Source organism: Anomaloglossus baeobatrachus, chromosome 1 (genome assembly GCF_048569485.1).
Source record: "Anomaloglossus baeobatrachus isolate aAnoBae1 chromosome 1, aAnoBae1.hap1, whole genome shotgun sequence".
NCBI lineage: Eukaryota > Metazoa > Chordata > Amphibia > Anura > Aromobatidae > Anomaloglossus > Anomaloglossus baeobatrachus.
Window position 1 is genome coordinate 170967294 of NC_134353.1, and position 144179 is coordinate 171111472.

The 144179-nt window shown below is 45.9% G+C and overlaps 1 protein-coding gene across 2 annotated transcripts; it reads left to right on the forward strand.

The window, feature by feature from the left end:
* The first annotated feature begins 29666 nt into the window (after positions 1-29666).
* Positions 29667-90949, forward strand: SCRG1 (stimulator of chondrogenesis 1). 2 transcript variants are annotated; one of them, XM_075334912.1, is made up of 4 exons: positions 29667-29764; positions 31526-31783; positions 78195-78473; positions 90236-90949. In XM_075334912.1, the coding sequence occupies exons 3-4, from the start codon at positions 78238-78240 to the stop codon at positions 90288-90290; spliced, it is 291 nt and encodes a 96-aa protein (XP_075191027.1). In that variant the 5' UTR covers positions 29667-29764; positions 31526-31783; positions 78195-78237; the 3' UTR covers positions 90291-90949. The 2 variants fall into 2 exon arrangements, with proteins under 2 accessions (XP_075191027.1, XP_075191036.1); XM_075334921.1 differs by lacking the exon at positions 31526-31783 and having other exon boundaries at positions 29674-29764.
* The last annotated feature ends 53230 nt before the right edge of the window (positions 90950-144179 follow it).

Consider the following 144179-nt stretch of genomic DNA (forward strand, 5'->3'; position numbering starts at 1 on the left):
ATCCCCAAGGCGTACGTGTCGAGCTCAGGCAATTTATCCAGATTGGAAGCCTAAAATGAGCAGGGCTCAAGTTGCACAGTAATGGCATCGATGTTTCCTTGCATATACTCATATATCTGTGTCTCCTCCTCTTTTTCCTTGTCCAGCTCTTTTGTTTTTGCATGAGTATATGTCCTTGTCACTTTCCCATGTGTTTGTGTTGTGTTGTGAGTTGTTTATCACCTTTTGGACACCTTTGAGGGTGTTTTCTAGGTGTTTTTATGTGTTTGTGATTGCCGGCCATTGTTTCCTATGCAGTTCGAGTTCGGTTCGTCGAACGTTCGACGAACCGAACTCGAACGGTAGCTCCGTTCGGCGAACCGACCTCGAGCCGAACCACGACCGGTTCGCTCATCTCTACTATTTACACAATAGGAGAGACAAATAGCGATATTCATTCCTTACATCCTGTTGGGGTGTGGACACTTTTGCTACCATAGAAGGTCGTCACTAGGGCAGTTTCAATCAAAGTTCATTTATTTCACTATGTAACATGATTTTTGTTCCCAGGGAATAAATGTAATTTCTTAAATGGTTATATCATAAAAACATGGAAAAAATGTACTAGCCTGCAAAAACTTTGATTTTGCGGTCAGGACACTGAAAAGTTGAAATTGGAATACCGTCTTAAGGAAAATTAGAAATGTTTGGGTTTAAGTTCATAATGAAAACTAAATACAATATATTTGAAATCATTAGCATATTTTAATCAAAATGCTACAAATTGATGAAAAGGAACCTAGAAATGTTTACTTTTTTGAGGGTATGTCAGATGACCTTTACACATTAATCCCCAAATGTTTTCCCCCATCAGGTTTTCCTTGTAGTTTCCTTGGAATCTTACATCTACACGAAAGCGCTCTCCTTGCTCCTCTCAATAGGCTCAAATCTACTATTTGAGCCTATCAAGATGGGCATCAAGGATATGGACTTTGAGACCTCATGCAGTACATTTTGCTATAGCTTTTCCCCAGTGTCAACCAATGCAACATAGTTTTCGACTTTATGGTTTACAAAGGAAGCCTGTAACTAGGTTAACAAAACTGATCCATGCTTCTTTCTCTTTTCTTTTGAGGAGTTTGGGAAACTCTTGACGCTCCATAACTTTCTTGATTGGAGGGCCAACGAAAATGTCAGCTTTAACTTTTGCTTCTGAAAGCTTTGGGAAAAGATCTTGTAGATACTTCAATGGCACTGATTCCTTGTCCAAAACTGTGACAAAGTGTTTCATGAGGCCTAGGTTGATGCTCAAAGGGGATATTAGTGCCATTTGAGGGTCTACAATTGGCTCCCATTTAATGTTGTTGTTGCCCACAGAAACTCAGTACATTCAGGACAATATTGTCTATCGTAGAGTCCTTGCTATCCAAAAGGCAAACAAAGCATGGAAGCTTAGTATAGCCTCCTTGAAGAGCCACCAAGAATGCAACCATTACTTCCCAACCATACTCCTCATATTTCAATGCATTTAACAATCTCTTCACATTTTCATAGTCTTCTTTAGGCTTTGCCAAATGGGCAAGAGGAAGAGAAGGATGCTGGTTACCATTATGGAGTAATACTTATGTGTATCAATAGCTTTGAATGATGTAAAGTCTGGAATCCTGAAGTCCTGAACACCTGTCATACTTTGGTTACACAAATGTTATCAGACTAATGAAAAGACAGTAATGTGTAGTTCACATGAACAATGACATTCGAATACAGTGAGTTTACTATTGATCTACATAGGTATCCTAATATCATTGTGGCAGCCACAACAGTGAGGTTTTGGGGTTACATCAACTTTTTCTAAAGCAAGTAATGCACAATTAAACAGGAAATAACACTTTTAACCCAGGAACAGAACAGAATTTTTTTTTTGTTACATAGCGTTTTGAGCTAAAAAAAATTACAAAACCAAAATTCATGAAATTTGGGGTTACGTTTCAGCTGCCTTTGGCTCAAGCAGTTCCTTAGTATTCAGCTCACACACTGAAGAATTCCCACATATATTCTCCCACATGCCGTTACATACACCATATGCCATAACCCAGAAACACATAGTCTTAAAGGTATATATACTTGATTCAAATGATAAAAAAAACCAACATTTTAAACATAAATAATAAATCTGAGCTATCTCCTTATGAAGTACAAAAGTAGTTTAGAATCTTTACACAGGTCAAGAACCAAGGCTACTTTCACACTTGCGTTGAACGGTATCCGTTGCATTGCAATGTGTGACGGATGCAACGGATGTGTTGCATATAGTGGCACAACGGATGCAACGGATGCTGCAAAACAACGCAATCCGTTTTGGGTTTTTTACAGTTTTACCGTCGGCAGACTATTGTGAACGATCAGCTGATCGCTAACAGTAGTCGGCCGCCGAGAGATCAACCGATCACTCACAGTAGCCAGCCACCGGGTGATCAGCTGATCACTCACAGTAGCCGGCCGCCGGGTGATCAGCTGATCACTCACAGTAGCCGGCCGCCGGGTGATCAGCTGATCACTCACAGTAGCCGGCCGCCGGGTGATCAGCTGATCGTTCGGTCGCCGACAATGTGTGCGGGGAGCGGGAGCAGGGGGCGGAGTGCGAAGTGGGTGGAGCAGAGCGGGGCCATGGCTGAGGACGTTAGTGTCGCCGGGACTGCATCGCTGGGTGACAGGTGAGTGAGTGTGAGAGTGAGTGTGTGTGTGTGTGTGTGCGATTGTGTGTGTGTGTGTATACATACGGAGTGCGGGAGGGGGCGGAGCCGAGCAGGGAAGTGTCGGGCTCCCGGCACACGTAACCAGGGTTCCTTGGTTACCCGATGTGTACCCTGGTTACGGGTGCAGGGAGCCATAGAGAGCATGCGCAGTGAAATCCAAAGGATTCCGCTGCTCAAAAAAAGTTACCCGCTGCATTCCTTCCGCCCGACGCAGCGTCAAAATAACGACGCTGCGTCGTCCGGCGGATGCAACGCTGACACTTGCGTTACAGTGCATCATCCATACAAGTCTGTGGAGAATAGCGCAGTGCGTTAACGGACTGCGCTATTCTCCATAGTGACGGACTCCGCTGAACGCAAGTGTGAAAGTACCCTTATACAAAAGAAGCAAAATGTATCCTTGTCTACAGCTCTGCCTGAACTGGCCTTAATCAGGTGCAGACTATATAAACCTTTCCCACCCTGCACTTTGGTTTAGCCACACACAGGTAACATGGTAATGCTGGTTATCAGTGGGGAATGCTGGATCAGTTTGTTGGTAGAAACAACCGTGGACAGCCAGGGAAGTTTGGTGGCGACCAGGAGAAAACAGAAAGAGAGAAAGACATACAGACATACATTATTCATCCCTCTACCCAACACATCCTATATTTTAAATGTCAGACACAAGGATAGTGATGGAAACTAATGCACTGTAGCTTAACTATAATGTGGGCCGTTTGAATTAAGGTGTCTAGAAATGGGTGGATACCCTAATGGAAACTAAACAGACCCTATTAAAAATGGATATATATGATAGTTTTTATGTCCATCAGGCATCAATCAAAGTTTGCAACAAAACTGATGGTGGCTCTTTTGCTATATTCCTCTACTCATGGTGATTCTGGTACTGTATTTTCATACTGATAGTGGTTCTGGTGCTGTATTTAAGTACTGATCTTGGCTCTGGTGATCTACTCATGGAGTGATGATGGTTTTATTAATGGAATTGTCACCAGAACAATCATCAGTTTATAAATACGAAACTGAAATCATCATCAGTTCATAAAAATAACACCAGAGCTATCAATAGTACATGAATATGACACTAGCACCCCCAGCAGTACATGAATATGGCACCAGAACAACCATCAGTACAAGAATGTGTCAACAGAATCACAATCAGTACATGAATACATCACCAGAACTAAAATTAGTACATGAATACATCACCAAAATTACCATTACTACATGAATACATCATCAGTTCCATCATCGGTACATGAATACATAATCAAAAGCACCATAAGTACTTGAATACAAGAACCAAACTTAATATAGCAATCAATTGCAATGTCAAGTCAGTATTATTCACATTTGGATCACATAAACCTACAACTGTCAGTACAGCGTTAAAAATGGAGATGTTGTTTTGAACGGTCATCATCAGATTGCAGACCATTTAGAAAACACAGTGCAACATCTGTGCCAGTGTCTGCTTCAGCCGCTAGGCAGTGCCACACTGTTGTTACGGGTAATGCTTGATAGAAAAATCCTATTTAATTCCGGCACTTGTGGCTCTCTCCAGTCTGGAAGCTACAGGAATAATCTTGTTTTATTTCTGTCTGCTGTCAGCATTCAGTGGGACTCTTCTATATAAACCCCAGTGAGCCAGCTCCCTCTGCCAGTCAATACAGAATTTACCCTGGTTTGTGCCTCTGTCCTGTATTTTGACCTGATTATACTATTCATTGACCTCGGCTTTACATTTGACTTCCTGCTTGTTGCTTGATTCTCTTCCTGACAAGACTAACTGGATCTGACCTGGCTTCCTTACTATCCTACTTGCCAGCTTCCTCCACTGAACCATAGCTAACTCTATGGCCCTCACTCAGAGACCTCTGTTTAAGTGCACAGCCCTCAATAAGGGTTAAAGGGTGAAGGCCAGGACAAAAACTGGGTTCTGGGAAATGGTGTAGCTTGCATCAACCCTGTTCATTGTTGCCAGTTTGGAGCTGCCATCGCTATCTGGTCCAGATTCCATGATCACAATCACAGCTGTTCTCTGCAGACTTCTGACTCGCCCACCCCAGGGCTATGGGACACCCGGTGCCGGGCCGGACATGTCCGGTGGTCGTCAGTGGTGGCTGGGCCCGGCTCCGTGGCCCTGGTGGGTGTCAGTAAAATATGTGGTTTGATGAATAAAGTTTGTGTTCGTGACGCCACCTGTGGTCTGCGGCTATTAGGCCGCCGCTGCTGTGTGAGGCCTCCGGGGTGATGTTATGGCAGCAATGGTGGTACTGCTCCCCACAGGTGGAGCGGAGCCCCGGGGACACTGTTAGTGCTCGTGAAAGTCTATGGGGTTGTGTGGCTAACACGGTGCAGGGCCGACAGGCAATGAAAGAACCAGGCACAAACAACAGTCTCTTTACCTTTTCCTCTTTTACTTTGGGAACAGTCCAGTCCTGGGAGACCGTTACAGGTGGTGATGGGGATCCGGTCGGCCTGGAAGTACTTGGGGTGATCTTTCTGGCCAGCTGAGTATGAGGCCTACTCCTGTGCTTTTCTTTGTTATAATAGGACCCTGCTTCTCTGAATCCAGCAGTGGCCCTCTTTGCTGCTGGGACTGATGGTACGTCCCTTTCCCTCTGTAGCAGGCTGCGCAGGCCCTCTCTGGTGCTTCTCTGCTGGAGTCCACACCAGGCCCTGATGCTGCAGCTGTACCTTCGGGATGTTTATGGGCCAGGTGCTTGCAGCTCTCCTGCCCTTCGGATTCGGCTACCAGGGAGTATGTTAAGCCCTGGTGGCCACAGACTCCGATGTCCGAGTCTCTCCGCTGCCTCTCTGCTACTCCTGCTTCCCTGGGCCAAGCTACTCTAGCTCTAGGCCCCAGATCCACAGGACAGCACTACTCTGCGTCTGCTTCCTTCCACTTCTCCCTACAGACTGAACACTACTTCCTCCCTCAGGTCAGATTTGAGGAAAACTCCCTGGAATTCCAGGTTCAGAGCTCCCCCTGCTGGCCGGAGGGAGAACTGCGTTGGGTGTTAAACTTGCTGGCCAATGGACCTCCCCATTACCTTCAGGCTCAGCATTAACCCTTTGGGAGGGCAATGCTGTTGTGGCGACCAGGTCCTGGGGCGCCACACTCCCCCTTAGTTAAATTCAGTACTCCCGGACTGTAGAAAACAAAACAAAACAGGTTACAACATTTCATCCCATTATGGGAGGCACATTACTTAAACATAGAAAAAGAAGTTTCCAGCACCAGGAATAGATTAAAAATCCTTTTTTATTGAAAATAAGGTAATAAAAATCCAGCAGATACCATAATAGATGTCAGAAAGATGGCAGAACAACGCGTTTCAACGCTTCAGGTCTTAGTCATGTTCTGACTTAGAGTGTAACCATCTCCCTTAAATCGGATCCCTGGTCCACTAATTAATTTCACATGTGTGGTTTCACTAGAGGCAACTCCTCAACTAGTAATTACGAGGGATCCGAAACAATGGAGATACACAGTAGCAAATTCACATATATGAGTATACATGATATAATATGGTATAATGCAAGTGTGCACTGATACAAAAAATATATACACAAAAGACATATATACACATAAAATAACAACATATTAAAAAACATTTGTATAGACCGATTTCCCTTGTTGTTTAATGTAACTATGAATATAGTATATAGTGATCCAACAAGACACTCTGCGTATAGCAATATAGATATAGTTAAATACCTCAAGAGATATATGATCTCTGATAAGATGACAATCTGACAAATAACTTTCCACATATATATAACATATGCCTTCCCTTCAACAATATACCAAATGCAATAGTGGATGGATATTATATACTAATCTAACATTCCATTCATATTAAGATAAGCAATATTCCAATAGCAATTTTTTGGTTGCAAGCATGTGGTAAAAAAAAACAAAAAAAAACAAAACTGCATAGTATGAATTGGGATATAAGTCACATTGATGCCATTAGGTGTAATAATCTAACATTCCATTCATATTAAGATAAGCAATATTCCAATAGCAATTTTTTGGTTGCAAGCATATGGTAAGAAAACAAAAAAAAAAACAAAAAAAAAAACTGCATAGTATGAATTGGGATATAAGTCACATTGATGCCATTAGGTGTAATAATCTAACATTCAATTCATATTAAGATAAGCAATATTCCAATAGCAATTTTTTAGTTGCAAGCATATGGTAAAGAGAAACAAAAAAAAACAAAAAAAAACAAAAAAAAACGCATAGTATAAATTGGGATATAAGTCACATTGATGCCATTAAGTGTAATATCAATAAGGTGTAATACCAGTTATATTTAATAGTGTAGTATCAGATCCTGGCGATTATTTAAGCCTTCCGGATGTCTAGTGTTGAGAGTAAAAATCCAGAAGGATTCCCTATTTAATAATTTCCTTCTATGGTCTCCACCTCTGATCGGTCTGGATACCTGTTCTACACCCTTGAATTGAAAGCCGCTAGTATCACCCTGGTGCACCGAGGCAAAGTGTTTTGAAACTTTGAAACTCATGCCATCACTCACGGACCAAATATAATATTCCTGTAGGAGAACTAATTAGAATGAAACGAAATTGTTCCCAACCTAGTGACTATTTTAAGGAAGAGACTTTGACTTGTGACAGACTCGCAGACAGAGGGTACCCTGACTGGGTTCTTAATAGAGCCAAATCTATAGTGGCACAAATAAATAGATCAGATTTATTGGGAAAAAATTCAAGGAAAGGAAAATACAAGAATAAATTGGAACAAAGCAATAATATTGTTTTTTCGACTAATTATAGTAAACAATTTGATTCAATTACAAAAATAGTGAATAAATATTTACCTATACTTGGTGAGGACCCAATTTTAAAACAAGTAACTAAAAATAATATTAGATGTGTTGCTAAACGAGCTCCTACCCTTGGTACCATTCTTTCTCCAAGTCTTTTTTTGAGTGAAGCTGACCATAGAGAGAAACCCTCTTGGATTACTCTGAAAGGTTTTTATAAATGTGGTGCGAATAAATGCAAAGCGTGCGATTTTGCACAGAAAGGAAAAACCTTTCAGTCTACCTCAAATGAAAAAACTTTCCACATAAACTCCCTAATCAATTGTAACACGACCTTTGTCATATATGTAATAACATGTAAAACCTGTAACATTCAATATACAGGCTGCACGACGGGCCCTTTGAAAGTAAGAATTAGAAGACATCTTTCAGATGTTTTTAAACAGAATGCAATTGCTATATCAGCAGTTTCAAAACACTTTGCCTCGGTGCACCAGGGTGATACTAGCGGCTTTCAATTCAAGGGTGTAGAACAGGTATCCAGACCGATCAGAGGTGGAGACCATAGAAGGAAATTATTAAATAGGGAATCCTTCTGGATTTTTACTCTCAACACTAGACATCCGGAAGGCTTAAATAATCGCCAGGATCTGATACTACACTATTAAATATAACTGGTATTACACCTTATTGATATTACACTTAATGGCATCAATGTGACTTATATCCCAATTTATACTATGCGTTTTTTTTTGTTTTTTTTTGTTTTTTTTTTGTTTTTCTTTACCATATGCTTGCAACTAAAAAATTGCTATTGGAATATTGCTTATCTTAATATGAATGGAATGTTAGATTATTACACCTAATGGCATCAATGTGACTTATATCCCAATTCATACTATGCAGTTTTTTGTTTTTTTTGTTTTTTTTTTGTTTTTTTTTTGTTTTCTTACCATATGCTTGCAACCAAAAAATTGCTATTGGAATATTGCTTATCTTAATATGAATGGAATGTTAGATTATTACACCTAATGGCATCAATGTGACTTATATCCCAATTCATACTATGCAGTTTTTTTTTTTTTGTTTTTTTTTACCACATGCTTGCAACCAAAAAATTGCTATTGGAATATTGCTTATCTTAATATGAATGGAATGTTAGATTAGTATATAATATCCATCCACTATTGCATTTGGTATATTGTTGAAGGGAAGGCATATGTTATATATATGTGGAAAGTTATTTGTCAGATTGTCATCTTATCAGAGATCATATATCTCTTGAGGTATTTAACTATATCTATATTGCTATACGCAGAGTGTCTTGTTGGATCACTATATACTATATTCATAGTTACATTAAACAACAAGGGAAATCGGTCTATACAAATGTTTTTTAATATGTTGTTATTTTATGTGTATATATGTCTTTTGTGTATATATTTTTTGTATCAGTGTACACTTGCATTATACCATATTATATCATGTATACTCATATATGTGAATTTGCTACTGTGTATCTCCATTGTTTCGGATCCCTCGTAATTACTAGTTGAGGAGTTGCCTCTAGTGAAACCACACATGTGAAATTAATTAGTGGACCAGGGATCCGATTTAAGGGAGATGGTTACACTCTAAGTCAGAACATGACTAAGACCTGAAGCGTCGAAACGCGTTGTTCTGCCATCTTTCTGACATCTATTATGGTATCTGCTGGATTTTTATTACCTCATTTTCAATAAAAAAGGATTTTTAATCTATTCCTGGTGCTGGAAACTTCTTTTTCTATTTTCAATTGGATGGCTGCCGAGTCTCATTCCTTGCACAGGATCCCTGATTGCAACCAGCAGGTCAGTCCTTGGTGAGCTGGACTCTCCCTTATCTTCTTGGACACATTACTTAAACGTTACAACTTAAACACTACTATAAGAGTCCAGTGTGGCTCCCTGCCGGGTGTCCATTACACTGCTCCATGGGGGACCCGCCGCGATCAAACCCCCAACGTAGGCTCTGGGCATGCGTCAGAGCATTGATGACCCCACTCTATGCACGCCGGACGGGTTTTTCTTCAGGGGTGTTGAGCACATTGGTGCTGACTATGAACAATTTAGGTGTTGGCCACCCATAGTCCAGTGGCCCAATTGTCCATTTACTTAATCACCTAAGACAAAAAGCATTTTATACACAACATTACAGACATTTCACATAACTATTTACATTCTGTTAGGTATTTTACTTTCTATGTTCTATACCTTGGGGGGGGCTGTCCCCGAGTGCTACGTTGGGACCGGCGTAGCTCCCGGGTTTGTCCCTGACTACTTGGAGTGTCTGCCCCCCCATGTTATTGGTAGGCCTAACCCTGACAGGAATGCATGTTGGTTGCCTACGGGATCTCAGATTCGCCAAGGGTACGGCAGGTTCACCACTGGCAGGGGGTTGAACCTCCTGTTCCACTGCTGGCGTGTCATCTTGTGTTGGAGATGACGGTTCTTTAGGTGGATCTGGAACCTCTTCTGTTTCTGGCTCGACCAACTGTGGGAACGTCAAGACTGGTACCACTATGGCATTGTTTATTCGGGTCCAAGTTTTGGGGAATTTTCCAAGGATTGTTTGGATCATCTCTTCCTCTTTTTCTTGACTTTGGGGACTTCCTTGCACTTCGTCTAATTCTTTTTGGATTCTGCACCATTCGGGGCAGGCTTTCAGGCGGTCTCGAGAAACTGCTTGATAGGTCTTGCCTTCATCTTTGATTATGAGGCATACCTTACTATTGTCGAAGTTGGAGGGGATAATGGTGTAGGGTTCATTCTCCCACTGATCATCTAATTTATGCGCCCTCCGCTTTTTCTTGAGGACCTGTTCTCCAGGTGCTAAGGGAGTTGCTGGAGCTGTTTGATTGTAATGCTGCTCTTGTCTCGTTCTTGCTTGGGACAGGCATTCTACGCATTCCTGGACCTTGCGGTACTGCTGTTGTCGCTCTGTATCCCAATCTTCTACCTCCTGAACCGCTTCAGGTGACACAGTCCCCATCTCAAAGTCTACAGGTAACTTGCCAGGTCTTGCTCGCATCAGGTAAGCAGGGCTGCAGTTGGTCGAATTTACCGGGATATGGTTGTACAGGTCTACCAGATCTGGTAACTTCTCTGGCCATTGGTTTCTTTCTTCCAGAGGTAGAGTCTTGAGCATATCAATAACCACATGGTTCATCTTCTCGCACAATCCATTGGTTTGGGGGTGGTACGGTGGGGTTCTGATTTTCTTACAACCGTACATGTTACAGAACTCTTGGAACACTTCTTCCTCGAATGCAGGACCTTGATCAGTCAGTACCCTTTCAGGGTAACCGTGAGGTCGACAAAAGTATGCCTGAAATGCTCTAGCTGCTGTTCTGGCTGTCTGGTCCTTCACGGGCACTACTACCAGGAAACGAGAGTAATGGTCCACAATGGTGAGAGCGTACACATAGCCTGACCGGCTTGGTGTTAACTTCACGTGATCCAGGGCCACCAACTCCAGGGGCTGCTTCGTGACAATTGGCTGTAGGGGAGACCTCTGGCTGGCATCATCTTTCCGCCTCAGGTTACACGGACCACAGTCTCGGCACCACTTCTCAACTGTCTTTCTCATGTGCACCCAGTAGAACCGATCACGGAGTAGGGTCTCCAACTTCTTCCACCCGAAGTGTCCTGCGTTATCATGATAAGCTGCTAGGACCATTGGAGCATCCCTCTGTGGGACCACTATCTGCCAGACGAGTTCATTCGTTCGCCAGTTGACATATCTTTTGCAGAGCTTGCCTTGGTATGTGAACAGTCGTCCCCTCTCCTTCCACAGCTGCTGGGCTTCTTCTGGAGCATCTGGGCCAAGATGGGTCTCAGCTTGTGCTAGCTTTTCTTTGACCAATCGCACGGCCGGGTCACCGTTCTGTGTCTCTTCCCAATTATGGTGGAGTAATGGGTTGACCGAGACTTCGTGCTGGCTCGAGCGCTTCACTCCTACAGCATGCTCACACTGGGAAACACCTTGGTGATGGAAAGCCGGTAACTCTATCTCTTCGAGTTCGTCCAGGTCTTCTCCAGACTCGGGTAAGTGAGGCATTCTGGACAGCGCATCAGCATTGTTATTCTTCTTGCCAGCCCGATACTTGATGGTAAAGTCAAAGTTAGACAGCCGGGCCATCCATCGCTGTTCCAACGCACCCAACTTGGCTGTTGCCAGATGTGTCAACGGATTGTTGTCCGTGAAGATGGTGAACTTGGCCGATAACAGATAGTGCTTGAAGCGTTCAGTCACTGCCCAAACAATAGCGAGGAACTCCAGCTTGAAAGAACTGTAGTTTTCTGGATTCCTTTCTGTGGGCCGAAGCTTCCTACTGGCGTAAGCTATCACCCTCTCTCTGCCTCCCTGCACCTGGGACAGAACAGCTCCCAGTCCCACGTTGCTGGCGTCTGTATACAGTACAAACGGCTGGCTGTAGTCAGGGTAGGCCAGAATTTCTTCTCCCGTGAGAGCCCCTTTCAGCCGGACAAAGGATGTTTCTAGTTGGCTGCTCCATTCAAATGGAGGGCTCTGCTTCTTAGCCTGCTTTGGCTTGCAGACCAGGAGATCTTGAAGGGGCACTGCTATCTTGGTGAAACCGTCAATGAACCTTCGGTAGTAGCCCACCAGCCCAAGGAACTGCCGCACCTCCTTTACCGTGGTGGGTCTTAGCCAGTCCTTGATTACGGTGACTTTCTCCGGATCAGGTGCCACACCTTCTGCGCTGACCACATTTCCCAGGTACTGTACCTTTGGCTTCAAGAGGTGACATTTGGACGACTTTATTTTCAGGCCATATTTCGACAAGGACTCAAACACTTCTGCTAAGTGCCTCAGGTGGTCTTCATAAGTCTTGGAGTAGACTATGACGTCATCCAGGTACAACAGCACGGTTTCAAAGTTGTGGTGGCCCAAGCAGCACTCCATCAACCTTTGGAATGTCCCTGGGGCGTTGCAGAGCCCGAATGGCATACAGTTGAACTCGCAGAGGCCCATTGGTGTCGTGAATGCAGTCTTCTCCTTGTCCGCCTCTGCCACGGGAAACTGCCAATACCCACTGGTGAGATCCAAGGTGGAGAAATAGTTAGCTGACTTTAAGGCTGTTAGTGACTCCTCTATTCTGGGTAGTGGATAAGCATCTTTATGTGTAATGCGGTTAATTTGCCTGTAATCTACACACATTCTCATTGTACCATCTTTTTTCTTTACGAGCACTAGTGGAGCTGCCCAGGGGCTACAACTATCTCTGATAACCCCAGCCTCCTTCATTTCCCGTAACATTTCTTTGGCACGCTGATACTGTGCGGGGGGTACAGGGCGGTATCTCTCTTTAATGGGATGATGATCACCCGTGGGGATTTGATGTTTAACCCCTTTCACCTGCCCAAAATCTAGGGGGTGTTTGCTGAAGACCCGCTCGTACTCCTGTACCACCCGGTAAACCCCATGCTTTTGGTGGGAGGGGGTGGACTCGGTGCCCACATGTAATTTTTGGCACCACTCTTCCAGCTGCCCCTTGGAGCCATTGTCTTCCGCCTGGTCGGACGGGATCAAGGGTTCCACTGCTTTGATGGTATTGTTGCTGACAGTGTACAGTTTTGCTACAGTGGCGTACCGGGGCAATTTGGCTTCCTCCTCCCCACAATTCAGGACACGGACGGGCACTCTCCCCTTGCAAACATCTGCTACCCCTCTGGCTATCAGGACTCCAGGCTTACTGTCTGAATACACCGGTTCTACCAAGGCATGGTAATCCTGACCCCTGAGGCCTATTGCTGCCCGACACCATATCAACATTTCACTTCTTGGGGGTATTGCAATGGGGAGGGGGTCACTTACCCTCACACTGCCAATTTCTCCTCCGGCCAGCTCTACCTGCTGCCTCCTCATCAGGGCTCTGATCTCCCTCTGTAGGGCACACTGCTGCCCGGAGCTGGCAGTTTCGGACGCCTGTTGCAACAAAATTATCACTTCGGCAATAAAATTTTCTATCACATTTGTACCAATGGTTAGCAGTGGGTCAGATTCTTTGCGATCAATATCTACAATTATCATCCCCTGACATGGCAATTCTACCCGCCCCACTTTAATGGTTACTTCTTTATACCCAATTTGCGGTAAGGGCTGACCATTACTGGCCACAATTGTTAAATCATCATCTGGGCCATGGTCAATGTCTGAATCAGCCCAATATTTTTTGTACAGTTTATAAGGGATGGTTGTTACCTGGGACCCCGTATCCAGGAGGGCATTCAAAGGGATCCCATCCAGCACAATAAGAAGGACCGGTCGTCCTCCCACATATTTGCTGCGGCTGTGGGTTGTGCCGGGCTTCCTTACACCTGGGGGTTGGCTCCTGGCCCCAGGCTCGGCCCATTTAAAGGACAGTGTCGTGCAATGTGGCCCGCCTGGCTACAGCGGCGACAGATCGGTTGTCCCGTTGAATCATACCGGTCTGTGTCTTTGCCTCGGGTCGGCGGAATCCTCCTCTGTCGCATCCATGGGACGTCATCTGGGCTGGAGGCCAACTCGATTCTTGCAGGCGATGGGGTCACTTGTAGAGACTGCACGGTCTTGGCCAGGGCAGCTACAGTCTTGGTCAGCTCCTGGACCTGCTGTCTGAGCTCTGCAGTGGGATCCTTGTCCAGGGACTGCGCCTCAGCCCCTGCAGCGGCTCGTGTTGCAGGCACCACCCCGGGGTACGTGATAGCAAGAGCCCGGAGGGGTACTGGGTCATTTGGTGTAGATTCTCTCAGTACCCAGATGGCCTGGTCCTTACCTTCGCAAAGTCCAGATCAGGGTTCTGCAGGACCAGGATACGCAGCTGGGTCCTGTGGGCATCTGACAGGAGCCCCTCTATGAACTGCTCAGTTAGGAGTTTGTGTTCTTCACGTACAGTCTCTGGGTCCACCTGTTTAACTGCTTTCAGGGCCTCCTGCAAGTTTAAGGCATAGTCCCGTATGCTGTCTCTGGCCCGTTGTTTGCACCCGAAGAATCTCATCTTTATTTCTGCTGCGGTGCCGGTGTCAAAAGTACTCTTTAGCTTGGCCAGTATCTGGGTTGCTGTCCCTTTATCTGTATCAGGCCAGGACTTCACTTAACGCTGGGCCGCGCCGGCTAGCTGCCCCATTAATATGCCCACCTTCTGGCTCTCAGTCAGAGGATACACCCGGAACAAGCTGTGCAGACTTTCCCTGAAGTCGCTCAAGGTATGGGACTCCCCGGAGTACTGCGGCAGCCATTCCGCTCCCGGGATGTACGGCATTGTGATCGGCATTACCGGCGCTACAGCGGGGGCTGGGGCGACTGGGATTGCTGCGGCTGGCGCCGCGGCGTCTCGGGCTATGGCAGCCACCTGCCCTCCCTCCGAGTCGGACATCTTCCTCCCCCTTAGTGAACCTTACCAGGCTCCGTTCACTTTTCAAATTCCCTTCTGGGTCGCGCGGGGTTAACAGCGCTCTGCTCTGATGGCGCGCTCCCTTCGCGCGCTTTGTCAGGCACGCCCCCTTCTTCCTGCGCTCAGCGAGGCTAATGGCGGTGGCAGTTTGCAAACAGTAACACAGTCTTTTAAGCACAGTTTCTGCAGGCGCACAGTACCCGGTGGGACCGGGCACGAAATCCTGTTCGTGACGCCAAAGTTGACTCGCCCACCCCAGGGCTATGGGACACCCGGTGCCGGGCCGGACTTGTCCGGTGGTCGTCAGTGGTGGCTGGGCCCGGCTCCGTGGCCCTGGTGGGTGTCAGTAAAATATGTGGTTTGATGAATAAAGTTTGTGTTCGTGACGCCACCTGTGGTCTGCGGCTATTAGGCCGCCGCTGCTGTGTGAGGCCTCCGGGGTGATGTTATGGCAGCAATGGTGGTACTGCTCCCCACAGGTGGAGCGGAGCCCCGGGGACACTGTTAGTGCTCGTGAAAGTCTATGGGGTTGTGTGGCTAACACGGTGCAGGGCCGACAGGCAATGAAAGAACCAGGCACAAACAACAGTCTCTTTACCTTTTCCTCTTTTACTTTGGGAACAGTCCAGTCCTGGGAGACCGTTACAGGTGGTGATGGGGATCCGGTCGGCCTGGAAGAACTTGGGGTGATCTTTCTGGCCAGCTGAGTATGAGGCCTACTCCTGTGCTTTTCTTTGTTATAATAGGACCCTGCTTCTCTGAATCCAGCAGTGGCCCTCTTTGCTGCTGGGACTGATGGTACGTCCCTTTCCTTCTGTAGCAGGCTGCGCAGGCCCTCTCTGGTGCTTCTCTGCTGGAGTCCACACCGGGCCCTGATGCTGCAGCTGTACCTTCGGGATGTTTATGGGCCAGGTGCTTGCAGCTCTCCTGCCCTTCGGATTCGGCTACCAGGGAGTATGTTAAGCCCTGGTGGCCACAGACTCCGATGTCCGAGTCTCTCCGCTGCCTCTCTGCTACTCCTGCTTCCCTGGGCCAAGCTACTCTAGCACTAGGCCCCAGATCCACAGGACAGCACTACTCTGCGTCTGCTTTCTTCCACTTCTCCCTACAGACTGAACACTACTTCCTCCCTCAGGTCAGATTTGAGGAAAACTCCCTGGAATTCCAGGTTCAGAGCTCCCCCTGCTGGCCGGAGGGAGAACTGCGTTGGGTGTTAAACTTACTGGCCAATGGACCTCCCCATTACCTCCAGGCTCAGCATTAACCCTTTGGGAGGGCAATGCTGTTGTGGCGACCAGGTCATGGGGCGCCACACTTCCCTCTCCTCCAGTCTTCTGCAGTTCATCCCAACATGTTGCCCTAAAATTAAGAGTGTTATTAAAATGCCTACCTGTAACGTCTGCCTGGAACCACAGTCTCAGAATAGGTGTCACGGACAGGCAAGAGGAACGCCGCCCACTAAAGAAAATCCTGAGAAGCCCGAAACCCTTTAACCCCTATACTGGGATTTGGAATTACTACAGGGCCCCGAAGATCGCTACCTGTGGAAGGCTGAGTCTAGAGGAGAGTAGTTGTCAGGCAGGGTCAAACCAGGAAATACTGAAAAGGGACAAAATTGTCAGACAAGAGCGTGGTCAGGAAATCAGGCTGAGGTCAAAACCGGAGATGGCAGTGAGGTACAAAAACAGCAGGCAAGAGAGTAGTCAGAGAGCAGGCAGGGGTCAAAACACATGGATCAAGACAAGAGACAAGAGTACTACAAAACTATATCTGGCAGGGACCAGCAGACAGGAGGGGGAATTAGAAGGGTGGGGTGTCTTCCCATTGGCTGTAGCTGAAAGCTGGTATCTTCAGCTGGAAGACACACGACCCCTCAGTCAGCCAGTAGTACTGCAGGTCACAGTGAAACCCAGCTAAGTGGATAGGCAGAGCCTGTGCGCACCAGAACTACTGGCACCAACTCCTCCCCTATCACCAGCACTGTCCACAGCGGGAATACGGCGGCACCTGGTGACCGAAGCAGAAGTCGCAGGAGTGGACTCCGGTGGCGACGCGACACTAATGCATAATAATATCTTCCCCTACTATGCCCTACAGCGGGGGCTGGGGCGACTGGGATTGCTTCGGCTGGCGCCGCGGCGTCTCGGGCTATGGCAGCCACCTGCCCTCCCTCCGAGTCGGACATCTTCCTCCCCCTTAGTGAACCTTACCAGGCTCCGTTCACTTTTCAAATTCCCTTCTGGGTCGCGCGGGGTTAACAGCGCTCTGCTCTGATGGCGCGCTCCCTTCGCGCTCTTTGTCAGGCACGCCCCCTTCTTCCTGCGCTCAGCGAGGCTAATGGCGGTGGCAGTTTGCAAACAGTAACACAGTCTTTTAAGCACAGTTTCTGCAGGCGCACAGTACCCGGTGGGACCGGGCACGAAATCCTGTTCGTGACGCCAAAGTTGACTCGCCCACCCCAGGGCTATGGGACACCCGGTGCCGGGCCGGACTTGTCCGGTGGTCGTCAGTGGTGGCTGGGCCCGGCTCCGTGGCCCTGGTGGGTGTCAGTAAAATATGTGGTTTGATGAATAAAGTTTGTGTTCGTGACGCCACCTGTGGTCTGCGGCTATTAGGCCGCCGCTGCTGTGTGAGGCCTCCGGGGTGATGTTATGGCAGCAATGGTGGTACTGCTCCCCACAGGTGGAGCGGAGCCCCGGGGACACTGTTAGTGCTCGTGAAAGTCTATGGGGTTGTGTGGCTAACACGGTGCAGGGCCGACAGGCAATGAAAGAACCAGGCACAAACAACAGTCTCTTTACCTTTTCCTCTTTTACTTTGGGAACAGTCCAGTCCTGGGAGACCGTTACAGGTGGTGATGGGGATCCGGTCGGCCTGGAAGTACTTGGGGTGATCTTTCTGGCCAGCTGAGTATGAGGCCTACTCCTGTGCTTTTCTTTGTTATAATAGGACCCTGCTTCTCTGAATCCAGCAGTGGCCCTCTTTGCTGCTGGGACTGATGGTACGTCCCTTTCCTTCTGTAGCAGGCTGCGCAGGCCCTCTCTGGTGCTTCTCTGCTGGAGTCCACACCGGGCCCTGATGCTGCAGCTGTACCTTCGGGATGTTTATGGGCCAGGTGCTTGCAGCTCTCCTGCCCTTCGGATTCGGCTACCAGGGAGTATGTTAAGCCCTGGTGGCCACAGACTCCGATGTCCGAGTCTCTCCGCTGCCTCTCTGCTACTCCTGCTTCCCTGGGCCAAGCTACTCTAGCACTAGGCCCCAGATCCAAAGGACAGCACTACTCTGCGTCTGCTTCCTTCCACTTCTCCCTACAGACTGAACACTACTTCCTCCCTCAGGTCAGATTTGAGGAAAACTCCCTGGAATTCCAGGTTCAGAGCTCCCCCTGCTGGCCGGAGGGAGAACTGCGTTGGGTGTTAAACTTACTGGCCAATGGACCTCCCCATTACCTCCAGGCTCAGCATTAACCCTTTGGGAGGGCAATGCTGTTGTGGCGACCAGGTCATGGGGCGCCACACTTCCCTCTCCTCCAGTCTTCTGCAGTACATCCCAACATGTTGCCCTAAAATTAAGAGTGTTATTAAAATGCCTACCTGTAACGTCTGCCTGGAACCACAGTCTCAGAATAGGTGTCACGGACAGGCAAGAGGAACGCCGCCCACTAAAGAAAATCCTGAGAAGCCCGAAACCCTTTAACCCCTATACTGGGATTTGGAATTACTACAGGGCCCCGAAGATCGCTACCTGTGGAAGGCTGAGTCTAGAGGAGAGTAGTTGTCAGGCAGGGTCAAACCAGGAAATACTGAAAAGGGACAAAATTGTCAGACAAGAGCGTGGTCAGGAAATCAGGCTGAGGTCAAAACCGGAGATGGCAGTGAGGTACAAAAACAGCAGGCAAGAGAGTAGTCAGAGAGCAGGCAGGGGTCAAAACACATGGATCAAGACAAGAGACAAGAGTACTACAAAACTATATCTGGCAGGGACCAGCAGACAGGAGGGGGAATTAGAAGGGTGGGGTGTCTTCCCATTGGCTGTAGCTGAAAGCTGGTATCTTCAGCTGGAAGACACACGCCCCCTCAGTCAGCCAGTAGTACTGCAGGTCACAGTGAAACCCAGCTAAGTGGATAGGCAGAGCCTGTGCGCACCAGAACTACTGGCACCAACTCCTCCCCTATCACCAGCACTGTCCACAGCGGGAATACGGCGGCACCTGGTGACCGAAGCAGAAGTCGCAGGAGTGGACTCCGGTGGCGACGCGACACTAATGCATAATAATATCTTCCCCTACTATGCCCTAAATAAGTTTCTTATGGCATATTGTCTGCCTTAATGAGTTATAACAATCCCACTGTCTGCCATTATTAGCTATTACTACCACACCTTCTGCCTCTGTGAAGCACAGACTATACCACGGCTATCCAATATCCATTGTTTTCCCTTACCCTCTATATAATGCCACACTGTCCTCAACCATATGCTAACCTCTCTCCATACTGTTCCCCCATTTCATTCTGCCCCTTCTCTATATCAATGATGTGCCTTTTATTCACACAATGCCCTCATACTGCCTATCACACTGCCCAGGTATAATGCCCAGCACAGCCCCTCATATAATTTTCCTCACAGCCTCTCATATAATGTCCCTCACAGCCCTTCATAGCATGTCCAACACAGCCCCTCACAGTCCCACATATCATGTCCCTTACATCCCCATGTCAGCAGCCGGGCTGCTCGGATCCGGGGTGGCTCGAGAGGCGTCCGGACCCGGGGGTCGCGTGGCCACTCGAATGAAGGGGGTATTTACAGGGGATGGTGTATTGAGCGGTTGTGATGCCACCCGTGGTAAGGTGGAGTACCACCGCTGCAGCTGGGAGTACCCGGTGGCGATGGAGTGGGCAGCCAGGTGTTAAACCCCTCCATGGGTAGGGGGGATTGCCCGGGACTTGGTGATGGTGGAGGGACGTGCCGTTGGGGAGGTAAGGGTCACTTGCATACTCACTCAGTCCAACTTAGTAAACCAAAGTTCTGGACACCGCTGCCACTGAGGGGGAGCACGATTGGGTCCCGTTTCTGCTGGTGTTGCCTGTTGATCTGTGACCTTTCCCTTGGCACCTTGTTCTCTTCTAGTTGGTCCCTATAGCTTGAAACTAATTGGGTCCCGCTCCCCAGTGTGGCTAACTGAGGGAGCTTGCTCTCAGGGTTCAAGCTTGGGATTTCTTGGACTGTATGTGTGGAAAGTCCTATCCCCCTCGTTGCGCTAGTACCCCGATTTTGGAGTGGGTGGAGAGCGGATATTGAATGCTCCGTTCTCGACGGGTGAATTGTCAGGTTGCCTGAAGCTACTCCCTGACCTAGGGTCCACGTACCCCGTCGTGCCCTGGTCCCTGCCCGGTGATGGTACAAGGCTGCTGGCTGTCCTCCACGACAATGCTGTGCCCCTTGTCACAATCCCCAGAGACCGGGGGTCCAGCTCCTACCAGGCCCAGACCAACGTCTGCTACCTAGTACTTCCAAGGAGCCCAGATCCTGACCTCCTCTCTCTTTCACCTCCAACACTACACTCGCCTGCTCCTGACACTCCTGACCCCCCCTTAACCAACCCCCCAAGTGGGTGACCCTATTCCACTCAGGCCGTCCTCTGGTGTGTCTGGTGGGTGTGGTGCAGAGTGTTCCTGGGATTTTGATTAGCTGGTTTTGGCAACACCATTGGTTACTGACCCATAACCAAGGAGGAGGTGGATATTGCACAGAAGGGCAGATTGCATAATACCCTGTGACGACCTGATAGGCCAGGGTGTCACACCCACACAACATGTCCCTCAAAGCCTTTCATATCATGTCCCCCACAGCCCTAAATATCATGTTTCTCCTCCTCACAGCCCCTCATATCATGTTCCCCACAGCCTTTTATATCATGACCCCAATAGCCCCTCGTACCATGTCCATTACAGCCCCTCATATTATGTCTCTCACAGCCCTTCATATCATGTCCTCCGCAGCCCCTTTTGTAATGTCCCCCATTTAATGGCCAAATAATATAAGAAAAAAAAAATTATACTCACCTAATCAATTTTCTCTGTATCCCGCAACCACTGTCTCCTCTTCTACCTTGCCACCATGTGTGCACACAGTTCCCTGTGTGTGCCATTTCTAGCAGGGTACATGCCTGAATTGGCGTTCATTCTGCTTGAATTCAAAGGCAGTGCACATCTCACATCAATTGTATTCGTGTCTGATAGACGCAAGTTCAATTGAGGGCAGGGAGGGAGCGACTGTGGGGTAGAGGCAGAGAGTGTGATGAGCAGTGTTAATGACTGACACCATTTACAAGTGTGCCTGCAGCCTGGTCGTCAGTGTGCTGGATGTCTGCAGCCTGAAGAAGGCCACAGCATTCAGCAGCATCAGTTTAAAAAAATACTGCACTTCCCTGTGGAAGGCAAGAGGTAGCGCCTTATATGGGTGCCTACCTCTTGTCAGGGTCTTGGAAATGAAGAAAACAATGGTCAATGGGAGTAGAGTGGATCTTGCACACTCCTACAGGCTTCCCACTCCAGTTCAGTATATCAGTCACTCCCACTCAAGTTCCAGTCTTCTCCTCATATCTAGATGGCAACCTTCTTCCCCTTAAAACATTACCATACATATTCCCTCCTTGCGGGAGGTTATTTTTCTGGGGATGCACTCTTCACTACTAAGGGTAAGGCACTATGTTTCTTCCTTTAGTGGCAACATTTGCTATTTTTCTGTGCAATGGTGGTACTCCCACAAAGTGCCGCCATCAGTGCATTTCAACCATAACTGGTGTACCAGGCCCATTGAACATGGGGGGGCCCGGCCATGCCCTGGATAATTACTTAGCTTTATTAAGCCCCGGCCGGGCCCTTCTCTTCACCGAGCCCCAGTCACAGTCGCAGGGCCCGGCAGTGTCGCTTCAGCCACTACATATGACTACAGTGTATGCGAAGCCCTTCAAGGGCATTATATGCAAATTAGCCATGTGGCCAGAAGCAAGGTGAGTGGAGCAGAGCAGAGAGGTGGCGCATCATCCCACAGCCCAGTGTGATGAGGTCATCACTCTGCACCTCCTCACAGTGCTGCGGGCAACGCACAAGTGGCGAGAACGCAGAATTCAGCAGGGAATAGTAGGTGGTCAAAAAGCTGAAGAACGCCAGGGGTGGTGGGTGCCTTACTTTAGCTGGATGTGCGTCGGAGGGTGCACATCCAGCCTAAATGCATGGCGGCTCAGAGAAGATGCCATGCAACATAGAAAACGGGGACGGTGAGTAAAATGTTTTCTTTTTTCTTTTTGCGGCAGACAAATATAAAAGGAGAGGTCCTAGAAGGGGATGTATACAAGAAGGAGGGCATATATACCAAAAAGGGACAAAAATCGGGATGGGAACGACATTATACCAGAATGTGCCCAGGAGGGGCGATATATATATGTGCTGCCCCCGTGCTGATCAGATCCGGATCCGTGGATGCACGAGGGGTCTCCAGACCCGGGGGTCATGCGGCCACTCAGAAAAAGGGGGATATTTACAGGGGGATCCAAAGTTCGTGATGCCACCCACGGTGTGTGGTAATGTAGGAGACCACCGCTGCTGTTGGGGGAGCCCAGTGGCGATGGTGTAGCAGGCAAGATGTTTAACCCCTCTGTGGGTAAGGAGTTTGTGCCCAAGGGCCCATTGGGTATTGGTTTTTGGGGTGCAATTGGGTGGAGGAAAAGGGGATTTTCAGCGTACTCACTCAGTCCAGGAATAATGACACCGGCAGCTTGTAAACCAGAATTCTGAGCACCACTGCAGCCTGGTGGGAGCCCGCTGGGATCCGTGTCCTTGGTGTTGCTGTTAGCCTGTGGCATTTTCCGTGGCACCTTCTCACTAGTTGGACTCTAAAGCTTGAAACTTTTCGGGGCCCACTCACCCATATGGCTAATGGAGTGAGCTTGCTGTCAGGGTTTACGCGTAGGATTTCTTTGGACTTTATTTGGGAAAGTCCTATCCCATCGGTGCGCTAGTACCCCGATTTTGGAGCGGTTTTGGGATGAATGTTGAAGTCTTCACCCCCGTTGGGTAAATTACCAGGATGCGTAAAGCTACTTCCCGGCCTAGGGTCCACATACCCCATCATGCCCTGGCCCCTGCCCGGTGATGGCTCAAGGCCGCCGGCTGCCCTCTTCGGCAGTCCGTGCCCCTTGACACGATCCCCTGTGATTGGGGTTCCAGCTCCTACCAGGCCCAGACCAACGTCTGCCACCTAGTAACTCCAGGAGCCCTGCTCTGGACCAGTGACCTCTCTCTCCCAGAGAGTCACTTTCCACCTCCTCCTCCTTTCACTCCTGTTTCACTTCTCTGTCACTTTCACACTTCTCCCTTCCAACCCCCCCATATGGGCGGCCCTATTCCCTTCAGGCCCCCCAATGGTGTGTCTGGTGGGTTCAGTATGAAGTGTTTCTAGGATTTTGACTGGCTAAGCTGTTAGCAACACCAAAGGATCAGGATCCATAACCAAGGAGGAGTGGATACTGTGCAGAAGGGCAGATTACACAATACCCTGTGACGACCTGATAGGCCAGGGCATCACATATATGCACCAGAAGAGGCCCTGGAAGGGGACATATATACAAGAAGGAGGACATATACAGTATACAAGGAAAGGGACAAAAAAACAGGATGGGGACATATATACCAGAATGTACCCAGAAGGGGGATATATATATATGCCAGGCGGGGCCCTGGAAGGGGACATATATACAAGAAGGAGGACATATATACAAGGAAGGGGAGAAAGACCAGAATGGGGACATATATATATATAGGAATGTGCCCAGGAGAGGAATATACATATCAGGATGGGATATATATACCAGGATCGGGACATATATACCAGGAGGAGGACATATATGCTAGGAAGGGGCCAATAAACTATGATGGGACATACATACTGTAACTCTTCCCGGGTCCCGGCGCCGTCTGTCACTCACTGCTCCGGTTCCCGGTCCTTCTGTCCGCGGCTGCCCTCTTCACTCTCCCTCCTCTGCGTCCTCCGTGCCTCCTGCCCGTCGGTCCTGGCGTCCCCCTGCGACCCAGGACACGCTGTCTGGTCCCCCTGCATCTCCTGCACCGCTTCCTGCTCTGGTCTCTGGCACACGAGCCTTGCACATGCGCATTAGGGTGCGCGCGCGCTCACTCACTTCTTCTTAAAGGGCCAGCGTCCCGGAAACAGGATATAGTCAATTACAGGCACAGGGTATATTAGGAATTCCTTTCCATGTGGGCGGTGCCTGATTAACATGTTCCCATAGCTAGGTATTCAGGTCCCTTTGTGCCTTGCTCCTGTTTAACTCTGTCTCTTCCGCAGAACCCTTCCTGCCACCTTAACCTGGTCCTGACTGCTGATTCCCCAGGAAGTCTCCCGGTGACCGTCTGCTGAGGATCCCGCCATCTACCATCAGCCTGAACCCATCACCGATCCCTGACTTCACCTGGTAACATCAGCCTTCGCGTCTCGCTGGACCCGGACCCCGTCTGCGGTTTCTACCCGTCACCTGAATCCGGTTCCAGACATCCGTCCGGCCTCCAGTGTTCGTTGGACTCAGCGACATTCCCGTACAAGATTCCTGAAGGACACTGATCCCGTACCCCTCGTGTTCCGGCTACCGTGCATCTAGGCCCTCTGGTGGGATGATCGGACAGTCCCTGTATAGGGGTTAGCTCCGGGTTGCCTCACTGGGGGAGTCCGGTGCATGGTCCAGTGAATCCACCTCCAGGACGTTACACATACCAGGAAAGGACCAGGATTGGGACATCTATACCAGGATAGGGCCATATATACCAGAAGGATATTATACAAAGGGGTAATGTGTGTGGGGGGGATAGTATACAGAGGAGCAGTTTATGATTGATTATATATATATGTATATATATAGATAGATATATGTATATATATATATATATAAAGAGGGGCAGCTTGTGTGGGGAATAGTGTACAAGGGGTACTTGAGGGATATTATACAGAGTGGAAGTATGTGTGGGGGATATTATACACAGGAGTAGTGTGTGGGGGGATATTGTACAGAAGTGCAGTGTGTGTGTGTGTGTGTGTGAATATTATACAGAGGGGCAGTGTGTGTGTGTAAGGGGATATTATACAGAGGGGCAGTGTGTGGGAGCATATTACAATCGTGGTCAAAATTGTTGGTACCCCTCATTTAATGAAATAAAAATCCACAATGGTCACAGAAATAACTTGAATCTGATAAAAGTAATAATAAATTAAAAAACTATGAAAATGAAAGTCAGACATTGCTTTTCAACCACGCTTCCACAGAATTTTTTAAAATTAAAACTCATGAAATAAGCAAGGACAGAAATAATGGTACCCTTAACTTAATATTTTGTTGCACAACCTCCTGAGGAAATCACTGCAATAAAACGATTCCTGTAACTGTCAATGAGACTTCTACACCTCTCAACAGGTATTTTGGCCACATCTCAAGAGCAAACTGCTCCAGTTGTCTTGTGTTTGAAAGTTACCTTTTCCAGATAGCATGTTTCAGCTCTTTCCAAAGATGCTCAATAGGATTTAGGTCAGGGCTCATTGATGACCTCTTCAAAATAGTCCAATGTTTTCCTCTTAGCCACTTTTGAGTATTTGTAGAGGTGTATTTAGGGTCATTATCCTGTTGCAAGACCCATGACTGCGACTGAGACCAAGCTTTCTGACACTGGTCTGCACATTTCTCTCTAGAATCTCTTAATAGTCTTGATATTTCATTGTACCCTGCATAGATTCAAGACCCCCTGTGTCACATGCAGCAAAGCAGCCCTAGAACATAACAGAGTCTCCTCCATACTTCACAGTAAGGGACAGCGTTCTTTTCTTCATTTTTCCATTTGTGAACATAGAACTGATGTGCCTTGCCAAAAAAGTTCCATTTTTGTCTGATCTGTCCATAGCACATTCTCCCAGAAGCTTTGTGGCTTGTCAACATGTAGTTTGGCAAATTCCCATGAAGTCCACTTTGGCTGAAACAACGATGGATGGTGCAATCTGACACTGATGTTCCTTGAGCTTGAAGTTCACCGTTAATATCTTTAGACGTTTTTCTGGGCTCTTTTGTTACCATTTGTATTATCCATCTCTTTGATTTGTCCAGGGATTTTGGCTACAGGCCAATGGATCTTAAATTTCTGAATAATATGTGCAACTGTAATCACAGGAACAAATAGTCTTGTAACCTTTACCTTTAACATGCTTGTCTATAATTTTCTTTTTAATCTCCTGAGACAACTCTTTCCATACTTCCTCTGGCTCGTGTTGAGTGTGGTACACACCATGTCACCAAACAGCACAGTGAGTATCTGTAGCACTATTTACAAGCCCACTGACTGATTACAAGATTGTAGACACCTGTGATGCTAATTATTGGACACAACTTGATTTAACATATCCCTTTTGTCACATTATTCTCAGGGATATCAGTATTTCTGTCCAGGACTGTTTCATGAGTTTTATGTTTTTAAAAATTCTGTGGAAGCATGATTGAAAAGCAATGTCTGACTTTTGTTCATTTTCATAAATTTTTTATTTATTATTACTTTTGTCAGATTCAAATTATTTCTGTGACCATTGTGGCTTTTTCTTTCATTAAACGAGGGGTACCAGCAATTTTGACAACGTGTGTACTGTATATAGAGGAACAGTGTGTGTCGGGTAATATTATACAGAGAACCAGTGTGTGTGGGGGGATATTATACAGAGGAGCAGTGTGTGGGTGGATATTATACAGAGGAGCAGTGTGTGTGGGGGGGACATTATGCAGAGGAGCAGTGTGTGAGTTAGATAATATACAGAGGAACAGTGTGTGGGGGGATTTTATACAGAGGAGCAGTGTGTGTGTGTGTGTGGGTGGGGGATATTATACAGAGGAGCTGGGTGTCTGGAGGGGGATATTTTACAGACAAGCTGTGTGTGTGTGTGGGGGGGGGATATTATACAGAGAAGTGTGTGTGGAGGGAATATTATACAGAGGAGCAGTGTGCATGTGGGGATATTATACACTGGGCATTATGTGTAGGTGTGTTATACAGAGAGGCAGTGTGTTTGGGGAGATATTATACATGGGGCAGTGTGGACGAGATATTAGGGAGAGGGGCGGCGTAGAGGGTGTATTATGGACAGGGGCAGTGTAGAGGGTGTATTATTAATTTTCTGAGGGAAATACTTCATTTTCTGGAACAACTTCAAGGATATTAACACTTTTGGCCATGATTGTGTGTGTGTGTGTGTGTGTGTGTGTGTGTGTGTGTGTGTGTGTGTGAATATATATGCACGCTTTGAGAGTGTGGAAGATTTGAGTGGCGGAGGCGGAGCTGGGGTGGAGCTTGGGTGGAGTCTCAAGGCCCAAGAATTTTGCCAGTATGGGGCCCTGAAATGCCTAGTGTCGGCCCTGCTCTCACATGGTTAGATTGCTTTCCTTCAACTACACTGACAGCAGTATAGGCTATAACTATTCACAGTGCTATTAACCTGACTTTACTAGGTTGCACAGCTTTCCAACTTTTGCCAGGCTACTTCATGTGCATGTGTCAGATGTCTAGTGACAGGAAAAGCATAACCTCTGCCAAACTACCAGGGGGGCATAGTACTGCTTATGGTGTTACTCCCAAGCTCCCTCAGACTTAACCAAGTCACTAGCAATATAGTGCATGATTCTTAAAGGATACAGCTCAATCTTTGATCCTAACAAGCCGCACTTCGGAGCATCTTGACTAGGCAATTTTCATCTGTGTATATCTCAAAGTTGTCTTTCATTTGCACCATGACATTTCTCCAATCTATAACGTAATTTGCTGTATATCAGTTAGGAAAAAATATAGATATAGCATTAGTATAGCATTAAGATTACCTAGGTCATCAGGTGGCAGCTCCACCACAACAGAGACAATGGACAATGGACACACCTAAAGAAACCAATAAAGTAATACCTATCCTGTGTCACTTCAAAATCTAAAAGTGATGTTTTGATAGCATATGTCCTTAATTTGTGTTAGAGTGGCAGATCCATTTTCAAGCTTATCTCAAACTACAACCAATGGATGGCATACATTCAGATCTTTAGTACATTGGTACAAGTTTGGTCAGAGAAAACTAGCTGTGTGCCTAACACTGGCCATGCAGATGAGATGGCTGTCAGCTAAGGTTCTTTCGGAAGCAAAGTATCTTTCCCAACTCCCCTATGCACATGAAGGTTTGACTCTGCAAAGTCTTCTTGGGTTTTCACTGGGGAGAGCAGAGAAAGCCTTTTTAACAGTGGATATTTCCCCTAAAATCAAAAGAATTGGGCTTTGAAATTCCAGCTGCACAATCTTTTTTTTTCGACCAATATCACCTGTCAGAGGAGAGTCAAGAGGCCCTCGTACACATCAAATAGTTGTTCCAGCTGACTTTCATATAATATGTTTAGCATCCGCAGGCTGGAGTCCCACTTGTGAGAGGCTCGTGCGAGTTTCGCATCGCATCACCCGGCACAGCAGCAAACTCTCCTGACAGGAGTGGGTCAACTGCATGTATTTCTATGCAGATTAGTCGCTCGTGTCCAGAGATTGTGCGGCTGTGCCGGGTGATGCGATGCGAAACTCGCGTGAGTCTCTTACATGTGGGACTCCAGCCTGCGGATGCTAAACATATTATATGAAAGTCAGCTGGAACAACTATTTGATGTGTACGAGGGCCTCTTGACTCTCCTCTGACAGGTTGTTGCACTTTCTATCTCCAGGACAAGGCCACTCTCCAGTCTCATGTCTTCCTGTTATCCTGATTTTGAACTGGTGGCATGTCCAAACTGTGCATTTGTCAAAATCGTGCACTCAACTTTGCCTTTCCTTCATTGGAGTACCACAGGGGTACTGTAGCCAGTCAGATTCTGTGTTCCAGCCACGTTCACAGCAGTGATTGCAAGCTCTATAGCAAAGATCTTGCAAGCGGTGAACTTCCTGACTATGAGATCAGCCATTTCTGGTAGACTGCAGAACTAGCTGATAACTGTGGCAACTAGCAGTGAGCTGTAAAATTAAAAGTCGTTTCACACTTGAGAATTGAGATTTTTAAAATTACAAAGTTTCTTGATTTTACACACACTTTGCAGTTTTAACCATTCTAGAAGATGAGACAACCTCTTTAAGGCCAGCATCATGCATCCATGACTTCAACCTGCGATTTCCAAGCTAGCTGCGGGTCTTGTACATTGGACTAATAGCCACATGTCTTTGAAGTTATTAGTTATATGATACAGATATGTCTGCAATTTAATCTCTGCCCTACAACAAGATGTCACAATTAATATTTTGCTTTTCTTTCTCTGCTTTTTCTTCTTTTATTAATCACTCATAATTTATGAATGGTGAATGTCAGAATGGTCAAAAATAAACTACTAGCAAATTACTAGTACTGTGTTCTGCTTATGAATCAATTGCCCTTATAAGCATATCTATGAAGGAAGCTTGTGTTTAAGGCTGGAAGTAAGGAGATCATGGATGTCCTAGGGATTTGACGTGGTTGAAGAAATCTGTAATTCCCAGTTACCTCTGACCAAGGCTGGCAAGAAGCAAGAGGTTGTCACAGCTAAACAAAGCTACATTTATGCTTCGTGCTCTCAGGCAATTCAGCCCACTCCCCCGTCCCAGCTTTTTTCTTTGGCCCCATCACTAGCACTGTACCTCATTCTGCACACATTGGAGCAGCACTGGTCGAAAAAGCATACAGAATTTCCACAGGAGGGACAGGTAAGGTCTTCTGCATTCATAATTGCTAACGCTGACTAGTCAACGAATTGTACAAAAGTAGCAGATGCCAATTGTGTTATTTCATTCCACTGAGCTAAATTGTTTGTGCTATGTATTATATATTCTATAATTTATAATTCTGTTTCTATTTCTATTAATAATAGCCATTGATTTACATTGTGTTCAGTATTATGTCACAATTCTCTTTTTACATGCTACCAATTAATAGAGCTGTGACAACATATGAGTTAAAGGGAACCTGTCTGCAGGTTTTTGTTCTGTAAGCTGAAGCCAGCATGGTGCAAGGGTTAACAAAGAAAGTTCAGACATGCCTGTTTTGTTACAGTACGATCTTTTATTTTCTATGTTTGCTTAAGCAACAGGACCTTTATCATTACGGGACTAAAAACTCACGTGCATGGCAGTCTGACACGCCCTTGCTGTGATTGGTACCTCACTGTCAATGTACCATCTAAATAAAGAGCCTGGTGTGGGCGGGGAGAGCCCTCTGGACTCTGCTCCATGACTAAAGCTAAAAATTCTGATTGTGTCAGAACAGCTGCAACCAGTAATCTAAGTAATACAAATTTGATTCAGGATTTCTTTTCCTACATTATGCTACTCTCAGATGAGGTAGAAAAAAACAGCTGACAGATTGCCTTTAAAAGCTTTCTATCAGTTAACATAATTCATATTGAAACAACTAACATAAGTAATATTGAAAAATGTATGCAGAAAAGTTTTCATTGTTATTGTAGGGTTATTTTCTTACACATGATACTCTTTCCCTTGTAAAATAGAGTTGCTATAGAGTTACCATCTCCACTGAGCCTAAATCTGGTCTTATAGAAAACAGTATCTACCAGAATGACTTTATGAAGTCTGTCTTGTCACCGCATGGAATCAAAAATTCCAATGAAAACTATAACATATTAAAAAAAAGATTAAAATTCAATAGTTTTCACCCCCCAAAATTAAATGTTATGAGCCAAACATTTTGATGTTATAGCTGATGATCAGACAGATTTTGATATAAAGTGAGAATTGTTTTCTTCATACATTGGTCATAAAAAGGGGTGGTCCACTACATAGAATAGTGGCCACATCGATGTAAAGCTTATAAAGAAGGCTTTTCTCAAATACCTTGTGTAGTCGATTGTACCTCTGAGCAGAGCTATTGCTGTCTGCTCATCCCCATCATGTGACCCCTGGGCTCTGTAACCTCTGAGATCTTGTGATGTCACATCAACTTCCAGTTGACTCAACATCACTGAGCGTGGCCCCATTCTCTCTGAGTGACTGGGCTGTGGGTGAAGTTTCGCCACTCGTTACAGCTGAGCATCGGTCCTTTTTGCGATGTTCTGCAGTGAAGGAGAGCGCACGTGATGCTGGGCTGTGACGAGCGATGAATCTCCGCCAACATCCCAGTCGCTCAAGGAGACTGGAGCTGGCCTCGGTAATGTTGGGTCAACTGGAAGTTGACGTGACATTACCAGATCTTAGAGGCCACAGAGCCTGGGAATCACGTGATGGGGATGAGCAGACCACAATAGCGCTGCTCCGAGGCACAATTGACTACACAAGGTATTTGAGAAAAGCCTTCTTTATGAGTTTTACATGATGTGGCAACTATGCTCTGTAGTGGTCCACCCCTTTAAGGTATAATAAAATATTTAGGGAAGAACAAAGCCATCAGGCTCTGGGCAATGGCCAAGGCCCCAAAGCAAATGTGAGGTAAACGGTTTTGTTTCTTCTTCTCAGATTGGGCACTCAGTTTATGACATGTTGACATCCAGTGTGGGGAGGGGAATCAAGTGACCACTGCACCCAATCAGTGACTGCTGATCAGAGGCTGCACTTAAATACCACATGATTGGAAGAAACAGGTTTGAAATGCTAAGGCTACAGCCAATCAGCAGATGTACGACTGGAAACAGGAAATACGACTCTTAAGAATTGATGCCAGGGGATCAGCCAGGGACACAGTATAGACTGCAGAGAAGTGACGCCAGTTTGAAGGTGAGTATAGGCTTTTATCATGGCTCAGTTTGGGAATTTGATCCTGTGACCTTCTGTTTTGTGGTTGGTTCCTCTGTCTGCTGGACTATTGCCTTTTTCTTCCATTCCCAAATGCTGATGGTTTCTATTGTTTTTCCCTTCTTGGTGTGCTCCTCACCAGGTGTCCCTCATTTCCTCATTGTGGTTTGCCCTATCACATCCGGCATCCCTGCCAGTCAGCTTTTAGCACTGGCCATAAGTTCCTGGATACTTTCATGTGACTAGGGGGGATTTGCAGGACCAATCCTGCCACTAGAAAGGACGGAACTGCTGTGTTCCTTCAGCACCCGAGAACTTTCATCCACTGCCGGTGATAACAGTAATAGCAGTTAACAGCCAGTAATCAGATACTGATGATCTATCAGTGGAAAGTTACTTACTCACATCCACCTGATGGAATAAGATCACCACATTTTTCACTACTATTCTCGATTAGTCTATAAATATTATGTGGGTGAATTGTAACACCTTGTCACATCTAATCATCAATTTGGACATAATCTTTTTTCATTGTGGATAAAGGTAAAAATGAGCAACAGGAATTATCTATACAAAAAAAAAGTGGTGGTCTTATTCCATCAGGTGGATGTGAGTACGTAACTCTCCACCCATCCCAGTCATCACCACTAAAGCACAATAAAAGGAGTGGCACTTGGAGAACGGACATCTACCAGCACATAGTGCATACTTCTCTGATTTTACGCTTTTTTTTTTAACCTGAAGAAGACTTTTTTAATAAGCTGAAACACGTATTTTATTATATTTAGATGACCACCCATGCCTATATGGTATATTGTATTGATAATTCTTTTTAAGGATTTTTGCTATTTGGCTGGATTCCTGGGGAGCACCAATTGTGGTCTTCAATGTCTCTAAAGTTGTTCACATGTATATTTGCATATTTGATGCATTATTTTCCTCACGTATTTTCATGACCTGCAACAAGTTTTTCAAGAAGCAGCATGTCAATTTTTTAGTGTGTTTGATTTCATAGTTTATATGTATTTTTCATGTTTTTTGTTGCATTTTTAAGACATATTGCATGATCCTGAGAAGGAAGAGTGAGGCAAAAAAAAATTAAAAAATGCATTTAAAAATGTATAAAAACCTCACTTAAAAAACCCCAACATCAATTAAAGGGGACGTCATATCAAAAAACGCAATTTACCTGCAAATATGGGGTTAAACACCAGGTTAATAGCATTGTAAAACTGTGCAGCTGCTATATAGAAAGCCTGCATCCTTGGAAATGCACTTTGTTCCTTCCGGAAGCCTCCAGCTTTCAGTCATTGAGGTGCAGCTTCAGTCACACCTAAGTACATACTAATCAGCGGCTGTAACCACACCCCAGCACTGACTGACAGCCGGCTAAGCACTGATGGAACACTACATGTATGGGATTTGCATACTAAAAGTCAAGTGCCGACTAGATTTCCATGCTTCCATAGTTCCTATTGAGAAACTCAAGAGGTCTAGACAGCAGTTACCCACAAGTATTCAATTTGCATATGTCGCGGGCGGAGGGGACGCGCTCGCCACGCTCGGGTCCGGGGCTTCTGCTGCTGCTTGGTGGCTCGAGCGATGGGCCAGACCCGGGGACTCGAGCAGCGCTCCTCACCCGTGAGTGAAAAGGGATGGATGGTTTGGGGAGATTGTTCGTGACGCCACCCACGGGTCGTCGTGATTATTAGCACCACCGCTGCTGGTGACGGGGATCCCGGGAGAGATGGTAGGGAGCAGCTAGAATGTTGTCCCCTCTGTGGGTAGGGGGTTGGTGATCCCGGGACCCGGTGGTGTAACGGGGAGGCTGGATGGCTGGGGTGCAGGGTTGCAGTGACAGCGCGGCGCGGTGCCTGACGGCACTGGTGTACTCACTCAAACAATCAATGACAGAGTCTCTGGTAAACCAAACGGACGGCTCCCGCAGCCGGCTGCAGTGCTGTTGTTGTTGTCTCCCTGGATGGCTGATGGTGGCTGTCTTTCCCTGCACCTGTGTAAACAGTGTTGACTCCGATGGTTTCCCAACCGTGGTCCGCTTCCCGGCGTATAGGTACCGTAGGATCCCTTTTGCCCGCAGGCGCTGGCCCTTGGATCTCTAGCCTGTGGCGGTGGCTGTATATTCTCACAGTGTGGACTGTTGCCTTCTGTCGGGACTTGGTTCTTAGGAAACCCCTGGGGTTCCTGTCACACTCGGATTTGACTATTGTCAGCGGCTCCAAGCCTGGTCGGGGTCCAATGACCCTGCCTGTGTGCTTAGCTTCACTCCGCTCCCCGGTTCGGTACCAGTGGGCCACCGCCCAACCCCGGTCCTATGGTTCCACAGAGTTCCGCTAACTCCTGCAGACGGCCACCACCATCTGCCAACCTTGCTGTCAGTACCTGGGCTCCTACCAAGGCACACGCAGACGTTTCACTCCTCTCACTTTCAACTCCTAAACTCATCTCCTGCTTTTCCCGCCTCCAGGCCTGTGAACTCCTCGGTGGGTGGGGCCAACCACCTAGCTCCGCCCCACCTGGTGTGGACATCAGACCCTGGAGGGAGGCAACAAGGGTTTTTGTCTGACTGCTGTAACTGCCTAGGGTGGGGGGGGTATGTTATTATGTATGTGACTACCTGGCTAGTCCAGGGCGTCACACATACAGGCAGCTACTTGGCTCTCTACTCATACCGGAAATACTGGGGAATCATGACAGCATGCACAAATCATGACTTTTTTCTCAAGCCTGGACAATAGCTAAAAGAGGCAGCAGAGTTCTAGATGGGCTCATACACTATTGTCTGTCTTGAAAGCCTTTTTTGGACAAGTTATTGCTATTAAATGTCTGAAGAAATTAAATTTTATGTGTAACATATTCTTGTTTGTAACATGTACTACATGTCAACACGCTCCTTGCAAAAGGCAGACACATAGATAAGCATTGCAATTTTTTTAATCTAAAATTTAAATCAGAAATTGCATATCAAAGCCGTTGGCTGATTGTGGCAGATACTGTAACTGTAAGTGTCAACGGTGGTTCCCTTTTTCGGAGTGATATCAGGCTACACTTAAAATATCACATTAAATGGTAAGATATCACTAGACTCTGATCTTACTATACTGTATAGATAGTATATAGATAGTAGGGTCGTGCTGCTGCGCCACCTACCAATCCCTAGAAGAAAGGGGTTAACAAGCCACCGCCAACCCAGCAGTGCAAAGGAGCTTCAGCTTAGCTGCAGTATTATCTAATTCCTCAGCAGTACGGTTCGCACACATAGAGGTCCAGCTGTACTTGTGAACCTTCCCTTTCAATCCTGCGTACCTCTCTGATCTGTTTGCATAAAGGCTGTGACTGGGCGCGATTGCAGTGATGCAAATGGTCTACAACACCAGCCATTATATGTCTATGTGGCACACATAAAAACACTATTTACAAAGTGCAAAGTTAGTCCAGACCGCCTGAAAATGTTCCAGATTTATCACATTGGCTCATGCTGTATGATACATTTGTTGCATTTTTAGACAAGTCGATTGATTGTCGCATTTTCCCCAAAGTGTAGGCACAATCCCATTAGTAAATCTGCCACAATCATTGCCAATTTGTGATGTCTAAACAGTTCTCCTTCATAGTGAATGGGAGTTAAAATAAAATGGTATCTGAAAAGTAATTCCATTAATGTGCTAGAGAAAATGAAGACAGCGCAAACAGTATAAATAAAGGGTCGGAGGAAGCCAAATCACAGCACAGTTATTCTTATGCTTTTTCAGCCACTGAGGTCATGTGAGAGAGACATTAATATATTTTTATGTAATGTTAAGACCTAGAAAAACATAATTCTGAGACAGTGTATCTTGGAATGGAAATGAGCCACTGACGTATTTTACATAAACGGAATTCATTAACTCCCCCAATGTCTCCTGCTGTATAGCACACATTGCACACAAGCCATTTTTATCAAGTGAGAGCAGATCCCTGTCTGGCAGTTGCTTGGTTTTATATAACTTTCTAACATTTTCCTTGGGTCTTTCTTACTTCAGCTTTGCTGTTAACACAAAGGTGACTGGGAATATGTTACTGCGAACTGAAGCAATGAAGACCTGTAAGATTAGGTCCTGGAATTCAACAAATCTTTTCTATGTGTTTACAGAGGCTACAAAGTTCACTCATCTAATTGAGTTTTAGGTATATTTCTAATATTAAAAATTATTGTGCTGATGTCAGAGAGCTCCAGCTTAAAGGGGTGGTTCCCTACTCTGCAGTAGTGACCATATCCCTGTAAAACTGATAGGCTTTTTCTAAATATCTTCATCAGCCAATTCTGTCTGTCAGCGGCATTATAGCGGACCGCTCATCCCCGTGAAGTGCGACTGGGACTCTGTGACCTCTGGGATCCGGGGATATGTCACATCAACTTCTAGTTGACCTGACATCACTGTGGCCAACCCCAATCTACCTGAGTGACTGGGCTGTGGGCGGGGCTTCACAGCTCATCACAGCTCATCACAGCTCATCACAGCTCAGCGTCTCGCGTGCACTTACTACTTCACTGCAGAGTGCGACAAGCAGGAACGATGCTGGGCTGTGACGAGCAGTGAAACTCCATCTACAGCCCAGCCACTCAGGAAGACTGGGGCTGACCACGGTGATGTCAGGTCAACTGGAAATTTTACAGCACCAAAGTTTGGGCCCCCATTGACATTTATAGGGTTTAGGCTCATAGTTCAAGTTCGGGTCAAGTCTGGATCCCGACTGAACGTTTAACTAATTTCTGTCCAAAACTGGTGAGCTCGAACTTCCCTAAGTCCACTCATTACCGTTAATGCAAAACAAAAAAGCTGATCATTACCAGTCGAGCTGTAGTTTCTGAGAATACTGTCAGGACAAGCTCTGCATAGCGGCCACTACAGGGGTAATGCTGTATAACATCTTTGAAGCCCATTAATTGTAATGTAATTCTCTATCTGATGCATATTCTGCTTTCCCATAAATTAGCAAATCCTGTGCGCTGAGCCATTTTCACTTGCAGAAACTGTGTTTGCTTATATTGGCTGATTTTCCTGTTTTATTTTGCAGTGATCACTATGTAGTTAAATCATATCACACAAAAAAAAAAAATGTGGTGCCGAGAAGCCTATCCGCTATCAAACCAGCGGTTCTCCCTGGATGCATAAGAAAAAAAAGAGTAGCATATTGCAACATGAAGGCTTACAAGTAATATAACCTTTAAGTGTTATTTTTTAAAGGCTTTAAGCAAATGTGAAATGGAAGCGCTCATTCTCACTAGGCTTTTATGTTTCAATATATTCAGAAGATGAATTGAGAACATTTTCTTCAGCTCAGTAAGGTACAGTAAAAAGGTATAAAATATCTTCTAGTTAAAGGAAGAATTTCTTCATCCAGTTGCATCAATTCTCTAGTATGAAAAGCAATAGTAAGAGAAAGAGTTTTGGCATAATTCTGCTTTTGTAGTCTTTGCTATTACCGCTGATATGAAATCCTGGGCCATATTGCAGAATGGGTCATCCTAGCACTCATCTTATGTACAGTATATTTTATTAGACCTGCATACAAATACACAATAGAAACATAATATGTTTAAGATGTCTTCTACATTTTCACGTAAACGAGCTGTCCAAAAGATGAAGAATTATAGTAGCTGTCGAAAATCTTATTAAAAACATAACTGTAAAATAATACTATTAAAGGGAACCTTTCACCAGATTTGGCGACTATAAGCTGCTGCCACCACCAATGAGCCCTTATATATAGCACTGCAGAATATTGTACACCGTGTGCAGGATTATTAGGCAAGTTGTATTTTAGAGGAGTTTTTTTATTATTTATTATTATTACTATGTTCTCAATCAACCCAAAAGACTTATAAATATCAAAGCTTAATATTTTTGGAAGTTGGAGTGGGTTTTTTTTAGATTTGCCTTTCTTAGGAGGATATCTGTTTGTGCAGGTAACTATTACTGTGCAGAATTATTAGGCAACTTAATAAAAAACAAATATATTCCCATTTCACTTGTTTATTTTCACCAGGTAAACCAATATAACTGCACAAAATTTAGAAATAAACATTTCTGACACTACCTGGTTTTGCCAGGGCGTCACAATAGCTGTTCTTTAAATCCAATACCACTCCACTGCTGTAGCTTCAGTGATCACTGATCCTTTTTATTTACATTAAGGCTTTATTCACAGGTCAGTATTTTTGCATCAGTTTTTCATCAGTATTTCTATGAAAAAAACAAGGAGTGTCTCCAAAACACAGAGCAGGTTTCAGTCTTTCATTTATAGCTTTTTCTCTAACTTCCACTCCTGGTCTTGGCGTACAAATACTGATGGAAAATACTGACCACATATTGATCAAGAGAGCGCTACATCCGGATACCTCATCCTGCAAATACTGATGTTTGAATAAGCCCTAAGTGATGATGCGCTGTTCATATATACAGTATGACAGCTAAAAGCAATTACTGGCCTCGGTGGTTATGTGCGTACTTGCTAGCATTTACGCTGAGGCCAATGTCTGACTGCCATGGTCACATGTACAGTATATCACAAAAGTGCACACACCCCTCACATTTTGGTAGATAGTTCATTATATCTTTTCACTAAAGATATGACACTGATCCTTAGAGAATTCTGTGCCATGAGGAGCCATGGTGAACTTCCAGTGACCAGTATAAGACAGTGAGCAATAACACCAAATACAACACACCTGCTCCCCATTCACACCGGAGACCTTGTAGCACTAATGAGTCACATGACACCAGAGAGGGAAAAGGGTTAATTATGGCACCGGAGAGGGAAAAGGGCTAATTATGACACCGGAGCGGGAAAAGGGCTAATTGGGCACAATTTGCCCATTTTCACTTAGGGGTGTACTCATATTTTTTTTAAGCAGTTCAGACATTAAAGGGGACCTGTAACGTACAATAAGCGTTCTGACCTATCAGCAGATGCATGTGTGCCCTAATTACACCTCCCTACCCATTCCTCTGTTGTAAAATGGTGTAATATGAAAGTAATAAAAAAAACGTTTTATTACTTACATATTCCCGATGTAAATGAGCAGGGTCTCTAGGCCCATGGGCGTCGCATCGCCCTGTGGGCGTTTGCATTCTTTCCATGGTATCACGCCCCTGTGGACATGATACCAATGGTTCAAATGAGCGACGTCCCCCGTCGCTCTTTCAGAATCCCACGCATGTGCACTTACCACTCCCACGCCTTTTCCAGGTGCTTGTTGCTAGTTTCAGAGGCGCTCTGCGCATGATCAGAAGAGTCTGATCATGCGCAGAGCGCATCTGAAGCCAGCGAGTGAACACTGGGAAAAGGTGCCCCGCAGGGGCGTGATACCATGGAAAGTATGCAAACACCCACAGGGAGATGTGACACCCATGGGGCGACGAGCTCTGCTATTTACATAGTGAATATGTAAGTAATAAAACTTTTTTTATTACTTTCCTATTACACAATTTTACAACACAGGGATGGGTAGGGAGGTGTATTTAGGGCACACATGCGTCTGGTGATAGGTCAGAACGCATTTTGTATGCGACAGGTTCCCCCTAATGTGTTGAGTTACTTAGAAGGCACCAAATTTACACTCTTATACAAGCTGTACACTGACTACGTTACATTGTATCAAAGTGTCCTAGCTTTACTGTTGACCCATGAAAAGACATAATAAAATATTTACAAAAAATGTGAGGGATGTACTCACTTTTGAGATATAATCTATGTTCAGCACATAAATACTTCAACCCTATGTCTTCACTTTATGCGTCTTCTGCAATCTATAAGAAAATTACACAGCAATACTTCTTACACCTCTGCTATTTATCCCAAACACAGCTTCATAAAATGGGTAGATTGTCTCCTGTCATCGGTGTGGAATGTCTGCTGTGGACTTTTGGCACATGGCATGAGGATCCCCACACATTTGTGTGACACCCTGGCAAAACCAGGTAGTCACAAAAGTGTACATCCTCCTTGTCACCATCAAAACCTACAGTTAGGCATAACACACAGCCATTAAACCCTAGCCACCCCCTCATGATAATAGGGACACACCAGTGGGTGGGATCAGGCAGATGAGAACGCCCACCTAGGGGTCCTGAGGTGTCAGAGGCGGTAACACAAGAGTCTAGTAACACAACAGTCAAGTGGAAGAGGTGAAGGAGAACAGACAAGTTTTGACAGTTGAAGTGTGGAGAGCTGACAGCAGTGTAGTCCTGAGTAGTGGCCCTTGGACTACCCGGCTATGGACTACCCGGCTAGGTGGCAGACAGTGAGCAGGGCCACAGGCGACGGAGATCAGGTCGCGGGAGACCTAAAGTGGACAGGGGCAGGGTTGTAGCCCGCCAGTACCGACAGCGGGAATCTGGTCCGGAGGCCGTGCACAGTCGGGGTGCCTGGACCCTAGGGCGAGGAAGGTTGCAAGCCCCTCTCCAATTAACCAACCAGGAACAAGGTTCCAGACTTTGTCCCACTAACTGCCTAGATAGAGCAAAATGGAAGCCCAACGCGGGGGATAGGGTGTCCGTCAGAAGCAACTGAAATCCCAAGGGTCAGCTTTCGCAAGCCACAGCTCCCAACACATACCGAACCTGGAGTGGACGTCTCCGTTCCATGCGAAGTCGTTCAGAAGGAAAGACAAACACAAAGTGCCCCTCCCCCATCTCATTGTAGATTGTAAGCTCTGCCATTTTTCCCTTTAAATATTGTATCTTCTATAATTGTTACTTGTTTGTATATGTTTATGTATATGATATGTATATGCATATGAGCCTCCTGAATTGTAAAGCGCTGCGGAATATGTTGGCGCTATAGAAATGAAGATTATTATTTATTAAAGTGCAAGAGGAAGGGATACCTGTTAATTAACCTGGGTGCGGGACCCGAATACACCCTCCTAAGGCAGCCGGCCACTGGCAACTTGGTTTACTACTTGACTTGTGTGAAATTACTGAACTGTGAGTACACCCGTCCCCCGGTCCAGCCCGGCGCGCCACCTCCAACAGCCATTACTCCCATGTTCAACCCTCGGGCCCCGGGACTACACCTCCCCTACCCATGGAGGGGATCCCATCTTGCTGCCCTGCTCCATCAGCCCCGGGCGACCCATTACCAGGCAGCAGCGGTGCCACCATCCCTCACTGCAACCCACGGGTGGCGTCACAGACACAACAACTCCCCTGTAAATACCCCCCCTTCCTGACGGTTGTGAGGACGAGCAGCCGTGAGAGCCCAGGTCCGGTCACCACTCGAGCCATAGCAGTAACCCGGATCTGAGCAGGCCCCCGAGAGAGAGAAGCGGAGGCGGCCCCCGCCCGCAACATTTGCTCATCTTGGGAAGAGTTACTGTTACTAGAGTTACTGGAGGACATTTTAGGAATTACCATAACCCTTGCACCAGAAGTCTGTTTACTGCCTATCTTACAAGAGTCCTGACTGACTGGACTGACTGACCATAGTTAGGATTTTTACTTGAAATTCTTTTCTTGGGCAGAAAAGCAATATCTCTCAGGTAAATAAGTGACAGAGCTGATTGTTTCTCTTAGGCTTTGTGCTCAAAATGAGTTTTTAATGCTGCGTATTTTTGCTGTCAAAAATGCAGTATATTGCAGTTCCAGCAAAGTGATAGGGGCTCGCCATCTCCAGCGCTGATTTCAGCTCAATGTGCATCTGAGACCCACTAACTCCCTGCACAGCAATACATGCCACCGACCAATCTGAGGCTGGCATCTCATATCAGTGTTCTCATCATGCGTGTCACAGCTCAATGACTTCATCTGCCACCATAGGATTCTGCATGCCAGCTGCTGGCCTCAGATTGGCTGGCTGTGGAAAAGAATGCCACACATCATAGGAGCACGATAATGTAAGAAGATGAATTTTAAAAAAAAGTGTTAGACGAGGTGGCAAATCATTATTAGCGTAAGGGACATAGAATGGGGAGATGATACGTGTAAAGGGCCCCGGATGGGAAACATTATACCAGAAATGGCCCAGAATGGGGAACATTATACAAGGATAGGGTCCAGGATGGGTAACATTATACCAGGAAAGGGCCCAGGATAAAGGACATTATACCAGGAAGGGGCCCAGAATGGGTGACATTATATTGGAAGAGGCCCAGGATGGAGCCATTATACCTGAAAGGGTCTCAGGATGTGGCTTAATACTAGACAGGAGTCCAGGATGGGAGATGTATTACTGGACGGGGCCAAGGATGGGGGTCATTATACCAGTATGATAGACATTATTACTAGAAAAGGCCCATGATGTGTGACATTATTACAGGAAGGGAGCCAGGATGGGGGACCTTAGTACAGTAAGGGGCTCAGGATGGGTGGCATTATTACTGGAGTGAACTTTTAACTGGTATATTACTGCAGTTTATTAACCTGTATGGACTGCAGCAATAGAGCAGTTAAAGGTGATGTCTTTAGTTTATATTGCCAAAACCTGGTGAGTGTCCTTTTAAAGCCTTTTTTAGTTTTTCTCCCTTTATGAAGCAGAAATAGACACAAAAAACAGATTCATTAAAGTGTTTTTCCCAGTTTTCTGGTGTAAAATATCTTCAAATGTCCCCAAATTTTTGTACAGCCCTGAAGTTTGCAAAGGTTTAGTGACTTTTGGCGCTATTATGCCAGGCTCAGAGAGTTGCGCCAAAATGGGCAAATCAAGAATTGGGACAAGGCTAAGCCCACCAATTGATTCAGGAAAACTTATGAAAAGAGTGGAGTAATGCCAAAATTTCACAGCCAACTCCTAAATGTCCACCATCCTGTGAAAGGTCTTGGCTCCTTCCTGCAATAATGTCCCCCATTCTGAGATCATCCTTGTAATAATTTCTCACATCCTGGTCCCTTTTTGCAATAATGTCCACATCCTGGCCCCTTTAATAGTAATGTCCCACATGCTGGTATAATGTCTCCTAAAATGGGCCTCTTCCAGTTATAATGTCCCCTATTCATGTCATAATGTCTCCCATCCTGGGCCCCTTTCTGGTACAATGTCCCCCATCCTGGTATAATATCCTTAATTCTGAAACCTTTCCTGGCATAATGTCTTAGGCGGGCTTTGCACGCTGCGACATCGGTAACAATGTGTTACCGATGCTGCAGCGATAGTCCCGCCCCCGTCGCACGTGCAATATCTAGTGAAAGCTGCCGTAGCGATTATTATCGCTACAGCAGTTTCACACGCACATACCTGCCGTGCGACGTCCCTCTGGCCGGCGACCCGCCTCCGTCCTAAGGGGGCGGGTCGTGCGGCGTCACAGCGTCGTCACACGGCAGGCGGCCAATTGAAGTGGAGGGGCGGAGATGAGCAGGATGTAAACATCCCGCCCACCTCCGTCCTTCTCATTGCAGCCGGCGGCAGGTAAGGTGATGATCCTCGCTCCTGCGGCTTCATACACAGCGATGTGTGCTGCCGCAGGAGCGAGGAACAACATCGTACCTGTCGCTGCACCGGCATTATGGAAATGTCAGAGGCTGCAGCGATGATACGATAACGACGCTTTTGCGCTCGTTCATCGTATCAAAAATGATTTGCACGTTGCGATATCGACTGCGACGCCGGATGTGCGTCACTTTCGATTTGACCCCATCGACATCGCACGTGCGATGTCGCAACGTGCAAAGCCGCCCTAAAATTCTGGGCCCCTTCCAGTAGTAATGTTCACCATTTTTGGACCCATCCGGGGTCTTTTTCAGGTAGGATATCCTCAAAACTGGGACCCTTCAAGTAAGCATGTCCCCTATTCTGGGCTACTTCCAGTAATAATGTCTCCCAACCTAGACCACTTCCTGGTATAGTAAAATGTTCCCCCTTCCTTGTATAAGGTCCTCCATCCTGGGACCCTTCCAGGTATAATGTCCTACATCCTGGGCCCCATCTAGTAAGATCCCCCATTTTGGATCCCTCCCTGGTATAAACTTCTGCACGCTTGGTCTTTTCTTGTTATAAAGTCCTCCATCCTGAGCCCCTTTCAGTAATAATGTCTCCCATCCTGGATCCCTTCTTGATATAATGTCTTCCATCCTAGGCACCTCCTAGCAATAATGTCCCTCATTCTGGCACAATTTCCGCCATCTTGGGCCCCTTCCAAGTATAATATCCCCCTTCCTGGTCTAATGTCTCCTATTCTGGTATAATGTCCCTCATCTCAACATAATTTCCTCCATTCCCGGCTCCCTCTTGATAAAATGTACCCCTTCTTTGTATAATTTTCCAGTAATAATGTCCCCCATCCTTGTATAATGTCCTGCATCCAGTGCCCGTTCCTGGTATAATGTCTTCCATGCTTGGCCTTTTCCTGATATAATGTCCTCCATTCTGGCCCTATCCTGTAATAATGTCCCCCAACCTTGTAAATTATCCTCCATTTTGGGCCACTTCCTAGTATAATACCCCTCTTTATGGTAAACTGTCCCCCATCCTGGCCATAAAGTCCTCCATCCTGGGCCCCTTCTTGGTATAAAGTCCTCCATCCTGAGCCCCTTTCTAGTATAATGTCTTGCATTCCAGTATAATTTTCTACATCCTGAGCCCCTTCCTGGTAAAATGTCACCTCTTTCTTGTATAATGTACTTCATCCTGGGCCTCTTCCAGTTATAATGTCCCCCATCCTGGTATAATGTCCTCCATTCTGGACCCATTCCTGCTATAATCTCCATACTGGGATCCTTCCAGTAACATCACTGGTCCCCTCCAGTAATATCCCCAATTATATCCCCTGGTATAATGTCCTCCATCCTGATACCCTTCCTCGTATAATGTCCCTCATCAAAGTATCATTTTCCCATCCTGAGCTCTTTCCTGGCAAAATATCCCCCCTTTATTTTAGCAAGTGAAGAAGCCTGGCAAACTACTTTGGCATGCCTGCGATGTTACTGCCATGTGCTGCCCATGACAAGTATATCGAAATTAGCTGCCAGCCTCTGAATGGCCACGGCGTGTATTTCAGGGTAGAGAGCCTGGTGGGTCTATGTGCCACAATACATTTCAACTGAATGTGCCTCCTTGGATCCTTGCTCATCTAGGTGAAATAGGCTCTTGTATTAGCAAGCCCCCTCACATGGGGGTCTGATTGCGATTGCATATTCTGCAACAGAGGTCGCTACGTCCTTGACTTGAGAAATTCCAATCACTAAGTGAGCATTTGATGTATGATATTGTAAAATACACAAATGTCTTTGGTATAAGACAAAAACTGACAAAATATAGAAAGAATAATCCATGAGAATTGAATTACGTTAATAAATTTTAATTGTGAGCGGTAAGGTTTATTGAAGTCTCTCTTAGCTCTGTACTTGCATTCTATATCTGACAATTTTTGCCTAACTGATATTAATGTAACATAATTAAGGTCTTGGCTATGCTCTTTACTTAGTTGCAGACAGGCGCTTTGGGTCCTATTACAAGTGAAGTAATATACATTTAAAATCATCATTATCATCCTTATTATGCGTCTCTATTGTTGTACAGTGGTCTAGTCAAGAATATAACTGAGACTCCAGAGAAGAAGAAATAATTTATAGGCCAATAGTCTGTCTCACTGTACAGATAATCATATTCTGTTTACGTTTCTGTTCTTAATGTATTCAGTCTTTCATTATATTTTGTCTGCCAGTTGTTACTGCTATTGTGCACTGCGGAATATAATTATATTTTACTGATGTCGGATCAGATCTGCTTGCTTAATCCTCTGACAATATTTGTTGGCTGTGGGTACAGAACTCTGCCGGCTTGTTGGAGTGCCAGTTGTTAGATAACATGTGGACTGGCTTGGTCAGTGTATCAATTTTTTTATTGTTAATCCCAGTTCTAACCCTACTCATTTCTAATGTAAATAAATTTACAATTTGCACAGTGGACCTTGAATAGTATGGAAAAGACTAAAGAGAAACAACTGCTATCTTCAGATGGGGCCCATTTATAAAATGTGGAGTAGGAGGAACATATGTTGCAGATGTGGAGTAGAGGATAGTGAAGTTATGAGTACCATATTCTTTGAGAATCAACTGAGAACAATTTTTTTTAAAGAGCTGCTCATATTTACCATAATTGGTTTTTCATTCTGGTTGTATTTATCTATGGTTTATATAAAATTTGTTTGGAGAATATGTAGCAGAATAGTTCTTCATATAACATCATGAGTATACAATAACTTCTAACCCAAAACAACAGCTAGACCAGATTTCTCGTGTGCTACTTCTAATGTCCTCTTTAACAGGTTAAAAGTAGTCTGTATTCATACATCCATATACCACAATCTGTGCTTCACAGATTGGCTTCGGGACTCAAGAACTGAACTCCACAGCCTCAATGGCATTTATGAGGCATTCAAGTTCAGGTCAGTATAAATGAGTGGACCCGTTGAAGTTCAGGTTTTCCAGCTTCAGCCTGACTTTAGATAAAGTTCAGTTCGTAACTCGACTTGACCTGATCCCTCAATGGAAATCAATGATTGGGCATTTTGGCTCTCAGTCAGCCTTAAACAGAGTATTTCCAGGGGAGGACAGGGTATTTGTTTTGGACACAATACATCCAAAAATATTGTTTTTTACCCCCAGTGAGAGCCATTTAGAAACTGCATACAGCTCACACTGGGCCAAGCACCAAGCGTACCTGAGCACAGCAATACTCAATCGAGTGGTTAGTATAGCACCCGAACTCCGAACTCTGACACTGATTTTTTCAAAAGTATGCGTTCGGTATGAACCCCGAACTTTACAGTTCGTGTTCGCTCATCTCTAGTCAGGAAATCTGCGGCTAGTCCAACCATCATGGTCTGTACTCAGACTGCGGCATATGGATATGTGAATCCAGCCTGAAAGAGTACCTATCATCGATCTGTGGCTCTCATTTAATAAAACTGGAGAAATTCCAAAGACTTTAGATTTTTCTAAATTTCTTTAAATATACTGTATAAACCATGTATCCCTTAAGATAAGACATTGTCTTAAATAATTTTTTGCCTCATAAAATCCGCTAGGGCTTATTTTTGGTGTAGGACTTATTCTCGGGAAAACACGGTTGGGAGTAAGTTTACCTCCCCAAAAAAGCAGACACCCCTTACCAGGAGAATCATACTTACCAGACCCCGGCCATCTGCATTACTTCCATGTCCTCCTGCGATCTTCGACAGGGGTTCCCAGCAGGTATGCTCCACAATGGTCCTCCCCTGCTTCTGGCCAACACTGACATACATCAGATCGCACACACACATCAGATCGCACTCACAATCACACATTAGATCGCACGCGCACACAAGATCCGGTGCAATTAATATGATGAGCCACTTCTGGGGTGGCTGCCGACTGCTATTTTCAGGCTAGGAAGGACCCAAAAACCATAAACTTTTCCAGCCTGATAATACCAGCTCCCAGCCGTCTGCTTTACCTTAGCTGGGTATCAAAAATGGGGAAGAACCAACATCATTTTTTTTAAACTATTTATTTATTTATTAAGTTAAACCAGGCTAAACACATGATAGGCACTAAAGGGTGCAAGTATATACTATATAGTGTGAGGTAGCGTGGTCGGCTGCGCGGCAGAAGACACGGGATCCAGGCACCAATGGTCACAGCACACGGTTTATTCCACAAACAAAAAGTCCAAAACAGCACACATGTCTTTCTCTGGCAGAAACTCAGGGAGTTGTGTTCACTCCCTCACACTATGTTCCTGTTTCCTTTTAACCCTCCTTTCAGCCTGTAGGGAAACAGCATTAACCCCGGAGTGGAGTTGCTTTCTATACATGAAGGGAGCACAACCGGGGCGAGACGTACCGGCCGTCATAGACAACCCCGGTCACAGTCTCACATACCCCCCCCTCAGTTCAAGCGTGCGGGGTTGAACTCCCGCCATCAAACACGGGCCACGGGACAAGGCATCGGCGTTTCCCTGCAACCTACCGGCCCGGTGTTCAACCGTAAACCAGAAGTTCTGCAGAGAAAGGAACCACCGGGTAACCCGGGCATTCCGTTCCTTGGCGGACCTCATCCAGACCAGCGGAGAGTGATCAGTCACCAAGCGAAACTGTCGTCCCAGCAGGTAATAGCGTAGGGACTCCAAGGCCCACTTGATCGCCAGGCACTCCTTCTCCACTACGCTATAATTCCGCTCGGGAGGGGTGAGCTTCCTACTTAAGAAGGTGACGGGGTGTTCCTCCCCCTGAACCACCTGAGACAGCACTGCCCCCAGGCCGACCTCGGAGGCGTCAGTCTGTACTATGAACTCCTTCCGGAAATCAGGGTTGACAAGAACGGGCTGTCCGCACAGGACCCCCTACAGGGCCCGGAAGGAGTCCTCAGCCTGCGGAGTCCAGCGCACCATGACGGACTTCTTGCCTTTGAGAAGGTCCGTCAAGGGGGCTGATAGTCCCGCAAAATTTTTTACAAACCTCCTGTAGTACCCCACGATACCCAGGAAGGCCCTAACCTGCTTCGTGGTCAGGGGTCTAGGCCACTTCTGGATCGCCTCAACTTTGTTAATTTGGGGCTTAATCACTCCTTGGCCTATTACGTAGCCCAAGTAGCGGGCTTCCGTGAGCCCCAACGCACATTTCTTGCGATTGGCTGTCAATCCGGCTGTTCGGAGCGCGTTCACCACCGCTTGTACCTGTTCCAAGTGGGTCTGCCACTCAGAGCTGTAAATAATGATGTCATCAAGGTACGCTGATGCATACGCCTGGTGGGGTTCCAGCACCAAGTCCATCAACCTCTGGAACGTGGCCGGAGCGCCATGTAACCCAAAAGGCAAGACAACATAGTGGAAGAGACCCTCCGGCGTAACAAAAGCGGTTTTCTCCTTGGCGGACTCTGTCAGTGGCACCTGCCAGTACCCCTTGGTCAGGTCGAGCGTGGTGAAATATCGCGCCTGTCCCAGCCTATCAATCAGCTCATCCACCCGGGGCATGGGGTAGAGTTCGAACTTGGATATTTCGTTCAATCTCCTAAAGTCATTGCAGATCCTTAAGGAGCCATCGGGTGTTGGTATTAGGACAATGGGACTAGCCCATTCACTCCGGGATTTTTCGATGACCCCCAGGCGTAGCATTGTCTTCACTTCCTCTGATATGGCTTGTCTTCGAGCCTCCGGTACCCGGTATGGCTTCAGGCATACCTTCAGGTGAGGCTCGGTGACAATGTCATGTCGTATCAGACTGGTCCTACCAGGCAGCTCGGAGAAGACATCGGGGTTCTGCTGAACCAGCCGTCTGGCCTCTCGCCTCTGTTGCTTGGTGAGGGCTTCTCCAATCCTTACTTCCGGTTCGTCCTCTCCGGAGGTCGCTGGAGCCGGGTTTGAACGACCCAAAGAGGAGGGAGATGGGGAAAAATCAACCATCAGGCTTTCCCGTTCCTGCCAAGGTTTTAACAGGTTGACATAATATATTTGTTCAGGTTTCCGCCTACCGGGCTGCAATACCTTATAGTTGACCACCCAGATTCTTTCCTTTATCTCGTAGGGGCCTTGCCACTGAGCCAGGAATTTACTCTCCGCCGTGGGGATCAATACCAACACCCGATCCCCGGGTTTAAAGGTTCGCACGGTGGCTTGTCTATTGTAGCGGCCACTTTGCGCGGCCTGAGCCTCCTGTAAATGCTCCTTCACAATTGGCATGACCGCGCTTATGCGGTTCTGCATTCCTAAAATGTGTTCAATCACACTTTTATGGGGGGTAGGCTCCTGCTCCCATGTTTCCTTTGCCAGGTCCAACAATCCCCGGGGATGTCGCCCGTATAACAACTCAAAAGGCGAAAACCCCGTGGATGCCTGTGGCACCTCTCGGATGGCAAACATCAAATAGGGAAGCATCATATCCCAGTCTTTCCCGTCTTTGGAAATCACCCTTTTGAGCATGGTTTTCAGGGTTTTATTGAATCGCTCCACTAAACCGTCCGTCTGAGGATGATACACAGACGTACGCAACTGCTTGATCTGGAGTAGCCAGCATAGCTCTTTGGTCACTTTAGACATGAATGGGGTCCCCTGATCCGTAAGGATCTCCTTGGGCAACCCCACCCGGCAGAACACAGCAAACAACTTCCGAGCTATAAGCTTCGCCGCAGTATGTCTGAGAGGTATCGCCTCTGGATACCGGGTGGCATAGTCAACGATCACTAGGATGTGTTGGTGCCCTCGAGCGGACTTTACGAGGGGCCCCACCAGATCCATCCCTATCCGTTCAAAAGGGACTTCTATAATGGGTAACGGTACCAACGGACTGCGAAAGTGGGCCAGGGGTGCGGTAAGCTGACACTCCGGGCAGGTTTCGCAGAACCGTTTTACCTCCCCAAAGACCCCGGGCCAATAGAACCTTTGCAATATTCGCTCCTGCGTTTTCTTGACCACTAGGTGGCCACTCATCAGGTGTTTATGAGCCAAGTCGAGGACCCGCCGGCGATATGGCTGGGGCACCACCAACTGCTCTACCCCCACGCCCCGTATTTCATCTACCCGGTAGAGTAAATCCTGTTTAAGAGCGAAATGGGGGTACCTTACCTGGGCACCGGGCAGCTGTGCCACCCCGTCAACCACTGTCACCCGACTCCGGGCATGTATTAATGTAGGGTCCTGGAGTTGGGCTGTCCCAAACGTATCCGGGGACGCCTCCAACTCCGGGATGGGCTCGACCATCTCAGCCTCTCCTGCCAATACCTCTAGGGGCGACCTATCGGGTACTCATTCTGTCCCTATCATGGGGACCCCTACGGCAGGCGTCCCGGATTCGGGATTGTCGGGCTCAGGTCCCGGACTGTCCAATACCTGAGGGGACTTAGGAGGCCCCTTCCATAGAGTCCAAAAATACGGCAGATCCCTTCCTAGGATCACGTCATAGGGAAGAGTGTTAATAAGTCCCACCTCATGTTGCACCTGACCACAGGGTGCTGTGATGGTGACAATCCCCGTGGGATAGTCTCGGCGGTCCCCATGTATGCAAACCACCCCCACGGTACGTCCTGTGGCCTTTACTTCAGCCCTTAGGGTTGATCGCACGAGGGTCACTAAGCTTCCGGAATCCAACAAGCCTGTAACCGGACATCCATTAACCTGTATTTGGCACAAGTGGGGCTCAGTCTCCGGGGAGACAAGGTCCGCGGTACACACCGCCTGAGCATACATTGAACCCCGCCGGGTAACCCCACAATCCATGGTGAGTGGACACTGGGCTTCCATATGTCCCACCCGCTGGCACCGCCAACATCTAATAGGGAAGGAAACCCCCTTGACGAGTTGTCGTTTAGGGTACATAGCCTTCCGGACCTCAGGGACCGCGGGCGCGGCCTCAGATGGGACGGTAGCGGACTCCCGCACCGGTGTCCGCGCTGGGTCCTTGGCCCGAGGCTTGGAGGGGCCGGACCGACGGGCGGCACGCAAAGTCTCAGTGTGCCGTATCAAGTCCTGCGTAGCCACATGCTGCTCCACCAGGCACACTAATTGGTCCAGGGTACTTGGGTCGCTCTGTCCTACCCACCGTTGCATGGTGACGGGTAAAGTGCGCACAAAGCGATCAACCACTACCCTTTCCACCATTTGCGCAGGGCTCAGAGTGTCAGGCTGCAACCACTTCTTTACCAGATGCAACAAGTCATAGGCCTGGGAGCGTACGGGTTTGACTTCCTCATAGAACCACTGATTTACCCGCTGAGCCCGTACATAGGTATTCACCCCCAACCGAGCAAGTATTTCGGCTTTCAGTGTCTCATATTCTATGGCGTCCTCGGTACAGAGGTCCAGGTATGCTTTTTGGGGCTCCCCCGTCAGATAGGGCGACAATACCTCAGCCCACTGGGGGGTCGGCAGCTTTTCCCGCTCGGCCACCCGCTCAAACACTGCCAGGAACGCTTCCACATCATCCCCCGGGGTCATCTTTTGCAACGCTTGTCTCACCGTTTTCCGGATGCTGCCGTCGTCACCCGGTCTCGGGGTTGTTGCTGCCGGTCCGGCACGGATCGACTTGGCCAGGAGAACCATCTGTTCTTGGTGCCTTTGTTCCTGCAATTGCAAGGATTGCTGCTGACGATCCAATGACCGGAGCAGGTGTGCATTGGTCTGTTGTTGCTGTGCATTAGCCTGTTGTTGCTGTGCATTAGCCTGAGCCAGCTGCTTTAGTATGTCCTCCATGGCATCGCCGGGTTTGGGCTGTAGTATAGCCGCTCGAATCCAGGACATGCGCTGCTGGGTCACCAGGGATGGATGCTACACCTCACCGGGCTGGCATGCCCGCATTCTCCACCATCTGTGAGGTAGCGTGGTCGGCTGCGCGGCAGAAGACACGGGATCCAGGCACCAATGGTCACAGCACACGGTTTATTGCACAAACAAAAAGTCCAAAACAGCACACATGTCTTTCTCTGGCAGAAACTCAGGGAGTTGTGTTCACTCCCTCACACTAGGGGCCCACGCCCATGTTCCTGTTTCCTTTTAACCCTCCTTTCAGCCTGTAGGGAAACAGCATTAACCCCGGAGTGGAGTTGCTTTCTATACATGGAGGGAGCACAACCGGGGCGAGACGTACCGCCGTCATAGACAACCCCGGTCAGAGTCTCACAATAGGATGACAGGACATTACTTTGCTTTGGTCAAATTTTAATCAAGTTCTCCCTTCTAGAACAAATCTCGCTGAACTTCTTCCAGAGGAGAGTGTGATGAGCATGGCGCCTCAGGTTCTCATATAGATCCGATGATGCAATGTGGTCGACCAATCACAGTAATGCCAGTAGCAATGCCAACATGGCTATGGCATTACATACAGTTGAAACCAGAAGTTTACATACAGTCATGGCCAAACGTTTTGAGAATGACACCAAAATTATATTTTCACATGATCTGTTGCCCTCTGGTTTTTAATTGTGTTTGTCTGATGTTTACATCACATACAGAAATATAATTGCAATCATTTTATGAGTACCAAAAGGTTATATTGACAGTTAGAATGAGTTAATGCAGCAAGTCAATATTTGCAGTGTTGACCCTTCTTCTTCAGGACCTCTGCAATTCTCCCTGGCATGCTCTCAAACAACTTCTGGATCAAATCCTGACTGATAGCTGTCCATTCTTGCATAAGCAATGCTTGCATTTTGCCAGAATTTGTTGGTTTTTGTTTGTCCACCCGTCTCTTGATGATTGCCCACAAGTTCTCAATGGGATTAAGATCTGGGGAGTTTCCAGGCCATGGACGCAAAATCTCTATGTTTTGTTCCATGAGCCATTTAGTGATCACCTTTGCTTTATGGCAAGGTGCTCCATCATGCTGGAAAAGGCATTGTTGGGCACCAAACTGCTCTTGGACAGTTGGGAGAAGTTGCTCTTGGAGGACATTCTGGTACCATTCTTTATTCATGGCTGTGTTTTTAGGCAAGACTGTGAGTGAGCTGATTCCCTTGGCTGAGAAGCAACCCCACACATGAATCATTTCAGGATGCTTAACAGTTGGCATGAGACAAGACTGGTGGTAGCGCTCACCTCTTCTTCTCCTAATAAGCTGTTTTCCAGATGTCCCAAACAATCGAAAAGGGGATTCTTCTGAGAAAATGACTTTACCCCAGTCATCAGCAGTCCCCTCCCTGTACCTTTTGCAGAATATCAGTCGGTCCCTGATGTTTTTTCTGGAGAGAAGTGACTTCTTTGCTGCCCTCCTTGAAACCAGGCCTTGCTCAAGCAGTCTCCGCCTCACAGTGCGTGCAGAAGCACTCACACCAGCCTGCTGCCATTGCTGAGCTAGCTCGCCACTGCTGGTAGTCCAATCCCGCAGCTGAAACAGTTTTAAGATACGGTCCTGGCGTTTGCTAGTCCTTCTTGGGTGCCCTGGAGCCTTTTTTGGCAATACTGGAAGCTCTCTCCTTGAAGTTGATGATGTGATAGATTGTTGACTGAGGTGTAGCTTTGTAGCTGTGATACTCTTCCCTGTTAGGCTATTTTTGTGCAGAGCAATGATGGCTGCACGTGTTTCTTTAGAGATAGCCATAGTTAACTGAAGAGAAACAATGATACCAAGCACCAGCCTCCTTTTAAAGTGTCCAGTGGTGTCATTCTTACTTAATCATGACTGATTGATCGCCAGCCCTGTCCTCATCAACACCCACACCTGTGTTAATGGAACAATCACTAAAACAATGTTAGCTGAATGCAATGATGTTGAAATGTGTTATGGGGGTTAAAGTTCATTTTCTTAGCCAATATTGACTTTGCAAGTAATTGCTATTAAGCTGATCACTCTTTATGACATTCTGGAGTATATGCAAATTGCCATTAGAAAAACTTAAGCAGTAGACTTTGTAAAAATTAATATTTATAGCATTCTCAATACTTTTGGCCATGACTGTAAACTATCTAAAAAGACACATATGCATGCTTTTTTCTGACTATCTGACATGAAATCAGAAGAAATCTTTTCCATTTTAGGTCAATTTGGATTACCAAAATTATTTATATTTGCCAAATGTCAGAATAATGAGGGAGAGAGAATGTTTTTTATTACTTTCTGCAAAGAAAAAAGTTTACATACACTAAGAGTGCTACACTGTGTGCAGAATTATTAGGCAAATGAGTATTTTAATCACATGATACTTTTTATACATGTTGTCCTTCTCCAAGCTGTATAGGCTTGAGAGCCAACTACCAATTAAGTAAATCAGGTGATGTGCATCTCTGTAACGAGCAGGGGTGTGGTGTAATTACATCAACACCCTATATAAGGTGTGCTTAATTATTAGGCAACTTCCTTTCCTTTGGCAAAATGGGTCAGAAGAGGGATTTGACGAGCTCTGAAAAGTCCAAAATTGTGAGATGTCTTGCAGAGGGATGCAGCAGTCTTGAAATTGCCAACCTTTTGAAGCGTGGTCACCGAACAATCAAACGTTTCATGGCAAATAGCCAACAGGGTCGCAAGAAGCATGTTAGGCAAAAAAGGCACAAAATAACTGCCCATGAATTAAGGAAAATCAAGCGTGAAGCTGCCAAGATGACATTTGCCACCAGTTTGGTCATATTTCAGAGCTGCAACGTTACTGAAGTATCAAAAAGCACAAGGTGTGCCATACTCAGGGACATGGCCAAGGTAAGGAAGGCTGAAAAACGACCACCTTTGAACAAGAAACATAAAGTAAAACATGAAGACTGGGCCAAGAAATATTTTAAGACTGATTTTTCAAAAGCTTTATGGACTGATGAAATGAGAGTGACTCTTGATAGGCCAGATGGATGGGCCAGAGGCTGGATCAGTAAAGAGCAGAGAGCTCCACTCCGACTCAGACGCCAGCAAGGTGGAGGTGGGGTACTGGTATGGTCTGGTATCATCAAAGATGAACTTGTGGGACCTTTTTGGGTTGAGGATGGAGTGAAGCTCAACTCCCAGATCTACTGCCAGTTTCTGGAAGACAACTTCTTCAAGCAGTGGTACAGGAAGAAGTCGGTATCGTTCAAGAAAAACATGATTTACATGCAGGGCAATGCTCCATCACATGCATCCAACTACTCCACAGCGTGGTTGGCCAGTAAAGGTCTGAAAGATAAAAAATAATGCAATGGCCCCCTTGATCACCTGATCTGAACCCCATAGAGAACCTGTGATCCCTCATAAAATGTAAGATCTACAGGGAGGGAAAACAGTACACCTCTCGGAACAGTGTCTGGGAGGCTGTGGTGGCTGCTGCATGCAATGTTGATCGTAAACAGATCAAGCAACTGACAGAATCTATGGATGGTAGGCTGTTGAGTGTCATTATAAAGAAAGGTGGCTATACTAGTCACTAATTTTTGGGGTTTTGTTTTTGCATGTCAGAAATGCTTATTTCTAAATTTTGTGCAGTTATATTGGTTTACCTGGTTAAAATAAACAAGTGAGATGGGAATATATTTGGTTTTTATTAAGTTGCCTAATAATTCTGCACAGTAATAGTTACCTGCACAAACAGATATCCTCCTAAGATATCCAAATCTAAAAAAAACCCACTCCAACTTCCAAAAATATTAAGCTTTGATATTTGAGTCTTTTGGGTTGATTGAGAACATAATTGTAGATCAATAATAAAAAAAATCCTTTAAAATACAACTTGCCTAATAATTCTGCATGCAGTGTATGCCTTTAAACAATATGTGACAGCCCATATGATGATGTCATGTCTTTTGAAGCTTCTGATAGGCTTATTGGCAACATCTGAGTTAGAGATATACCTGTGGATATATTTTAAGGCACACCTGAAACACACTGATTCTTTGTGTAGTATCATAGGAAAGTCAAAAGAAATCAGCCAAGATCTCATGAAGAGAATTGTGGACTTGCACAAGTCTGGTTCATCCTTGGGTGCAATTTCCAGATACCTGAAGGTGCATCGTTCATCTGTTCAAACAATTATATACAAGTACAAACAAGATGGGAATGTCCAGCCGTTATACTGCTCAGGAAGGGGACGGGTTCTGTGTACCAGAGATTAACGTGCTTTGGTCAGACAAGTGGATATCAACTCAAGAACAAAAGCAAAAGACCTGGTGAAGACTCTACCTGAAGCTGGTAAGATTGTGTCATTATCCACAGTGAAACGAGTACTGTATCAACACAGCCTGAAAAGCCACTCTGCTAGGAAGAAGCCATTACGCCAAAAGAAACACTAAAAGGCAAGATTAGGGAACAGAGACCTTAATTTTTGGAGACAAGTCCTGTGGTCTGATGAAACTAAAATTAAACTGTTTGGCCATGTTGACCATTGTTACATTTGGAGGAAAAAGGGAGAAGCTTCGAAGCCTAAGAACACCATCCTAACTGTGAAACACGGGGATGGCAGCATCATGTTGGGGGTTTGTTTTGCTGCAGCAGGGACTGGTGTACTTCACAAAATAGATGGCATCATGAGGAAAGAAGATTATGTGTCAATACTGAAGCAACATCTCAAGACATCAGCCAGGAACTTAAAGCTTGGGTGGAAATGGGTCTTCCAAATGGACAATGATCTGAAGCATACTGCCAAACTGGTTAGATAGTGGCTTAAGGAAAACAAAGTCAATGTTTTGGAGTGGCCAACACAAACCCCTGATCTCAATCCTATTGAAAATAATACTTTGCAGAAAGTAATTAAAATGCCTTAAAACATTCTCTCTCTCTCTCACTATTCTGATATTTGGCAAATATAAATAATTTTGGTCCCTTAAACAGGAAAGGTTGATTCTGATTTCATGACAGATAGTGAGAAGTGTCTTTTTAGATGCATGTAAACTTCTGCTTTCAACTGTAGCTCCGACATTACCATGTATGGCAGGCAATTCCCTCATGTTGTTTGGCTGTCTAACAACTGAGAAACATACGGGGCGGGAACTTGAGCATGGCGCTGGTGCACTCATGATTCTCGATTGAGTAATGAGTATACCCGAGTACCCTGATGCTTGATCGAGTATTGTGCAGGTGGCGAGCAAGCTCACACATCACTAATCATTAGATATAAATTAGTAGCATGATATTGCAATCCTGTGCTATCACCATTTAGCCCTGGATTAAAGTGATATGCTCAGATTTGAAAGTTGTCCCTTAAGGGGTACTTCTCACATAGCAAGATCACTAGCGAGATCGCTGTTGAGTCACAGGTTTTGTGACGTACCAGTGACCTCATCAGCGATCTCGCTGTGTGTGACACAAAGCAGCAACCTGGCCCCTGCTGTGAAATCACTGATCGTTACACACTGTTCTGGTTCATTTTTTGCTCGTTGGTCTCCCGCTGTGCAGCACAGATCTGCGTGTTTGACTGCGGGAGACCAACGAGCACCAACTCTGTGTAAGCAGCGTACGCTGGTAACCAGGGTAAAGCGCTTTGCTTATAAATGGTTGGTTATAAATTACTTAGTGACCAAATGTAGAACTGGTGGAGGAAGGTTGAACTGAATGGACTTAGGTCTTTTATCAACCTAAGTAACTATGTAACTATGTAACTGTGCCTGATTTCTTCTGCAGTCCAACAGAGAATGAATAGAGCGAGGGCCGATCATCTGCAACCAGCTTCATTCCAGTTGATGATGGCAGTGAAGCAGTTATACATAATTTGGCAAATCTCAAAGAGGTGGTTCACTACTCTACAATAGTGACCAAATCTCTGTAAAACTGATAGGGAAGGCTTTTTCTAAATACCTTGTTTAGCCAATTCTGCCTCTGAGCAGCGCTGTCGCGGTCCACTCATCCCCATGATGTGACCCCCGAGGCTCCATGACCTCTGGGATCCGGTGATGTCAGGTCAACTTTCAGTTAACCTGACATCACCTTGGTCGGCCCCAATCTTCCTTAGCGGCTGGGCTGTAGATGGAGTTTCACTGCACGCCACAGCCCAGCATCGTTCCTGCTTGTGGTGCTCTGCAGTGAAGGAGAAAGTACACACAAGATGCTGCGCTGTCACGCTGAGCTGTGAAACTCCCCCTCAGCCCAGTCACTCAGGAAGATTGGGGCAGGCCACGGTGATGTCAGGTCAACTGGAAGTTGACGTGACATCCCTGGATCTCAGAGGTCACGGAGCCCCAGGGGCACTTCATGGGGATGAGCAGTCCACCATAATGTCGCTCAAAGACAGAATTAGCTGATGAAGGTATTTAGAAAAAGTCTTCCCTATCAGTTTTACAGGGATTTGGTCACTACTGCAGAGTAGTGGATAATGGGCTGAATAATACCGCCAAACTGGTTACAAAATGGCTTATGGATAACAATATCAATGTTTTGGAGTGGCCATCACCAAGCCCAGATGATAATCCTATTAAAAATGTATGGGCAAAGATGAAAAGGCAAGTGCTAGCAAGGCAACCTTCAAACATGGCTCAGTTAGTAAGAAAAACATGCATATGTGTCTTTTTAGATAGTACATCTAAATTTCTGGTTTCAACTGTGCATATATATATATATATATATATATATATATATGTTATAAAAGCACCCACCTGTCACACAGTAATTTCTGCACTGGGTCTCTTGGCTCTCTCTTGACACTGTTATGTCTCGTGGGTGCTTCAGTCTATCAAAAGCCTGTGATGGGCTGCAGTGCTCACGCTTCCCTCAGATGAAACTCAGACATTTGGGGGAAGTGGGAGAGCTGTACTCTGTCAGCAGCTACTAATAGGCTACTGCAGTAATGTAGCATAACAGTATCATACGAGCGCTGGCAAACATGATGAAAACATAGCTGGAATGGTGCCAATACGGGAGGCATAATTACAATTGTTTTTGTAATTTCACAGGGGAACAAATAAATAAATCTTTAGTTTTATATAGCGCTAACATATTCCGCAGCGCTTTACATACATCTGGATTTAGGTAGGGTTTGCCAAGTAGTGGACAACTCCCTTATGTCATAGATATATACTGTAATTTGGTTTAGAGGTAGTATTAGAAATTATGCACAGAAATTAAGAAGTTTCTTCCCAAGGATCAAAAGTAACGAGAATGAGAAAATATGATGAACAAAATATCCATGTATTCCTTATCTTCAGCCATTGCTGATTATTTTAATTCATAGAATGGATTTAAAATTCAGTTACAATTGCAGAAAGATTTCGACGCATTATCCTTTTTAAACAGCAGGTGGTGCAACTGAGCCCTTCATTGGGGAGTTAACAGTCCAATACTAAAGACAACCGAAAAATAAAATCTTGTTTTATTGTACTCTCTAAATGTAATCCTGTGTTTTAAATCAGTGTTTTGTATATTGCAAAGCTCATTAACTCATTATTGTAACATACACACGGTGTATATATGTATATATGAATATATATACAGTGCCTTGAAAAAGTATTAATGCCATTGAACTTTTCCATATTTATTTATGTTGTACCCAAAAACTTAAAGGGAACCTGTCACCAGTTTTTTGAGTTATAAACTAAAACTAGCACCTTTAAAGGGATTGTCCACTACTTTGACATCCTATCCTTAGGATAGATCATCAATGTCTGGCAATGCTCAGTTCTAGAGCTGCTCCGTCTTCCAATAGTGGTCTGGTACTGCACATCCACTTCCTATTAATTAGGATGGGAGGTGGATGTGCAGTATTTGGCCGCAGCCGCTATCAGAAGATGGAACAGTGCTGGAACTGATGGCCTATTCTTAGGATATGTCCTTTCCAGCTGCCACCGCTGGGACTAAGATCAACTGATCGGCGGGAGTGTGGCTTGTCGGACCACGACTGATCAGACATTGAGGACATATCCTAAGAATAGGCCATCAATGTTAAAGTAGTGGACAACCCCTTTAAGCAGCATTTGTGCTGCATTCTATAAAGGGGCTTGTTATCGCTTCTGCAGAGATTTTTGCCTGGCGACGTGGATGATGTCTCCTGCATCATCCACATACCTAGGCTAAATCTTGTACCTGCACAGAGAGTTTGCAGTTTCGAGCATTAACACCTATGTATTCGGCACTGCCCGCAGTAGGGCAGAGCAGTGTGCACCTGTGCAAGCCAGAAATGTCTCTGAGCAGGTGCAAGATTTTGCCCGACGCCGTGGATGGCGCAGGAGGAGTCATCCATGTCAATCTTCAGCAGAGGATGGCGATCCGCGCAGAGAGGAGAGACAGGAGCCGCAACCAGGGAAGTCTGTGTTAGGCTCTGTGCGCACTGGAAAACGGAATTTTCTTAAGAAAATTCCGCAGGGTCAGAAAGATTACCGCACCCACGGTAAAAAAACGCGGCAAACCGCACCTGAAAACCGAATGCGGTTTGCCGCGGTTTGCGGAGGTATTGTTTGTGGTATTGCCGCGGTTTTGCCCGTGCAGGTTGGTACATGTGTTTTAATGTATTCAATGCAATAAAGCACATTGAAAAAAAAAAAGAAAAAAAAGTCATTTCCTTCTGAGATAGATAGTAGATAGATAAATAGATAAATAGACAGATAGAAGAATAGATAGAGGGATAGATAGATAGATAGATAGGTAGAATCCCTGTGAGCACACGCTGCATTTCTCCCGAGCGGTAATGTGTTGTTCACATTACCGGCAGTGGGAAATGACCTGTGGTTACCTCTGCTGTCTCGTTACGAGGCTGCATTCAGTAGTGTGTCAGTCGCGACTGGATGTAAGCATCGTAGGACCTCCTGGATTATGCCGGAGCTGTGTGTTGGGGGGTGTAATAAAGGGGTGAAACAGGGGCTTTTTTGTGTTTTATTTAAAATAAAGGATTTTTCAGTGTGTGTGTTTTTTTCACTTTACTTACGGGTTGATCATGTCAGCTGTCTCATAGACGCTGCCATGATCAAGCCTGGACTTAGTGGCGGCGATCCACCGCCATTAACTGCTTATATTACCCTGATTGGCACCGCATCACGGAAACAGGAAGAGCCGGGGACACTCCGGTACTGCCGCATAATGGATGCGACAGTCACGGGGCAGCTGCGAGCTGATATTCTCGGCTGGGGGGAGACATTAAAGGGGTGGTTCACCCATTTTTTTTATTTTCTGTAGGAGTTCTACTTACCTTTCTAGGCGTTTTCTCCATTGGCTTCTGTTTCCAGTTCTGGCACTGAGCGGCGCTATCCTGCACGCTCAGTGCCGGTCACATGACCCCCTGGAGCTGTTTCCGCCAGCATCCTCTGACGTCCCGGCATTTCTGGACTCTCAAACAAGACGGGTACGTCAGAGGAGGCTGGCACCACTCAGATTGAGTGACAGGGCTGTGGGCGGGGACTACCGCACATCACAGCCCAGTATCGAGGGGAGGAGCCGGAGGACGTCAGTGTGGAGCCGGTGTCCTGCAGATGGTGAGGCACGGGGCGCCAATGTGCAGTACAGGGGGGGGGGTTCTTCAGCTGAATCCCCCCCTGCACGTAAGTATGTGATCACACTGTCCACCTGCCCGCTCTGCTGCGATGTCAGAAGAGCGGCCGGTGTCGGGCAGTGTGATCATCTACTCCTCCCAGCAGCAAGACACTGACAGGCATGTCACCGCTGTGCTCTGCCATCTGTCCTGCTGCATGGGACCAACTGTCTGCACTCTGTCACCTGCACCACAAGTCACAGAGTGGAGACAGTTGGTGACAGAGCACCTCTGCCCCCCCCTTCTTTCCCCACTCTCTTCTCTCCCCCCACTCTTCTCTGCCCCCCTCTTATCCCTCTCTCCTCTCCCCTCTCTTCCCTCGCTCTCTAACCCCCCTCGCTCTCTTCCCCCTTCCCTCGCTCTCTCCCCCCCTCGCTCTCTTCCCCCCCTCGCTCTCTCCCCCCCCCTCGCTTTCTTCCCCCCCCTCGCTCTCTTCCCCCCTCGCTCTCCCCCCCCCTCGCTCCCTCCCCCCTCGCTCTCTTCCCCCCTTCGCTCTCTCCCCCCCTCGTTCTCTTCCCCCCCCTCGCTCTCTCTGCCCCTCGCTCTCTTCCCCCCCTCGCTCTCTTCCCTCCCCTCGCTCTCTCCCCCCCTCGCTCTTCCCCCCCGTGCTCTCTTTTCATCCCCCCGCGCTCTCTTTTCCTCCCCCCGCGCTCTCTTTTCCTCCCCCCTCGCTCTCTTTTCCTCCCCCCCTCGCTCTCTTTTCCTCCCCCCCTCGCTCTCTTTTCCTCCCCCCCTCGCTCTCTTTCCCCCCCTCACTCTCTTTTCCTCCCCCCCTCTCTCTCTCTCTTTTCCCTCGCTCTCTCCTGGCATGGTCAGTACAGAAATCTCTCCATCGTGGAGGGGTGAGAGGGAATAATAAACATGGAGTCCCTACTGTGTCTGTGTATTTATTTCTAATAAAGTTTTTTTCTCTGTGTGGTCTTTTTTTTTTTAAACCCTTTATTGGAGATTCTTAATGGCCAGGTCAAACTTGGCCTGACATTAAGAATCTTGGGCTTTATACCAGCTGGTAAAACATAGCTGGTATTAACCCTTTATTACCCAGCGTGCCACCTGCCACCAGGGCCACTGGAAGAGTTGGATACAGCGCCAGAAGATGGCGCTTCTATGAAAGCGCCATTTTCTGGGGCGGCTGTGGACTGCAATTCGCAGCGGGGGGCCCAGAAAGTTTGGGCACCCTTCACTGCGGATTCCAGATTCATGAAATAAAAAAAAAAAAGGGCTTCTCTATATTTTTGGTTTCCAGCCGGGTACAAATAGGCAGCTGGGGGTTGGGGGCAGCCCGTAGCTGCCTGCTGTACCTGGCTAGCATACAAAAATATGGCGAAGCCCACTTCATTTTTTTAAAAAAGTTTTCAGGCAAAAACCTTTATAAAAAAAAATGCTTCCCTGGATTTCTATTGCCAGTGAAAGTAACACCAAGCAGCTGGGGTTAGCAGCCAGTAGCTGCTTGGGTTACCCTTAACAATAGAAAATGCAGCGGGAGCCCACAAACAATGTGATTTTTTTTTTTATTTTTTATTTTTAATGAATTTTTTTAAAAAAAAAAATCGACATGGGCTTCGCCCATCGAGCACCAGAGCATTTTACTGCTCACTTCATCCCAAGTAATCAGATGACTGCAGTGTCTGTCAATTACTTGTTCTGTGTCCCCCTGCATCCATTGCAGCGTGTACGGGCTGTGAGGTCAGCGGAGTTCACTCCAGCACTGGAGTCAGCTGATCTGAACTCAGCTGAACTCCAGCCTGCACACGCTGCGATGGATGCAGGGGGACATAGAACAAGTAAGGTCTAAGCCACACGGCGAGAAAAACAGTGCGAGTGGAGTGCGATCAAACATCGCCATCCACTCGGACCAATATTAGCCTGTGTGTCAGCACACATGAGCGATTATTTTCTCCGCCCTAATTGGACCGAGAAAACAATCGCAGCATGCTACAACTGTAATGCAAGACTCTCTTTTACCCATTCAAGTGTATGTGGTGAGAGAAAAATCGCACTGCACTTGCGGTACATCGGTGGACTACGGATGAGAGAGGGAGAGAAATCCCTCCCACCCCTCCTCAGTGCTGGCACACCCCTCGAGTGCTGGTCCGCCCCCGCTGCTAAGGTCTGCTCGCAGAGTCGGACCTCAGTCGCAGGGACACACGCATGACACTCAGCTCTGCTGTACTGAGCGTGAGCCGAGTGTAATGCGAGGGGATCCCAGTAGTCCCCGTGTGGCCCCAGCCTAATCGTCCGACACTTGAGTCAGCTGATCTGAACTCAGCTGAAGTCCTGTACACACAGCCCGCACACGGTCACATGTGACCGGCAGTAGGCAGCGACTGCTGTTAAGGCTACATTCACATGACCGTTCCGTTTTTGCGGGCCACAAAAAATGGTCCTTTTTTTTCATGGATGCATCCTAGTGGCATCCGTGTGACCTCTGCGTGCCTTCCGTTTTTTTGCAGACCGCAAAAAACGGAAGCAGCAAGAAAGATAAATAGATGAGTAGATAAAGAGATGAATAGATAGATATAGAGATAGAGGGATAGAGGGATGAATGAATGAATGAATGAATGGATAGATAGATAGATAGATAAGAAATACATATATAATGTCTTACCCCCTGCATATTCTAAGCTGACACCCTTTTGTGACTTTCATGTGGCACTAAGGGGTGCTTAGCCTTGTATTTAGCCAAAAAATAAATAAATAATAAAAAAAAATGACATGCGGTCCCCCTATCTTTTGTAACCAGCTAGGGTAAAGCAAACGGTTGCAGCCTGCAAACCACAGCTGGCAGCTTCACCTTGGCTGGTAATCCAAAACAGAGGGCACCCCACGCTGTTATTTTAAATTAAATAAATAATTTAAAACAAAAAACACGGGGTCCCCCAAAATTGGATCACCAGCCAAGGTAGAGCGGACAGCTGTGGTCTGGTATTCTCAGACTAGGGAGGTTCACAGTTATTGGACACTCCCCAGCCTAAAAATAGCAGGCTGCAGCCGCCCCAGAACTAGCGCATCCAATAAATGTGCCAGTCCTGGTGCTTCGCGCCATCTCATCCCATTGCCCTGGTGCGGTGGCAAATGGGGTAATATATGGGGTTAATACCAGATGTGTAATGTCACCTGGCATCAAGCCCTGGAGTTAGTGATGTCAGGCGTGTATCAGATACCCGACATCACCAACCCAGGCAGTAATAAAAAAAAAAAAGACAACAAACACATTTTTATTTGAAAAAACACTCCCCAACACATTCCCTCTTTCACCAATTTATTAGAAAGTAAAACAAATCCAGGTCTGGTGTAATCCAAGGGGGTCCCATGATGGTCCATACCATAGTCAATGTCCCAGTCAATGAAGAACAGAATGTTCCCTATTTGCTGGGAGAGCCATGCAGTGACCTGAGCTAACATCAATAGGTCAGCCCAGGTCACTGCAGGGCATGACGAGTGCTGCTATCAGGAGGTTAGCGAGGTATATTACCTGCGATGATCGCTGAACTCCTGACAGCAGCGCTGTCACTGAGCTCAATGACCGCCGCCTTCACAAACCAAGTATCGCAAGCGGCCCGTGACGTCACCACTAGTCACAGTATCGGGTCGACAGCGAGAGGTGATGTGACAAGCGGCGGGCATAGAAGGCAGTGACGACCGCTGACGTCAGGAGGGCAGGACTTCATCACCGTAGGTAATGAAATTACTAACCTCTTGACGGTAGCGCTGGTCATCCCCGCGGCTGCTGACACTGCAGTGCGGGCCGCTGCTGACACTGCTGAGCGGGCAGCTGCGGGGCTGGGGCTGGAGCGTGACACTGACTGCACGGGCACCCGACGGAAGTCACATGGAAGTGCTTTCGTGTTGCTTCCGGGAATTTTGCGGACCCATTGACTTGTATTGAGTCACGGTTCATTATTACGGAACAGAATAGGACATGTTCCATAATAACGGAGCGGACATACGGCATCCGATGTGTTTTTTTTTGTAGGATCGGATGCACATGGAAGTGCTACCGTGTACCATCCGATCCTACACAAAAGACATTGAAAATATGTTCCTGTCTGTGGGGCCGCAAAAAAACAGGAACTGACCAGGACAAACGGAACGGTCATGTGAATGAGCCCACCTGCAGCCACTGCAGCGTGTGCGGGCTGTGAGATCAGGAGTCCGCTGACTCCAGCGCCGGCCGATAAATTCTGTGTCCCGCTGCAGAACGATCCGGTAAAATAACGGTTGCATGCGCTGCACATTTAATCCACAGGATCCGGTCATATGCGGTTTGCGGATGATACGGACGACACACAGACTAGGCAAGAGGGAAAAAAGCAATCTCATCACCCCCTCACTTTTTTTTCCCCAATTATTTTTTTCACATGTTTCGCAGACTAATAATCATAATTTCTGTACACATACACACACACACACACACTCTCACACACACACAAACACTCACAAACACACTCACACTATACACACACACACACACTGTATATACGCACACACACACTTTCTTCCCCTGGCTGTGCAGAGCTGCTGTATCTGTGATTTCTCTCATCCACACAGGGAAGAGGCAGGGAGGAGGCTTTGTGTGGAGAGCTGAGGGGTGTGTGTTAGATAAGCTAGACACCGCCCTAGAGCCACAAAGAGTTCTGGGACTTGTAGGAACTGAACACAGGAAGTCAGAGGAGAGATTAACCCCATCAGAGCTGGAGCCAGCAATGAGCATGTGCTGCTAGTGCACAATAAAAGGTAATTTTGCTGAAAAAACATAATAGATGTGTTGAGGGGCACATATTAGCAAGATTTATCAGAAAAAAAAAAATCAGTTTTGGTAACTGGACAACTTCTTTAACCCTGGCCCTCGCACTCCCCAGCCAGAGAATACCGGGCCGCCGCTGTGTGTTTACCTCGGCTGGAAGGTAAAAATATGTGTTTTTTTTTCTATATGTCCGTTTGATTTGTATGTGTATTCTATATGTCTGTGTGTGAGTGTGATATGTGTGTGTATTCTATGTCTGTATCTGTGATGTGTGTGTGTGTTTACTGTCTGCTCCGCTTCCTCTTCCTATTATAATGACATCACTTTCTTGCAAACCGCAGGCAGCGATGAACATTATGTCCCAAAACCGCGAAATACTGGAGGGAATAACGCAGGAAAACGCAATGAACCGCACAGAATTTGCTGCCTGCGTTATTCCCTGCGGGATTTTTACGATTACATTGCAGTCAATGGAGTGAAATGCCGCAGCGACGTGCGGAAAAGAAGTGACATGCAATTGTTTTAGCAAAACATGCAGCTGTCAAAATCTGCATAGTGCGCACAGCATTTTTTTTTCCATAGGTTTTGCTGGTGAATCACTGCAGAGATGTTATGAACATAACATGCAGCAAAACCGCAGGATATCCGCGGCAAAAAATGGCAAGTGCGCACAGGGCCTTACTGTACAGGGTTCAGCCATGCGGATAATGAAAAAAATGTTAAAATAAGGAAAAAGAAAGAAAACAAGGAATAAAGCAGGACAATTATATTTGCCGACCTTCCCCACAGTAAGTAACAGTAAGTGATCCGTATATAGCAATACATAGATAAGGCAAAGGATGGAAATAAAGTAAACGGACCAGAAATACAGTCAGATGGTAATGACTTAATACCCCATGTAATTTAATAAAAATTTCTAATTTTCTATTGAACATTGTTTATTGATGTGCATTTTTTACTCCCTTTTCTCCTGCATTTCATTAAGGCAATCTGTCACCAGGTTTTTCCCTATTAAACTAAAAGAATCACCTTCTGCAGCTCCTGGGCTGCATTCTATAAAGGTGCACCTTGGCCCTGACTCCCCTTCCAGACCCCAAAAATAACTTTATAAAACTTGGCCGATAGGTATGCCCAGATGGGCGGGCTCATTTTCTGCTCCTTTATCCCGCTCCTGCCGCTGATCGTCCTCCTTCCTTGATTGACGGAATGACGCCCTTCGTCATCCTCCTCGTCGCATTTTCAAATCTCGCGCCTGTGCAGTTAAGTCTGCTTGCGCAGGCACAGTTCTCTCTGTCATATCGCGGGCAGAGCAGAAAACAGCTGCCCTCGCTCGCGCCGGTGAGCTGAATGCGCAGACGAGATATTATGGACGGGTACGAGCATGGCGCTGGTGAGTTCATGCACATCGCCGACCTCACCAACCAGGGAAAAATTTGGTGACAGGTTCCCTTTAATTGTTCTGGAGTTATGCTCTGTATATATCATCTTAATTATTTTGAATGACATTTACCATAGCCATGCTTGTTTGGAATTTTGTTTTGACCAGCTCAGACAAAGCAGACGGCTACAGGCTGCAGCCCACAGCCGTTATCTTTGCTACAGTATGTATCAAAATACAAGGGACTGATTTTTTTTAAATTATTTAAATAAATAATTAAAAAATGAAGTGCGGTCCCCCCCCCAATTTTGATACCCAGCTAAGATAAAGCCGACAGCGGGGAACTGATTTTCTCAGTCTGGGGAGGCCCATAGTTATTGGGCCACCTCAGAGTAAAAATACCAGCCTGTCGCCACCCCGGAATAGTTGCTTCCATTAGATGCGAAATTTCTGTCGCTTTACCTGGCTTATCCCGATTGCACAGGTGCGGTGGCAATCAGGGTAATATAAGGGGTTAATGACAATTGTGATTTGTCAAAAATAACAGCTGCTACTAAACCTTGGATTAGTAATTGGATTAGTAATGGGTAGGGGTCTATGAGATCCCCCATTACAAACTCTACAAATTGAAAGAAATTAACACAAAACACAAAAAAAATCATTTATTTAAAAACAAACACCCTCTTTCTCCAATTTATTAACCCCCAAAACACCCAGGTCTAATGTAATCCACACCACAATGTCCCACAAAGATTCTGGCTCTACTACATACTGAAGTCACAGTGCGAGGTCACCTTAGAAAACATTACCACCCGCTAAGGCTTCAGGCAGACATTGACTAAGCTGCAGCTGTCAGCGATGACGTCACTGAGTTTACCAATGGTCACAGCTGGAGGTTCCCATGGCACCCCACCTGTAACCGCAGGTAAACTCACCTCTGGTGAACTCAGTGACCTCACCTCAGGTGAACTCATTGAATTCAATGAGACCTGCATCTCCTGGCAGAAAAACCATTACTAATCCAGGGCTTAGTGGCAGATGTGATTTTTGACAAATGACAGCTGTCATTAACCCCTTATGTTATCCCAATTTCCACCGCGCCAGGGCAATCGGAATGAGCCAGATAAAGCGCTGGAATTGTCACATTTAATGAATGTGATAGTTCTGGGGTGGCTGCAGGCTGTTATTTTTAGGCTGGGGGGCAATAATCATGGACTTTCCCAGGCTAAGAATTTCAGTCCCCAGCTGTTGGCTTTATCTTGGCTTGGTATCAAAATTGGGAGGGATCATACTTGCTTTTTTAAATTATTTTTTTAAATAATTTTAAAAAGCCGCATGGGGTCCCTCATATTTCTTCCTCCATGGTCTCTCTCCTCCCCCTGTACTCTCTTACCCCCTTCATGGTTTCTTTTCTCCCTCCATGGTTTCTCTTCTTCCCACCATGGTCTCTCTTCTCCCCCTATGGTCTATCTTCCCCCCTGCAGTCTCTCTTCTCAACCTGCGGTCTCTCTACTCCCCTGCGGTTTTTCTTATCGCCCCTGCAGTCTCTCTTCTCCCCCTGCAACCTCTCTTCTCCCCCTGCAGCCTCTCTTCTCCCCCTGCAGCCTCTCTTCTCCCACCTGCAGTCTCTCTTCTTACCCCACAGTCTCTCTTCTTCCCCCTGCATCTCTCTTCTCCCCCATGGTCTCTCTCCTCCCCCCTGTGCTCTCTTAACACCCTCCATGGTTTATTTTCCCCCGTGGTTTCTCTTCTTCCCGTCATGAACTCTCTTCTCCCCCCTGCAGTCTCTCTTCTCCCCCCCCCATGTGCAGTCTCTCTTCTCCCCCATGGTCTCTCTTCTCTCCCCATGGTCTCTCTTCTACCCTGTGGTCTCTCTTCTCCCCCCTGCAGACTCTCTTCTCCCCCCTGCAGTCTCTCTTCTCCCCCCTGCAGTCTCTCTTCTCCCCCCTGCAGTCTCTCTTCTCCCTCCTGCAGTATCTCTTCTCTCCCCTGCAGTCTTTCTTCTCCAACCGCGTTCTCTCTTCTCCACCCTGTGGACTCTCATATCCCCCTGCGTTCTCTATTCTCTCCCCTATGCTCTCTTCATCTCACCCTCTGCATGATGTCTTCTCCCCATTGCGCTGTGATAAGAGCAGAGATAGGACGGTTTGCAGCTTATGAATAGTAATAAGCTAACAAGGTAGGAGTCCAGTGGCGCAGTAGGTGACGCTGCTGCCGGCTTGTTAATATTGATAAGCCTGCAGCAGCTCATCATACAGAGCAGGGGGAGAAGAATGTGCACAGATAGCTGTGCAGGAGAGTGCGGAATATGGGGAGGGTGTGAGGGAGGATGAGGGGGAGAGGGGGTGATTGCTGTGTTGCACTGCTGGTCGGCAGCAGGGAGCCAAGATGAAGTCGGCTGCAATGCCCGTCAACAGGTCGAGGGTTATGCTCCTGCCTTGTCAATGTGACATCACAGGAAGTAGCAAAATCCAGGCTCGGCTGGTAGCCGAGGGGAAAATACTCAGTTCCTTCACCCCGACACGCTACAGAAAGAACGGAATTCTGTGTGTGTGTGTGTGTTTGTGTACGTGTGTGTGTATATATGTGTGTGTGAGATATTGTTCTTACCGTGGACACTTTCACCTTTGGGCCTACCACACTCTGTACGGCATCCAACCCCTTTGTTCCCGGGTTGATAAAAACAAATAAGTTTGTAAAAACAGAGTTGCCTTTACACACGGCAGCAGGCATTAAACTTCAAGGTCACTTCTGTATCATACAGAGACCCATTCATCACGGTTACAGGCGATGGCACTTTACCTGAGAATGGTATACAAACAGAACAGACAAGCTTAACCTCCATCTTCCAGGACAGGGCCACATGGATCAATGTATTACACTGTGAACCCTGCACTCAGACTATGTGCTGCAATCACTGACAAGGGCTGCTACCCTCTTCTTGTGTCCACAGCTGGGCAGATCCTTTCCCTCTGTAAGGTCCCCCATAGCTGGCTGACTCTGGACTTCCTTCACTTCCAAGTCTCTCTCTAGCAGGTTTCACCCAGTTTACTGTGTGCTACATCTCTGCTGCTACTTAGGTTACTTGATAGACTTGTTGCTTTGTACAGATCATGCACACTCATAGACTTGTCTCATTTGTGAAGGTCTCCACTAAACACTGCTAACTGGAAAAATAGTCTTTTTCTGCACTTTAGCCCTCCCACTGTGGGCTACTCACAACTGTTAACTGTCTCTGACCCTGCAGTCTGCTATTGGGCATGTTGTACAGCACAGCTTCTAGCTTCCCAGTTGCAGAAGAAAGTTCACAGAGCAGATTACATGGGATAACAAACTCTTTACTTCTGTGAGAACATGAGGTAAAGACGTATTGGTGGTTTTCCTTTGTTTTCTTTTATTGAACGTCTTGGTTCTGTGTCTGTTTGTAGTTGTATCTCTTCATTTTCAGTATTCTGTTTTTCATTAATTTCAACTTCTTTTTCATCAGATGTTCTTTGTGCTATATCACTGCTGTTTTTCTCATTTTTTGTTTCCAGTGAAATCATAGTGTCTTCATTTAGATTCTCAATGAATAACAAGCTTATTCTCCGCAACCCGCAGCCGCCCCTGGAAATGGCGCATTGTTTTTAGCGCCATTTACAGGCGCTTTACCGGCTCGTCCATCAGCCCTGATGGCAGTGGCAGTGGCACGCTGGGTAATAAAGGGGTTAATACCAGTTTTGTATTTTCAGCATTCTGTTACTTACCGTAACTCTGTCTGTTTTGGGATCTAGGATTCTATATCCTTTGCAATTTTCACTGTATCCAACAAAAATTCCTTCTATGGAGCTGTTTTGAAGTTTGGAACTTTACATCCAAAATCTCTTAAATGATTCACACTTGATTTCTTACCCTGCCACAGTTCATATGGGTTTTTTTCAGTTTTCTAGAAAAAAGTTGGTTTTGTAGGTAAGTAGCTGTCATTGCTGCTTCACCCCAATGTTTCTCTGGTAGTTTGGAATCAGTTAGCATACATCTTATCATTTCAGTCAGAGTTCTGTGTTTCCTTTCTACTACCCCATTTTGTTCAGGTGTGTATGGAACAGTGTTTTGATGCTATATACCATTTTGTCTTAAGTAGTTTTCTATTTCGTGTCCTGGTAATTCCCCTCCATTATCACTTCTAATTACAATTGCCTTCCTCTGAAACTTGTTACTCAATTTTCTCACATAGTCTACTAATTTATTGAAAACTTCACTTTTGTTCTTGATCAAGTATGTGACTGTGTATCTTGAGTAGTCATCTATAAAAGTCACTATATATCTATTGCCTCCTGATGTAGTCACTTTCATGGGTCCACATACGTCAGTATGCACCGAATCAAGTGGTCTTGTGCTTTTCGTCTCACTTTAGATATTCTTGTAGCTTTAGATTTTATACAACATTTACATCTAAAGCCTGCTTTACACCTTATGATTGAGCATACGATATCGTATGCGATCGTACCCGCCCCCATCGTATGTGCGGCACGTTCAATTTGTTGAACGTGTCGCACAAACGATTAATTCTCGTCACACGCACTTACCCTTCCATACGACCTCGATGTGGGCGGCGAACATCCACTTCCTGGAGTGGAAGGGACGTTCGGCGTCACAGCGACTTCAGGTGGCAGCCGGCCAATAGAAGCGGAGGGGCGGAGATGAGCGGGACGTAAACATCCCGCCCACCTCCTTCCTTCCGCATTGCCGGCGGGAGCCGCGGGACGCAGGTAAGCTGCTGTTCATCGTTCCCGGGGTGTCACACACTGCGATGTGTGCTAGCTCGGAAACATTGAACAACCTCACGTTCAATTTTTAGGAATTGAACGACGTGCGTGCAATGAACGTTTTAATGTACAATCGCAATCGCACGTAGCTGTCACATGTTACAATATAACTTATGATGCCGGATGTGCGTCACTTACGACGTGACCCCGCCGACACACCGTAAGATATATTGTAGCGTGTAAAGCGGGCTTTACGGTAATTGAGCAATCAGATATCAATAGATCCTTTGTCAATTCTTTCTTTTGCAGCTCCATTATACTTTCAGGATGTCTGTGTCCTACACGTCTATGCCACCTGTGAATACAATTCTTGTGACCATGTGTACACAACTTCATCTGTTCCTTTAATGTGTCTAGATGATATAATTGTTCACCTGCCTTTACATTGGTTATTATCTTATTTCCTGCTAAGATTGTACATTCATCATCTTTGAATTTTACAGTAAGTCCTTTAGCTGTTAGATGTTTTACAGATAACAATCCTCCTTCTAATCCTGGAACATATAACACATCCTGTACAAGTATTTTTGAATCATGCCCAAATTTATTAGAACAGTTTAGCATTCCTTGTCTAATACCTTCCGCAGTTATTTTGCTCCCATCTGCAAGATAAATGGCTTCCTTCTTATTTAAATCAAGTTCAGTAAAGAAACGTTTATTACTTGTCATATGACTTGTTGCTCTTGAGTCAATAAACCAACCTGATGATGATTTCTTATCAGTTACTTTAAATGTGCCATACCAATTATTTACACATGAATCAGAGATTGTGTTTTTCACCTTCTGTGTATTCTCTTTATGGTATAATTTATGTTGTTCTGCTTTCTATATAGTACAGTCTTTCTTTAAATGTCCCTTTTTCTTAAATCTGAAACATTCTCTTGTCTCTTTATTATAGGGTCTCTTTGATTCTGTAACTTTAGGAGCATTTCCACCATCTTTTTCAGTAGAATCATTTGTTTGCTCTTTCCTTCTTTGATATTCATCTATGAGTCTGTTCTTCACAAACTAAAATGTAATGTCTCCTTCAGGTCTTGTCTTTAGTGCGTTTATTAAAGCAGTGTATGAATCCGGTAAACTGCACAATAAAGTTTCTGCTATGTGGCTATCCTTAATATCTTTACCAATTGATCTCAGCTGTGATGTCACGTCCATCATAGGCTACTTTCACACTTGCGTTGAACGGCATTCGTTGCATTGCGTTGTATGACGCATGTAACGGATGCCTTGCAAATAGTGTGATATAAAGGCAACGGATTCCTGGGAAATAATGCGTTGCGTTAAGTTTTCTAGCCGCGCAAGAGAGAGAGAGCCCATGATCACCGCACACGCAGGCACTACCGCAATCATCATCATCACACACATCCCGGCACTACCGCAGCCATCATCATCACCGCACATGCAGGCACTACCGCACTCATCATCACACATATCCCGGCACTACCGCAGCCATCATCATCACCGCACACGCAGGCACTACCGCACTCATCATCATCACACACATCCCGGCACTACCGCACCCATCATCATCACCACACACGCAGGCACTACCACACTCATCATCAACACCGCACACGCAGGCACTACCGCACTCATCATCATCACACACATCCCGGCACTACCGCACCCATCATCATCACCACACACGCAGGCACTATCACACTCATCATCAACACCGCACACGCAGGCACTACTGCACTCATCATCATCACACACATCCCGGCACTACCGCACCCATCATCATCATCACCGCAAACGCAGGCACTACCACACTCATCATCACCACACACACACAGGCATTACCTCAGTGACGTTCCCGCTGACAGCGCAACTCCCTTCAGTTTCTGCGTGGAGCTCACAGGAGCGGCGGTGTGCTACTGACGCTCCTATCAGCTTCATGTAGCAGAGCTGAAAGTGTCGCAGGACCTCGTGTGGATTACGCTGGACCTGGAGGGGTATTTGGGGATTTTAATAAAGTGGTGAAAGAGGGTGTTTTTTTATCTTTGATTCCAAATAAAGTATTTTTTCGGGTGTATGTGTTTATTTACTTTCAGTTACAGGTTAATCATTGTGGGTGTCTCATAGACGCCTGCCATGATTAACCTAGGACTTAGTGGCAGCTATGGGTTGCAACCATTAATTCCAAATTACCTCGATTGCCACCACACCAGGGTAATTCGGGATGAGCCGGGTAGAGTCCCGGGACTGTCACATCTAATGGATGCGGCAATTCTGGGTGGCTGATGGCTGATATTGTTAGGCTGGGGGGCTCCCCATAACGTGGGGCTCCCCATCCTGAGAATACCAGCCTTCAGCCGTGTGACTTTACCTTGGCTGGTATCAAAATTAGGGGGGCCCGCACGCCGTTTTTTTAAATTATTTATTTATTTATTGTACTTCACGATATAGACCCGCCCATCGGCGGCTGTGATTGGTTGCAGTCAGACAGCTGTCACTCAGCGTGGGGGTGGGTCTGACTGCAACCAATCATAGGCGCCGGTGGGTGGGGAAAGCAGTGAATACTAGATGGAATAATGAGCTGCCGACATTTTCAAAAGAGGAAAAGCCACCGGAGCTTTGTGACAGCTGTGCAGCATCGCGCCCATGATCGGTGAGTATGAGAGAGGGGGGAGAGAGACCAGGAGTGCTTTTAAATGATTTCAATCATTCTGCTGGACATGCTGAGCATGCTCAGTAGAACGTGATGGAATCCGTCAGCGGATTCCGCCACAGCGCATAGCGGCGGAATCCACCACCATAGACAATCAATAGACACCTTGGCGGATTCCAACGGAATCCGTCAAGGTGCGTTATTTTAACGACCCAAAATATGCTACATGTAGCGTTCCCTCTGCTCGACGCTGCGTCAAAATAACGACGCAGATTCATCCAGCGGATGAAACGCAGACACTTGCGTTACAGTGTGTCGTCAATACAAGTCTATGGAGAATAGCACAGTGCGTTAACGGAATGCGCTATTCTCCATAGCGGCGGATTGCACTGAACGCCAGTGTGAAAGTAGCCATAGCGAATATATTCTTCTGCATGTCATTGTCTGCACTCAGTCTCATACTGTAAAGCTTTCTTAGCAGAAATAACTTGTGGATTAAACTGGGTCTTTCATGTAGCTTTCTTAATGCTTCCCACATTTCCTGTGCAGTATCCTCATTCCTTATGTGGATTCATTGAGAATCTTCCACTAATAGGCTGATAGTAGCTCGTGCTTGTGTATTTTTCTTATCCAATGTCTGAATATTATCATTGGGTCTATCTGTAGTGATTACTTCCCATAAATCATCTTTAGACAATAACATCTCCAATATGAACTTCCATAACTGATAATTCTCATTATTTAGCTTAGATACTGTGAGGTCACATCATTATTTTTAACTTGTCTTACTTGTTTGGAGAGAATTGTTCTGAAGAATCCTTCTGAATTCACCAGGGTCTTGCTGAGCTTTCTGGAGTCCTAGATGTCTGGTATCTTGGGTGTCTGGTATCTTGGTATCTTGGGTGTCGGGGATCTTGGGTGTCTGGGATCTTGGGTGTCTGGGATCTTGGGTGTCTGGGATCTTGGGTGTTGTGAATGTCAGTTATGCTTTTGCTGCTGTGAGGCTCCCTCTTGTGGCCAGGAATGGTTTGGACAGAGACCAGGTGTGTTGAGCAATGGGCGTTTCCATTGCTAACTCTCTGCCTATTTAAACCCTGGTCTGCTGGCAGGAAATGCGGATGTCCGTTATTCTTTGTTCACCAGCCTGCTTCATCCTGCTCCAGACCACTTCTACCCCAGATAAGTGCTTGGCTCTTTATTTGTTATTTTCTTCTTTTTGCTCTTATCTGAGTTTGTCATTTGCTGTGGTTATTGTCAGTTTATTTGCATGCAGGAATCTTCGCTCTCAGTTGCTTAGCTGGGGAGCTCCTTGCTGCTATGTTTGGAGTATTGCTCCTATATGTCCATGTGTTTGGTGCTTCTTGAATTTGTAATGGTTCCTGCTTTCTGTTCATTGGTATGACAAGAGCGCCTGGTATAGGACGGAGTTCAGATCTAGCGATCTGAGGGCTTTTTGTACTATCAGGTTTTTGGATTTTTGTAGGGTTTTTCTCTGGCCACCATCAGTCCCTTTCCTATCCTGTCCTATTTAGTCAGTAGGGCCTCACCTTTTGCTAATCCTAGCATCTATCTGTGTATTGTGTTTTCCTATATCACCGCAGTCTTTGAATATGGGGGGCTTGCTATTCTTTATCGATTTTCTGAGGCAGAGAGATATTCATCTTTCCTTCCTTTAGCATAGCTAGTTCTCCGGCTGGGTTCACGGTGCACAGGATGTTAATTCACCCCTCGGCTACTTCTAGTGTTGATGGTTAGTAAGGGGATGGCAGCCAGATTAGTTGCCAATGCTCTTGTCACCTTTTACTAATGATTTATGGTGGTCTTCCATGGTTCCGGATCATAACACTTGGGTGTGTGGGATCTTTGGTGCCTGGTATCCTGGGTGCCTGGGCTCTTGGGTGTCTGGGATCTTTGGTGTCTGGGATCTAGGTGTTTGGGAATCTTTGTGTGCCTGGGCCCATAACCTGTTGCACAGCTTAGCTTCTAGCTTCCCAGTTGCAGAAGACAGTTCACAGAGCAGATTACATAGGATAACAAACCTTTACTTCTGGAAGAACATGAGGTAATGATATGCAGTCATACAGAATTGCATCAGGAAGAGAAAGCAAAACCAAAAAGAAGCAAAAGACTTTTTACAATAGAGAAATCTTTACACAACATCGCCATCTACTGTTAGATCAGCATAAAGTCCTCCTTCACACAGTCAGAGAAGTCCTCATCTGTTGCATATACCAACAGGGCAGACTTAACCTTTCACCCAGTTCTATGCAAACATTATAATACCTTACCAACACAACTATACTTTACACCTTAGCCTAATACACATAGATTAAATTATTAACACTGCTACATCTTATGCATTACTATACCTTACATTATACATTGCCATAACATTGTTATACATAACTCTATTAAAGCGTACATTATACAGAAACGCAATACATTTCACATTACATCAATATGATTGGTGTCTGTGGGGGGAACATGAAAGCCCGTCCATCTCCTTATCTCCTTTCCACTGCATTCACAGTTATATGGGGACATTCGCTGCACTCATATTCATACAGACACCAGCAATTTCAATGAATAACATACAATATACTGTCTGCAGATCGAACACCAATTTCAACAGAACAGGTTTACTTTAAGATGAGCAAATATGTTGAGCTTTGGGTCTCAGGATGATATGCTGCATTCTGAAATCAACATCTTCGGCACAAACAGTTTTTTCCTCACCCTTTTGTGGAGAATATGGTTGTTATATAGCATCTGATGGAGAATATTATGTATTGAAATATAAAAAAAAATAACATTGGCTCTGTATTCAATACCTGCTCCTTAAGAAAAAAATATGATTTCAAATAATAACATTTACCCCAACCTTACCTGAGGTCACCAATACAGGCCCATACATACAGTACTTGTTTGTCTGATCAAATACATGGGAATAAATGCATGCTGCTCCTGAGGTCTGAATCATTACATTGCATTGTAAAACTTCTTGTTAGATATGTCATTCACAGACTGACCATTGTTTGTATCTTTCAGGTGAAAAACCTCTGAAATAGTACATCTCATCCTTAGTATCACAATGAAGGTTCTCCAAGTAGCATTGCTATTATTTGCTATATGGGAAATAAGCGCCACTCCCGCTGGTCGCCTCTCCTGTTATAGAAAGATTTTAAGTGATCGAAACTGTCACAATATCCCTGAAGGAGTAGAAGATCTTCTTCCACTGAATGGAAACCTCCAGGATCACTTGTTGCAGGGAACCGGATGTGAGATAGTCTGTTATTGCAATTTTAATGAACTGTTCTGCTGTCCAAAGTAAGAATTGTCGCCTTTTATATTTTTGATAAGTTTTTCTTTGACTTATATAACTTCTGTGATATAAAAGTAACAACTCATGCGTTTGGCTGCCACAGCGGAGAGACATATTCAGGTTACTCCAATATGTATAATCAGCCATTTCAAGCCTGCAGCAAAATCTGCTTCCTCGCATTTCACTTTTAATGACCCTGTTCTTTGCATTACATAATACACTAATAAATATCACAAGACATTTCTCACTGTAAACTCACAACTCAGATTCATTATTTCTATTATACATAAAACAATAACACATAGAGGAATGTTGGAAGAGCTAGTGATGGGGATGATGAGTTTTGTTTGCTTACTTATCAATAAAATGTGAATCTTTACTGATCAGCTCAGTGTACCGTGCCTTGTGAAAGTATTCACCCCTTTGGCTTTTAACTTATTTTGTTACATTACAACCTCTGTTCAAATATTTTTGTAATCCGATTTGTGTGTGATGTATCAGCACTAAATAGCCTGAATTTGGGAAGTGAAGTGAGAAAAATAATGGCAAAAATTAAGTTTATGGAATAAAATAAATAAAAATTGCCATGTTCATGTATTTACCCCTTATTCTATGAAGCTGCTAAAAATTTCCGGTCCAAGCAATTACCGTTATAAGTCACATGCGTAGTGAAAGGAAATCCACCTGTGTGTAATCTAAGTGTCTTGTGGTCTGTCAGTATATACACACCTTTTCTGAAAGGCCACAGAGACTGCAACACCATTAAGCAAGAGGCACCACTAACCAAACAACCCCATGGAGACCAAAGAGCTCTCCAAGCAAGTCAGAGACAAAGTTGTTGAGAAGTACAAGTCAGGTTGGGTTCTAAAAACATATCTCAATTTCTGATGATCCCCTGGAGCACCATCAAATCCAAATCATCAAATGAAAAGAACATGGTACCACAACAAACCTGTCAAAAGAAGGCCGCCCACCATAACTCAGACCAGGCTAGGAGGACATTAATCAGAAAGGGAGCACAGACACCAAAGGTAACCTTGAAGGAGCTGCAGAGTTCCTAAGCTGAGACTGAAACTTTTTGGCCACCAAGGTAAAAGCTATGTCTGGTGCCAAACCAGCAAAGCTCATCCCCCCAAGACAACCGACCCCATAGTGAAACATGGTAGTGACAACATCATACTGTGGGAAGCAGGGACTGGGATAATGGTTCGAGTCAAGGGGAAGATGGAGGATGTGAAATACAGGGACATTCTGGAGTAAAACCTGTTTCAGTCTGTCAGTGATATGAGACTGGGACAGAGGTTCACCATCCAGCAAGACAATGACCCAAATCATACCGCTATAGCAACACATGAGTGGTTTAAGGGGAAAAGTGTAAATGTATTGGCGTGGCCTAGTCAAGTCACAGACTTTTAATCAATTGGGAATCTGTGCTTAGACTTGAAGATTGCTGCTCACCATTGGAAACCATCTAACATTGAAGGAGCTGGAGTACCTTTGCCTTAAGGAATGAGCAAAAATCCCAGTGGCAAAATTATGAAAGCTTATAGAAATACTGACTTGGAATTTTGGGGGGCAGCGAATAGTAGTGCACACTGAAGTTTTGAGTTGTTTCACCCTATTTCTTGTTTGCTTCACAATAAAAAAAAAATGTTCACAGTTGTACACCTGTTCTTTACATGAACTGATGCCAACCCTCGAAATAAAACCGTGAAATTCCAGGTTGTGAGGTAGCAAATCACAAAAAATGCCAAGGGGGTGAAAACGTTTGCAAGGCATTATAAGTATCACCGCTTTAACTGATTATATAAAGAGTTGGTAGTGGAAGCATCAGTCATGCTCTATTAATGAATGTTCTTCTGTAATTGTTTCACAATTTAGATTTTATACCCAGAAGAAAACTGACATATAACTAGTATAGATTTTCTTCACTGTACCGGGTGTCTGAAAAATATTTGCTGCGCTAACATAAAACGAAGCATTAGTCAGGAATATTACCTATCTCTGAGGAGCAGAATACATAAATCCAACTATTAATAACTGTTTCATGAATCCCTGTGAGCACCTTCATTATTTTACTCAGCTGAAATATATAATTACAAACCTATAAATTTCCTGTTTGTAAACCAGTGCAACTGAAGAAAAAAGATTAAAAAAAAGTTTTTTTCTGTTAAAGAAAATTCATGCAAAGTTTTACTGAACATACAGCAGCTACAAGCTCAGAGGGCTCTAGGACAGTAGTGTTACACTTTCCACTTGTTATTGTGGCCCACTGCCATCTACAGCAGTGTCTCCCTAACTCAAGTCCTCGCGGCCCCCAAAAGGTCAGGTTTTCAAGATTTCCCTAGTAGTGCACAGGTGAGAAAACCTATGGAAATTTTTGATGCTTTTATAATAATTCAATCACCTATGTAATACTGAGGAAATTCTGAAAACATGATTTATTGGCGGCAATGAAGTCTGGAGTTTATCATACACTGGTCATAAATGGCTGGTACACCCGAAGTAAAAAGAACTAAAGGGTTAGCTATTAAGTTTAACTAATGTGGTAAGGATTACCCTACTCAGCTTTAACAGTATTCTCTCCTCAATTGAATGAATACACCGTGTGCAGAATTATTAAGCAAATAAGTATTTTGATCACATGATACTTTTTATACATGTTGTTCTACTAAAAGCTGTATAGGCTTGAGAGCCAACTACCAATTAAGTAAATCAGGTGATGTGCATCTCTGTAATGAGGAGGGGTGTGGTGTAATGACATCAACACCCTATACAAGGTGTGCTTAATTATTAGGCAATTTCCTTTCCTTTAGCAAAATGTTTCAAAAGAGAGATTTGACGGGCTCTGAAAAGTCCGAAATTGTGACATGTCTTGCAGACGGAAGATGCAGTTTTGAAATGACCAAACTTTTGATCACCGAACAATCAAGCATTTCATGGCAAATAACCAACAGGGTCGCAAGAAGCGTGTTGGGCAAAAATGGCGCAAAATACCTGCCCATGAATTGACTAAAATCAAGCGTGAAGCTGCCAAGATGCCATTTGCCACCAGTTTGGCCATATTTCAGAGCTTCAACGTTACTGGAGGGTCACAAAGCACAAGGTGTGCCATACTCAGGGACAGAGCCAAGGTATGGAAGGCTGAAAAACTACCACCTTTGAACAAGAAACAAGATAAAATGTCAAGACTGAGCCAATAAATATCTTAAGACGGATTTTTCAAAGGTTTTATGGACTGATGAAATGAGAGTGACTCTTGGTGGGCCAGATGGATGAGCCAGAGGCTGGATCAGTAAAGGGCAGAGAGCTCCACTCCGACTCAGATGCCAGTAAGGTAGAGGTGGGGTACTGGTATGGGCTGGTATCATCAAAGATGAACTTGTGGGACCTTTTTGGGTTGAGGATGGAGTGAAGCTCAACTCCCAGACCTACTGCCAGTTTCTGGAAGACAACTTCTTCAAGCAGTGGTACAGAAAGAAGTTGGTATCGTTCAAGAAAAACATGATTTTCATGCAGGACAATGCTCCATCACATGCATCCAACTACTTCACAGCGTGGCTGGCCAGTAAACGTCTAAAAGATTAAAAAATAATGACATGGCCCCCTTGAATACTTGATTTGAACCCCATAGAGAACCTGTGGTTCCTCAAAAATGTGAGCTTTACAGGGAGGGAAAACAGTTCACCTCTCGGAACAGTGTCTGGGAGGTTGTGGTGGCTGCTGCACGCAATGTTGATCGTAAACAGATCAAGCAACTGACAGAATCTATGGATGGTAGGCTGTTGAGTGTCATCATAAAGAAAGGTGGCTATATTGGTCAATAATTTTTTTTTGCTTTGTTTTTGAATGTCAGAAATGTTTATTTCTAAATTTTGTGCAGTTATATTGGTTTACCTCGTTAAAATAAACAAGTAACATGGGAATATATTTGGTTTTTATTAAGTTGCCTAATAATTCTGCACAGTAATAGTTACCTGTACAAACAGATATTGTCCTAAGATAGCCAAATCTACAAAAACCCCACTCCAACTTCCAAAAATATTAAGCTTTGATATTTATGAGTCTTTTGGGTTGATTGAGAACATAATTGTTGATCAATAATAAAAAAATCCTCTAAAATACAACTTGTCTAATAATTCTGCACAGTGTACGCTCTGTATCTATATTACCATGATATATATATATATATATATATATATATATATATATATATATATATATATATATATATATATTGGGTGAAATAAGTAGTTTGGAAATTCATCAGTTTGTCTTGCAACAATAAGGTAGTGAAGGTCTTGAGCCAGCTCACTGGTTTTACCCATCATGAGATGTTTCTTGTGTGGCATCTTGGTGATGAGACACCTTTTTATATTCCATCAGTTGAACTAGCTGATATGATTTTACAATAAGTGGCAGCATTGCTTCTAATTACTGATAGATTTCAGCTAGTGTCATGACTTGAAGGTCCTGAGCCAGCTCACTGGTTTTACCCATCATGAGATGTTTCTTGTGTGGCATCTTGGTGATGGGACACCTTTTTATATTCCATCAGTTGAACTAGCTGATATGATTTTACAATAAGTGGCAACATTGCTTCTAATTACTGATAGATTTCAGCTAGTGTCATGACTTTCCATGGCTTTTCACAACTCTTTTAATGTGTCCAATACTTTTTTCCATGTGTCATTTCTCATTATTACATATCACTACATTTATTGATACCACTACATTTACGGACATCAATGGTTTCATTTCTTTGCCTGTGCGGATTGGATGGGTTGTTACTGACATCGGGTGAGAAATTCATGTCATTAGCACCTTTAGAAATAAATTTAGTTAGAAAATTGATGAAACGTTCAATATTTATTTCACCCGCTATGTATATACAGTCATGGCAGAAAGTGTTGGCACCCTTGAAATGTTTCCAGAAAATGAAGTATTTCTTCCAGAAAATTATTGCAATTACACATTTTTATTTCCTTTGTGTGTATTGGAGCAACACAAAAAAATACAGAATAGACAAATTACACATAATTTCACACAAAACTACAAAAATGGTCTGGACAATATTGTTGGCACCTTCAACATAAAATATTGTTGTACAGCCTTTGGAATAAATAACTGCAATCAATTGCTTCCAATAACCATCAATAATCTTCTAACAATGCCCCCAAGGACACCAAAAACATGTATACCCCACCAGTATTGTCTATGCCCCCAGTGATGTCTATGCCCCCAGCTCCCCTGTGATGTATTTACCCCCAGCCCTTCCTGGGATTTATATACTGTAGCCCTCAGCCCCTTCTGTGATGTATATACAGCAGTCTAAAGGGGGCTTTACACGCTGCGACATCGCTAATGCGGAGTCGTTGGGGTCACGGAATTTGTGACGCACATCCGGTCGCATTAGCGATGTTGCTGCGTGTGACACCGATGAGCGATTTTGCATCATTGCAAAAACGTGCAAAATCGCTCATCGGTGACATGGGGGTCCATTCTCGATTATCGTTACTGCAGCAGTAACTATGTAGTTCGTCGCTCCTGCGGCAGCACACATCGCTATGTGTGACGCCGCAGGAACGAGGAACCTCTCCTTACCTGCCTCCCGGCCGCTATGAGGAAGGAAAGAGGTGGGCAGGATGTTCCGGCTACTCATCTTCGCCCCTCTGCTCTATTGGGCGGCCGCTCAGTGACGTCGCTGTGACGCCGCACGGACCGCCCCCTTAGAAAGGAGGTGGTTCGCCGGTCATAGCGACATCGCCGGGCAGGTAAGTATGTGTGACGGGTCTGCGCGATGTTGTGTGGCACGGGCAGCGATTTGCCCGTGTCGCACAACAGATGGGGGCGGGTACCCACACTAGTGATATCGGGGCCGATATCGCAGCGTGTAAGGTAGCCTTTAGTGTGCACTGTGTGGTCATGTCTGCTAGCAGTGACACTGCCAGGCTGGCACACAAACAGAATTAAAGGCGCAGTGTCTGCCCACTGGCATCGTCACTATTAGCAGACACATCACAGTGCATTGCGCGTGACCATGTCTGTTAGTGACAGCCATGGCACAGCCACATGCCCAGGAGGAGCTGGACGAAAGACAAACAGGGTAGGTAAGTGAAGAAGCTGCCGAGTTTAAGATATTAAAAAATCTCTAATGTGTTTGTCTGTGCATGTATGATGTATGTGTATGTATGTCAGTATATATCACTGTGTATATATTTATGTCTCTTTATATGTATTTTTGTGAATTTGTCTTCAAATATGTATATGTACAGTGTATATATATATATACAGTCAGGGCCAGAAATATTTGGACAGTGACACAAGTTTTGTTATTTTAGCTGTTTACAAAAACATGTTCAGGAATACAATTATATATATAATTTGGGCTGAAAGTGCACACTCCCAGCTGCAATATGAGAGTTTTCACATCCAAATCGGAGAAAGGGTTTAGGAATCATAGCTCTGTAATGCATAGCTTCCTCTTTTTCAAGGGACCAAAAGTAATTGGACAAGGGACTCTAAGGGCTGCAATTAACTCTGAAGGCATCTCCCTCGTTAACCTGTAATCAATGAAGTAGTTAAAAGGTCTGGGGTTGATTACAGGTGTGTGGTTTTGCATTTGGAAGCTGTTGCTGTGACCAGACAACATGCGGTCTAAGGAACTCTCAATTGAGGTGAAGCAGAACATCCTGAGGCTGAAAAAAAAGAAAAAATCCATCAGAGAGAGATAGCAGACATGCTTGGAGTAGCAAAATCAACAGTCGGGTACATTCTGAGAAAAAAGGAATTGACTGGTGAGCTTGGGAACTCAAAAAGGCCTGGGCGTCCATGGATGACAACAGTGGTGGATGATCGCCACATACTTTCTTTGGTGAAGAAGAACCCGTTCACAACATCAACTGAAGTCCAGAACACTCTCAGTGAAGTAGGTGTATCTGTCTCTAAGTCAACAGTAAAGAGAAGACTCCATGAAAGTAAATACAAAGGGTTCACATCTAGATGCAAACCATTCATCAATTCCAAAAATAGACAGGCCAGAGTTAAATTTGCTGAAAAACACCTCATGAAGCCAGCTCAGTTCTGGAAAAGTATTCTATGGACAGATGAGACAAAGATCAACCTGTACCAGAATGATGGGAAGAAAAAAGCCACATCCTCTGTAAAACATGGTGGAGGCAACGTGATGGCATGGGCATGCATGGCTTTCAATGGCACTGGGTCACTTGTGTTTATTGATGACATAACAGCAGACAAGAGTAGCCGGATGAATTCTGAAGTGTACCGGGATATACTTTCAGCCCAGATTCAGCCAAATGCCGCAAAGTTGATCGGACGGCGCTTCATAGTACAGATGGACAATGACCCCAAGCATACAGCCAAAGCTACCCAGGAGTTCATGAGTGCAAAAAAGTGGAACATTCTGCAATGGCCAAGTCAATCACCAGATCTTAACCCAATTGAGCATGCATTTCACTTGCTCAACTCCAGACTTAAGACAGAAAGACCCACAAACAAGCAAGACCTGAAGGCTGCGGCTGTAAAGGCCTGGCAAAGCATTAAGAAGGAGGAAACCCAGCGTTTGGTGATGTCCATGGGTTCCAGACTTAAGGCAGTGATTGCCTCCAAAGGATTCGCAACAAAATATTGAAAATAAAAATATTTTGTTTGGGTTTGGTTTATTTGTCCAATTACTTTTGACCTCCTATAATGTGGAGTGTTTGTAAAGAAATGGGTACAATTCCTACAATTTCTATCAGATATTTTTGTTCAAACCTTCAAATTAAACGTTACAATCTGCACTTGAATTCTGTTGTAGAGGTTTCATTTCAAATCCAATGTGGTGGCATGCAGAGCCCAACTCGCGAAAATTGTGTCATTGTCCAAATATTTCTGGACCTAACTGTATATATATATATATATATATATATATATATATATACTAGAAGGTGGCCCGATTCTACGCATCGGGTATTCTAGAATTTACGTATTGTGTAGTTCATGTATGATTTTTGTTATAGATATAGATATATATATATATATATATATATATAGATGTTGTTGTGTGTAGTTACCAAGTGTTTGTGTAGGGCGCTGTACATGTTCTGGGTGTTGTCTGGGTGTGGCGGGGGGTGAGAGCGGTATTGTATGTGTGTTGCGTTGTTTGTGGAGCGCTGTGTGTCTGTCGCGTTGTGTGTGTGTGTGTTGCGCGGTTTGTGTGGGTGTGGTGTGTTTTGGGGGGAGGTATGTTTTGTGCAATGTGTGTGTTGTGCGGTATGTGCGTATATTTATGTATGCCGCGGTGTTTGTGTGTTGGGTGTTGTGTGTGTGCAGCGTTGTCTGTGTGTGTGGGTGTCTATGTATGGCGGTGTTTGTGGTTCCCTGTGTGTGTGTGTGTGTGTGTTGGGGGGAGGTGTGCACCTCCCATCGTGCTCCATCCCCCATGCTGCGCACCCCCCATCATGCCCCATCCCCTATGCTGCGCATTGCCCATCGTGCTCCATCCCCCATGCTGCGCACCCCCCATCGTGCTCCATCCCCCATGCTGCGCACCCCCCATCATGCTCCATCCCCCATGCTGCACACTCCCCATCGTGCTCCATCCTCCATGCTGCGCACCCCCCATCGTGCTACATCCGCCATGCTGCGCACTCCCCATCGTGCTACATCCCCCATGCTGCGCACTCCCCATCGTGCTACATCCCCCATGCTGCGCACTCCCCATCGTGCTACATCCCCCATGCTGCGCACCCCCCATCGTGCTACATCCCCCATCGTGCTACATCCCCCATCGTGCTACATCCCCCATGCTGCGCACTCCCCATCGTGCTACATCCCCCATGCTACGCACCCGCCATCGTGCTCCATCCGCCATGCTGCGCACTCCCCATCGTGCTACATCCCCCATGCTGCGCACTCCCCATCGTGCTACATCCCCATGCTGCGCACCTCCCCATCGTGCTACATCCCCCATGCTGCGCACTCCCCATCGTGCTACATCCCCCATGCTGCGCACTCCCCATCGTGCTACATCCCCCATGCTGCACACTCCCCATCGTGCTACATCCCCCATGCTGCGCACTCCCCATCGTGCTACATCCCCCATGCTGCGCACTCCCCATCGTGCTACATCCCCCATGCTGCGCACCCCCCATCGTGCTACATCCCCCATCGTGCTACATCCCCCATCGTGCTACATCCCCCATGCTGCGCACTCCCCATCGTGCTACATCCCCCATGCTACGCACCCGCCATCGTGCTCCATCCGCCATGCTGCGCACTCCCCATCGTGCTACATCCCCCATGCTGCGCACTCCCCATCGTGCTACATCCCCCATGCTGCGCACCTCCCCATCGTGCTACATCCCCCATGCTGCGCACTCCCCATCGTGCTACATCCCCCATGCTGCGCACTCCCCATCGTGCTACATCCCCCATGCTGCACACTCCCCATCGTGCTACATCCCCCATGCTGCGCACTCCCCATCGTGCTACATCCCCCATGCTGCGCACTCCCCATCGTGCTACATTCCCCATGCTGCGCACCCCCCATCGTGCTCCATCCCCCATGCTGCGCACCCCCCATCGTGCTACATCCCCCATGCTGCGCACTCCCCATCGTGCTACATCCCCCATGCTGCACACTCCCCATCGTGCTACATCCCCCATGCTATAATAGTTCTCCTATTATACTCAGAGAGGAGTATAATAGGAGGACTGTAATAGGAGGAGTAGTCCTGGGGGGAGAGGAGTATAATGCCGGCTCCCTGCACATGTGTACCGGGAGCCGGTGTACACTGGTAACTATGATACACATCGGGTAACCAAGGGACCTTAGTTACCCGATGTGTATAATGGTTACCAGCGTTCACGGGCTCCGTCAAGATCCCAGCATCGCAAGGTTATGTCTGGCGCTGCTGGGATCGTGACGGAGCCGATGTAGAAGCAAGCGATATCCCAGGATGTTGTGAGTGTGTGGATGTGATGTGTGTGGTGTGTGTGAGAGTGAGTGTGATCTGATGTGTGTGTGTGTACTCACCTGGGAGTCGCAGCTCCGTGTCAGTTGGGCCAGAGCGAGCGTGCATTGCGTGAGGGGGGCGGGGCCTGCAGAGAGCCGGGGCAAGAGGCCAATCCGTGTGGGGGGGCGGGGCCATGGCGAGCCCAGCGGCCAATCAGCTTTGTGTCACCGTAAGGACACAATTTTGGAGCATGACAGACAGACAGACAGACAGACAGACAGAATAAGGCAATTATATATATATAGATATATATATATATATATATATATATATATATAAATATAAAATTAGCGAACTATGCTTAATATATCGCCAACATAATTATTTTAGAGAATACCTGATGTCACTTCACTGGTTAATAATGTTCATATTTACAGACTTTGAGCATATGCCATGTTCCTTGATGATAATCCAGTTAAGAACCCTTTTACTAAGAATCTAGTCATTATACTCGTAATATACCACAAATACTGTAGCTCTAACCTTATTGGGACAGTGGACAACCTCAAGATGCATATCTTAGGGGGGGTTCATCAATTAATTTTATTTTTGCATATGATAAAACCAAATCTATTTTGATCAGTTCTGTTTATCCCATTTTTATCCGTTTTTTGATGTGTCCATTTTTACCATCAGTGTAGCATCCCTTGTTCTTATATGCAAAAAAGAAAAGGTGGTTTCCAAGCTTCTTCTACATATTTGACAGTGAAAACCAGACAGTGCTAGGATGCACCTTCGATAGCATCTGTGTGCTGTACTGTCCGTTTTTTGCTTTTTTCATGGACCCCTTCACTTTAGTTCCTTTCCTTTTGATCTGCAAATAGGACCAAATTTGGACAAGCCTCCATCTCGCCATTGTTTGCAAAAAGGCATGACGTGAACAGCCCCATAGTCTATAATGAGTACATGTTGTATTTGAGAAAAACACTTTGCATAACTGCTGGTATTTTATTTACTGGCCCCAGGGAGTAACACAAAAGCATGAAAGGGGATGCAAGCCATATTTGTAATACAACTTTTTAGCCTTTCATAAAATTATATTATTTGCTGGGCTTCAGAGGACTGTGTTTTTTTAACCTAAACCCCTATAGATGTAATGGATTGTGAAGCTATTACAATAGTTTCTACTTCTTTGAGTCTTTATATCCTTTCCCGCTGAACAAAAACCATGTTTATATATCGGAAAAGTCAATTAGCTTAGGGGCCGATCAGTACAGGAATAACTAAAACTGCTGCTCCTTCTACTTCAATTGTTGGATAGTTGATGCAAGAAGATTTCAACTGTTGACCTTAAATTAACAAAGCCTAGAAAGGTATAGAATAAGAATAACTTAATTAGTTTTAACCTCAGTGTTGTTAAGCTACAGAGGCTCTCATCTACTTGGATTTAATGAAATGACTCTATCTTCTCTGGAGCTTGCACAATGTCCTAGCAGCACCATCTTTCCCATATTCCAGCAGTTAACAGTGAAGCTGTTTGGCTCGAAGAGCACAACTGAAGGGCTGTTATGTGCTCACAATGACGCCTCTGTTCCTTTCCCCTAAAGCGTCAGCTCGTGAACATGCCCAAAGAGCTGCCAGCTTGCATTAGCTTGGAGTCTAATGTTTCCTGAAGTATCAGAATATTGCCTTCACACAAGCATCAACTTCCACAGCTTTCCAATAATGATTTGCATCCAGCAATATTGTCCACTTACATAAAACATTTGCAATGTGTTAACTTATTCTGCACCTCTTTTTATTTTTAGAGACATTTTCTTCGGGCCAAAGATTTCTTTTGTGATTCCTTGTAAGACCCACTGACAGCGGCATTGCATTGTGATGGAGAAAGACAACATGAAGATTCTGAAGTGTTCACGGAAAATGGGAAGGATATAAAGTGAAATACCTCTACATTTATCATCATTGGTTTCTGCACTGCCGCCTTACACACCAACGTTTCATCTCTCCTTAGAGATACTGTACTTCAACAAGGACATTTTCTTCCAAGATATTGTGTATTTATCTATGACAGGTTACCTAAAAGTTTGATATAATACTTATGTATAACACTACATGTACTTAGAAAAGTTTTCACTTGTTAGAATGGAGAACGGGATCTGGTGGGTAAGGAAGATAAGCTTAGTGCAGTAAGCAAAGAGTTAATTCAAGGAAGACAATGGCAAATGTTATTATCCTAAATAATTCAATAAAGACGTTCTTGGAAGTCCTGTAGAGTGTCATCGACACAAAAACAAAAACTTGAAAAACATCATTGAAGGTTGGTAGTTATAAAACATCTTCTGCTACAAGATTAAAATTTCCAATGGATAGATAGCCCAGTGTATTTTCTATATATAGGATCTATATCTGTGGAAATGAAGCTACATTAATCCACGAGGTGAAGGTACATTTCCTTATCTGAGAAGGGAAGCCTAGCTAAACCTTTGCCAAGTGACTCGTGTTAATCCTCACATAAATAGCTGTGCATGAATTAATAGTACAATCAAATCTGTGAATATTTGTAATATAATATAATAAATAATAATAATAATAATAATAATAATAATAATAAAATATACCTTAATATAATGCTTTGTTCTCCACTTATGAGCCTTTCACCCTCCACACCCCTATTAGGGCTCCTGAGCTCATAATTTATTAAAAAACTTGACCAATACAAGAACTGTGAGATTACACATTGATCAGATTGCAGCTGCCTATAGAAGTCTTTGGAGAGGAAAGAGGAGAGATCTAAAAGAGCATAGTTAGAGAATAGGCAGAAAAACATTCACACTGCAGGTGCTTCTGCTTTCTACTGTGTTTCACCGAAAATAAGACGTCCCCCGAAAATAAGACATAGCAGGAGTTTTCAAGGATGCTTTAATATAAGACATCCCATGAAAATAAGACATAGCTGCGGTCAATAGTGAAGTGTCATGCAGTGGTGAAAGAGTTAAAGACACTGCAGGACACTTCATTATAGGCAGCGGGCACCCCCAGAAGAGAGAAGACAGAAGAAAGAAGACCCCCGAGCATACTCACCAGAAGCCGACTGGGAGCAGGTGAGCGCATCAAGGTCCTGCAGCGGAGGAACACACACACACACACACACACATAAGAACAGACACACACACATCAGATCACACTCACTCACTCTCACACACACCTCACACACACATCAGATCGCATCCACACACTCACAGCATCCAGTGATATCGCTTACTTCTCGGCGGCGATACTGTGCGTGCAATGACCTTCCAGGACCTGCCGGAGGATCACATGGCCAGAAGCATGTGGTATCTCCGGATGAGTGTGTGAGCGCGTATGTGTGATATCGTCAGTGTGTGTGTGAGTGTATGCGATCGGATGTGTGCGTGTATGCTGTCTGATGTGTGAGTGTGTTCTGATGTGTGAGTGTGTGTGTGTGAGTGTATGCGATCGGATCTGTGAGTGTCGGCAGAGGAGCACGGCGTGCAGCACAGCTGTTGTGACCGCCCACCGGAGGGCACAGGGAGAAGTGGGGTGTGTGTGTGAGTGTATGCGATCAGATGTGTGCGTGTATACTGTCTGATGTGTGACTGTGTGTGAACTTAAGCGATCGGATCTGTGAGTGTCGGCAGGAGGCAGAGGAGCACGGCGTGCAGCACAGCTGATGGGATCGTGGGGTGGGTGGGAGGAAGTGGGGTGGGTGTGTGTTTGTGTGTGAGTGAGTGAGTGTGATCTGATGTGTGTGTGTGTGTGGGTGTTTGTGTGAGATCTGATGTGTGTGTGAGATCTGATGTCAGCCAGACGCAGGGGAGCACAGCTGCAGGGAGATCACTGGGAGAAGTGTGTGTGTGTGTGTGATCTGATGAAGTGTGTGTGTGTGTGTGTGATCTGATGTCAGCAAGACGCAGGGGAGGCATGCAGCGTACCTCATGGGAGATCACAGAAGGATCTGGGAGCCATACAGACGCCCTGGGCTGGTAAGTATGACGATCCTGGGATGGGGGGCGGTCTGCTTTTTGTGGGGAGTAAACTTACCCCCAACCATGTCTCCTCGAGAATAAGACACCCCCTGAAAATAAGACATAGTGCTTTTTTCAGGGAAAAAAAATATAAGACAGTGTCTTATTTTCGGGGAAACAGGGTAGTAAGTGTTTTATCTCCTCTCACCCCTCCATCAACCACGCCTGTGCAGGACTCACAACCACAGTATTCAGTACTGTTGTATATTGTCCTCTGTCATAATGAAATATTGTACAATCCTTAAGACATCTCTACATAGCAGAAATAGCCACCCACACATTGAACATATGGGATTAATTCTAACAGGACAAGAGAGAGTTGACACTTCAAGCTCAATTGGAGGAAGACCTCCTGGTGTGGATAGATAATTGTTATACAGCAGATGTACCAGTTCAGACATGAAGTCTGGGATCTGTGTATACAGAACTTGAAAAGTACCACTACTGTCACCTCAATAGATAACTACGCCGGATTTCAAAAAGACTGCAGCTAGACTTTTTGGAGCCCAAGCCAAGTTATGAGTATTTGTTTGTTTTTTTTGTTGGAAGTGTAGATTACATATTTATAGGAGACACATTTTTGGCATTGTGACCTCAAGGTGAAGAACATATTTGTATATAATTGTGAGATCAGCACATCAGCCAAAAATTAATATATTTGATGATGCATACCATGTTTTATAGTATAGGTACAATTGTGATAAGAAACATGATCATGATATCTTCCGTCTGAGATCTCCAAGGGCAAAGATATGCTGAAAGTTTTGGATCTTATAATTTTCTAGAGACTGAAGCCACATTCTATGAACAGCACTGTTATGTTTCACTAAAGAGACAAAACAATCGCTGATCTCGGGGAGACCAGCCAGAGAAAACACTGCCGGCAGACAGCAAAGGTGCTCAACACAGTGAAATGGTGCATTGCCCACGGAAAGTATGCAAATCAAAAAATGTTCTGTGGAGACTCTGTTAGGAGTCTTGACACGGAAAATAGCCAGATATCCCTCCGGGAAGGGCTATCTCGCTATTTTCTGTGTCGAGACTCCTAACAGAGGCTCCACGGACCCTTTTTTGATTTGCATGTTTCACTAAAGGGCAGTTATGTGGGTGTAACTTGTGTTAATAAAAGCAAATGCCAAAGTATGATCCTTGGGTTATTGTGGAGCTTGGCAGTGACTGTCCCGAGATGTGTATAGATTTTATATATATATATATATATTTCTTTATATACATATATATTCCATGTTTTGGAATCGGTCGTATATATATACAATTTACTCACTGTGAGGTCCATAATAATCAACCTAATATTGGAAACAGCCGTGGTTTCGTCTCATCAGTTAGTGCATAATTGTACTGATGATTGTGGGCAGCAGGGTGCTCTCGGTGACATCTTCCAAGCTGCTGTATATTCTGCAGATTTGCTACAGAGAGACAAAGAAGCAGGTGAATTTGGCAGATATCATTGAAGCTAGTATCTATATATTCGTTCAGAGACAGCTAAAACTTAGAGAAAGAGCCACAGAGAGAAAACTTGTGAATAATGTACACACCACACAAGGCAGCTTATTCTTAAAAGACCCTGAAAAAGTTATGCTTTAAATAGGACCTGTTAAAATCCAACATATGGTTCCAGAGATTGGGATTTTTTGTTTGGTGCTGATTTTATGATCTTTAGCATGAGGGACGGTGGCTGGTCAAAGGGTAATTATGCAGAGCAGCCTACAGACCCATCCCATCCCCAGAGGATCCAGTGAGCCATGCCTTCCTCATAGAAAGCATAAAAAATAACATTGAATAAAAAAGCCCATATCTCTGGATGTGTATAGCAGATTAAAAAAATGGATTAATGAGGAGAACTGCAAAAATAAAATAAGAGTAAATACGGGTCACTTTTGACCGTATGCCAGATCCTCTTTTAATGACTTACAACCTTTGCCCACTTTTTAGTAGTAGAAATCCTAGACTTGTGTCACTGTGGTGAATATGTAGCTATTATGTGGCCTCTTTCATTACAACAAGAAAACATTTCCACTCTATTGTCTCATTTTTATGTCAAATCGTGTCTACTAGTTTGGAATTAGTAGAGTCATAACGTAGCGCATAGAGACCATATTATTAATTGCTTTGTCCCTTATTTATTCTTTATAAACCAATAGGTGTACTCTGTTACATATGTATAATAATTAAACCTTTACATAGCAGGACTCACGGCATTTATTAGCAGTACATTTATATGTTTAAGGGTAAATTTCTGTTGACTTCTTGGGCATTGATGACCTCTGCTGGCAAAACATGTTTAGTATCCAGTACAACAATAGGAGATGGTTATTGGGAGTAATTTACATGTTCCATTACATTTTATAAATAAATCTGTGCACAGACCTTTTTATCATAACTTAATCTGAAAAAATAGCATTCCTCCAGCTGTATGTAGGTCAAAGTATAATTATAGGCAATGATAAAATGTAGAAATTAAAGGAGCCCAAGGACAAATGTCAAGGAAGATTGCTTGGGCATGTGGAATTTCAGCATATTAATCTGGTGGTCCATTGGTAGATACGTCCCTGCCCGAGCACTCTAAGACTATGTGCATACACTGCAGATTTGGTGCAGAAAGTTTCTGCACCAGATCTGCACGTTGTGGCAAAAAATTGCATCAAAACTGGATGCAATTTTGACCCAGTTTTTATGCAGTTTTGTTGTGCTTTTAATGCGTTTTTTTTAAGCCATCAAGGAGGTCAATGAATTTAACTCAATGGGTGAAAAAACGCTGCTAAACCTGACCAATAATTGACATGCTACAGATTTTTTCTGCATCAAAATCTGCACCAAAACCGCATGGAAAAAAAGACACCATGTGCACAGCAAATCTAAATTCCCATAGACTTTGCTCGCTTCACAAGAAGTATGCAGATTTTGATGCAGATTTTGAAAAAACTGCATCAAAAACGACAGCGTGGGCAGAGGGCCTAATAGTGGACTATTCCCCTATCTCCATTCAAAAAATATCCCTGGTCAGTAAGCAAGCTTGACCATAGACGAGAAAGGAGGAATAACTGTCGTCCAATGATTGTTCGACTGACAGCTATTTAAAGGGACTGTCAGATCAGAATGGCTTTTTAAACTAACTACAGATGCTCAATGTATCATGGCGGGTTCAATCATTTAACCCCTTCACGGTATCCATACAATGTTAAGATCATGCCAGCTAATGCGTGGCACCAACGAAATCATCAGCGGGTGTCAACTCTGTATCATAGCGGACACCCCCTTGTAACACCCACAATTGGTTCTAGCATAAATCGCTGGTGTTTAACCTCTCTGATACTGCAGTCAGTAGCGACAGTGGCATCGATCTTCTTACCAGAGAGAGGGGGCTTCCTCTTTCCTTCCATCGGCACAACATGATAGAAATCAAGCTGTGCCTATGGTATCAATGATGACCCTGGGCTGAATAATGCCTACGAGATCCCCCAGGTACAGTGGCCAGTGAGGTCCTGCCTTAAACATGTCTACTGCTTGTGTCATGTAGTGATCTAATGCACTTCAATGTAAAAGCAGCGATCAGACCAAATCCTAGGACTAGGTAAAAAAAGTTTTTAAAAAAAGTTGGAAAAATGTCTTTAAAAACCACAAAATAAAGAACAACAAAAATGAAAAAATAAAATAAAATAAATACATATATTTATTTAAAAACAAAAATAAAACAAAAAAGTACACATATATGTTATCGCCACACATATGTTATAGCTCTATAAAACTGTTGTAAAATAAAACAAAAAAAACCAATGCTTTTTCATCATACTGGAGTTTTATATTGAAAACCTAATGTATGTGCTCAGTGTAGAGTATGGGATACCTGTGATACAAAATGTTATGTAGTATATGCCCAATAAAAGCTTCAACTAAATCTACAAAAAAATAATAAGTCCACACTCAGGTCCAACATCTGTAAATAGAAGTAAGGGTGCGCTCACATGAGCTGTATGACTCGTAGGAGTATCAGATCACATCACCCGGCACTGTCGCGCACTCTCCGGAGCTTCATAGAAATACATGCAGCCGACCTGCTCCTGTCAGGAGAGAAGCTGGCCGCGTCGGGTGATGCGATCCGATACTCGTGCGAGTCACACAGCTCATGTAAGCGCACCCTAAAGTGGTGGGCTTCCATGTTACTGTTAGTACAAAGGCTCTGGAAATACACTATAACTTCCCCTTCCCCCTAAAAAAAAGATATCCAGACAAAATCTGTGCCTCAAACAGTAGTTTCTCACCATATATAGGGTATCGGCATACCCAGGAGAAATTGCCCAAGAAATGGTATGGAGAATTTTCTCCTTTTACCCTTGTGAAAATGAAAAATTTAGAAAATGCTTATGGGAAAAAGTAAAATTTTAATTTTTTCCTTCCATGTTGCTTTAATTCCTGTGAAGCACCTAAAGGGTTATTAAACTTCTCAAATGTGATTTTGAGCACTTTAATAGGTGTTATTTTTAAAAAGTGTCACTTTTGGGTATTTTCTGTCACATCAGCCCCTCAAAGTCAATTTAAATGTGATGCGGCGCATAAAAAAATGGTTTTGTAAATTTTGTTTGCAAACTGAGAAATTGACCCTTCAAATTTCCTTAAAAAAAAAAAAAAGTTTAAAAAATGATGCTGATGTAACGTAGACATGGGTAAATGTTCTTTATTAACTATTTGTGTGACCTAACTCTGGTTTAAGGGCATTCAAAATAAGAATTTAAAAATTGTGAAATTTCCCATTTTTTGTTTTCACAAATAAACACAAAAAAAAATCATCCTAAGTCCACCACTATGATGAAGTACAATATTTAAAAAAAAAATAATCTCAGAATCACTGGGATCCATTGAAGCGTTACAGAGTTCTCACTTCATAATATATCGCTGGTTAGAATTGAAATTTTGGCCTGGTCAGTAGGGTGAAAACAGGCTTCAGGGCTAGAGATGGGTAAACCTGCAGATGTTGACGTTCGGCTGGTCCGGCCGGGCTTACAAAAAAAAAGTCCGATCTGGACTATACTAGCAGTCTGGGTCACCAAAGTGTAGTGTAAAAATAAATAAATGATTTAAAAAGATGGCGTAGGAAACCCCATATTATGATACCCAGCACAAATATAGCAGACAGCTGAAGGCTGCAATCCACAGCTGTGTGCTTCATCTTGGTTGTGTAACAAAATATGGGGACCCTACAGAACTTTTTTGAAATTATTTAAATAAATAATTTATGAAAACGGTATGGGGTCCTTCCAATTTTGATACCGAGTCAAGAAAAAGTAAACAGCTTGGAGCTAGTATTCTCAAGCTGGCGAGGCTTATGGTTAATAAACTCTCCCCAGCCTAGAAATAACAGCCCACAGCCTCCCCTGAATTGGCGCATCCATTAGATGTGCCATTCCTGGTACTTTACCCGGCTCATCCCAATTGCTTTGGAGCAATGGCAATTGGGATAATATAAGGGGTTAATGACAGCTGTTAGCTGTTAACCATGAAAAAAATCACAGCTGCCACAATGCCATGAATTGGTAATGGGTAGTTGACATTATGAAAAAACACAAAACGCAGAGAAAAATCCTTCTGTTGGGAAAGAAGAGTCCCCGACGGTGATTGTGGCGGGTACAGCTCCCATGCCCCCGCAATCTCCATGGTGTACCTATACGTCAATTGTGATGAAGGGATTAAGTGCACCTTCCCACGTAATTGTTTACATCTATCTTAACCCTCCCCTCACCTTTGAGTGACAGCTCTATCCTGATAGAGCCAGAAAGGTCAGAGTTAAGGCCCTGTCACACAGAGATAAATCTGCGACAGATCTGTGGTTGCAGTGAAATTGTGGAGAATCAGTGCCAGGTTTCTGGCTGTGTACAAATGGAACAATATGTCCATGATTTCACTGCAACCACAGATCTGCCAAAGATTTATCTCTGTGTGTGACAGGGCCTTTAGATAGAAAACAAGTAGGTGGGACGGTGCACTTAAATGTTTGGCCCCGTCATGATGCACCAAGCACCTGTACTGAGTTTGAACAGTCATTCTGTGCTGATAGAGTAACTTTAGGTTGCATGGATCAGGATGTGGGCTGTCAGCACCCTGGGCAAGGCAAGTAATTTTTACCCCCAAGGTGTGAATTGTACGTACTCCATGAAAGTTTACAACCAGTCCAGTATTGAATCCTTTATCCTCAAAGCACATTACATTTCAGTTTCTATGTAAATATTTATTTTATTTATTTTTTTTTCCTTGTCTTCCTTCCCTAAGCGCGCGCGTGTAGTGGGGCGGGCCAGCATGTCAGCCAATCCCAGACACACACACAGCTAAGTGGACTTTTAGCCAGAGAAGCAACGGCATGTGTGATAGGATGTCCATGTCACATGTCCCTGCATTATAAAACCGGACATTTTCCTCCAGGACGCCATTATCTCTTCTGCGTCTTTGGTGTCAGACATCACTGTCGCAGCTCCGTCCTCCTGAGTCCTATCGCCGATACAGCTGTATGCGCTCCATACACAGCGCTGGACAGCATAGGGATAGCACTTTCTATCAGTCCTTTTAAGGGCTCAAACCGGTAGGGTCAGAGCCATAGGTGACAGGTCCTGAAAACAGCGACAGCGTCTGTGTAGCAAAGGTCAGGGATTTCCTCCCTGCATTTCCCTATTAGGAGGGAATAGAAAGGCAGGCTTCCTTTCCTCTACCCAGAGCCCCACAATCCTGGCACTGTACCCTCCTGTCCTCTGCACACTCCAACTCATTATAACTAAGCCATTATACTATCAAACACTCAGTGTACCTAGTGGCATCCTAAACGTGGCTATTGGACTTTGCTATAGTCCCACTAGTGCAAAGACATTTGCAGCACCTCTGCCTGCATTGCACACTACAACTCATTATAACTAAGCCATTATACTAGCAAACACTCAGTGTACCTAGTGGCATCCTAAACGTGGCTATTGGAATTTGCTATAGTCCCACTAGTGCAAAGACATTTGCAGCACCTCTGCCTGCATTGCACACTACAACTCATTATAACTAAGCCATTATACTAGCAAACACTCAGTGTACCTAGTGGCATCCTAAACGTGGCTATTGGACTTTGCTATAGTCCCACTAGTGCAAAGACATTTGCAGCACCTCTGCCTGCATTGCACACTCCAACTCATTATAACTAAGCCATTATACTAGCAAACACTCAGTGTAGCTAGTGGCATCCTAAACGTGGCTATTGGACTTTGCTATAGTCCCACTAGTGCAAAGACATTTGCAGCACCTCTGCCTGCATTGCACACTCCAACTCATTATAACTAAGCCATTATACTAGCAAACACTCAGTGTACCTAGTGGCATCCTAAACGTGGCTATTGGACTTTGCTATAGTCCCACTAGTGCAAAGAAATTTGCAGCACCTCTGCCTGCATTGCACACTCCAACTCATTATAACTAAGCCATTATACTAGCAAACACTCAGTGTACCTAGTGGCATCCTAAACGTGGCTATTGGACTTTGCTATAGTCCCACTAGTGCAAAGACATTTGCAGCACCTCTGCCTGCATTGCACACTCCAACTCATTATAACTAAGCCATTATACTAGCAAACACTCAGTGTACCTAGTGGCATCCTAAACGTGGCTATTGGACTTTGCTATAGTCCCACTAGTGCAAAGACATTTGCAGCACCTCTGCCTGCATTGCACACTACAACTCATTATAACTAAGCCATTATACTAGCAAACACTCAGTGTACCTAGTGGCATCCTAAACGTGGCTATTGGACTTTGCTATAGTCCCACTAGTGCAAAGACATTTGCAGCACCTCTGCCTGCATTGCACACTCCAACTAATTATAACTAAGCCATTATACTAGCAAACACTCAGTGTACCTAGTGGCATCCTAAACGTGGCTATTGGACTTTGCTATAGTCCCACTAGTGCAAAGACATTTGCAGCACCTCTGCCTGCATTGCACACTCCAACTCATTATAACTAATCCATTATACTAGCAATTTTTGCTGCCAGTTTAAGGGCCGTAGTTGCATTGTCAGGGATATTTATTCTTTATTATTCTGCTGTTAATAAAGCTAGACCACCACTGCAATCTACACCACCTCTCAATTTTTACTACCACATTTTCAGTCCACAATCTTGTCGCAATCAACATGAGTGGCAAAATGACAGATGCTGGTGGAAAGGGGAAGAGGCGTGGTGGAAAAGGCAAAAAAGGTTTTGTCCGTGGGGAAGGTGGCAAAGCTCCATTATCATCTGCTGAAGATAGACCATCTACCAGCAAAAGTAAGATGTCTACTACTTACCGTGGACAATCCGATGTGCTCCCTTTTTTACGGACACGAACAACAGGAACAAAGGTAGATGATGGCCAAAAAAGGAAAATGCTTGAATGGATCTCAAGTGGTCCAACAAGTGCCCTCTCAGCCACTTCAAGTACCGCATCCAAAAAACACCAGTCCTCTGAGTTGTCATCCCAATCAAACTTGCTTTCTCCCAGCTCTGAAGTCTCCATCAGCCCTGCACAGTATGGTGGAACTGAGATGGCTGAGTCTACAGAGCTGTTCAGTCACACTATAGCCTGGGAATCAGAGGTCTGCTCCCAAGCTACAGTGAGTACAGAACAGGAAATGGTCTGCAGTGATGCCCAGAACCTTTGTGACTCTGATTCAGGCCGTGAGGACCAAGTTTCGGAGCATAATGTTGACCCTTTGTCACAAACTGTAACACCTGTGGTTATAGACAATGAGGAACATACTGATAAAGATGAGACTCAGATACCCGATTGGGATGACAACTTAAATATTCGGTCAGGGCAAGAAGAGGCTCGGTCTGAGGGGGAGGGGAGTGCGAACACAACAATTGATGATGAAGTTCTAGATCCCACCTACTGTCAACCCACAGTCAGGCACTCGAGGAGGTCAACAGAGGTGGTGGAGGAGGATGCAACTGATGACGAAGTTACCTTGCGCCTTCCTGGACAGAGTCGGAGTACTGGTAGCACGTCTACAACTGCATCCTCAGCCACCACTCTGCCTCTGAGCATTATTCGGGGTGGATCAACAGGTCGCATGGCCTCTAAGCCTTGCCTAGCCTGGTCCTTTTTTGACATAGAAAAAGATCGCCCAAATTATGTGATCTGTAAAATTTGTCATGGTTCTCTTAGTAGAGGTCAAAACCTCAGCAGTTTGACAACTTCTTCCATGAATCGTCACATGAATAAATATCATATGGCCCGGTGGGAAGCTCACCGTGCTGCAATGCGGCCTAGCGGAGCGAACCATCCACCGCCTGCCCCTTCCAGTGCATCCGCGCGCTCGTCATCTTCTAGGACTGTGGGGACAGCTGTCACACCTGTTTTTCCACCCACAACTTCCACCACTGTAATCGCAACAGGCAGTTTGCTTGGTAGGTCGTCAGTTGTTTTGGAAGGGGAAACAAGTGAGTGTGTACAGCTCTCTCAGACATCGATAGCACCAACTTTGGATGAAGGCAACATCATGTCTCCGCCTGCACTTTCCTCACAAACCTGCATTTTTCCAGGGACACCCTACTCAACACCGTCTACACACAGCAGCCAGATCTCTGTCCCTCAGATGTGGACAAATAAAAGGCCATTTCCTGCGACCCATGACAAAGCTAAGAGATTGACTCTATCCCTCTGTAAGCTGTTGGCTACCGAAATGCTGCCTTTCCGCCTAGTGGACACACAGGATTTTAGAGACCTTATGTCTGTCGCTGTGCCCCAGTACCAGATGCCTAGTCGCCACTACTTCTCTAAGAAAGGTGTGCCCGCGCTACACCAGCATGTCGCACACAACATCACCGCTTCCTTGAGAAACTCTGTGTGTGAACGGGTGCATTTCACCACCGATACTTGGACCAGTAAGCATGGACAGGGACGTTACATGTCGCTCACTGGGCACTGGGTAACTATGGTGATAGATGGTGAAGGGTCTGCTGCACAAGTCTTGCCGTCCCCACGACTTGTGTGTCAATCCTCTGTCTGTCCAAGTTCCGCCACTGCTTCTGCATCCTCCACCTCATCTGGGTCCTCCACCTCTGTCCCAAGCCTGCCTGGTCAGGCCACCAGCGTTCTCACTGCGCAGAAGGAATCACGCACCCCTCATTACTATGCTGGCAGCAGAGCGCAACGGCATCAGGCGGTCTTTAGCTTGACATGTCTTGGGAATAAGAGTCACACAGCTGAGGAGTTGTGGTCAGCTCTGCGGTCCGAGTTTAATAAATGGTTGTCTCCACTCAACCTGCAGCCTGGTAAGGCCGTGTGCGACAATGCTGCAAACCTGGGTGCGGCCCTTCGCCTGGGCAAGGTGACACACGTACCTTGTATGGCTCACGTGTTGAACCTTGTCGTGCAGCAATTTTTAACACACTATCCCGGCCTAGATGGCCTTCTGAACAGGGCACGAAAACTGTCTGCTCACTTCCGCCGTTCAAGCGCCGCAGCTGAGCGACTTGCATCGCTCCAGAAGTCTTTCGGCCTGCCGGTTCATCGCCTGAAATGCGATGTGGCGACACGCTGGAATTCAACTCTCCACATGTTACAGCGACTGTGGCAGCACCGCCGTGCCCTGGTGCAATACGTCATGACGTATAGCCTGGGCCAACGAGATGCAGAGGTGGGGCAGATCACCCTGATGGAGTGGTCTCAGATCAAGGACCTATGCACCCTTCTGCACAGTTTCGACATGGCGACGAATATGTTTAGCGCTGACAATGCCATTATCAGCATGACGATTCCAGTCATTTACATGCTGGAGCACACGCTAAACACTATTCGGAGTCAGGGGGTGGGAGAACAGGAAGGGGATGAACTATAGGAGGATTCATTAGCGCAAGACACAACAACATCACCAAGGTCCAGACGTTCATCATCACCAAGGCGCCAGGCATGGGAGCATGGGGGACAGGGATCAACAAGGGCGCATGGTAGCAGGCGAGATGTTGAGGAAGGTGCAGGAGGACATGAAGAAATGGAGGACGAACTGTCCATGGACATGGAAGACTCAGCAGATGAGGGAGACCTTGGTCAAATTTCAGTTGAAAGAGGTTGGGGGGAGATGTCAGAGGAAGAAAGAACGGTTAGCACCTCTATGCCACAAACACAGCGTGGACTTGGTCCGCATGGCTGCGCAAGACACATGAGTGCCTTCTTGTTGCACTACCTCCAACATGACCCTCGAATTGTCAAAATTAGAAGTGATGATGACTACTGGCTTGCCACACTATTAGATCCCCGGTACAAGTCCAAATTTTGTGACATAATTCCAGCCATAGAAAGGGACGCACGTATGCAGGAGTATCAGCAGAAGCTGTTACTCGATCTTAGATCTGCTTTTCCACCAAACAACCGTGCAGGTGCAGGGAGTGAATCTCCCAGTTGTAACTTGACAAACATGGGACGGTCTCGTCATCTTCAACAGTCTACACATACCAGTAGGACCGTATCTGGTGCTGGTAACAGCAATTTTATGGAATCTTTTCATAATTTTTTTAGACCCTCCTTTGCAAGGCCACCAGAGACAACAAGTCTGACACATAGTCAACGGCTAGAGAGGATGATACAGGAGTATCTACAAATGAACATCGATGCCATGACTTTGCAAATGGAGCCTTGCTCCATTTGGGCTTCAAATCTAGAAAAATGGCCAGAGCTATCCAGTTACGCCTTGGAGATTTTGTCGTGTCCAGCTGCCAGCGTTGTCTCTGAACGTGTCTTCAGTGCTGCTGGGTGTGTGCTGACAGATAAGCGCACGCGTCTGTCCAGTGACAATGTGGACAGACTGACGTTCATCAAAATGAACAAGTCATGGATCCAGAAGGAATTTACTACCCCTGTGTCATCCTGGGGAGAGTAAATGCTTGTGGATTTGGAATGTGCTTGATGCAAATTTAGCTGTGAAGTGTACAACTAGGGCACAAGTGCTGCCACTGAATGGGTGGGTGTGTGTGGGGCACAATTTTTGGAAAAAAGGGAGACTTCGCTTGGAGTAACCCTTGCTTACATTGTTTTTAAAAGGAGCCAAGATGAACAAGTCATGGTTCAGCAAAGACTTTATCTACCTACCCCGGTGTCATGCTGGGAACGGTTAATTATGGCGTATTTTTGAATGTGCTTGATGCAAATCAAAACATCCTGTTTGCAACTAGGGCACAAGAGCTGCCACTGATGGGGTGTCTGTGTGGCCCAATTTTTTTCAAAAAAGGGAGACTCCACTTGGAGTAACCCTTGCTTACATTGTTTTTCAAAGAAGCCAAGATGAACAAGTCATGGTTCAGCAAAGACTTTGCTACCTACCCCGGTGTCATCCTGGGGACGGTTAATTATGGCGTATTTTTGAATGTGCTTGATGCAAATCAAAACATCCTGTTTGCAACTAGGGCACAAGTGCTGCCACTGATGGGGTGTCTGTGTGGCCCAATTTTTTGAAAAAAGGGAGACTCCGCTTGGAGTAACCCTTGCTTACATTGTTTTTCAAAGAAGCCAAGATGAACAAGTCATGGTTCAGCAAAGACTTTGCTACCTACCCCGGTGTCATCCTGGGGACGGATAAGAATGGCGTATTTTGGAATGTGCTTGATGCAAATCTAGCTGTGAAGTGTACAACTAGGGCACAAGTGCTGCCACTGAATGGGTGGGTGTGTGTGGGGCACAATTTTTGGAAAAAAGGGAGACTTCGCTTGGAGTAACCCTTGCTTACATTGTTTTTAAAAGAAGCCAAGATGAACAAGTCATGGTTCAGCAAAGACTTTGCTACCTACCCCGGTGTCATCCTGGGGACGGTTAATTATGGCGTATTTTTGAATGTGCTTGATGCAAATCAAAACATCCTGTTTGCAACTAGGGCACAAGTGCTGCCACTGATGGGGTGTCTGTGTGGCCCAATTTTTTGAAAAAAGGGAGACTCCGCTTGGAGTAACCCTTGCTTACATTGTTTTTCAAAGAAGCCAAGATGAACAAGTCATGGTTCAGCAAAGACTTTGCTACCTACCCTGGTGTCATCCTGGGGACGGTTAAGAATAGCGTATTTTGGAATGTGCTTGATGCAAATCTAGCTGTGAAGTGTACAAATAGGGCACAAGTGCTGCCACTGAATGGGTGGGTGTGTGTGGGGCACAATTTTTGGAAAAAAGGGAGACTTCGCTTGGAGTAACCCTTGCTTACATTGTTTTTAAAAGAAGCCAAGATGAATAGAGCTGGGATCAGGAAAGACTTTGCTACCTACCCCGGTGTCATCCTGGGGACGGATAAGAATGGCGTATTTTTGAATGTGCTTGATGCAAATCTAGCTGTGAAGTGTACAACTAGGGCACAAGTGCTGCCACTGAATGGGTGGGTGTGTGTGGGGCACAATTTTTGGACAAAGGGAGGCTCCGCTTGGAGTAACCCTTGCTTGATGTGTTTTTCAAAGAAGCCAAGATGAACAGAGCTGGGATCAGGAAAGACTTTGCTACCTACCCCGGTGTCATCCTGGGGACGGATAAGAATGGCGTATTTTTGAATGTGCTTGATGCAAATCTAGCTGTGAAGTGTACAACTAGGGCACAAGTGCTGCTACTGAATGGGTGGGTGTGTGTGGGGCACAATTTTTGGAAAAAAGGGAGACTTCGCTTGGAGTAACCCTTGCTTACATTGTTTTTCAAAGAAGCCAAGATGAACAAGTCATGGTTCAGCAAAGACTTTGCTACCTACCCCGGTGTCATCCTGGGGACGGTTAAGAATAGCGTATTTTTGAATGTGCTTGATGCAAATCTAGCTGTGAAGTGTACAACTAGGGCACAAGTGCTGCCACTGAATGGGTGGGTGTGTGGGGCACAATTTTTGGAAAAAAGGGAGGCTCCGCTTGGAGTAACCCTTGCTTGATGTGTTTTTAAAAGAAGCCAAGATGAACAGAGATGGGATCAGGAAAGACTTTGCTACCTACCCCGGTGTCATCCTGGGGACGGATAAGAATGGCGTATTTTGGAATGTGCTTGATGCAAATCTAGCTGTGAAGTGTACAACTAGGGCACAAGTGCTGCCACTGAATGGGTGAGTGTGTGTGGGGCACAATTTTTGGAAAAAAAGGGAGACTCCTCTTGGAGTCATCTTGCGGTGTTTTACATGATTTTAGAAGGGCATGCCTAGCCTATATCTGTGTCTCATCCTCTTTTTCCTCGTAACGCTGTTTTGTTTTCACATGAGAATTTGTCCTTGTCACTTTCCCATGTGTTTGTGTTGTTTGTCACCTTTTGGACACCTTTGAGGGTGTTTTCTAGGTGTTTTTCTGTGTTTGTGATTGCCTGCCATTGTTTCCTATGCAGTTCGAGTTCGGTTCGTCGAACGTTCGACGAGCCGAACTCGAACGGGACCTCCGTTCGGCGAACTGACCTCGAGCCGAACCGGGACCGGTTCGCTCATCTCTAATCTCTAATCCCTAACTTTAATATCTATAATAATAATAATTTTATTCTTTTATATAGCACTATTAATTCCACAGCGCTTTACATCTAATCCTAGTCCTAATTCTGGCACTTACTGTAGGCATAACCGGTTAGAAAATTTATGTAAAAAATTATACAAAAAATATTATTTTGTCTTACAGGGAACACTTATTAAATTTGTGACAGCTCCCTCAGCAGGTTTCTCTTTTCTCTCACAAATTTACAATTTCAGTCACTGCCTGTGCAGAGTTCAGTCATAGAGATGAGTTTGTAATCAGCTGCTACCCTTGCATAGGCAGTAACTGAAATGGTAAAGATCACATCTTTGTGATGAAAATTTTAACTTAAAAGTCAACTCTTTGAAGAACACAGAAGTTGAGCTGCGTTTTTCATTGCCTGTGCACTCTGCATGGGTGTAATATCCAAGATAGTGCTGGTCTTCTGCGTTTTCACTACGGTCACAGGGATGCGCGGCCCCAGTGCCTAGTGACAAAAATTCACTGAGCACCCATTGAAATTGAAAACTGATGCATGCTCAGTTGAGAAGGGCTTAGCTCAGCCCCTGTAACAGAGGTCACTCATGACGCGTCATTTCAGGGAGGGGGCAGAGACTACGTCAGTGACTGCAGCATCTGCCCCCTGATGATGCCTTGTTTGAGTATTTCAGAATGCACTGAGATTCTGAAATGAAGCGTCATCAAAAAAGGAAGTCGTAGAAAAAAAAAAGTCGGGGTTAATAAATTGGTAATGAGGGAATTTGTTTGTGTTTTTCATTTCTAATAAATGATTTTTTCAGGGGTGTGTGTGTTTATTTACTGTAATTTACAGATTAATCATGGAAGGTATCTCGGGGAGATGCCTGACATGATTAATCTAGGACTTATTGGCAGCTATGGGCTGCCAATAACTCCTTATTACCCCGATTTGCCAACGCACTAGGGCAAATCGGGAAGAGCCGGGTACAGTCCCAGAACTGTCGCATATAATGTATGCGGCAATTCTGGGCGGCTGCTGACTGATATTGTTAGGCTGGGGGGCTCCCCATAATGTGGAGCTCCCAATCCTGAGAATGCCAGCCTTCAGCCGTATGCCTTTATCTGGCTGGTATTAAAATGGGGGGGGACCGCACGCCGGTTTTTTTAATTATTTATTTATTTATTTCACTGCACAGTATAGACACGCCCACCGGCTGCTGTGATTGGGTGCAGTGAGACAGCTGTCACTCAGCGTGGTGGGTGTGTCTCACTGCCACCAATCACAGGCGCCGGTGGGAGAGAAAGCAGGGAATACGAGATTGTTTAATGAGCGGCCGGCTTTTTCAAATTAGAAAAAGCCGACGGAGCAGTGTGAATGCCGTGCAGCGCCGGTGATCGGGGATCGGTGAGTATGAGAGAGGGGGGGACACTTCAGTCACTCGGGGGATTAGCGGTCACCGGTGAATCCTACACAGGTGACCGCTAATCAGTACACGGCACACAGACAGAGCCGCGGCATGACAATGAAGTCAGGTGAAGTTCACCCGAGTTCATTCTCATCCCGCTACTCTGTTTTCCAACATGTAGTAACGACATTTTGCATCACACACGTACATTTCACACGGACAACACACACACACGTCAGTTATTTCACTCACGCACACACTGGCATTCCACACGCACATACGGCTAGCATACGGGATACACACGCAGGCCACACATACCATAGAAACGGACCTAAAAAACGGACCCGAAAAACGGCCCGTATCACACGTGCATGGTTTTAACGGATGTGTGTTGGAGCCCTTAGTATGATTTTTAACTCTTGATCTTACACATTGAGTATGATGTGAGAAAATCATTCTAAACAACTACAAGCTGCATATTCACAAAAATGTTCTAAAACACATCAGTAGAGTTGAGCGCGGTTCGCGGTTCGAGGTTCTCCAGTTCTAGGCTCGAGTGATTTTGGGGCCTGTTCTAGATCGAACTAGAACTCGAACTTTTTGCAAAAGCTCGATAGTTCTAGAAACGTTCGAGAACGGTTCTAGCAGCAAAAAAACAGCTAATTCCTAGCTGGCTTTCCGCTGTAATAGTGTAAGTCACTCTGTGACTCACACTATTATGACATTTCAGTGTATAGTGTGCGAGAACAGCGCCTTCAGATCACTGCTGTTTGTATAATGGCGATCGCCATTTTTTTTTTTTTTCCTTGTCTTCCTTCACTAAGCGCGCACGTGTAGTGGGGAGGGCCATTATGGCAGCCAATCCCAGACACACACACAGCTAAGTGGAATTTTAGCCAGAGAAGCAACGGCATGTGTGATAGGATGTCCATGTCACATGTCCCTGCATTATAAAACCGGACATTTTCCTCCAGCACGCCATTATCTGCCTTCTGCGTCCTTGGTGTCAGACATCACTGGCGCAGCTCCATCCTGAATCCTATCGCCGATACAGCTGTATGCGCTCCATACACAGCGCTGGACAGCTTAGGGAGAGCACTTTCTATCAGTCCTTTTAAGGGCTCGTACCGGCAGGGTAAGAGCCATAGGTGACAGGTCCTGAAAACAGAGACAACGTCTGTGTAGCTAAGGTCAAGGATTTCCTCGCTGCATTTCCCCATTAGGAGGGAATAGAAAGGCAGGCTTCCATTCCTCTACCCAGAGCCCCACAATCCTGGCACTGTACCCTCCTGTCCTCTGCACACTCCAACTCATTATAACTAAGCCATTATACTAGCAAACACTGAGTGTACCTAGTGGTATCCTAAACGTGGCTATTGGACTTTTGTATAGTCCCACTAGTGCAAAGATATTTGCAGCACGTCTGCCTGCATTGCACACTCCAACTCATTATAACTAAGCCATTATACTAGCAAACACTGAGTGTACCTAGTGGCATCCTAAACGTGGCTAATGGACTTTTGTATAGTCCCACTAGTGCAAAGATATTTGCAGCACGTCTGCCTGTATTGCACACTCCAACTCATTATAACTAAGCCATTATACTAGCAAACACTGAGTGTACCTAGTGGCATCCTAAACGTGGCTGTTGGACTTCTGTATAGTCCCAGTAGTGCAAAGATATTTGCAGCACGTCTGCCTGCATTGCACACTCCAACTCATTATAACTAAGCCATTATACTAGCAAACACTGAGTGTACCTAGTGGCATCCTAAACGTGGCTATTGGACTTTTGTATAGTCCCACTAGTGCAAAGATATTTGCAGCACGTCTGCCTGCATTGCACACTCCAACTCATTATAACTAAGCCATTATACTAGCAAACACTGAGTGTACCTAGTGGCATCCTAAACGTGGCTGTTGGACGTCTGTATAGTCCCAGTAGTGCACAGATATTTGCAGCACGCCTGCCTGCAATGCACACTCCAACTCATTATAACTAAGCCATTATACTAGCAAACACTGAGTGTACCTAGTGGCATCCTAAACGTGGCTGTTGGACTTCTGTATAGTCCCAGTAGTGCAAAGATATTTGCAGCACGTCTGCCTGCATTGCACACTCCAACTCATTATAACTAAGCCATTATACTAGCAAACACTGAGTGTACCTAGTGGCATCCTAAACGTGGCTATTGGACTTCTGTATAGTCCTAGTAGTGCACAGATATTTGCAGCACGTCTGCCTGCATTGCACACTCCAACTCATTATAACTAAGCCATTATACTAGCAAACACTGAGTGTACCTAGTGGCATCCTAAACGTGGCTATTGGACTTTTGTATAGTCCCACTAGTGCAAAGTAATTTGCAGCACGTCTGCCTGCATTGCACACTCCAACTCATTATAACTAAGCCATTATACTAGCAAACACTGAGTGTACCTAGTGGCATCCTAAACGTGGCTGTTGGACTTCTGTATAGTCCCAGTAGTGCACAGATATTTGCAGCACGTCTGCCTGCATTGCACACTCCAACTCATTATAACTAAGCCATTATACTAGCAAACACTGAGTGTACCTAGTGACATCCTAAACGTGGCTGTTGGACTTCTGTATAGTCCCAGTAGTGCACAGATATTTGCAGCACGTCTGCCTGCATTGCACACTCCAACTCATTATAACTAAGCCATTATACTAGCAAACACTGAGTGTACCTAGTGGCATCCTAAACGTGGCTAATGGACTTTTGTATAGTCCCACTAGTGCAAAGATATTTGCAGCACGTCTGCCTGTATTGCACACTCCAACTCATTATAACTAAGCCATTATACTAGCAAACACTGAGTGTACCTAGTGGCATCCTAAACGTGGCTAATGGACTTTTGTATAGTCCCACTAGTGCAAAGATATTTGCAGCACGTCTGCCTGTATTGCACACTCCAACTCATTATAACTAAGCCATTATACTAGCAAACACTGAGTGTACCTAGTGGCATCCTAAACGTGGCTGTTGGACTTCTGTATAGTCCCAGTAGTGCAAAGATATTTGCAGCACGTCTGCCTGCATTGCACACTCCAACTCATTATAACTAAGCCATTATACTAGCAAACACTGAGTGTACCTAGTGGCATCCTAAACGTGGCTATTGGACTTTTGTATAGTCCCACTAGTGCAAAGATATTTGCAGCACGTCTGCCTGCATTGCACACTCCAACTCATTATAACTAAGCCATTATACTAGCAAACACTGAGTGTACCTAGTGGCATCCTAAACGTGGCTGTTGGACGTCTGTATAGTCCCAGTAGTGCACAGATATTTGCAGCACGCCTGCCTGCAATGCACACTCCAACTCATTATAACTAAGCCATTATACTAGCAAACACTGAGTGTACCTAGTGGCATCCTAAACGTGGCTGTTGGACTTCTGTATAGTCCCAGTAGTGCAAAGATATTTGCAGCACGTCTGCCTGCATTGCACACTCCAACTCATTATAACTAAGCCATTATACTAGCAAACACTGAGTGTACCTAGTGGCATCCTAAACGTGGCTATTGGACTTCTGTATAGTCCTAGTAGTGCACAGATATTTGCAGCACGTCTGCCTGCATTGCACACTCCAACTCATTATAACTAAGCCATTATACTAGCAAACACTGAGTGTACCTAGTGGCATCCTAAACGTGGCTATTGGACTTTTGTATAGTCCCACTAGTGCAAAGTAATTTGCAGCACGTCTGCCTGCATTGCACACTCCAACTCATTATAACTAAGCCATTATACTAGCAAACACTGAGTGTACCTAGTGGCATCCTAAACGTGGCTGTTGGACTTCTGTATAGTCCCAGTAGTGCACAGATATTTGCAGCACGTCTGCCTGCATTGCACACTCCAACTCATTATAACTAAGCCATTATACTAGCAAACACTGAGTGTACCTAGTGACATCCTAAACGTGGCTGTTGGACTTCTGTATAGTCCCAGTAGTGCACAGATATTTGCAGCACGTCTGCCTGCATTGCACACTCCAACTCATTATAACTAAGCCATTATACTAGCAAACACTGAGTGTACCTAGTGGCATCCTAAACGTGGCTAATGGACTTTTGTATAGTCCCACTAGTGCAAAGATATTTGCAGCACGTCTGCCTGTATTGCACACTCCAACTCATTATAACTAAGCCATTTGAACATTTTCAGTGCACAATCTTGTCGCAATCAACATGAGTGGCAAAATGACAGATGCTGGTAGAAAGGGGAAGAGGCGTGGTGGAAAAGGAAAAAAAGGGTTTGTCCGTGGGGAAGGTGGCAAAGCTCCATTATCATCTGCTGAAGATAGACCATCTACCAGCAAAAGTAAGATGTCTACTACTTACCGTGGACAATCCGATGTGCTCCCTTTTTTACGGACACGAACAACAGGAACAAAGGTAGATGATGGCCAAAAAAGGAAAATGCTTGAATGGATCTCAAGTGGTCCAACAAGTGCCCTCTCAGCCACTTCAAGTACCACATCTAAAAAACACCAGTCCTCTGAGTTGTCATCCTAATCAAACTTACTTTCTCCCAGCTCTGAAGTCTCCATCAGCCCTGCACAGTATGGTGGAACTGAGATGGCTGAGTCTGCAGAGCTGTTCAGTCACACTATAGCCTAGGAATCAGAGGTCTGCTCCCAAGCTACAGTGAGTACAGAACAGGAAATGGTCAGCAGTGATGCCCAGAACCTTTGTGATTCTGATTCAGACCGTGAGGACCAAGTTTCTGAGCATAATGTTGACCCTTTGTCACAAACTGTAACACCTGTGGTTATAGACAATGAGGAACATACTGATGAAGATGAGACGCAGATACCCGATTGGGATGACAACTTAAATATTCGGTCAGGGCAAGAAGAGGCTCGGTCTGAGGGTGAGGGGAGTGCAAACACAACAATTGATGATGAAGTTCTAGATCCCACCTACTGTCAACTAGAGATGAGCGAACCGGTCGCGGTTCGGCTCGAGGTTGGTTCGCCGAACGGACCTCCCGTTCGAGTTCGGTTCGTCGAACGTTCGACGAACCGAACTCGAACTGCATAGGAAACAATGGCAGGCAATCACAAACACAGAAAAACACCTAGAAAACACCCTCAAAGGTGTCCTAAAGGTGACAAACAACTCAAACACATTGGAAAGTGACAAGGACATATACTCATGCGAAAACAAAACAGCTGGACAAGGAAAAAGAGGAGGACACACAGATATAGGCATGGCACGCCCTTCTAAAATCATGTAAAACACCGCAAGGTGACTCCAAGCGGAGTCTCCATTTTTTCCAAAAATTGGGCCACACACACACCCACCCCTTCAGTGGCAGCAGTTGTGCCCCAGTTGTACACTTCACAGCTACATTTGCATCAAGCACATTCAAAAATACGCCATTCTTATCCATCCCCAGGATGACACCGGGGTAGGTAGCAAAGTCTTTGCTGACCCATGACTTGTTCATCTTGGCTTCTTTTAAAAACAATGTAAGCAAGGGTTACTCCAAGCGGAGTCTCCCTTTTTTCCAAAAATTGGGCCACACAGACACCCACCCCATCAGTGGCAGCACTTGGGCCCTAGTTGCAAACAGGATGTTTTGATTTGCATCAAGCACATTCAAAAATACGCCATTCTTATCCGTCCCCAGGATGACACCGGGGTAGGTAGCAAAGTCTTTCCTGATCCCAGCTCTGTTCATCTTGGCTTCTTTTAAAAACACATCAAGCAAGGGTTACTCCAAGCGGAGTCTCCCTTTTTTTCCAAAAATTGGGCCACACAGACACCCACCCCATCAGTGGCAGCACTTGGGCCCTAGTTGCAAACAGGATGTTTTGATTTGCATCAAGCACATTCAAAAATACGCCATTCTTATCCGTCCCCAGGATGACACCGGGGTAGGTAGCAAAGTCTTTCCTGATCCCAGCTCTGTTCATCTTGGCTTCTTTTAAAAACACATCAAGCAAGGGTTACTCCAAGCGGAGTCTCCCTTTTTTTCCAAAAATTGGGCCACACAGACACCCACCCCATCAGTGGCAGCACTTGGGCCCTAGTTGCAAACAGGATGTTTTGATTTGCATCAAGCACATTCAAAAATACGCCATTCTTATCCGTCCCCAGGATGACACCGGGGTAGGTAGCAAAGTCTTTGCTGATCCCAGCTCTGTTCATCTTGGCTTCTTTTAAAAACACATCAAGCAAGGGTTACTCCAAGCGGAGTCTCCCTTTTTTCCAAAAATTGGGCCACACAGACACCCACCCCATCAGTGGCAGCACTTGGGCCCTAGTTGCAAACAGGATGTTTTGATTTGCATCAAGCACATTCAAAAATACGCCATTCTTATCCGTCCCCAGGATGACACCGGGGTAGGTAGCAAAGTCTTTCCTGATCCCAGCTCTGTTCATCTTGGCTTCTTTTAAAAACACATCAAGCAAGGGTTACTCCAAGCGGAGTCTCCCTTTTTTTTCCAAAAATTGGGCCACACAGACACCCACCCCATCAGTGGCAGCACTTGGGCCCTAGTTGCAAACAGGATGTTTTGATTTGCATCAAGCACATTCAAAAATACGCCATTCTTATCCGTCCCCAGGATGACACCGGGGTAGGTAGCAAAGTCTTTGCTGATCCCAGCTCTGTTCATCTTGGCTTCTTTTAAAAACACATCAAGCAAGGGTTACTCCAAGCGGAGTCTCCCTTTTTTTCCAAAAATTGGGCCACACAGACACCCACCCCATCAGTGGCAGCACTTGGGCCCTAGTTGCAAACAGGATGTTTTGATTTGCATCAAGCACATTCAAAAATACGCCATTCTTATCCGTCCCCAGGATGACACCGGGGTAGGTAGCAAAGTCTTTCCTGATCCCAGCTCTGTTCATCTTGGCTTCTTTTAAAAACACATCAAGCAAGGGTTACTCCAAGCGGAGTCTCCCTTTTTTTCCAAAAATTGGGCCACACAGACACCCACCCCATCAGTGGCAGCACTTGGGCCCTAGTTGCAAACAGGATGTTTTGATTTGCATCAAGCACATTCAAAAATACGCCATTCTTATCCGTCCCCAGGATGACACCGGGGTAGGTAGCAAAGTCTTTGCTGATCCCAGCTCTGTTCATCTTGGCTTCTTTTAAAAACACATCAAGCAAGGGTTACTCCAAGCGGAGTCTCCCTTTTTTTCCAAAAATTGGGCCACACAGACACCCACCCCATCAGTGGCAGCACTTGGGCCCTAGTTGCAAACAGGATGTTTTGATTTGCATCAAGCACATTCAAAAATACGCCATTCTTATCCGTCCCCAGGATGACACCGGGGTAGGTAGCAAAGTCTTTGCTGATCCCAGCTCTGTTCATCTTGGCTTCTTTTAAAAACACATCAAGCAAGGGTTACTCCAAGCGGAGTCTCCCTTTTTTTCCAAAAATTGGGCCACACAGACACCCACCCCATCAGTGGCAGCACTTGGGCCCTAGTTGCAAACAGGATGTTTTGATTTGCATCAAGCACATTCAAAAATACGCCATTCTTATCCGTCCCCAGGATGACACCGGGGTAGGTAGCAAAGTCTTTCCTGATCCCAGCTCTGTTCATCTTGGCTTCTTTTAAAAACACATCAAGCAAGGGTTACTCCAAGCGGAGTCTCCCTTTTTTTCCAAAAATTGGGCCACACAGACCCCCACCCCATCAGTGGCAGCACTTGGGCCCTAGTTGCAAACAGGATGTTTTGATTTGCATCAAGCACATTCAAAAATACGCCATTCTTATCCGTCCCCAGGATGACACCGGGGTAGGTAGCAAAGTCTTTGCTGATCCCAGCTCTGTTCATCTTGGCTTCTTTTAAAAACACATCAAGCAAGGGTTACTCCAAGCGGAGTCTCCCTTTTTTTCCAAAAATTGGGCCACACAGACACCCACCCCATCAGTGGCAGCACTTGGGCCCTAGTTGCAAACAGGATGTTTTGATTTGCATCAAGCACATTCAAAAATACGCCATTCTTATCCGTCCCCAGGATGACACCGGGGTAGGTAGCAAAGTCTTTCCTGATCCCAGCTCTGTTCATCTTGGCTTCTTTTAAAAACACATCAAGCAAGGGTTACTCCAAGCGGAGTCTCCCTTTTTTTCCAAAAATTGGGCCACACAGACACCCACCCCATCAGTGGCAGCACTTGGGCCCTAGTTGCAAACAGGATGTTTTGATTTGCATCAAGCACATTCAAAAATACGCCATTCTTATCCGTCCCCAGGATGACACCGGGGTAGGTAGCAAAGTCTTTGCTGATCCCAGCTCTGTTCATCTTGGCTTCTTTTAAAAACACATCAAGCAAGGGTTACTCCAAGCGGAGTCTCCCTTTTTTTCCAAAAATTGGGCCACACAGACACCCACCCCATCAGTGGCAGCACTTGGGCCCTAGTTGCAAACAGGATGTTTTGATTTGCATCAAGCACATTCAAAAATACGCCATTCTTATCCGTCCCCAGGATGACACCGGGGTAGGTAGCAAAGTCTTTCCTGATCCCAGCTCTGTTCATCTTGGCTTCTTTTAAAAACACATCAAGCAAGGGTTACTCCAAGCGGAGTCTCCCTTTTTTTCCAAAAATTGGGCCACACAGACACCCACCCCATCAGTGGCAGCACTTGGGCCCTAGTTGCAAACAGGATGTTTTGATTTGCATCAAGCACATTCAAAAATACGCCATTCTTATCCGTCCCCAGGATGACACCGGGGTAGGTAGCAAAGTCTTTCCTGATCCCAGCTCTGTTCATCTTGGCTTCTTTTAAAAACACATCAAGCAAGGGTTACTCCAAGCGGAGTCTCCCTTTTTTTCCAAAAATTGGGCCACACAGACACCCACCCCATCAGTGGCAGCACTTGGGCCCTAGTTGCAAACAGGATGTTTTGATTTGCATCAAGCACATTCAAAAATACGCCATTCTTATCCGTCCCCAGGATGACACCGGGGTAGGTAGCAAAGTCTTTCCTGATCCCAGCTCTGTTCATCTTGGCTTCTTTTAAAAACACATCAAGCAAGGATTACTCCAAGCGGAGTCTCCCTTTTTTTCCAAAAATTGGGCCACACAGACACCCACCCCATCAGTGGCAGCACTTGGGCCCTAGTTGCAAACAGGATGTTTTGATTTGCATCAATCACATTCAAAAATACCCCATAATTAACCGTCCCCAGGATGACACCGGGGTAGGTAGCAAAGTCTTTGCTGACCCATGACTTGTTTATCTTGGCTTCTTTTAAAAACAATGTAAGCAAGGGTTACTCCAAGCGGAGTCTCCCTTTTTTCCAAAAATTGGGCCACACAGACACCCACCCCATCAGTGGCAGCACTTGGGCCCTAGTTGCAAACAGGATGTTTTGATTTGCATCAAGCACATTCAAAAATACGCCATTCTTATCCGTCCCCAGGATGACACCGGGGTAGGTAGCAAAGTCTTTCCTGATCCCAGCTCTGTTCATCTTGGCTTCTTTTAAAAACACATCAAGCAAGGGTTACTCCAAGCGGAGTCTCCCTTTTTTTCCAAAAATTGGGCCACACAGACACCCACCCCATCAGTGGCAGCACTTGGGCCCTAGTTGCAAACAGGATGTTTTGATTTGCATCAATCACATTCAAAAATACCCCATAATTAACCGTCCCCAGGATGACACCGGGGTAGGTAGCAAAGTCTTTGCTGACCCATGACTTGTTCATCTTGGCTTCTTTTAAAAACAATGTAAGCAAGGGTTACTCCAAGCGGAGTCTCCCTTTTTTCCAAAAATTGGGCCACACAGACACCCACCCCATCAGTGGCAGCACTTGGGCCCTAGTTGCAAACAGGATGTTTTGATTTGCATCAAGCACATTCAAAAATACGCCATTCTTATCCGTCCCCAGGATGACACCGGGGTAGGTAGCAAAGTCTTTGCTGATCCCAGCTCTGTTCATCTTGGCTTCTTTTAAAAACACATCAAGCAAGGGTTACTCCAAGCGGAGTCTCCCTTTTTTTCCAAAAATTGGGCCACACAGACACCCACCCCATCAGTGGCAGCACTTGGGCCCTAGTTGCAAACAGGATGTTTTGATTTGCATCAAGCACATTCAAAAATACGCCATTCTTATCCGTCCCCAGGATGACACCGGGGTAGGTAGCAAAGTCTTTCCTGATCCCAGCTCTGTTCATCTTGGCTTCTTTTAAAAACACATCAAGCAAGGGTTACTCCAAGCGGAGTCTCCCTTTTTTTCCAAAAATTGGGCCACACAGACACCCACCCCATCAGTGGCAGCACTTGGGCCCTAGTTGCAAACAGGATGTTTTGATTTGCATCAAGCACATTCAAAAATACGCCATTCTTATCCGTCCCCAGGATGACACCGGGGTAGGTAGCAAAGTCTTTGCTGATCCCAGCTCTGTTCATCTTGGCTTCTTTTAAAAACACATCAAGCAAGGGTTACTCCAAGCGGAGTCTCCCTTTTTTTCCAAAAATTGGGCCACACAGACACCCACCCCATCAGTGGCAGCACTTGGGCCCTAGTTGCAAACAGGATGTTTTGATTTGCATCAAGCACATTCAAAAATACGCCATTCTTATCCGTCCCCAGGATGACACCGGGGTAGGTAGCAAAGTCTTTCCTGATCCCAGCTCTGTTCATCTTGGCTTCTTTTAAAAACACATCAAGCAAGGGTTACTCCAAGCGGAGTCTCCCTTTTTTTCCAAAAATTGGGCCACACAGACACCCACCCCATCAGTGGCAGCACTTGGGCCCTAGTTGCAAACAGGATGTTTTGATTTGCATCAAGCACATTCAAAAATACGCCATTCTTATCCGTCCCCAGGATGACACCGGGGTAGGTAGCAAAGTCTTTGCTGATCCCAGCTCTGTTCATCTTGGCTTCTTTTAAAAACACATCAAGCAAGGGTTACTCCAAGCGGAGTCTCCCTTTTTTTCCAAAAATTGGGCCACAGAGACACCCACCCCATCAGTGGCAGCACTTGGGCCCTAGCTGTACACTTCACAGCTACATTTGCATCAATCACATTCAAAAATACCCCATAATTAACCGTCCCCAGGATGACACCGGGGTAGGTAGCAAAGTCTTTGCTGACCCATGACTTGTTCATCTTGGCTTCTTTTAAAAACAATGTAAGCAAGGGTTACTCCAAGCAGAGTCTCCCTTTTTTCCAAAAATTGGGCCACACAGACACCCACCCCATCAGTGGCAGCACTTGGGCTCTAGTTGCAAACAGGATGTTTTGATTTGCATCAAGCACATTCCAAATCCACAAGCATTTACTCTCCCCAGGATGACACAGGGGTAGTAAATTCCTTCTGGATCCATGACTTGTTCATTTTGATGAACGTCAGTCTGTCCACATTGTCACTGGACAGACGCGTGCGCTTATCTGTCAGCACACACCCAGCAGCACTGAATACACGTTCAGAGACAACGCTGGCAGCTGGACACGACAAAATCTCCAAGGCGTAACTGGAGAGCTCTGGCCATTTTTCTATGTTTGAAGCCCAAAAGGAGCAAGGCTCCAGTTGCACAGTCATGGCATCGATGTTCATTTGGAGATACTCCTGTATCATCCTCTCCAGCCGTTGAGTATGTGTCAGACTTGTTGTCTCTGGTGGCCTTGCAAAAGAGGGTCTAAAAAAATTATGAAAAGATTCCATAAAATTGCTGTTACCGGCACCAGATACGGTCCTACTGGTACGGGTAGACTGGTGAAGATGACGAGACCGTCCCATGTTTGTCAAGTTACAACTGGGAGATTCCCTCCCTGCACCTGCACGGTTGTTTGGTGGAAAAGCCGAGCTAAGATCGAGTAACAGCTTCTGCTGATACTCCTGCATACGTGCGTCCCTTTCTATGGCTGGAATTATGTCACAAAATTTGGACTTGTACCGGGGATCTAATAGTGTGGCAATCCAGTAGTCATCATCACTTCTAATTTTGACAATACGACTGTCATGTTGGAGGTAGTGCAACAAAAAGGCACTCATGTGTCTTGCGCAGCCATGCGGACCAAGTCCACGCTGTGTTTGTGGCATAGAGGTGCTACCCGTTCTTTCTTCCTCTGACATCTCCCCCCAACCTCTTTCAACTGAAATTTGACCAAGGTCTCCCTCATCCGCTGAGTCTTCCATGTCCATGGACAGTTCGTCCTCCATTTCTTCATGTTCTCCTGCACCTTGCTCAACATTTCGCCTGCTACTATGCGCCCTTGTCGATCCCTGTTCCCCATGGTCCCATGCCTGCTGCGTTGGTGATGATGAACGTCTGGACCTTGGTGATGTTGTTGTCCCTTGCACATATGAATCCTCCTGTAGTTCCTCCCCTTCATGTTGTCCCACCCCCTGACTCCGAATAGTGTTTAGCGTGTGCTCCAGCATGTAAATGACTGGAATCGTCATGCTGATAATGGCATTGTCAGAGCTAAACATATTCGTTGCCATGTCGAAACTGTGCAGAAGGGTGCATAGGTCCTTGATCTGAGACCACTCCATCAGGGTGATCTGCCCCACCTCTGCATCTCGTTGGCCCAGGCTATACGTCATGACGTATTGCACCAGGGCTCTGCGGTGCTGCCACAGTCGCTGTAACATGTGGAGAGTTGAATTCCAGCGTGTCGCCACATCGCATTTCAGGCGATGAACCGGCAGGCCGAAAGACTTCTGTAGCGATGCAAGTCGCTCAGCTGCGGCGCTTGAACGCCGGAAGTGAGCAGACAGTTTTCGTGCCCTGTTCAGAAGGCCATCTAGGCCGGGATAGTGTGTTAAAAATTGCTGCACGACAAGGTTCAACACGTGAGCCATACAAGGTACGTGTGTCACCTTGCCCAGGCGAAGGGCCGCACCCAGGTTTGCAGCATTGTCGCACACGGCCTTACTAGGCTGCAGGTTGAGTGGAGACAACCATTTATTAAACTCGGACCGCAGAGCTGACCACAACTCCTCAGCTGTGTGACTCTTATTACCAAGACATGTCAAGCTAAAGACCGCCTGATGCCGTTGCGCTCGGCTGCCAGCATAGTAATGAGGCGTGCGTGATTCCTTCTGCGCAGTGAGAACGCTGGTGGCCTGACCAGGCAGGCTTGGGGCGGAGGTGGAGGACCCAGATGAGGTGGAGGATGCAGAAGCTGTGGCGGAACTTGGACAGACAGAGGATTGACACACAAGTCGTGGGGACGGCAAGACTTGTGCAGCAGACCCTTCACCATCTATCACCATAGTTACCCAGTGCCCAGTCAGCGACATGTAACGTCCCTGTCCATGCTTACTGGTCCAAGTATCGGTGGTGAAATGCACCCGTTCACACACAGAGTTTCTCAAGGAAGCGGTGATGTTGTGTGCGACATGCTGGTGTAGCGCGGGCACACCTTTCTTAGAGAAGTAGTGGCGACTAGGCATCTGGTACTGGGGCACAGCGACAGACATAAGGTCTCTAAAATCCTGTGTGTCCACTAGGCGGAAAGGCAGCATTTCAGTAGCCAACAGCTTACAGAGGGATAGAGTCAACCTCTTAGCTTTGTCATGGGTCGGAGGAAGTGGCCTTTTATTTGACCACATCTGAGGGACAGAGATCTGGCTGCTGTGTGTAGACGGTGTTGAGTAGGGTGTCCCTGGAAAAATGCAGGTTTGTGAGGAAAGTGCAGGCGGAGACATGATGTTGCCTTCATCCAACGTTGGTGCTATCGATGTCTGAGAGAGCTGTACACACTCACTTGTTTCCCCTTCCAAACCAACTGACGACCTTACAAGCAAACTGCCTGTTGCGGTTACAGTGGTGGAAGTTTTGCGTGGAAAAACAGGTGTGACAGCTGTCCCCACAGTCCTAGAAGATGAAGAGCGCGCGGATGCACTGGAAGGGGCGGGCGGTGGATGGTTCGCTCCGCTAGCCGGCATTGCAGCACGGTGAGCTTCCCACCGGGACTTATGATATTTATTCATGTGACGATTCATGGAAGAAGTTGTCAAACTGCTGAGGTTTTGACCTCTACTAACAGAATCATGACAAATGTTACATATCACATGAGTTGGGCGATCTTTTTCGATGTGAAAAAAGGCCCAGGCTAGGCAAGGCTTAGAGGCCATGCGACCTGTTGATCCACCCCGAATAATGCTCATAGGCAGAGTGGTGGCTGAGGATGCAGTTGTAGACGTGCTACCAGTGCTCCGACTCTGTCCAGGAAGGCGCAAGGTAACTTCGTCGTCGGTTGCATCCTCCTCCACCGCCTCTGTTGACCTCCTCGAGTGCCTGACTGGGGGTTGACAGTAGGTGGGATCTAGAACGTCATCATCAATTGTTGTGTTCGCACTCCCCTCCCCCTCAGACCGAGCCTCTTCTTGCCCTGACCGAATATTTAAGTTGTCATCCCAATCGGGTATCTGCGTCTCATCTTCATCAGTATGTTCCTCATTGTCTATAACCACAGGTGTTACAGTTTGTGACAAAGGGTCAACATTATGCTCAGAAACTTGGTCCTCACGGCCTGAATCTGAGTCACAAAGGTTCTGGGCATCACTGCAGACCATTTCCTGTTCTGTACTCACTGTAGCTTGGGAGCAGACCTCTGATTCCCAGGCTATAGTGTGACTGAACAGCTCTGCAGACTCAGCCATCTCAGTTCCACCATACTGTGCAGGGCTGATGGAGACTTCAGAGCTGGGAGAAATCAAGTGTGATTGGGATGACAACTCAGAGGAATGGTGTTTTTTGGATGCGGTACTTGAAGTGGCTGAGAGGGCACTTGTTGGACCACTTGAGATCCATTCAAGCATTTTCCTTTTTTGCCCATCATCTACCTTTGTTCCTCTTGTTCGTGTCCGTAAAAAAGGGAGCACATCGGATTGTCCACAATAAGTAGTAGACATCTTACTTTTGCTAGTAGATGGTCTATCTTCAGCAGATGATAATGGAGCTTTGGCACCTTCCCCACTGACAAAACCTTTTTTGCCTTTTCCACCACGCCTCTTCCCCTTTCCACCAGCATCTGTCATTTTGCCACTCATGTTGATTGCGACAAGATTGTGGACTGAAAATGTGGTAGTAAAAATTGAGAGGTGGTGAAGATTGCAGTGGTGGTCTAGCTTTATTAACAGCAGAATAATAAAGAATAAATATCCCTGACAATGTAACTTAGTTATAATTCGTTGGAGTGTGCAACGCAGGCAGACGTGCTGCAAATGTCTTGGCACTAGTGGGACTATAGCAAAGTCCAATAGCCACGTATAGGATGCCACTAGGTTCACTGAGTGTGTGCTAGTATAATGGCTTAGTTATAATTAGTTGGAGTGTGCAACGCAGGCAGATGCGCTCTGCAAATGTCTTGGCACTAGTGGGACTATAGCAAAGTCCAATAGCCACGTATAGGATGCCACTAGGTACACTGAGTGTGTGCTAGTATAATGGCTTAGTTATAATTAGTTGGAGTGTGCAACGCAGGCAGACGTGCTGCAAATGTCTTGGCACTAGTGGGACTATAGCAAAGTCCAATAGCCACGTATAGGATGCCACTAGGTACACTGAGTGTGTGCTAGTATAATGGCTTAGTTATAATTAGTTGGAGTGTGCAACGCAGGCAGACGTGCTGCAAATGTCTTGGCACTAGTGGGACTATAGCAAAGTCCAATAGCCACGTATAGGATGCCACTAGGTACACTGAGTGTGTGCTAGTATAATGGCTTAGTTATAATTAGTTGGAGTGTGCAACGCAGGCAGACGTGCTGCAAATGTCTTGGCACTAGTGGGACTATAGCAAAGTCCAATAGCCACGTATAGGATGCCACTAGGTACACTGAGTGTGTGCTAGTATAATGGCTTAGTTATAATTAGTTGGAGTGTGCAACGCAGGCAGACGTGCTGCAAATGTCTTGGCACTAGTGGGACTATAGCAAAGTCCAATAGCCACGTATAGGATGCCACTAGGTACACTGAGTGTGTGCTAGTATAATGGCTTAGTTATAATTAGTTGGAGTGTGCAACTCAGGCAGACGTGCTGCAAATGTCTTGGCACTAGTGGGACTATAGCAAAGTCCAATAGCCACGTATAGGATGCCACTAGGTACACTGAGTGTGTGCTAGTATAATGGCTTAGTTATAATTAGTTGGAGTGTGCAACGCAGGCAGACGTGCTGCAAATGTCTTGGCACTAGTGGGACTATAGCAAAGTCCAATAGCCACGTATAGGATGCCACTAGGTACACTGAGTGTGTGCTAGTATAATGGCTTAGTTATAATTAGTTGGAGTGTGCAACGCAGGCAGACGTGCTGCAAATGTCTTGGCACTAGTGGGACTATAGCAAAGTCCAATAGCCACGTATAGGATGCCACTAGGTTCACTGAGTGTGTGCTAGTATAATGGCTTAGTTATAATTAGTTGGAGTGTGCAACGCAGGCAGATGCGCTCTGCAAATGTCTTGGCACTAGTAGGACTATAGCAAAGTCCAATAGCCACGTATAGGATGCCACTAGGTACACTGAGTGTGTGCTAGTATAATGGCTTAGTTATAATTAGTTGGAGTGTGCAACGCAGGCAGACGTGCTGCAAATGTCTTGGCACTAGTGGGACTATAGCAAAGTCCAATAGCCACGTATAGGATGCCACTAGGTACACTGAGTGTGTGCTAGTATAATGACTTAGTTATAATTAGTTGGAGTGTGCAACGCAGGCAGACGTGCTGCAAATGTCTTGGCACTAGTGGGACTATAGCAAAGTCCAATAGCCACGTATAGGATGCCACTAGGTACACTGAGTGTGTGCTAGTATAATGGCTTAGTTATAATTAGTTGGAGTGTGCAACGCAGGCAGACGTGCTGCAAATGTCTTGGCACTAGTGGGACTATAGCAAAGTCCAATAGCCACGTATAGGATGCCACTAGGTTCACTGAGTGTGTGCTAGTATAATGGCTTAGTTATAATTAGTTGGAGTGTGCAACGCAGGCAGATGCGCTCTGCAAATGTCTTGGCACTAGTAGGACTATAGCAAAGTCCAATAGCCACGTATAGGATGCCACTAAAAAACACTTAGTGTGTGCAAGTATAATGGCTTAGTTATAATTAGTTGGAGTGTGCAACGCAGGCAGATGCGCTCTGCAAATGTCTTGGCACTAGTGGGACTATAGCAAAGTCCAATAGCCACGTATAGGATGCCACTAGGTACACTGAGTGTGTGCTAGTATAATGGCTTAGTTATAATTAGTTGGAGTGTGCAACGCAGGCAGACGTGCTGCAAATGTCTTGGCACTAGTGGGACTATAGCAAAGTCCAATAGCCACGTATAGGATGCCACTAGGTACACTGAGTGTGTGCTAGTATAATGGCTTAGTTATAATTAGTTGGAGTGTGCAACGCAGGCAGACGTGCTGCAAATGTCTTGGCACTAGTGGGACTATAGCAAAGTCCAATAGCCACGTATAGGATGCCACTAGGTACACTGAGTGTGTGCTAGTATAATGGCTTAGTTATAATTAGTTGGAGTGTGCAACGCAGGCAGACGTGCTGCAAATGTCTTGGCACTAGTGGGACTATAGCAAAGTCCAATAGCCACGTATAGGATGCCACTAGGTACACTGAGTGTGTGCTAGTATAATGGCTTAGTTATAATTAGTTGGAGTGTGCAACGCAGGCAGACGTGCTGCAAATGTCTTGGCACTAGTGGGACTATAGCAAAGTCCAATAGCCACGTATAGGATGCCACTAGGTACACTGAGTGTGTGCTAGTATAATGGCTTAGTTATAATTAGTTGGAGTGTGCAACGCAGGCAGACGTGCTGCAAATGTCTTGGCACTAGTGGGACTATAGCAAAGTCCAATAGCCACGTATAGGATGCCACTAGGTACACTGAGTGTGTGCTAGTATAATGGCTTAGTTATAATTAGTTGGAGTGTGCAACGCAGGCAGACGTGCTGCAAATGTCTTGGCACTAGTGGGACTATAGCAAAGTCCAATAGCCACGTATAGGATGCCACTAGGTACACTGAGTGTGTGCTAGTATAATGGCTTAGTTATAATTAGTTGGAGTGTGCAACGCAGGCAGACGTGCTGCAAATGTCTTGGCACTAGTGGGACTATAGCAAAGTCCAATAGCCACGTATAGGATGCCACTAGGTACACTGAGTGTGTGCTAGTATAATGGCTTAGTTATAATTAGTTGGAGTGTGCAACGCAGGCAGACGTGCTGCAAATGTCTTGGCACTAGTGGGACTATAGCAAAGTCCAATAGCCACGTATAGGATGCCACTAGGTACACTGAGTGTGTGCTAGTATAATGGCTTAGTTATAATCAGTTGGAGTGTGCAACGCAGGAAGACGTGCTGCAAATGTCTTGGCACTAGTGGGACTATAGCAAAGTCCAATAGCCACGTATAGGATGCCACTAGGTACACTGAGTGTGTGCTAGTATAATGGCTTAGTTATAATTAGTTGGAGTGTGCAACGCAGGCAGACGTGCTGCAAATGTCTTGGCACTAGTGGGACTATAGCAAAGTCCAATAGCCACGTATAGGATGCCACTAGGTACACTGAGTGTGTGCTAGTATAATGGCTTAGTTATAATTAGTTGGAGTGTGCAACGCAGGCAGACGTGCTGCAAATGTCTTGGCACTAGTGGGACTATAGCAAAGTCCAATAGCCACGTATAGGATGCCACTAGGTACACTGAGTGTGTGCTAGTATAATGGCTTAGTTATAATTAGTTGGAGTGTGCAACGCAGGCAGACGTGCTGCAAATGTCTTGGCACTAGTGGGACTATAGCAAAGTCCAATAGCCACGTATAGGATGCCACTAGGTTCACTGAGTGTGTGCTAGTATAATGGCTTAGTTATAATTAGTTGGAGTGTGCAACGCAGGCAGATGCGCTCTGCAAATGTCTTGGCACTAGTAGGACTATAGCAAAGTCCAATAGCCACGTATAGGATGCCACTAAAAAACACTTAGTGTGTGCAAGTATAATGGCTTAGTTATAATTAGTTGGAGTGTGCAACGCAGGCAGACGTGCTGCAAATGTCTTGGCACTAGTGGGACTATAGCAAAGTCCAATAGCCACGTATAGGATGCCACTAGGTACACTGAGTGTGTGCTAGTATAATGGCTTAGTTATAATTAGTTGGAGTGTGCAACGCAGGCAGACGTGCTGCAAATGTCTTGGCACTAGTGGGACTATAGCAAAGTCCAATAGCCACGTATAGGATGCCACTAGGTTCACTGAGTGTGTGCTAGTATAATGGCTTAGTTATAATTAGTTGGAGTGTGCAACGCAGGCAGATGCGCTCTGCAAATGTCTTGGCACTAGTAGGACTATAGCAAAGTCCAATAGCCACGTATAGGATGCCACTAAAAAACACTTAGTGTGTGCAAGTATAATGGCTTAGTTATAATTAGTTGGAGTGTGCAACGCAGGCAGATGCGCTCTGCAAATGTCTTGGCACTAGTGGGACTATAGCAAAGCCCAATAGCCACGTATAGGATGCCACTAGGTACACTGAGTGTGTGCTAGTATAATGGCTTAGTTATAATTAGTTGGAGTGTGCAACGCAGGCAGACGTGCTGCAAATGTCTTGGCACTAGTGGGACTATAGCAAAGTCCAATAGCCACGTATAGGATGCCACTAGGTACACTGAGTGTGTGCTAGTATAATGGCTTAGTTATAATTAGTTGGAGTGTGCAACGCAGGCAGACGTGCTGCAAATGTCTTGGCACTAGTGGGACTATAGCAAAGTCCAATAGCCACGTATAGGATGCCACTAGGTACACTGAGTGTGTGCTAGTATAATGGCTTAGTTATAATTAGTTGGAGTGTGCAACGCAGGCAGACGTGCTGCAAATGTCTTGGCACTAGTGGGACTATAGCAAAGTCCAATAGCCACGTATAGGATGCCACTAGGTACACTGAGTGTGTGCTAGTATAATGGCTTAGTTATAATTAGTTGGAGTGTGCAACGCAGGCAGACGTGCTGCAAATGTCTTGGCACTAGTGGGACTATAGCAAAGTCCAATAGCCACGTATAGGATGCCACTAGGTACACTGAGTGTGTGCTAGTATAATGGCTTAGTTATAATTAGTTGGAGTGTGCAACGCAGGCAGACGTGCTGCAAATGTCTTGGCACTAGTGGGACTATAGCAAAGTCCAATAGCCACGTATAGGATGCCACTAGGTACACTGAGTGTGTGCTAGTATAATGGCTTAGTTATAATTAGTTGGAGTGTGCAACGCAGGCAGACGTGCTGCAAATGTCTTGGCACTAGTGGGACTATAGCAAAGTCCAATAGCCACGTATAGGATGCCACTAGGTACACTGAGTGTGTGCTAGTATAATGGCTTAGTTATAATTAGTTGGAGTGTGCAACGCAGGCAGACGTGCTGCAAATGTCTTGGCACTAGTGGGACTATAGCAAAGTCCAATAGCCACGTATAGGATGCCACTAGGTACACTGAGTGTGTGCTAGTATAATGGCTTAGTTATAATTAGTTGGAGTGTGCAACGCAGGCAGACGTGCTGCAAATGTCTTGGCACTAGTGGGACTATAGCAAAGTCCAATAGCCACGTATAGGATGCCACTAGGTACACTGAGTGTGTGCTAGTATAATGGCTTAGTTATAATTAGTTGGAGTGTGCAACGCAGGCAGACGTGCTGCAAATGTCTTGGCACTAGTGGGACTATAGCAAAGTCCAATAGCCACGTATAGGATGCCACTAGGTACACTGAGTGTGTGCTAGTATAATGGCTTAGTTATAATTAGTTGGAGTGTGCAACGCAGGCAGACGTGCTGCAAATGTCTTGGCACTAGTGGGACTATAGCAAAGTCCAATAGCCACGTATAGGATGCCACTAGGTACACTGAGTGTGTGCTAGTATAATGGCTTAGTTATAATTAGTTGGAGTGTGCAACGCAGGCAGACGTGCTGCAAATGTCTTGGCACTAGTGGGACTATAGCAAAGTCCAATAGCCACGTATAGGATGCCACTAGGTACACTGAGTGTGTGCTAGTATAATGGCTTAGTTATAATTAGTTGGAGTGTGCAACGCAGGCAGACGTGCTGCAAATGTCTTGGCACTAGTGGGACTATAGCAAAGTCCAATAGCCACGTATAGGATGCCACTAGGTTCACTGAGTGTGTGCTAGTATAATGGCTTAGTTATAATTAGTTGGAGTGTGCAACGCAGGCAGATGCGCTCTGCAAATGTCTTGGCACTAGTAGGACTATAGCAAAGTCCAATAGCCACGTATAGGATGCCACTAAAAAACACTTAGTGTGTGCAAGTATAATGGCTTAGTTATAATTAGTTGGAGTGTGCAACGCAGGCAGACGTGCTGCAAATGTCTTGGCACTAGTGGGACTATAGCAAAGTCCAATAGCCACGTATAGGATGCCACTAGGTACACTGAGTGTGTGCTAGTATAATGGCTTAGTTATAATTAGTTGGAGTGTGCAACGCAGGCAGACGTGCTGCAAATGTCTTGGCACTAGTGGGACTATAGCAAAGTCCAATAGCCACGTATAGGATGCCACTAGGTTCACTGAGTGTGTGCTAGTATAATGGCTTAGTTATAATTAGTTGGAGTGTGCAACGCAGGCAGATGCGCTCTGCAAATGTCTTGGCACTAGTAGGACTATAGCAAAGTCCAATAGCCACGTATAGGATGCCACTAAAAAACACTTAGTGTGTGCAAGTATAATGGCTTAGTTATAATTAGTTGGAGTGTGCAACGCAGGCAGATGCGCTCTGCAAATGTCTTGGCACTAGTGGGACTATAGCAAAGTCCAATAGCCACGTATAGGATGCCACTAGGTACACTGAGTGTGTGCTAGTATAATGGCTTAGTTATAATTAGTTGGAGTGTGCAACGCAGGCAGACGTGCTGCAAATGTCTTGGCACTAGTGGGACTATAGCAAAGTCCAATAGCCACGTATAGGATGCCACTAGGTACACTGAGTGTGTGCTAGTATAATGGCTTAGTTATAATTAGTTGGAGTGTGCAACGCAGGCAGACGTGCTGCAAATGTCTTGGCACTAGTGGGACTATAGCAAAGTCCAATAGCCTCGTATAGGATGCCACTAGGTACACTGAGTGTGTGCTAGTATAATGGCTTAGTTATAATTAGTTGGAGTGTGCAACGCAGGCAGACGTGCTGCAAATGTCTTGGCACTAGTGGGACTATAGCAAAGTCCAATAGCCACGTATAGGATGCCACTAGGTACACTGAGTGTGTGCTAGTATAATGGCTTAGTTATAATTAGTTGGAGTGTGCAACGCAGGCAGACGTGCTGCAAATGTCTTGGCACTAGTGGGACTATAGCAAAGTCCAATAGCCACGTATAGGATGCCACTAGGTACACTGAGTGTGTGCTAGTATAATGGCTTAGTTATAATTAGTTGGAGTGTGCAACGCAGGCAGACGTGCTGCAAATGTCTTGGCACTAGTGGGACTATAGCAAAGTCCAATAGCCACGTATAGGATGCCACTAGGTACACTGAGTGTGTGCTAGTATAATGGCTTAGTTATAATTAGTTGGAGTGTGCAACGCAGGCAGACGTGCTGCAAATGTCTTGGCACTAGTGGGACTATAGCAAAGTCCAATAGCCACGTATAGGATGCCACTAGGTACACTGAGTGTGTGCTAGTATAATGGCTTAGTTATAATTAGTTGGAGTGTGCAACGCAGGCAGACGTGCTGCAAATGTCTTGGCACTAGTGGGACTATAGCAAAGTCCAATAGCCACGTATAGGATGCCACTAGGTACACTGAGTGTGTGCTAGTATAATGGCTTAGTTATAATTAGTTGGAGTGTGCAACGCAGGCAGACGTGCTGCAAATGTCTTGGCACTAGTGGGACTATAGCAAAGTCCAATAGCCACGTATAGGATGCCACTAGGTACACTGAGTGTGTGCTAGTATAATGGCTTAGTTATAATTAGTTGGAGTGTGCAACGCAGGCAGACGTGCTGCAAATGTCTTGGCACTAGTGGGACTATAGCAAAGTCCAATAGCCACGTATAGGATGCCACTAGGTACACTGAGTGTGTGCTAGTATAATGGCTTAGTTATAATTAGTTGGAGTGTGCAACGCAGGCAGACGTGCTGCAAATGTCTTGGCACTAGTGGGACTATAGCAAAGTCCAATAGCCACGTATAGGATGCCACTAGGTACACTGAGTGTGTGCTAGTATAATGGCTTAGTTATAATTAGTTGGAGTGTGCAACGCAGGCAGACGTGCTGCAAATGTCTTGGCACTAGTGGGACTATAGCAAAGTCCAATAGCCACATATAGGATGCCACTAGGTACACTGAGTGTGTGCTAGTATAATGGCTTAGTTATAATTAGTTGGAGTGTGCAACGCAGGCAGACGTGCTGCAAATGTCTTGGCACTAGTGGGACTATAGCAAAGTCCAATAGCCACGTATAGGATGCCACTAGGTTCACTGAGTGTGTGCTAGTATAATGGCTTAGTTATAATTAGTTGGAGTGTGCAACGCAGGCAGATGCGCTCTGCAAATGTCTTGGCACTAGTAGGACTATAGCAAAGTCCAATAGCCACGTATAGGATGCCACTAAAAAACACTTAGTGTGTGCAAGTATAATGGCTTAGTTATAATTAGTTGGAGTGTGCAACGCAGGCAGATGCGCTCTGCAAATGTCTTGGCACTAGTGGGACTATAGCAAAGTCCAATAGCCACGTATAGGATGCCACTAGGTACACTGAGTGTTTGCTAGTAAAATTGCTTAGTTTAAAAAAGTTGTAGTGTGCAATGCAGGCAGACGTGCTCTGCAAATGTCTTTGCACTAGTGGGACTATAGCAAAGTCCAATAGCCACGTATAGGATGCCACTAGGTACACTGAGTGTTTGCTAGTAAAATTGCTTAGTTTAAAAAACTTGGAGTGTGCAATGCAGGCAGACGTGCTCTGCTAATGTCTTTGCACTAGTGGGACTATAGCAAAGTCCAATAGCCACGTATAGGATGCCACTAGGTACACTGAGTGTGTGCTAGTATAATGGCTTAGTTATAATTCGTTGGAGTGTGCAACGCAGGCAGATGCGCTCTGCAAATGTCTTGGCACTAGTGGGACTATAGCAAAGTCCAATAGCCACGTATAGGATGCCACTAGGTACACTGAGTGTTTGCTAGTAAAATTGCTTAGTTTAAAAAAGTTGTAGTGTGCAATGCAGGCAGACGTGCTCTGCAAATGTCTTTGCACTAGTGGGACTATAGCAAAGTCCAATAGCCACGTATAGGATGCCACTAGGTACACTGAATGTTTGCTAGTATAATGGCTTACTTAGAATGAGTTGGAGTGTGCAGAGGACAAGAGGGTACAGTGGCAGGATTGTGGTGCTCTGGGTAGAGGAATGGAAGCCTGCCTTTCTATTCCCTCCTAATGGTGAAATGCAGGGAGGAAATCCCTGACCTGGGCTACACAGACGCTGTTGCTGTTTGCAGGACCTGTCACTTATGGCTCTCTGACCCTGCCGCTTTGAGCCCTTAAAAGGACTGCTAGAATGTGCTCTCCCTAAGCTGTCTAACGCTGTGTATGCAGCGCATCGGCTCTCTGGCTCAAAGTCCACTTAGGTGTGTGTGTGTCTGTGATTGGCTGACATGCTGGCCCGCCCCACAAGACGCGCGCGCTTAGGGAAGGAAGACAAGAAAAAAAAAAAAAAAATGGCGATCGCCATTATAGAAACAGCAGTGATCTGAAGGCGCTGTTCACGCACACTATACACTGAAATGTGATAATAGTTTGATTCACAGAGTGACTTACACTATTACAGCAGAAACCAAGCTAGGATTTAGCTGTTTTTTGGCTGCTAGAACCGTTCTCGAACGTTTCTAGAACTATCGAGCTTTTGCAAAAAGCTCGAGTTCTAGTTCGATCTAGAACATGCCCCAAAATCACTCGAGCCGCGAACTGGAGAACCACGAACCACGAACCGCGCTCAACTCTACTGTCAACCCACAGTCATGCACTCGAGGAGGTCAACAGAGGTGGTGGAGGAGGATGCAACTGATGACAAAGTTACCTTGCGCCTTCCTGGACAGAGTCGGAGTACTGGTAGCACGTCTACAACTGCATCCTCAGCCACCACTCTGCCTCTGAGCACTAGTCGGGGTGGATCAACAGGTCGCATGCCCTTTAAGCCTTGCCTAGCCTGGTCCTTTTTTGACATAGCAAAAGATCGCCCAAATTATGTGATCTGTAAAATTTGTCATGGTTCTATTAGTAGAGGTCAAAACCTCAGCAGTTTGACAACTTCCTCCATGAATCGTCACATGAATAAATATCATATGTCCCGGTGGGAAGCTCACCGTGCTGCAATGCGGCCTAGCGGAGCGAACCATCCACCGCCTGCCCCTTCCAGTGCATCCGCGCGCTCTTCATCTTCTAGGACTGTGGGGACAGCTGTCACACCTGTTTTTCCACGCACAACTTCCACCACTGTAACCGCAACAGGCAGTTTGCTTGTTAGGTCGTCAGTTGGTTTGGAAGGGGAAACAAGTGAGTGTGTACAGCTCTCTCAGACATCGATAGCACCTACGTTGGATGAAGGCAACATCATGTCTCCGCCTGCACTTTCCTCACAAACCTGCATTTTTCCAGGGACACCCTACTCAACACCGTCTACACACAGCAGCCAGATCTCTGTCCCTCAGATGTGGTCAAATAAAAGGCCACTTCCTGCGACCCATGACAAAGCTAAGAGGTTGACTCTATCCCTCTGTAAGCTCTTGGCTACCGAAATGCTGCCTTTCCGCCTAGTGGACACACAGGATTTTAGAGACCTTATGTCTGTCGCTGTGCCCCAGTACCAGATGCCTAGTCGCCACTACTTCTCTAAGAAAGGTGTGCCCGCGCTACACCAGCATGTCGCACACAACATCACCGCTTCCTTGAGAAACTCTGTGTGTGAACGGGTGCATTTCACCACCGATACTTGGACCAGTAAGCATGGACAGGGACGTTACATGTCGCTGACTGGGCACTGGGTAACTATGGTGATAGATGGTGACGGGTCTGCTGCACAAGTCTTGCCGTCCCCACGACTTGTGTGTCAATCCTCTGTCTGTCCAAGTTCCGCCACTGCTTCTGCCTCCTCCACCTCATCTGGGTCCTCCACCTCCGCCCCAAGCCTGCCTGGTCAGGCCACCAGCGTTCTCACTGCGCAGAAGGAATCACGCACCCCTCATTACTATGCTGGCAGCAGAGCGCAACGGCATCAGGCGGTCTTTAGCTTGACATGTCTTGGGAATAAGAGTCACACAGCTGAGGAGTTGTGGTCAGCTCTGCGGTCCGAGTTTAATAAATGGTTGTCTCCACTCAACCTGCAGCCTGGTAAGGCCGTGTGCGACAATGCTGCAAACCTGGGTGCGGCCCTTCGCCTGGGCAAGGTGACACACGTACCTTGTATGGCTCACGTGTTGAACCTTGTCGTCCAGCAATTTTTAACACACTATCCCGGCCTAGATGGCCTTCTGAACAGGGCACGAAAACTGTCTGCTCACTTCCGCCGTTCAACCGCCGCAGCTGAGCGACTTGCATCGCTCCAGAAGTCTTTCGGCCTCCCGGTTCATCGCCTGAAATGCGATGTGGCGACACGCTGGAATTCAACTCTCCACATGTTACAGCGACTGTGGCAGCACCGCCGAGCCCTGGTGCAATACGTCATGACGTATAGCCTGGGCCAACAAGATGCAGAGGTGGGGCAGATCACCCTGATGGAGTGGTCTCAGATCAAGGACCTATGCACCCTTCTGCACAGTTTCGACATGGCGACGAATATGTTTAGCGCTGACAATGCCATTATCAGCATGACAATTCCAGTCATTTACATGCTGGAGCACACGCTAAACACTATTCGGAGTCAGGGGGTGGGACAACAGGAAGGGGAGGAACTACAGGAGGATTAATATGCGCAAGACACAACAACATCACCAAGGTCCAGACGTTCATCATCACCAACGCGGCAGGCATGGGACCATGGGGGACAGGGATCAACAAGGGCGCATGGTAGCAGGCTAAATGTTGAGGAAGGTGCAGGAGAACATGAAGAAATGGAGGACGAACTGTCCATGGACATGGAAGACTCAGCGGATGAGGGAGACCTTGGTCAAATTTCTGTTGAAAGAGGTTGGGGGGAGATGTCAGAGGAAGAAAGAACGGTTAGCACCTCTATTCCACAAACACAGCGTGGACTTGGTCCGCATGGCTGCGCAAGACACATGAGTGCCTTCTTGCTGCACTACCTCCAACATGACCCTCGTATTGTCAAAATTAGAAGTGATGATGACTACTGGATTGCCACACTATTAGATCCCCGGTACAAGTCTAAATTTTGTGACATAATTCCAGCCATAGAAAGGGACGCACGTATGCAGGAGTATCAGCAGAAGCTGTTACTCGATCTTAGCTCGGCTTTTCCACCAAACAACCGTGCAGGTGCAGGGAGTGATTCTCCCAGTTGTAACTTGACAAACATGGGACGGTCTCGTCATCTTCAACAGTCTACCCTTACCAGTAGGACCGTATCTGGTGCTGGTAACAGCAATTTTATGGAATCTTTTCATAATTTTTTTAGACCCTCCTTTGCAAGGCCACCAGAGACAACAAGTCTGACACATAGTCAACAGCTAGAGAGGATGATACAGGAGTATCTCCAAATGAACATCGATGCCATGACTTTGCAAATGGAGCCTTGCTCCTTTTGGGCTTCAAATCTAGAAAAATGGCCAGAGCTCTCCAGTTACGCCTTGGAGATTTTGTCGTGTCCAGCTGCCAGCGTTGTCTCTGAACGTGTATTCAGTGCTGCTGGGTGTGTGCTGACAGATAAGCGCACACGTCTGTCCAGTGACAATGTGGACAGACTGACGTTCATCAAAATGAACAAGTCATGGGTCCAGAAGGAATTTACTACCCCTGTGTCATCCTGGGGAGAGTAAATGCTTGTGGATTTGGAATGTGCTTGATGCAAATCAAAACATCCTGTTTGCAACTAGGGCCCAAGTGCTGCCACTGATAAGGTGTCTGTGTGGCCCAATTTTTGGAAAAAAAAAGGGAGACTCTGCTTGGAGTAACCCTTGCTTGCTGTGTTTTTTAAAAGGAGCCAAGATGAACAAGTCATGGTTCAGCAAAGACTTTGCTACCTACCCCGGTGTCATCCTGGGGACGGTTAATTATGGCGTATTTTTGAATATGCTTGATGCAAATCTAGCTGTGAAGTGTACAACTAGGGCACAACTGCTGCCACTGAAAGGGTGGGTGTGTGTGGGGCCCAATTTTTGGAAAAAAGGGAGACTCCGCTTGGAGTAACCCTTGCTTGCTGTGTTTTTTAAAAGGAGCCAAGATGAACAAGTCATGGTTCAGCAAAGACTTTGCTACCTACCCCGGTGTCATCCTGGGGACGGTTAATTATGGCGTATTTTTGAATGTGCTTGATGCAAATCTAGCTGTGAAGTGTACAACTAGGGCACAACTGCTGCAACTGAAGGGGTGGGTGAGTGTGGGGCCCAATTTTTGGAAAAAAGGGAGACTCCGCTTGGAGTAACCCTTGCTTACATTGTTTTTAAAAGAAGCCAAGATGAACAGAGCTGTGATCAGGAAAGACTTTGCTACCTACCCCGGAGTCATCCTGGCGGCGGTTAAGAATAGCGTATTTTTGAATGTGCTTGATGCAAATCTAGCTGTGAAGTGTATAACTAGGGCACAAGTGCTGCCACTGAATGGGTGGGTGTGTGTGGGGCCCAATTTTTGGAAAAAAAGGGAGACTCCGCTTGGAGTAACCCTTGATTGCTGTGTTTTTTAAAAATGATCCAAGATGAACAGAGCTGTGATCAGGAAAGACTTTGCTACCTACCCCGGAGTCATCCTGGGGACGGTTAAGAATAGCGTATTTTTGAATGTGCTTGATGCAAATCTAGCTGGGAAGTGTACAACTGGGGCACAAGTGCTGCCACTGAATGGGTGTGTGTGTGTGGGCCCCAATTTTTGGAAAAAAGGGATACTCCCTTGGAGTCACCTTGCGGTGTTTTACATGATTTTAGAAGGGCGTGCCATGCCTATATCTGTGTGTCCTCCACTTTTTCCTTGTCCTGCTCTTTTGTTTTCGCATGAGTATATGTCCTTGTCACTTTCCCATGTGTTTGTGTTGTGTTGTGAGTTGTTTGTCACCTTTTGGACACCTTTGAGGGTGTTTTCTAGATGTTTTTATGTGTTTGTGAATGCCTGCCATTGTTTCCTATGCAGTTTGAGTTCGGTTCGTCGAACGTTCGACGAACTGAACTCGAACGGGACCTCCGTTCGGCGAACCGACCTCGAGCCGAACCGGGACCGGTTCGCTCATCTCTACACATCAGCTAGATCACTGGCGGGCACAGACAGATGAGGGCCCCAGTGCAAGAACAAAATATGGGCCCTTAGCAACCAAAAGGCTAATAAAAATGCATAATTCCATCTGCTTTAGATGAAGAAATGGGCTCCATTATCTCCTGGGCCACTGTTCGGCTGCACAGGCTGCACAAATGATATGTCCGCCCTTGAGCTAGATAAAACATATTTCACTGTATATTACAGAAAACTAAGCGTTAACTTGTCTGCATGAGCACAGAGTGCAATACGAGCAAGATAACATCCACATGCAAGGTAAAAAAAAAAGTTTCTTAGCCACATCTGCGAAAAAACATCTGACACTTTCTCAATTAAATTTAGCTTGACGATCACTACAGCAGTGACCATCTCCATCCTCCTGCGGTCTTCTCTGGGTGCCCTAGATGCTGCTTCTCTCCTTCCAAAGATCTAAAATGTCTCCTGCACCAGTTTCATTCCCTTGCAGGGTTCTTTAATTTTCTGACCTTTAAGCCACATGCAAAAAAAAGACAAATATATTTGACTAAATTTTCCTTTTGTGATTGACTTCAAGGGAAAACTTGATTGTATCAAGTGAATTGTATCCTGTTTATTATTGCTATGTAGATTTAAAATGTTCGAGGAGTTTGGTAACTTAAGTAATTTTAAGGTGAACTTCTCTAAATCAGAGGCTATGAATGTGACCCTGTCGGCGGAAGATCTAGCCCGTACAACCCCAAATTTTCCCTTTAACCCCTTCAGCCCCAAGCCTATTTTGACCCTAAAGACCAGGCCATTTTTTGCAATTTTGACCAGTGTCACTTTATGAGGTTATAACTCTGGAACGCTTCAACGGATCCCAGTGATTCTGAGACTGTTTTTTCGTGACATATTGGGCTTCATGTTAGTGGTAAATTTAGGCCGATATTTTTTGTGTTTCTTTGTGAAAAAAACAGAAATTTCGCGAAAATTTTGAAAATTTTGTAATTTTCAAACTTTGAATTTTTATGCTCTAAAACCAACGAGACATATGACACAAAATAATTAATAAATAACATTTCCCACATGTCTACTTTACCTCAGAACAATTTTGGGAAAAAAAAAAATTAAGGAAGTTATAGGGATTCAAAGTTTATGAGCAGTTTCTCATTTTTACAACAAAATTTACAAAGCCACTTTTTTTAGGGACCACATCACATTTGAAGCAATTTTGAATGGTCTACATGACAAAAAACACCCAAAAGTGACATCATTCCAAAAACGGCACCCCTCAGGCTACTCAAAACCACATTCAAGAAGGTTATTAACCCTTCTGGTGCTTCACAGTAACTAAAGCAATGTGGAAGGAAAAATGAACATTTTACTTTTTCCAACAAAAATGTTAATTTAGACTCAAATATTGCATTTCACAAGGGTAGCAGGATTAAATGAACCCCCAAAATTTGTTGGGTAATTTCTTCTGAGCACGCAGATACCTCATATGTGGCGAAAAAACACTGTTTGGGCGCACCGCAGGACTCGGAAGGGAAGGAGCGTCATTTGACTAATTGAACAGAAAATTAGCTGGAATCGTTAGCCGCACCATGTTGCGTTTGGAGAGCCCCCGAGGTGCCGAAACAGTGGAGCTCCCCCACATGACCCCATTTTGGAAACTAGACCCCTCATGGAATTTATCTAGATGTTTATTGAGCACTTTGATCCTCTGGGGGCTTCACAAAAGTTAATAGAGTTGAGCCGTGAAAATAAAAAAAAAAATTTTAACCACAAAATTGTTACTTCAACCAGGTAGCTTTTTTTTCACAAGGGTATCAGGAAAAATTGCACCATAAAATGTATGGTGCAATTTCTCCTGAGTACACAGATACCTCATATGTGGTGGAAATCAAATGTTTGGGCGCACAGCAGGGCTCGGAATGCAAGGAGCGTCATTTGACTTTTCAAACGCAAAATTGTCTGGGATAATTAGCGTATTCCATGTTGTGTTTGGAGACCCCCTGAGGTGCCGAAACAGTGGAGCTCCCCCACATGTGACCCCATTTTGGAAACTAGACCCCCCATGGCATAGAAAAAAAAAACAGGGCGCATGCACGAATGTTCTGAAAAAAAGGGGGGGGGACTAGGTGGGATGGAAAAAAGTCCTGTCCAAAGTCGAGTACGACTGCAGGACGCTTGCTGATCAGGTACCAAATTGTTCAAGTTTTTTTTTTGTTTTTTTTTTATTTGGGGTGCACAAAAAAAGCAAAAACTAGAGCAACAATTACGTACCTGATCAGCCAATCACGTAGCTGATCAGCACTTGGCGGCAAGCAGGTGGGGGAGGAGGGGGGGAGAGGGAGTGGGAGATGCGATTGGGGATAGTTAGAAAAGAGCCACGAACAATACTTACAGGATGGATCAGAACAGCGGCAGAAGGGGGGGGCAGCGACATATAAAGGGAGCATCTGTGATTGTGAGACAGAGGCGGCTGTGATAGGGTGAGGGCGGATGGGAGAGGGCGCAGTGGATGCAGGAGCAGCAGAGGATGGGGTGAAGGGGGGATGGGGAGTGGGAGGTGAAATTGGGGATAGTTACCTTACAGGATGGATCTAGGCAGCAGGATCACAGGAGATGAAGGAGGCAGCAGATCGGGGAGGGTGAGAGGTGGGAGAGAGTGCGCAGCGCAGATCATGGGGGAGACAGGTGAGCAGAGCACAGATCACGGGGGTGAGAGGTGAGGGAGCACAGATCACGGGGGTGAGAGGTGAGGGAGCACAGATCACGGGGGTGAGAGGTGGTGGGAGAGCGGACAGCAGATCACGGGAGTGACAGGTGAGGGAGCACAGATCACGGGGGTGACAGGTGAGGGAGCACAGATCATGGGGGTGACGGGAGGGAGCACAGATTACGGGGGTGACAGGTAAGGGAGCACACATCACGGGGGTGACAGGTAAGGGAGCACACATCACGGGGGTGACAGGGGAGGGAGCACACATCACGGGGGTAACAGATAAGGGAGCACACATCATAGGGGTGACAGGGGAGGGAGCACACATCACGGGGGTGACAGGGGAGGGAGCACAGATCACGGGGGTGACGAGGGAGGGAGCACAGATCACGGGGGTGACAGGGGAGGGAGCACAGATCACGGGGGTCACAGGGGAGGGAGCACACATCACGGGGGTGACAGGGGAGGGGGTGGGTAGCCGATCACGGGGGTGAGAGGTGGGAGGGAGTGGGCAGCACATCACGGAGGGGAGGGGCACCAGTCGATCACGAGAGGGAGTGGCGGGCAGCGCATAACGGAGGAGAGGGGGCGCACAGCGCATAACGGAGGAGAGGGGGCGGGCAGCCGATCACGAGGGTGAGGGGCCGGGCAGCAGATCGGGGAGAGCGTTGACACTGTGGCAGACGGAGGAGGGCAGCGGTGGATCGGGAGGGGTGGGAGTGCGGGCAGCAGATCACGAGGTGTGAGGGTGTGGCCAGCAGATTGGGGAGAAAGGTGGCAGATCGCGGAGGGCAGCGGCGGAACAGGAGGTGTGGGGGTGCGGGCAGCAGATCACAAGGGTGGGGTGCGGGCAGCAGATCGGGGAGACAGGTGGCAGATCGCGGAGGACAGCGGCGGATCAGGAGGTGTGGGGGTGCGGGCAGCAGATCACGAGGGGTGGGGGTGCGGGCAGCAGATCGCGGAGACAGGTGGCAGATCGCGGAGGGCAGCGGCGGATTGGGAGGTGTGTGGGTGAGGGTGCGGGCAGCAGATCAGGGAGACAGGTGGCAGATCGCGGAGGGCAGTGGCGGCGGCGGATCGGGAGGCTTTTTTCCGGTTTTATACAGTGCAATGGCGGCGCGGCAACTTCCGGGTCCCATGCTCCGGTTACATAACAGCATGGGACCGGAGCTTGTCGCCCTGCCATTGCACTGTATACATTCACTGTGCTGGCATGCTGCAGGGACGACAAATGACGGTGACGGGGCGGTCACCGGCAACAGGTCCATGGTGATTGGAGAGATCGGTCACAAGGCCGATCTCTCCAATCAAAGCTGCTGGAACTGGGGGAGGGTGATCCAGTGAGGTCACCCAGCTCCAGCCAATGGCCAGTTTTACAGCTGCACTGGTCAGGGCTGGATTTCAATGTTTCAGTCATTTTAAATGGCTGGAACATTACAGTGGCTGTGATTGGTTGAGCGGCGTTCGTCAGCCAATCACAGCCTCCGTAGGTTCGGGGAGGAGGCACCACCCCTCCTGAGGTCAGGTACAGGTCCCCTCCTCCCCTAATCTGCGGTTTATGCTAACTTTTCGCAGTCACCGGAGGCTCCGGTGCCGTGATTACGCCATGACGGAAAGATCCGTCCTTGGTCGTTAAGGCCCAGGGCACCATGACGGAAAGATCCGTCCATGGTCATGAAGGGGTTAAGTGGCAACCGTCAGCTATAAAATATCTGGGGGTAGTTGTTCCTCGGGATCCAACAAAAATTATGCATCATAATTTTCTACCCCTGTTAGAGAGGACAATTAGGGATTTAAAGAAGTACGACAAAAAAAGACTATCGTGGTTTGGGCGTATCAACGCTATTAAAATGGATGTTCTTCCTAGGTTTCTTTTCTTGTTCCAAACGGTACCTATTCAGCTGCCGGGGAGTTACTTTTCCAAAATTCGGGCGGCTTTGTCAAGGTTCGTTTGGGGGAATCGGAGACCTCGGACAAGCATAAAAACTCTTACCAGACACAAAAATAATGGAGGGGCGGGGCTCCCAAATTTCCAGTTATACTACAGGGCAACTATTCTAACGAGGATAATGGATTGGCACTTCCATAGGAACTCGAAACAATGGGTCGCGATCGAACAGGACGGATTGGGAGTCCCTTTGCACTTCCTCTCATGGATGGGAAAGGAGAGTAGGTCACAGATAGAGAAGGGAATGGAGTTTATTTGGACAGTGATGGGGACGTGGGATGGTGAGGTTAAGAGGGGTTCTCTCTCACAGGAGGGGGGTCCACTTACCCCCCTCTTTGACAACCAGGAGTTCCCTCCGGGGTTTCATTCCAATAAATTTCTGGGGTATGCTCGGGTGGAGGAAACCCGTTTTTTTCATGTCCTCCAGGGAAATACCCTGCCCCCTTATACATCTCTATGGGCCACAGGGAGAGAGGCTTCCTGGATAGAATATATGTAGCTGAAATCGTTTCTATCCAACCAGGACAGGGAGAGGAAGTTGAGGACCCCCCTACTCCATTTGAGAAATTGTTCTTGCAGGGTTCGTCACCCGGGCAAGTCATCTCTCTTTTTTATAAAATGCTGAACCAGAGGGACATGTCGGACAAACCCAAATTTGTCTATAGATGGGGAGAGGAACTGGGAGAGGACATTTCGGAGGACGGATGGAGCAGGGCGTTTCTGTGGACCCACAAACTTTCTCTGGCTTATGCCGCCCAAGAGAAACACTATAAAAGTCTCATAAGGTGGTACTAATTCCCGACCAAATTGCACGCTATCTTTCCCTCAGTGTCTGACATGTGCTGGAGATGGGGTACAGAAAAAGGGTCTATGTTACATATATGGTGGAGCTGTGCTAAATTGCAACCATTCTGGGACTCAGTGTTTTCTCTGTATAAAAAGATGAGTGGGGGTGAGGTGGAGAGATCTCCCCAGGTGGCCCTCCTCTATATCCTCCCAGGTTCATTTAAGTCTCAAAAGAGGGACCTGCTGCGATTTTGTTTAGCGGCATCCCGTATAATTATTCCCAGATACTGAAAACAGACTAGATGCCCCACGTTAGCTGACTGGGTAGAGGAGATGGCAAACCTCCAGAGAATGGAGGAACTCACAGCTGAACTAAATGGGCTCACGGAAAAATTTATCACAGTGTGGGGACCGTGGATTCTGTTCATGGAGTCTCCAGAGTTCACGGTGAGTCTGGCAGGTTATTTGGAATAGGAAATGGTGACAAACCTTGTCTTTCCCTCTCCCCCTGCCTTTTTTCCCCACCCCCTCTTTACCCTACTTTCTTCACTCTATTTGATTCCTTCTTTTCTAAGCTTATATCTGTTCTTTTTTTTTCTCTAGTTTTCTACTTTTTCTTAAATGTTTATTCAATAACTTAAAAAGGAGATTGTTTTATGCTGAGAGTGGTCTTGTCAATTATCAGGAAGACATGTTTAGCTGGAACTCTGATTTCTAGTGTATGGTTTGTCATGGAGTGTTAGCATAAGCATAGCTTATAGAGTTCCAATGAAATATACAATGTGGTGTTATTTTTGTCATTCTGAAACTAAGAGATCACTGTTTATGTTTTATAATCTTTATAAATGTTCAAGATGTATGCTTGATTTATAAACTTAATAATAATAATAATAATAAAAAAAACAGATTTGAAATAAAATGTGCAGAATATGAACTGAGGTGAGGATTTCTTATGGAAAAGATAGAGCACTGTACCACTATGTCAGCAACGCTTGGAGGCTACCCATAGAACGTCAGCCTATTGTCAGCAGTATATGTTCATGAGGCATGCACCTGACAGTGGCCAG

Bases quoted from the DNA above. Each gene is read 5' to 3' on its own strand.
- SCRG1 (XM_075334912.1), top strand. From the start codon at position 78,238: ATGAAGGTTCTCCAAGTAGCATTGCTATTATTTGCTATATGGGAAATA. The intron at 78,474-90,235 runs GTAAGAATTGTC...TTTTATTTTTAG, and splicing joins GAACTGTTCTGCTGTCCAAA to AGACATTTTCTTCGGGCCAA.